This window comes from Canis lupus, chromosome 22, assembly GCF_003254725.2.
Source record: "Canis lupus dingo isolate Sandy chromosome 22, ASM325472v2, whole genome shotgun sequence".
Taxonomy (NCBI): domain Eukaryota; kingdom Metazoa; phylum Chordata; class Mammalia; order Carnivora; family Canidae; genus Canis; species Canis lupus.
The window spans coordinates 37,641,296-37,785,474 of NC_064264.1; the positions used below are offsets into that span (position 1 = coordinate 37,641,296).

At 33.1% G+C, this 144,179-nt stretch overlaps 1 long non-coding RNA gene across 1 annotated transcript; it reads right to left on the bottom strand.

Moving 5' to 3' along the window:
• Positions 1-27,767: 27,767 nt before the first annotated feature.
• Positions 27,768-115,449, bottom strand: LOC118351996 (uncharacterized). The gene is made up of 3 exons (XR_004808360.2): positions 115,319-115,449; positions 39,342-39,474; positions 27,768-27,873 (listed from the first exon to the last, which is right to left on the bottom strand). It is a non-coding gene; the product is annotated as an uncharacterized LOC118351996 (long non-coding RNA).
• Positions 115,450-144,179: the final 28,730 nt, after the last annotated feature.

Below are 144,179 nucleotides of genomic sequence, written 5' to 3' on the forward strand. Positions count from 1 at the left end.
GCATATTTTATAAATGATTCACTTTGCTTTTAGACCTGGTTTTCACTTTGTGATATGAGAATAGTACCTTTCCTATATTCCATTGTTTTGATGTAAAAATGGATCATAGAATGATTGTGTGGTGGAAAATAGCCCAACCTGTTATATTCCTGCCCAGCTGAAACTTTGCTTTAATATGGTTTTATCTCTTGATTAATGTTCTGTCAAAAGGAAGTCACATTGTTTGTGATTTCTAGCTTGATAACATGAATCTTGTTCATAGTAAATATGCACTTTCTAACCATATCTCTTTGTTATACCCAGTTAGGCGAGGGACACCAAAGTATTGAACTGTGACATATTTTTTCTCTATTTAGTACAAAACTACCTTGAACTAAAGATGTGATGATAATAATAGTTGATGGAAGAATATAAATAGTATAAATTGCCTTCCCAGTGACTTAGATGTCTTTGTTTCAAAAACAGTATTTATTTAAAAATATAAACATTGTCTAAAAGCCTTTGTTTCCAGTGCTTGTTTTCAGATATTTTTTCCTAAGCTAAGCTAAAATACTCTATACTAATTTTTATATGAAGATTGCATTTGATTTGATTTTTTATATGTACAAAATAATTATAGCTTCTAATAAGATTGTGTTATATACTATTTTTAGATACGAGATAGGAAATCAGAGGAAAAAAAACAGTTATCATACTTCTGAGTAAGAAACACTTTATTTTATAACTTTAGTCTATTTATTCCTGGAAAAAAATTTTTCTTTTTCTTTCTCTTTTATTTTTGTTTTTTACATTTTACTTTTAAAATAATATTTATACATGGAAATTTTTTGTGAATTTGGAAAATGTATTGGCAAAATTTTGACTTGAACTGGGAAACAGACATGATAAAAAAAACTGACCTTTTAATATCCTTACTTCAATGTCTTTCTTCTGCTTTAGGATAAATGTTAACAATCAAAACTCAGAATGTTCCAAGCCCTCACCAATCTCACTGTCCTAGCTATAAGCAATTCCATTTCTAAACTTCATATTGTTGCTTACTTGCAATTTTTCATTTTCCCACTATCGGATCTTCACACATCCTGATCATTTTGTTTAACCATCATCCTGCCAATTCACCTAAATCCAGCTTATCCTAAGATAATTTAGAGACTTTTATCAGATTTCGGACTTCCACCTATGCATATAAAATCAAGTCTACCAAGTATATATTCTCACCACTCTCAGCTTCTCCAACTTATGTTTTATAACAAATATTTAAATAATTAGGGGTATTTATTATTTCTTTTTCTTTTTTTTAAAGATTTTTATTTATTTATTTATTCGTAGAGACAGACAGAGAGAGAGAGAGAGAGAGCGAGAGAGGCAGAGGGAGAAGCAGGCATCATACAGAGAGCCTGACATGGGACTCGATCCAGGGTCTCCAGGATCACGCCCTGGGCTGCAGGCGGCACTAAACCGCTGCGCCACCGGAGCTGCCCGTATTTATTATTTCTAATGTCAATCTTCCACACTGTGGTAGGCAAAATTTTATTTCTAACTTTCTAAAATGATCTAAGATTCCTCTCCCAATTTTTTCAATTAGGTTACATGATGGGACTTAGTTGAACTTTACATAGATTATAAAGGTGGAAAAATCTAGTCATATGGGCCCTTTGAATGAGGGAGAGTTTTCTTCAACTGGTAGCAGACAAAGAAATCAGAAGTAATTGGGATGTGAGAGGGATTAAAACAGGAGAGATTCTTTACTGCTGACTTTGAGGAGGACATGTGGGGAAAGACCTGAAGCCCACCTCTAGAAGCCAACAGGAGCCAATAGATTCAAGAAAATAGGATATCAGTTCTATATCTGTAAAAAAAGATCCTACTTCTCTTTAATTTTGTCCTTCCCTCACCGTTTCTCACTTTTGTGGCCATAAAAAGACAGAGATCCTATTGCCTTTTTTGATAGTAGGTGCCAGGCATCAAGTGGTCTATGTCTCAGTGGTTTCACCTTGTGCTCATATTTGAGGAAAAGAAAAACAAAACAAAAGAAAACAAAACAAAACAAAAAACAACAATAACAAAATTCTGAACATTTATGATGAGTTGAGAAGAAGAAAATAATTGGCCTACCTATAAATCTGTGCTGGCAGAATGACATACCACTGAAGGACAGTAATACATCTACCTGTTTACTTAATGTGTACTTGAATAGAGTCACTTTATATGACGTTATAGATTATAAACAGCAAGATTTCATGAATGGTGCCCCTGGATTTGTGCAACACATAACTTATACAATTGCATGTGAATATAGAGAACAATGTTTCTTTTTAAAAAATATTTTATTTATTTATTCATGAGAGACAATGAGAGAGAGAGACAGAGACATAGGCAGAGGGACAAGCAGGCTCCTCTCAGGGAACCTAGTGCAGGACTCAATTCCAAGACCCAGGATCACGACCTGAGCCAATGGCAGATGCTCAACTACTGAGCCACCCAGGCACCCCAGGAAAATTTTTCTTATTGCACTATCAAGAAAAGTATTAGTCAACTCTTTTTGCATTTGCTTTCAGCATGTGTTAATGTCCTAGATTTCCTTCCCTTAACAAGAAAGTTGAAATGCTAATCATTTTGACTGATTGCTATTGAGTTAGGACTGTTTTTGAAAACACGTCAACAGGGACGCCTGGGTTGCTCAGTGGTTGAGCATCTGTCTTTGGCTCAGGGCGTGATCCCGGAGACCTGGGATGGAGTCCTGCATTGAGCCCCCGCAGGGAGCCTGCTTCTCCCTCTGCCTATGTCTCTGCTTCTCTCACTGTCTCTCATGAATAAATAAATAAAATCTTAAAAAAAAAATAAAACAGGATCAGGGATTCATTATATAGAGGTTAGGTATGCTTAGATTATAAACTTCTTGGGAAAGCAATGCTACCTAAATTTAGAATTGCACAGCTTAGATAATGTCTTTTTTTTTATGTTTATATAGTATGGTATTTGCATGCATAATTTCCTTTAGAATACTGTGTATGTCACATTAAAATGTATTAAAGTTTTTTTTTAAGATTTATTTTTTTGAGAGAGGGGGAGTGAATGGGAGGAGGAGCAGAGGGAGAAGGAGAATCTCAAGTAGACTCCCTGTTAAGAACAGAGTCCAATGTGGGGCTTTATCCCGGGACACAAAAATCATGACCTGAGCTGAAATCTAATAGTCATACGATTATCTAACAGAGCTACCCAGCTGCACCTTAAGGTTCTTTAAGGGAAAATTATTTCTGTCACAGTTAAAGTTCAAATTTTTATTTCTGTAGGATTTTGTTTCCACATCCATGATTTGAATATACCATTTTAATAAAATAAAAATGAAGATGAATATCTAGTTCTCTAAACTGTAATTTGTTTCTCTAGGTTTCTCAGAAAATTGGGACCGTGAAGAGTATCTGATAGTTAGTACTGCCCTTTGCCACATTCTAGTTATCCAACTGTGAGGAAGTAACTGAAATTGTTGAGAGGTTTCTAGAGTTTCTTAGTTCTTCCAGAGAATATTATTTTTTAATTAATTATTTTCAATTATCAAGACAAGCTGTAATATGACAAACATAATTTGAATTTCAAAATAATTACTTTAAATTGTTCGTTAATTCTGCTTATGCTAGAAAGCATTTGTTAAGCATGCATTTATTGAGCAAAAATATTTATAACACCATAGGTAAGTGATAAAATATAAAATATTTATATGTTAATATTTACATAATCTAATTGTATTGGGAATTTTTAAGCTCTCTCCTTTCTAAATGCAGAAAAACAGATTTTTTTTCCTGAAAATTTTTATTGAGGAAAAGGTGACAATTTTATGTCACATTTTTTTAGAACTGCCATGACTGGGAGGAAAAAAAAAATGAATTCAATTAACATCAACACCAGCATTTCTGTTGCATATGCCAAGAAAGAGCAGACATAATGGACTGATTGAATATATCAGCTCTACCTCCTTTAAGAACATCTTTATATTTTCTTGAATAATTATATGATTTCCTGAGTGTCAGTGAAAGAAAACTTAATGTTCAACACTATTGGGTTGTGTGCTAACCTGATTAAGAGTCTTAGAACAATAAAACCAGAATTTGAAGTTCTATTTCCCTCCAGACTACTATCAGTTTTGAAGGAAACCATCCTTCACAAAGATAAAGAAATGTCCCCTGAAGATTTAATTTAGGAAAAAATATGCAATGCATCATTTTGTGATGACTCCACGGAACTGATAGAAAGACTAGAACTTGCGTAAGGAAATAATACACTAGGCTCTTCTTCATTTCCTTTTCATTTCCAACCATTTTATATAGACTTATTTAGTAAATGAATGTGTATCTGTGAACTCATGTGCTTAATTTGGAATGTTGCAGAGGAAGGTAATAACCTTGCTATATTTTAGAGATATCATTATTCTTTGCAAGCATAAAAGCATAAAACTGTATTTTTTGATCACATGAAATTGAAAGCATAAATTTATTTGAATGAAAGTTCAAGGTCCTAAATGATGATTACTATGGTTCATTCTTACAGAGGTATTCATGATCCAACATTTTCTATACATTATTTTCAATGTTGTGTTCACATCTGCAAACAGTGAAGGAAACAGTAACTACTCAGTTACTCTTGAACTTGAATTACCAGCTTCAATGGAGTGAGCACTACTCTGAGAGTCAGTGTATGTGGGTGTTAGTAGTGTTATGTCACATTCCAGCTATGTGACCTTGAGGAAGTGACTGTAGTTGAGAAACAGAATCCTAATTTATTAGTTTTTAAAATATTTATTTATTTATTTTAGAGAGAGATACAGAGAGTGAGCATGAGTTGGAGGAGCAGAGAGAGAGGAAAGGAGAATCCCAAGTGTACTCCATGCTAAGCACAGTCCCACACGGGACTCATTCTCATGACTGAGATTCTGAAGCCAAAACTGAGGGTCAGATGACTAACTGCACCATCCGGTGCCCCTAGAATCCTAATTAAAATTTTGAAATAAAATACAAAGAAATTATTGCCACTAACAGATTTCAGTAGAATATGATTTTTAAAATATTTTATTTATTTAATAGAAAGAGATAGCGAGAGAGAATACCAGTGGGGAGGAAGAAAGATGCTGACTCCCTGAGGAGCAGGGAGCACATGCAGGACTAGATCCCAGGATCCTGGGATCATGATCTAAGCCAAAGGCAGACACTTAACCAACTGAGCCACCCAGATGACCCCAGTAGAATATGAATCTTAAGAGAAAGTTGCTTTTTACAGCTTATTAAGGCATAATTGACATACAGTAATCATACATATTTCAAGTGTGCAAATTGATGGATTAGGTGAAATGGAAATGCTTATACCCATGAAATCATCACTGCAATCAAGATCTTGAACATATCTCTTACTCCATAAATGTTTCTTATGTTTCTTTGTAATCCCTCTCTCTCATTTGTAAACACCATCCTCATTCTTAAGCAACCCTTGATTTGTTCTGTCACTGAAGATCAGTTTGCACTTTCTAGAAATTTGTAAAATTTGAATCATACAGTATATACTCTTGTTGTCTAGATTCTTTTATATAACATAATTAATTTGAGATTCAGCCATGTTCCACATATTTTATTGCTGAGTAATACTCCACTGTATGGCTATAATGCAATTTATTTATCCATTCACCTGTTGATGGACATTTGTATTGTTTCCAGGGTATTGTTATAACACATAGAGATCCTCTGATCTTAGCCATATTGTGGGGGTGTAGTATCGTGGGTTTTATTTACATTTCCCTAGAGACTAATAATGTTGAGCATTTTTTCACGTGTCTATTTCCTGTATATATTTTCTGTAAAGATATTTCATAGTGAAATATCAACCAAGTCTTTCTAAACATGTAAGAAAGAATTACTTGATTGTGCCTTTGAATTTTAAAGACTTATATCCTTATAATATTTAAATTATATGTGCAATTGGTTTTCTAGTATATATATGGTGATAGCAATCAATTCCCACTATTTTTCCTAACTTGCAAGTGAAATCTCTAAGGTGATTACTTCTGCTGCTTTTAAAATGTTCATCCTTTCTCTTCCAAATATCTTAGATTTATGCTTTTTAAATGAAATAGTTTTAAAACATAGTTAATTTATTTATAACTTCACGACTTATAATTGTATCCAAATCATGTTGTCTTCATACCTATATAAACATACATGTACATATGTGCATATATACTTGTGAAATATATAATTTTAATAGTATTAGTCTTATTTCAATACAGAAGAATTTTGAATGATAAATTTATTAGAGTCATTATTACCTTACTTTTTCCCCAAATTTCTGATTCTGTTTTTCTGGTGGTTTTATTTTATCCTTATTTTCTTACATGAGATACACTGGATTGTAGAAAATTTAATTTTTTTAATATCCCAACTTTAACTACCCTAAGCTGAAGGATTGTGAATCATGGATGTTTGTCAAAATCTGATTAATAAGAAGATTTAGCAAATGTGCTTCATTTTCTTGATTAAAAGAAATCAAATCCTTGAGGTCTGCCAAGTGACCTAAAGAAAAAAATAAAAAAGATATTCCAAGTGAGACCACATGTTTTCAACTGGAAATAAAGCAAAATGTGTAACAGCTTCATTAAAACCTTGTTGTAGACCATTTTTAGTAACAACAAAAATCAACATGCCCAACATATTTGAATCATGAGAAAAATTATTCTACATAACTTTGCCCTTTTGCTTCCTCTGGCTAAATAACATCAGTCAAATTTCTTATTGTGCAGTTAAATACTTTTATGTAATCAGGAAGATGTCTAGAAATCTCCCATTTTAAGTAATGTATTAAAATTGTATCACTTTCTTTTTGTGAAAAAAGATACATTAAAATTTTGTGAAATGATTTTGATTGATTGAGAATAAGAATCAACACACTTTCACTGCCAAGAAGTGTTCAAATAAAAAATCCAAAATTTCCTTTTAAAAATAGCTATTAGTATTGTTTCAGAAAGGCTGATGTAAGAGTTTAGCGGTGATCAAGGCTTTTCAACTCTGCCAACTTAATTTTTATAAATCTATTACTTTAATTGAACTATTATTTTTGTCTTGTTTGTTCCTCAATATTGACATTAAATATAAAAGAGGGAAATTATATGGTGCATTTTAGGGACTTATTCTGTTAAGCATCTGCCTTTGGCTTAGGTCATGATCCCAGGATCCTGGGATCCAACCCTGCATTTGCGCTTCCTGTTCAGCAGGGAATCTGCTTCTCCCTCTGCTTCTGACCTTCCCCAACAGCTCATGATGTCTTTCTCTCTTTCTCTCTCAAATAAATGAATAAAATATTTTTTTAAAAAAGGAAAATTATAATATCAATTATGATGGATGTTTATTTGTATTTGTATTTAAAGATATTGCATTTTTAAATCCAACTAAGGTATTTCCAAAGCAATTTATCTGAGAGAATTTCAACAGATATTTATACGAATTAAGTCTATAATCTTTTTTATTAAACTGATAATTCAGAGTGGAAAATTCACTCCATAGAAATATGGAAGCAATTAAGAAAAAGAAAAAAAAATCAAAAGGAGAATTGTTTGATGGCACTGAAACAAAAAGGAATTCAGAACATGATGGCTAAGAATGACCTAATCTTTACTTGGTCTCCTTCTGTTGTTTCTGTTGCATGCCAGAAAGTACATATTTAAGCTTGAAATAAACAGAAAAAAAATGAAAACACCCAACAGGCTAAATTTAATTTTTTAAAACATGTATTTCCTTCACAAAATTCTAGCATTTTATGATTATTTCCAATATGTCATATAAGTATTTATGTCTATTGACATGTATATGTCATTCTTTGTGGTGTTTATTATATTTAAACATTTTTTTATATTTCCATTAATATTTTTATCATTATTTAATTATTAAAGACTTATTTAGACTTCTTGTACATGATTCATATATATATGAATGAACATAATATATGCATGAATTATATATATGTATATATACACATAGTACCTTTGTATGCATTTAAATTATATCAAGAGATTTAAATCAATTAAAATATTAGCAGATTTTTGATATACCTGTGAATTCTTCAATACGTTAAGAAAGAACGTAATTCAATTTCTTTACTGTGCTTCCTTCTTTTTCAGTTGTGTCTATAGATATACACCATTTTCATTTATATCTTAAGTGGTATATTTTCTAAAAAAAAAAAAAGTGTATTTACTGTCTTTATAAATCCATGAAGCTCATGTGTTTCCGATGTACATTTGAAAAAAAGAATTAGCCCACATAATTGCAAATCTAAATATTTATCTTCATTTAAATATAAGCATTCTACTTCTATTATTTTTTTAAAGATTTTATTTATTTATTAGAGAGAAGGAAGCACAAGTAGGGAAAAAGGGGTAGAGAGAAACAGAGAAGCAGACTCCCTGCTGAGCAAGGAGGCTGATGTGGGGCTCAATCCCAGGACCAAGAGATGATGACTTGAGTCAAAGGCAGATGCTTAACCGACTGAACTACCCAAGCCCCCCAAGCAGCTACTTCTATATTCAGTTTTGTGTAAAGATCTAAATAGTGAATAGAAGTTTTAGACTTATAGCCTTGGACAGACAATGAATAAAATTACACGATAGACAGCTACGAGAGATTATAAATTTCCTATCACTTGAATTCAATAATATAATTGAATGTTATATGCAGCATTTGTGGATTGGATATGAAAATATAACCTATATGGCCGTAAGAAACTGATGAAGCATTTTTCTCTTCTTGGTGACACTCCATATTTTCTTCCTCATAATATGGTAATTTCGAGATAGTTAGATGTCTCATGTTGTGGCCTGCTTTCCCCAAAGTAAAGGTTCCAAGAGACTATGGCAGAAGCAACAGAGATTCTTATAATCTTATAATCAGACAGATCAATCCACCTTTTCTGCTCTACATTGTTTACACAGGGCCAGCTCAAGTTTAAAGAGTAAAGGACTATACAATACCAGGAAGTGTGGTTCATTGGATTTGGATGTAAGTCTTCTATAGATTACCATGATGGTAACCAAATTAATGACATTTATAAAGATCTAATCTTTTAAAAATTACTTGAAATTATAAAAAGAACAATACAACAAAATCTAAATGATTATATTAGTATGGCAGTTACCAACATTCGAGTGGATAAAGTGTAAACTCATCTGAAAAGTTCATTTATTGATCTCCTTATTTTGTCATTAACTCATCCTGTTGGATCTACAGAGTTGCTCTCAAAATAAGATACTTCTCAGTAGCCACAGTAAATCTTTTACAGTTCAGACAGCTAGCTGATGATTTCTAGCTCTTTATCTACTATATGATAGAGAACACTGGGACAACAGCCAGTCATTTGCCAAGAGAATTTAAAATGTGCAAAGCTGTGTTCTCTGAAAAAAAAATGATAATTCTGCCCATGGAAATTCCTGTGGGCTACTTATGAGATGCAAGAAGATCCTCTATTTGGGCAAGTTTGTTTAGATTTTTACAGTGACGTATTTCAATATATTTTTTCAATTAATAAAGCAAACGTTTTATTCCAAGGTTCCTTGAGAACATTCATTCTATATTTTACCATTAACTAAAATGATTGTTCTAAAAGTTAATTCTTAGGGAAATTTTCTAAAGAAAATCATAATTAAACTTAAATTATTTCCCCTTGATAGTGTAGAGGAAAAAAATAAATGAAGTCCCTTAACAATGATAAAGCAGACTTTATTTAGGATCATCATTATAGGCATAAGGGTCACTGCAATGCAAATTTATAGAGGGGAGAGAGAATGGGCTGAACTCTGAATACACTATGGGCAAATGGGAATTAGGTAAGGAACAGGAATGGATCAGTTGGTAGAAAATCAGTGAGGAAATATCAGAGGTAAGGAGGAGTTCAAGCTAAATTGATGTAATAGGATTGTGGGTAAAGACAGGCCAGGGTGATCAGGCCTGGAGGATGATGGAAGGTGAGAAATATGATCAGATATTGAGGGAGACCATATATGGAGGATAGGAGGTTCTGGTTAAATCCACTTAACAGTGTTCTTGCTAAAACTAGCTTTTACAAGGAATTACACAGATGAGCATAGACAAAATTTCAAGAGCCTGACTAATGTTTAATCAAACAAACAAAAATATGTCAATAGTTAATGAGTTTCTTTTCTTTCTTTTTTTTAAATATTTTTTTTAATTTTTATTTATTTGTGATAGTCACAGAGAGAGAGAGAGAGAATGAGGCAGAGACACAAGCAGAGGGAGAAGCAGGCTCCATACACCGGGAGCCCAACGTGGGATTCGATCCCGGGTCTCCAGGATCGTGCCCTGGGCCAAAGGCAGGCGCCAAACCGCTGCGCCACCCAGGGATCCCCTTTTCTTTCTTTCTTTCTTTCTCTTTTTTTTTTTTTTTTTTTGCTAGTTCCTGAGCTAATCTATCTTTGAATGAGGATTATTGATCTAGTTACCTCTGTCTAACTTGGCCCTAATGAACTTAAACCTAACTGCATGGCATATCTTGCCACTAGAAAGCACATTCAATTTGGGGCAAGCCCATTCAGAAGTATTAATTAATGCATACTTATAAATATGACAGATTCCCTAGTGTATTTCACTCTACAAATGAAATTTTTCCTGGATTTTTAAGGATCACCTTGAGTGTGATTTTTTTTAAGGTTTCCTACAAGCAATAGACCTGAATGTTGCATCTAGATATTTGCCACCCCAAATCAGAGATATTGTATTCAGCACTTTTCACTAAAATTACTACTCTCCCAGATTTTTAAGGCTTCTATTTGAGATACATTTATTCAAATTTTATAGCAATATGTGTTTCACAAGTTACAAGACTATAGTATCCAACAAGTGGCTTTAATTAGAAAAAGGTAGACTTTAGACACGTATGCCAAAAAATGAAAGTAATTTTATTAGATTTTTTTTCAAGTTTTGTTCATTTGGAATTTATATGGGCAAGAACTAGTTAAAAGTCAAACTTTTATAAGATTGAAAAAAAAGGTCAATAGTCATTCATTATCTGTGCCTCAGTCCTCATAAGCAAAACAAAGCTGATGGAAATAATCTCATGAGTGATTCAAAAGGCTTCTTTTGATCAAAATAGGATTTCCTTTAAATGTGAATTCTCTTTCAATTATTTATTAAATATCTGACATCATAGTTAGACCACTAGCATGGAAACAGTCACCATAAAAAAAAAAAGATGATTGTCCATTTAAATGAGAACAGGTTAATTATGTTGCTAAGTAATCATCTTAAAGACATGATGTAAAATTAATTGTTTTAGAAGTATAATTTTTTTGGATATACATGTTACAGCTTGAAAATAATTTTAAATGATAATTTCACAATATAACATAGACCATGGTTTTTATATAGATAGTAATATCATTCACCCATATCAAGTGCATAAGTCAATTTTTATTTTATTTTATTTTATTTTATTTTATTTTATTTTATTTTATTTTATTTTATTTTTCAATAAGTCAAACTGTGTAAATATTATGATAAATCAGCTTAGAATATTTCTATCACTCCAATAAGATCCTTCACACTCATTAGTATTAATATTTGGCCCAGCTCTCCTAACCACTCATCTAGGCAACCATTATAAGTTTGAGTTTATCTCTATAGATTTGGGTTTTCATGACATCTTTTTTACAAATGAAATCATATAATAGATGGTATTGATGTAGGAATGAGTTAGGGGAAGATAGGGTAGGCAGGGAAAGATAAGGGAAAGGCTCCGGAGTCAGGCTCCTACCCATCCCAAGAAAACAGAGATAAGATAGTAAAAACAAAAAATAAATCTGGCTCCCTAGCCTCAAAATGTTAGGGAATATCACCTTTAATGGCTACTAAGTAATCACAGAAACTCACCAGGCTACAAAGAAATATGTCATTAAGGTGTTATCAATAGTCTCTGCTCAAACCAAGATGGCACAAGAATCTCAAGGTCATAGGCTACCTGATGAGGCTCACAGAAATCTCAGATGTAGAGAAATATTATGGAGGATATATTAACCTGAGAAAAAGGAACACCTTGTTTGGGCTCATGATATTCACAAAGAAAAGTCTTATTTGTTACAAGTCCACCATGTTTGTTCTAAATATCCACCCTGATATTGACAAGGAATTTACCAAGTTCCCTGGTCAGTTTCCTATAAAAGACAGACCATAAAAACCCTCAGTGGCCACCCTGTCAGGACCCCTCTCACTTTTGAGAGCTTTCTCTGTATCTCTGCTTAATAAACATCTTTGCTCACTTTCTGTTGTCCACAAGATTCATTCTTTGACTCTGTGAGACAATAATCAAGCTCTCCCGTATCAGTATCATGCACTTGCCTACTTTATTTAGCATAATATTTTTGAGGTTCATCCATAGCTATTATAAATAATGCTTCTAAGAACATTAATGAACTTGTCTTCATGGGATGTATGTTCTCAGTTTCTTGGGTATATACCTAAGAGTGATTGCTGCATCATTTGATAAATTTATATTTAACTTTTTTAAGAATATATTTTCTATTCATATGAACATGAATCATATGAACATGATTTCAGCATTTTATATTGTCATCAGAAAAGAGTGAGGATTGCCATTTTTCTACATCCTTGTCAATGTTTTCTATCATGTGTCATTTTTCTTTAAAGAAAGAAAAATGGGTGGGTGAGAAATGATATATTATTGTGGTTTTAATTTACCCTTCCAAAAAGAATAATATGACTGACCATTTTTTATGTGGCTATTAATTATTACTATATACTATGTAATCCTTTTGAGACTATTTTATCTTTGAGGCTCACCAGACATCAGCATTACCTATAACAAATCACTTTATTGAGCACTTAATTAGACTATTATGAAAGATTATATTTGAATTATCATATCATAATTATTTGGGGAGTGGGATTAAAAGCAAAAAAGTAAAATTACAAAGCCTTACTTGATGTTTCTTTTACAATCTTGATTCATTCATAAGAATTCTCTGTATAACATTCTGGTTTATTCAGCATGCAGTGCCTCAGTTCAACTGAGACATAAGTGGAGTAGACATATACAATGTATATTTGCTAGTTAGGCTAGTTAGGCTTTTCACTAATAAAATGATGTTAACCTTGTCCTTAGCTGGTTATTAAACCATATGGCTTTTATTCAACTGGAAATGTAAAATAATTTTTCTCCAAGCACTGACTCTAATAGTCAAATTTGAAGTAATATTACCAGATATTTCAAAATATGACTTGAGACTCCCATGTCCAGGCAGATGGTGGTTGAGGTACTTTGAAATATTATCATACTGTATCACAGACTGATGGATACATCAAAATAAATATAATTTTATATTCGCAGCAGATTTTGTAAGAGTGTGAAGAAAACTCCATATGCTATGCCAGTCCCAAATAAAAGGAGAACAAGAGGAATCTGATGCCAGAGTAGAATAGTGAGCAAATGTGGAATCCAGAACAATAGAGCACTTTGGACAGACACATAGAAAAAATGGCTTGGTTTGGGCCCTCGTACTTGGTTGGGGTGACAACAGACTTGAAGCCACAGAGAGCCTGCATTTTCAAAAATGTATGAAAAGGTAGATTAGAACAAAATTGAACTTACAAGTTAAAGAGCCTATAAAGAAAATCGTTTGCCTCTACTATGAACTCAACAAAGAATATTAATAATAAGCTAATAATAACAAAAATAAGCCCACCTTAAGAGATTTGGACCTTGAATTTCTTTTACTTAGATGGTTAGGAAAATTGCAATATGGGAAATTATTTAAAGTGGTTATAGTTTGATAGTGTTCCTGCCACCCAGAAGAAGCAAAAGCAAAATTTCTCCAGGGAAGTCATGTTCTATTCAGGTTGTCAAGTATTTTCACAGCTAATATTCAGCCAACTATTAGCTATGAAAAAGTGGCAAGTTACGTGAGCAAGAAACTGGAGAAATAAAAAAAGAAAGCTTTAGCTCTCATGGCTTTTGTATGTTGGAAATATGAAATGCAGAATACAAAATAAATGCTTAATGCATATCAAGAAATATAAAAGTGGAATAAAATTAGCAATAGGAGAAAAAGTAGCTAGAAAGGATATTTTTAAAAAGAACCAAATGGAACCTCTATCTGGATTCCAAACCTCAGTAAGCCTCTTTCCCATTTTGCCCCAAAGTGACAAGCTGCTCTGATTTCCATCTTTGCTCACTATTTTACTGTGCCTTCCATTTCTTATTTTCCTTCTTTACCTGTGTCCAGGGAGTACTTTTAGAGATTTCTTTCCTCTCTGGAACATTTAGCTATGTACATAAAATTATACTTATTCATTTATTAAGCATCTAGGCAATATGGCAAGAGGGTCTTTGAAAATATCTCACTTGCCATATTCCTGTAGAAGTCTCATAATATTTTGACAGATTTGAATAACCTCTCTAATACCTTTTAAGAAATGTCATTTTGTATTCAATATTTATAAGAATAAGTCATTTTATCTTTCATACACTAAAATTACTAAAAGTTTTTATTCATTCTAATGTTCTATAACTATATACTTATTAATTTTCTACAAATATTACACATTCTGCTGTCATTTGTGAAAAATACAGCATTATTCTACTCTTTCTATTAAAATATCTTTCATTTATTTTCCTCTCATTTAATGTTTTTATTTTTTTATTTTTATTTATTTTTATTTTTTTTTCATTTAATGTTTTTAATGCAACCACTTTAGAGATCTGTTTCTGTATGATGCAATCTATTAAAGCAGAATTAATGAATATCCTATACCATAGCAATTTTATTTCTAGTATAAACCAAAGGAATGTATAAATAAGCTCTACCAAAGTCATGTACCAAGGCAGTACATTATCTGAAAAGCAATGACAATGTTTCAGTTAGCAATCTAACTGAAATAAGAGGAGACAAGGTAAGAACAGAAACTTGTACAGCATGTTGACATTATTACAACATCCAATGACCAATGCACTGAACAACATGCTTAGTAATCTAGTCAAAATTCAAAATTACATAAAATCTTATGCATTAAATTTGAGATTGTTATGACCTGCTGGTTAAATGTGCTTGCTCATTCTCTAAAAAAAAAAAAAAAAAAATCTGTTTGAATATGAGAAGTACATTTTTATTTATGTGTTAAACTCCAATAAAATATTTATTTAAAGTTATTAAAACCTACAGCAACAAACAATGTAATCAGGAATATATCTAACAGAACATGAAGAATATGTTTGTGGGATAAGATATATTCTTAGTGAAGTATGTTGTAAAAGACCTCAATAAATGGATAAACATGTAATACAAAGAATCACAATAGTAAAGAAGTTTATTCTACTCAAATTTATCTTCAGATTCAATAAAATCCAAACTAAACTTGAAAGATTTTTATGAAATTTGACTAATATTTTAAAATTTATGTGGAAACAAGAACTCAAACAGAAAAGCTAAACCTGAATAAGAAAAAAAAAAAAAAACACTGTGAAAGTTGCCCTACAGAGTATGCAAACATTCTGAAGCAAAAGAATGAAGACAGTGAAATAGCAGGACTAGAGAGACCTAGAAACTGACCTATACATATATTAAGCGCTTGATTTATTACAAGGGGGTATCAGGGAGGAACAGATTGCCTAGGTGAAATCTTGTGTCCTGACAATTTATCTATATGAAATCAATTGTTTCTCATCTTTACATCATATTTAAAAGCCTCAAATGGAAAAAAAAAAAAAAAGACAGTAAACTTTTTGAAAAGGAAATATACAGCAACACATTTTTTACCTTGGCAAGCACAATGTTTTAACAAGCCAAAAAAATAATAAAAAGACTATGCCTTAAAGGAAAAGTATGATAAATTCAACTATATTAAAATTAAGTTTTGTTTTCACCAAAGGAAACAACACCCGGAAGAACGTATTTGAAGTTAATATAATGAACAAATGATATTATTCTGTCATAAATGAATTAGTAGAGTGAGAGCTATACAACAAAAACAGGTAACTGAACTATTCAGATGCTTAATGCATTGGCAGCTATAATTATTTGTTTCAGTGCAAGCAGAGTGGTCTTGTTCTGTGGCAGCAGTGTGTGTGTGTGTGTGTGTGCGTGTGTGCGCGTGTGCTCTGGAGGGCAGGGAGAGGTGAATGTGGGGAAGGACTCTGTTTCACACAATTAGTCAGGAAAGAATCTTCAACCTCTCCTTTTCAAGATTGTGCTGAGGTTTTCATCCCAATTTTCAGGAGGGAGAAGCACTGGGTTGAGTGCACATTGAAAGCTTTTATGCATCTGTCTTAGAAGTGGCACACATCATTTCCATTCACATTCCTATCACAAGAACTCAACCACAGAATATGCTTGGTTAGGAGAGGCTGAGAAATGAAACCTAGCATAACCCAAAAAGTAAAAAGAAGTGCATTTTGGTAAGCAGCTAGGGGATCCTCCCATAATAAATAACTCACACAATGAATAGGAAAGTAAAGAAATTACACAATAGAAAACAATAGATGAAAAATCCATACATATATTTCAAAAAAATGGAACGGAACTGTGAATAAACTCATGGAAAGGAGTTAAAGATAAGCATAATTAAGGATACACAAGACCAAACTAAAAATAATAATATATTTTATGCATTGTGGTCAGAAATTAAAAAGAATACTAATGGCAAATGAGGATAAGCTACTGGATTGATTGTAAATTATGCTATAAATTGGTTCAGACAGAGAACAATCTGACAATATCTGACAAAAACAAGATCCACATATCCTATGATCTACCAACTCCACTCCTTAACATATATCTCATTAATATCGTTCACAGGCACACCAAGAGAAATATACCAAAATATCCATATAACAGCAAACATAAAAGTGAGCATGTAAAAACAAATCAAATGTACATATGCAGAAGAATGGATAAATGGATGTATTATGGTCCACAATAAATTTCTTCACAACAGTGAAAATGATAAACTATTGCTAAAGAAATAAACATGGGTGATTTCAGAAACATAAAATTGAATGTAATAGAACTAAGCTCTAGAAAATTACTCATCATATGATACTATTTGAAAACTCAAACAAAATCATGTCGATGATACATAAATGCACATAAATATTAAAGTATGATATAAAATATATAATATATGATATATATAAATCATATATATATGTATGTATATAATTCAAATGAAAACCAGTGAATGTTGAACTCAGAGTCATAATAGTGCTTATTCACACTGGAAATAGAGGCATTGATTCCCCAAAAGAATGTATGGATCTTGATCATATTTTTTATTACTTTCTTCTTAAAATGGGTTGTGAATATAGGGGCATTCATTTCATTTTTAAAAAATTGTATATATATGTATATATATATAGTAATACTACATATTTCCTTTTAAATAAGTGATATATCTTATAATAAATAATCTTATAATCTTTATTTTTATTTTTTATAAAATAATCTTGAAGATTGACTAGCTAAGATTCTCTGTATACAGGGAAGACAAATAGGTGATCAATTCACTCTCCTTAAAACTCAAAAAATATATCTAAATAAAACAAGATTTAAGTAATCCATCAGTTTCAGAGCCTGATGCTTGACATTAAGTTTCTTTCACTCTTTTGTTACCTTTTTTATTTTAATGGAAATCTTAAGTGCTCTTTTGACACATATATTCTTAGAGGTGAATTGATTCTATTTTCTTTGCTCTATTTGTTATTTCATATTTTATATTTTATGCTCTTTATGTATATATTTATACATAGTTTGTTTCTACATATATATTCTTTGATATTTTTGAAATTATAGGGAAGTTTGCATATATTTCATATATGCAGTCACTCTGAAAATATGACCCCAGTACAATACTCTAATTTTCTCATAATTTTAAGTATTTAGGTTATAAGTCAGAGTAGTCTGATAAAGAACATTACTTGAATTAATTAAGCAATACTATCAAATTGATGAATGTAATTTTTCAATATGTAAAAATTTAATAGCACTGTTCATGCCTAATGAAGTTGCTGTGAAAAGCATCTCCTTGTTTTTATTTCACTCTTACACAGTTTAAGTGATTGAGTTAGCATGGAACAGGAAAACGGAAAGGAAGGAAGAAAGCATGAGTCAAGAAAGCAATTAGCAAAAGATGATAGTGTTATTGAACTTAATAAAACTGTAATGACTGTTCCTCTGATTCTAAAAGGAAAAAAAAGTGATTCACTGCTAGTAGTTATATTTGAAAATAAAGCATTCTGTCAATCTTTCTTGATTAGTAATCTATTCTTTTTCTCTGTAATAGTTTTGAATGAGCTATGTAATCACAATGACTAGACTTGTTAATTCTATTCTTAAGAAAAGTTAGAGATGCCTGGGTGGCTCAGTGGTTGAGTGTCTGCCTTCGGCCTAAGGCATGATCCTGGAGTCCTGGGATGGAGTCCCACATTGGGCTCTCCCTGCATGGAGCCTGCTTCTCTCTCTGCCTATGTCTCTGTCTCTCTTTGTGTCTCTCATGAATAAATAAATAAAATCTTAAAAAAAAAATAGGTAGAGACTATTTTGTAAATCTTTTCATCACCAACAATATTTTGCACAGATATTTAAAGTAAGCAATAAACCTTTAAATTATGCTGTGTGTGAATGTGTATGTTTCACAGGAATTATTTCTTAAATTTAGAAAATCAAATCCAATAGAATTATTATATACATTTTATAATACATATGCCATATTATCAATGAGAATTAAACTTTGAAATTAAGTTCCCTAAATTAATCATGGTAAAGCATTCAGGACAAGCATGTAGACAGATTGCAGCTTACCAATTTTCTGTGAACTGATACGACATCTCTCCCCAGGTTGTTTGCTCCTGCTGGCCATAAAATCATTATCATTAGAGTCATCCGTATGGAAATGATAGAGGTAACTATTAAATTACATGTCTTTTATGAAATTAGTTGATTTTGAGCATAGCATGATAAACAATGGAATAGAACATTTTTTGTTAAATGAGAATAAAAGAGTAATCTTGATGTTTGAAACCAGTGGCCCCGACTGAGCAATGAAAATGTTTTTTTTTTTTTTAAACAGAAAGATGTAAATAATCAAAACAAAGTTCTAACTATTTCACAACATGTATATGACCAGCTTCGTGTGAGGCAGGTTAATGTATTATAAACACAGGCTTACTACTTAGTTCTTGAAGAGTAAACTAAGTGAAAGAAATTGGTTTCCTACCACCTATGAAGTTCTAAATAGATCCTGCATTCAAATAAGACTGCTTGAAAAAGAATTCTGATTAGGTCCCAGCCCCACTCAGTAACTTTCTGGTGTTAATAATCATGTATGGAAAAATGAACACACTCTTATCTGGCACTGAAGACCTTTCATAATACACTCTTCTGGAATCCATTGCATTTTATTCCATTTCTTCCTTTCACAATCACCACCCTTCACCCAGTTGAAAACTCTCTTTTTCTCATACAGGCACAATCCTTTTCCTCTCTCTGTGCTGTGCCTAAAATTGTTTACTTTTCCAGGAATAACCTTAAGTACCTCAGTTGCTTGCCAAATTCTATTCATATTCAATAGTTACTTCAGAAATTAAGGCCCAGTTCAAGTGCTCAGTGCCTTATGACATTTTTATGAATCTCTTTTCCCAGAACATCCATAGCACTGTCTGTGCTCATCCTGTGGGACAGATCTATTTATGCCTTTTTCTCTAATTGTTTATATGAATGGGACATTTTTTTCTCATTTTCAAGATGGAAAAATTTCAGGAGATAATTTTCATATGTAAGTTATCTATAACATTGTATGTATATCAGTGTATATATAATATACTGATAGATTATATATATATATCATATATCTATATCTAGCAAAGAACTGTCCAACCTACAGAGGTCAGGAGATGGGACAGAAAAGTCAAATTAAGAATTTTAGGGGGAAAAAATGTGTTTTAAGAAAAGAAAAATAAAATACTGAGGTCCACAGACTTAACCATATTCAATGGATCAACTAGACTGTCTTTATACCTGTGCAAATACCCAGATCAGACCAGATCACCTAGCACCTACTTTAAACAAAGTAAACTTCACTCATTTCTACTAAGTATCATTAGACAATCTTTGAACAAGCAGCAGCTATGTCATCATGGTCAGAATGGCAGGAGAGGAAATCTGAAAAGCTAAGCATTGATCCAAGGAAAACTGGGCCATTCAAAAATTAGTTACTAGCCAAAAGAATCTAAAGATGGTTATTTCAGAATGTTATGCCCCCTGAAGTTATTTCAGATTGTTAGGTCCCATGAATCTGATAATTTAGATCAATGATAGAATATGAAGAGACATAGCTATCTTGTGCCATGAATAAATCTGTTTGCTGTTGTTCTGTATTAGCAAAGATAATATAATATCTTTATTAGGCAAACATTTTTATTTTTAATGAGAATAAGAAAAGTCAGTAAAAAATACCCTTGAATGGAAAATATGAAATATGTAAAAAATGGCAATAGCCATCGTTTAATTTACAGGGTTTTTTTGTGTGTGTATGTGTACATCTGTGTGAAAATTAGAAATCCATATTTATTGTCTTGTAACTCAAAATGAAAGAAGTAAATAAAGATTCAGGGTAATGTCCAAAAGTCCATTTTATACCTGTTTACAATGATATGTTGATGAATTGTCTATATTTACAGAATCATTAATCGGGGACTTTCTTTGCAGTATATTAATGAGGAAATACAGTGTTTAACATCTACTACCAACTCAAAGGGGAAAAAAAAAGAGTTCTAGGAGCATTTTCCACCTTCAAAATTGTCTTGATTAATGTTCTATTTCTTTCTCCTTTGTGTCATGGAGAATTAGCAGATAACAAATCCTACTTCACAAAGAAAACAGAAGCTATATAAAGTGGTTTCCCTCAAGGACACATTATTTATACTTTATTATCTCACTTCTCAATCAAATGTAACAGAGCCTTTACATTTCCCAATGCAATGAAAGTATTGTAAATATATTAAAAACAATAATTGTCAAAACTGCAGTCTTCCTTATTCCTCTGTGGCTTTTGGATTATATTGGTTAATCTTTTTCCTTTCATTGTTCCTGAAACAACTACTCTATTTTTAGACCTTCACACTTTAAAATACAGATTTTTGTTAGTTATCTGTCATTATTTCTTTTCTTCTCATTTCCTTCATTTTTTAAAGTGAGGTTCCATGATTTAATTTTGCACCTATACCTGATGAATTTTAGTCTACTTTTTCCAGACCAAACTTCTTTCCAATCTCCAGAATATGTGCAATTGATTGTTGGATATTTTCATTTGGTTGTCTTACACAGATACTTCAAATGCGATGTCTAAATCTATGGTCATTATTTATCATGCAAAAGCCTCTTCCCATATAACCTACTTTGGTAAATCTATCTATCATCTATCTATCTATCTATCTATCTATCTATCTATCTATCTATCTATCTATCATCTATCTATCTATCTATCTATCTATCTATCATCTATTCATCATCTATCATCGATCTATCTATCTATCTATCTATCTATCTATCTATCTATCCTAAATTTTCTTCTTGTGAAACTCATCCATTAATAACTAATGGATAACTATAAATGATGGCAACATTGTGTACATAGCTATATATGATGGCTTCTAAATAATTCTATATTATATCCTCATTTCTCCATCCCTACCATCTTCTCATTAATTTGGTACCTGATATTACTGATTATGATATCTGTTGAAGATGATGAAGAGAAGGATGATATAACCCTTCACAATTGTGAATCTGACTTTTTCCCAATTTACAATGCCCTTTTCATACCTTCTTCTATTTGAAATCTTGTTCCTTTCATAGGACTACCCTTTGCCTCCTTCTCCCTTTCCTAATTGGATAATTCTTACTTAATATTCAAAATCAAGTGTGATTTTTTTACATAGCAATATTAGGAAAGATTAATTGTTTAAAATTAATTCATGTGTTCAACAGAGTAAATTTATTGGACTATAACTCTGTGCTGGAACCCTAAGAGGGCACTGAGAATACAATGTTGAAGACCTTTGTCCACTCAGAGTTTACAACCTAAGTTTGCTGCTATTTTGTAGGGCTTAATATATACAGATTAGATGTTGTGATAAGTCCTTTAAATATATCATTTAACTTTCAGACAAGCTTATTAAAGAGGTATAATAATTAATGATTGTTTCCCTATTTTGAAGATTAAAAATTGGGTGACACAGATAGTGACAAATTTAAACTCTAATGAATTTGTTCCAATATGTTCCCCTACTGATTATAACTATTCAATAAAAACATTACAAACATAATTGATTGCCACAAGCAAGTCAAACCTTAAGATGAGGGCATTTAGAGGCGGCATTTACAAACAACTAGGAAAAATGCACATTGATTTTAAAATACATTGGTATGTGAGAGATCATGAGGAATTCCTTGATTTCCCATTATCAGTTCATTAGCCTTATTGACTATCAAAGATCTGGACCTTTTTTATTCAAAGAAACCTACTGCCTAGTGAGGGAGAAATACATATGGAAAAAGAAGCAAGAAATAGGGATCCCTGGGTGGCGCAGCGGTTTAGCGCCTGCCTTTGGCCCAGGGCGCGATCCTGGAGACTCGGGATCGAATCCCACGTCAGGCTCCCGGTGCATGGAGCCTGCTTCTCCCTCTGCCTGTGTCTCTGCCTCTCTCTCTCTCTGTGTGACTATCATAAATAAATAAAATAAATAAAAAAAAGAAAGAAGCAAGAAATAAATAATGACCACACTATTGCTCCTAATAATATTTGGTGGAAACAAGGAAAAGTAAAATAAATTCTTGCAAATAGGTCAGGAAACATTCTACAGACAGGTGTCTTTAGAGACTGGTCTTGAAGACAAATGAGGACTGCCAAAAACAGTTAAAAATATTTCACACTGATGTAAAAATGAAAACTGTATGTTAAAAAATATTAAGTAGACACACTCATTTAAGATCGAATGGGGATGACAGTAGTGTGTAATAAGGATAAAAAATTAGGCTGGAACTCAGCAGTGATGATGTTTCTGTGCTGAAATAAGAAATCTGAATTTCATTCTGAGCACTGGGTGGTTTCTTGACATCATGTCAGAAAATGGCATGTTTTTCAAATGTACTTAAATATATCCTTGACCAGCCTGGAGTTCCCAAAGAAAGAAATCATGCACAGGTTGAGGATCCTACCATATTAACTCAAGGAGCCCTGAATATCTCCTAGACTTCAGGCAGCAAATACAGTTCATTAAATTCTGCCTCAAGGGTTGTTGAAACTGTGTCTAAAGATGTTAAAGCAATACAGCATGCCAAAGTAAATGATGAATTCAGTTTTATTCAATGCAGTTCCCATTTTTAAAATGCCAAAATACTATTAAATTCAATGGGAAAAATACTATTGTGCAAGCAGAAATTAAACTAAATTAATAATAATAATAATAATGATAAGGCTAAGGGCACACATGTTATATGCACAGGTATGGATATTAAATTATTTTCTTTGTGTAAATTTGGCAAATTCCCTTAACCTCTAGAAGCCATCTATAAAATGGGTGGAATTTTTTGTACCTATCTTTAGAATACTGTTTTTAATTATTAAATGGGATACAGTAAATAATGGACTCGCTACAGTATTATGCATATAGTATTATTTTATTAATCGATAGTAAAAGTGAGCACAGTTAGTACTATAGCACCTAGTAATATAAATTTATCCTATGGACTATATTTAATTAGCTATTTTAAATTGATTTTTATAATTGTTTTTCTCTTGGGGAAAGAAGAATGAGTAAGTTGGGATGAAATGGCTGGAGATGGGAAATTAGAGCCTCAGTGGAAAATGCTCTTTTAAAGCTTGGGGAAAAGAGCTAATGAAAATAATGACTTGACGGGATGAGCACTGGGTGTTATTCTGTATGTTGGTAAATTGAACACCAATAAAAATTATTTTATTAAAAAAAAGGAAATAATGTCTACAGTTGATACATAATCATGTCATTTAGAAAACCAAAAATCTTCACATACAGTTTGAAGATTCCTCATGAAGTGGTTTTCTTATTTAAAATTACACAGTTTTTGATATTTCAGCTTCATTTGTTTTGTGTTACTAGTACAGCTTATAAACTTGAATTTCATAACCACTGAAAGAATAATCTACATGGAAAGAACAACATAACTACTTTCAGTTCATGTACATGCATAAACTCAGAGTATAATTTCTCTGTGCTATAATCTAAAATGATTTTTTATAGGGGCAACTGGGTGGCTCAGTGGTTGAATGCCTGCCTTTGGCTCAGGTCATGATCCTGGGGTCCTAGGACTGAGTTCCACATCAGGATCCTTGCAAGGAGCCTGCTTCTCCCTCTGCCTATGTCTCTGCCTCTCTCTCTCTCTGTCTTTCATGACAAAATAAATAAAATCTTTAAAAAAATAATTAAAATGATGTTTTCTAGTTCAAAATATGTTTTCTAGTTCAAAAGAAGCGCTTTACTTTTTCCTAATGATTTCTAAGCCATTAGTTTGGGAATCTTTCCTTGGACTCATTTTTGTCTTTTCCACATGAATCTCAGATACAACCCATTCCTCCAGGATCTATTTTACCATGTAAAAGTTTGCCTTGTGCTGAATGGTGGTGAGAGATTGTGAGTTATCAAGTAAACTATATATTCCCTAACAATGGCTAATGACTAATGCTGTGTCTTTGAAACAACACAAAATGTTTTCTAGTCATGCCCAGCTAATTAAAAGTTTTGTTAGTGGGATGCCTGGGTGGCTCAGCAGTTGACCGTCTGCCTTCGGTTAAGGGTGTGATCCTGGAATACAGGGATTGAGTCCACATCGGGCTCCCTCCATGGAGCCTGCTTCTCCTTCTGCCTGTGTCTCTGCCTCTCTCTCTCTGTGTCTCTCATGAATAAATAAATAAATCTTTAAAAAAATAAAACTGTTCTTAGAATGAGCTTGCCCGGTAACTTTGTTGGGGATGAGTGAGGTGGTTCTTATGCAGCTACTGCTTCTTCACATGCCTTGTCTACTACACTTAACTGTCATAGGGCCCACCTACTCCATGTTTGCACCTGGCTGATGCCCAGCCCTATATGTATCTAACTGGGGAGAGCGTTCTCTCCTCTCCATTATTGCCCAGATACACGGTTCTCAATGCTTCCTTTGCCTGCAAGCCCTTTGTACACAGTTCACTTCCATCAGCAACATTTCACCTTTCATTGATGGCATTACTGTTCCCCCTGGGGGGGGCGGGAAGGAGAAAGGAGAAGGGAACACATGTGTAATTTGAAACAGACCTTCTAGAGATTCTTAAGATCTGGATGGCAAGTCAGGCCCTCATGAGAATTAGTGCTACTATTTCTAACATAACAACCATTGACATTTTGGCACAAGAAAACATTCAAAATATTTACTCTGAAAAGAAACTTTTCAGAGAAATGGAAATAATAAATGGTGTGAAATGTTTAGAAATATGACCATTAATGGTATTAAAGAAATTGTGAAATAAACCTACCTAAAAAGAAGAACACTGGGAAAATAAGACTCTTTGACTTCCTCCCCTTTCCCCCTTATTTCATGTTTAAATTAAGGAGACTAACATTTCTAAAATCATATACTCCCAGAGGATGGATGATGGAGCCTGACAGAGTTTAGGAAATCATCTCTATAGCACCCTGCCTTTACGCAGCTCATGGCTACTATCTGGCATAGCTCAGTGTAAGTGCTTCTCTGAGTATCTCAGCATGCAGACACTAGAACCAACACAAAACTTTCACACCCTAACTACCCAGGCCTTTCAGTCACCCTACAGAAGTCTGTTATGCATTAACAGAATTTTCATTCTTTTTTTTTTTTCTGTCTTGATTATTTAGGGCTGCAAAAGAACACATCCATACACACAATTAGTTGTTCAGTGTGATTCATTAGAAAATATTAAACATTTCCCAAAGAGAATTAATTATTCAATTAACTAGGATACTTCTAGACAACTGAATGCTCAAATTTGGGGTTTTTATCTATATGCTTAATATGTCTTAAAATCACCTTGCTTGAATAATTTACTGTATTTGAATAGTATAGTCTTAAAATATCTTTAATAATTTCAATTTTTCTTTAGCATCTTATTAGAAACAAAACATCTTTGAACACTGTTGAGAAAATAGAATGGCAATCCTATAGAAGAATATAATTTTTTGCATATATACTATTCTTTCATAAAGTTCCATGAGATTAGTTGGAATCCTTTGGTTTTTCTGTCAATTTACTGAACCAAAACAATAGCTTCTGTCTCTGAAATAAGCAATATATTCTCAGTAAGGTTATTTTTATGATGAAAATGCAATGGTAAACAAGAGATCCACTGTTCAGCTGTTACCTTGCTTTGGCAATCTGGGTACTTTGTTTCTAATCTGTGAAAGTGTTTTGAATTGTTCATCCCACAGCATAGTTGCTATGCTAAAATGGGATAATAGTAGCCTGAAATATATTTTTTGTTTTCCACTCTGCTGTTTACTTTCCACTTTTTAGAGATCAGCCACTGCTATGATAATCATGTATGGCTGGAACTAAAGGCAACTGTTATAACAGCAGCTGTTGTTTAGATAAATTGATTTCAGAGAATGACAATAGCTTTGTATCAGCCTTGCAAATAACTACCAAAAATTTACCAGTTTCCTAAAGGTTCTCTCTAATAGAGAGAAAGAAGTTGTAAAATAAAAAGCATGTACATTTTCAAACTAATAAGTCAGTATCAATTCTTTTGTGGATAGAGTTCCAAGAAAATGTCAAAATGAATTTGATTACAGAATTCTTAAAAAAAATTGGAAATTAATAATCTGAGTAACAATATAATAAAGGCTTTTTTGAAGTGAGTGTTTTGTACACACCCACAGTGAACAGCAGGCTTCTATCTTCTATGGTTATAAAATCAGAGAAAAAAAAATCAGTTTCAATGTGATAAGTTTAGGTTAAAAATGAGGTTAAATTTCCTGACATCAGTTGTTAAAATAATATGGTCCTCAGGACATCTGTTAAATTGCTTTTGAAGGTATTTTAAGCTAAGATTTCTGGTGCATGTGATTTTGCACATGTGTTCCTCTATTCTATGAAAGTTCTCCTACTTTTTTTTTCTTTCTGTAATAAATGCTTAAGGCCTATTAACAAAACTACATTTTCATAAGCTCTTTCCATCTTTGTTACTGTTTGGGGGCTAAATAGAGATATACAAAGTAAAACAGTGTAGTACTGCTTTCTGCATAGTGCAATTTTCTAGAACAACAACAAACACAATAGCAACAAAGACAAGCTACAGAAATGTTTATCCTGTTACGGAGCAAGCACCCTAAACTTTTAATTCTCTCAATGCCATACAACGTTGTGTATGTTTCTTTCTTTCTTTCTTTCTTTCTTTCTTTCTTTCTTTCTTTCTTTCTTTCTTTCTTTTTAATGTACTTTCATATGTACTTGGTGTTTAGTTTGCCTATGTAGGCTACCAAGGCATCGGAGACACCCCAGTTTAAAGGCCTCCTCATTTAATTATTTTAACAGACAATAGACTTGGAAACTTATTTGAGTATAGCTGTGGTAGTTCAAGTGAGAGATGATGAGATCACAGGCTGAAAGGATAGAAATTAAAGAATGGGATTTAAACATAGGAAAGTCATATAACACTGGAACTTTAGAATTACCAGAATGTGGGCAGCCCGGATGGCTCAGTGGTTTAGCGCCGCTTTCAGCCCGGGTGTGATCCTGGAGACCCGGGCTTCTCTCTCTCATGAATAAATAAATAAACTCTAAAAAAAAAAAAAAAAATTACCAGAATGTGTAGGATGAAGGGAAGGCAGAAATTTGGTATAGCTTACGAGTTGAAACATACATCAACCAATTGATAATATGGTATGTTTAATTTCCATCTCTGCCATGGATACTGGTCTATTATTCTTAGAACAAATAATTACAAATCTCTGCATTTTATTATTAGGAAATTACCTCCAAAAACACATATGTGTACATAACAAATTATAGGAAACTGTTCAGATCCCAAAATATATAACATTAATACTATTTGTTTTTCTTCTCTTTTCTCTGGAACAGTGTAAAGGGCACTTTAAAAGACTAGGACCAATGGAATGGGAATTACGTGCAAACTTCTAGCTGTAGTCTTCAACTTCTCTCACATCAAGGATGACCAGAATTTCAAATGCCTTCAGGGTGCATGCTTCACAACACAGATGAAAGCTATAAGACCATGAATATCATCATCCTTGCTAGAGTTAATGATCTCTCAACCATTTTGGTAATGTGTCTTAGAAAAATCTGTAATGAGAGAATATTGGCTTGCAAAATATTTCTTTGTATTAAAAATAAAACGTGAAATTCTCAGGGAAATTTTTATGTGATTATTTCAAAATATTACACTTCCTATGAGTGTGAAGATACAAGATTTGATCACTAGGGAATTCTGTAGATATTTTGAATTGTGAATATTCATATAGCACATGGAATTTTATAAATGAATACATATATTAACCATAGAAGTTTTAAGTGGCAATGATTTTAATAAAATCATAGATGGCTCACTGATATATTCACAGCAATAAAAATGTTGCCACACTACCAAAAATACATTAATGATTGAAAAAATTCTAGCAGCAATGGCCACGATAGCCAAACTGTGGAAGGAGCCTCGGTGTCCAACGAAAGATGAATGGATAAAGAAGATGTGGTTTATGTATACAATGGAATATTACTCAGCTATTAGAAATGACAAATACCCACCATTTGCTTCAACGTGGATGGAACTGGAGGGTATTATGCTGAGTGAAGTAAGTCAGTCGGAGAAGGACAAACATTATATGTTCTCATTCATTTGGGGAATATAAATAATAGTGGAAGGGAGAAGAAATGTGTGGGAAATATCAGAAAGGGATACAGAACGTAAAGACTGCTAACTCTGGGAAACAAACTAGGGGTGGTAGAAGGGGAGGAGGGCGGGGGGTGGGAGTGAATGGGTGACGGGCACTGGGTGTTATTCTGTATGTTAGTAAATTGAACACCAATAAAAAAAAAATAAATAAAAAAAAGAAAAAATTAATCTATAATCCCCTTTGTCTGCAATTTTATATTCCTCAGGCAGTAACTCAAGAGTGAAGATAGATCTATACTTGCTGCACTCAGAAGTTTCTAGTCGGGTAGTGCAGACAGAGAAGAACTGTTCAGACCACTTTTCAAAAAATAAGTAGTGAATCAGCTGTAAGGAGTGTAGCTGTCATCCCCCATCTGTTAGTATCATTAGCATCCATCTCAGATTTTGCTCTGAATCACATTCTTTCTGCTGTTTCCAGGCAGGCCCTAATCAATGAGTGAGCACTCTTTGGCCAATAGTAGGCAGAGAAAAACATTCCCACAAGGAAACTGATGGTGAGCCAAAATTTAATAGAATAAACAGGAGATATTAATATTAAAATGTCTATAATTTACTAAATATATTTTGGGCTTATTCTGTAAAAGCTTCGTATGTAGTATCTGGAAATGAGGGATCAAATTGCTTTGATTGAAAATCAACACTCCAGGTGATCAGCTAGCAATATATCATAAAGTCCAAGAGCTCTATTAGCAACATTGTAAGCCATGTATTTATTTATATCTCAATCAAAACATAAGATCTTATTATTTAGCATATAAAGTGGAAAAAATCTACAGTTTCATTGGTAAATTAGAAATTTATTTAGTAAAAAAAAAAAAAAAGAAAGAAAGAAATTTAGTAAGATAAATAGGCTTTTCTTTGGAATGATTAATTCTATCAAGAATATAGAGTGGATAAAATAGAGACACTGCCCACTATACCACTATATATATATATATATATATATATATATATATATATATATATAGACAGTGAGGCCCAAAGAGCCCTATTTTTTAAAGGTTGGGTCTAAAATCATGATTCCTATGATGACTATTATAGGAATTACTATAATATAAATTGGCTTATAATGACCTATTTTTTGTAGCATTTCTGATTGCTGATGCTTAATAAAGAGGGCTAGACTTTTGACTCTAGATTATGGTTTCTGCCAAATGTGGAATTTTCATGAAATATGATGAGTGCCTCTAAAGAACAGAGTTGGTACTTCATGGTAACTACAGAATAGATTATTTGAGTGTTTTCATGCTTTCTGCTAGAAAACATCTGACTAATAAGTGCCTGTGTGTATGGAAGAATTTGCTCCAAGATTTAGTATGATATGCCTTTGAGAAAGAAAAAAAAATAGCCCTGATCAAAGGAATAGCCTGGAATGTACTGTTTGTATCCTTCCAAATTTCATATGTTGAAATATTAATCCACAATACCATGATAATATAAGATGGAACCTTTGGGTCCCATCTTTGGGATGGGATTAGAACATGGATGTGGAGCCCTCATGAATAGCAGTATTGCTCCTATAAAAGGGACCTCATAAAGTTCTTTTGCCGTTCTGCCTTATAAGGATAGGGTGAAAAAAGAGCCATCTGCTATCCAGAAGAGGGTTCTTTCTGGACTCTGACCATGCTGACACCTAATTCTTAGACTTCCAGCCTCCAGAGTTGTGAGAAATAAATTTCTGTTGTTTATAACCACTCAGTTTATAAAAGTTTGTTATAGCAGCTCAAACAGACTGAGCATCCAATCCAGATAACACCCCACATTCTTACACAGTCTCCAAAATCTTCTTACACAAGTCCAAATCTCATAACATGTTCTGTTTATCTTCATACTGAGACATCTTGGTTACATATGATATGTGTCCTCCTTCCTTACAACGTTTTTTTTTAATTTTTCAAAAAGATTTATTTGAGAGAGAGAGAAAGAGTGTGGGAAAGGAGCAGAGAGGGAAGAAGATAGAAAACCTCAAGCCGACTTCCCGCTGAGTGTAGAGCCCAATGCAGGGCTTAATCTCACAACCCAGAGATCATGACCTGAGCTGAAACCAAGAGTTGGACACTCAACCGATTAAGCCACCCAGATACTCCTGAAAGTTTGTTCTTGATGGTCTTTTCCATAGACCAATCAATGTAAGACAGAATCTTCTAGTAAAGAAAGTTAAAAATGCACATAAAACATATTATGACTTCAGAAAGTTATTGTGTAACGAAGAATACTGAGTCCAATAGAGTAAGAGCTTAGAAGTAATGGTGTTGTGAGCAAGAGGACATTTTCTATTTATTAGTCCAGTAAGGTTTCTCTGAGAGGATGGCACTTGTGGAAAGACCTGAATGAAATGAGAAACATTTATAGACTTAACCAAGATAATTTCTGACAAAAAATGATCTGTAAGGGACCCTATATAGGAAAATTGTGGTATGGTAGTAGAGTCCCCAAAAGAAAGGTGTAAATGGAATAAACCTATGGCATCTATTAAGACATATTTAAAGATAATCCGGGGACAACTGGGTGGTGCAGTGGTTAAGCCTCTGCCTTCAGCCCAGGGAGTGATCCTGGGGTCCTGGGAACGAGTCCCACATTGGGCTCCCTACAAGGAGCCTGCTTCTCCCTCTGCCTCTCTAGCAATTAGATTTTGTTGGGGTTTGGAGAGTAAATATCAACACTCACTCCCCAATTCCCTTTCTACCCTCGATCTGGATTTGGAAACGATGAATAAAGAAAGAGTGAAACAGACCTAAGAATGCCAACTTAATTATTCACAAAGCTTTGAGCTGGAGATTATAACTCACCTTTGGACAAGTGAGTCTTATGACACCTGTGAAATAGGCAATTTCTCCATGTATTCATCAGCAAAGACAAAAAAAAATTCAAGTAGCTTATATTAAGGTGCAGAGGGCAGGCCAATTTATAAATGCTCTCTACAGATTTGCCTATAAGCAAATTAGGACTAGGAAGAGTTTTACCTCCAGAAAAATCTCACTCACATTCATTTCCCTTCCACTGAAAACCAAGACTGTTATCTAGGAAAGTCCTCCAAAAAGAAAACATGATGAGTGGAATAAAGTGAAAGTGACTTTATATCTTAGCTGGCTGAAAATACAGCCAGTTAGCAGTGTCTGTTCCAGCAAAATTATTAATAGTGTTCACTTCCACTATATAAAATTCCCTGGTGACCATGGGAACATGTGTCACCTCTTAATACATTAATTCCTTTTCTCTTTGCCTTTGGGAAGATTTTTCTCACATATATAAAAAAATAGAAAATTGCGTATTTTCAGCATACACTTGATTCTTATGCAGGAGGCGGATTTCAGTGTCAGTTTAAAATATGAGTAGTGTGATCTTTTAAAAACATTTTCAATTACAGTATTGTAAAAGAATATAGACCAATTAAAATTCTGGAGTAAAAATCCCTAATACAGAGGAAAATTTGTAAGAGGCTAGGCAGTATTGACAGTCCCATTATTCACTGTTATTTTAATTAGGTGGTTTCCCCTCTTGTCCATATTTTTCACTGCCTGCTCAGCTCTACTCTCTAAATTCTCTTTTCTGATCTCATTTATATCATGAGATATTATCCTTAATAGCTTGTGTTCTAGATTTTGTAAAACCGCCTGACTCCCACAAATCAGCGTTATATTTTATCCACTTTAATGATGTATATTAAAGAAGTTTAGTACGGTAAAACTCAAATTGTGAGAAATTATAATGTTGTTCATAAAATTGGTTGCATTAAATTCAAATTGACTATTTGATTTCCTCACTTCAGCAGAATGTTATTAGGTATTTTGTGTGAGTTATTTGGGTTGATTCATTTAAATTTAATAGAGTCAGTTGTTAAATCATTTATGTAGAAATATGTTTTTATTTTTTATAATTGAAAAAAATATGCTTTTTTAACACAAGAAAATGTTGTTTCCAGTGCATGCATAATTATAAGCTCCTACAAAGAACATGTTTTTCTACATTGCAGAAAAGCTTTGAATTACAGGCCTTAATTTTCTTTCAGACTAACTTTAGTTTTTACATATTGTCATGAATACTTCATTCTTTAATGATACATTTTATATTCACTGTTTCCCCCTTTTAATCATTTATATTGCATGCGATTTGCTCAGGTTCCCTCGAACTGTGGATTATATGAGATGTTTCTTTGAGGAAAAAAAAAACACAATAAGCTTAAAGTTTTTAGTGTTTAAAAGATATTCATCATCTAAAAACACACATTTTCAAGAATATAAATTTTCTGCAGACACAATACGATGATCAAAGAAAGACATAATTATTCTTTAGTGTTCAAAATAATACATTGTATTTCCTAGAAAAAATATTACATCTCTGAATTATAACAAAAAGAAACTGAAAAATAACTAGTCATTATAATTACATTTACTTAATTGAATATTTTACCATTAAGTATAAATGATGTTTTTTTAAACACATAACACATAAAATAATCATGCCAAGGTCTATTAGTGACAATGCCATAAGAAATATAGTATTAATATTTGGTTTTATAGCTCAGTTTTGAAGTGCAAAATCATTGTGGCATGGATTGTTAACTGTTTTCCCATACTGATTTTTATTTTCTCCAAAATTCTTAAAATTTTAGCTGATATCAGTCTCCAGAATAAATAATACACTTTACTTCACACTCTCCCAGAAGAATAACAATGTGACCAAGCTCTGACCAATGAGAGTAGCTGAAGAGATATTGTGCTTCCAGAGTCTTGTCTTTGAAGGGAATAGACTCTCTATTTTCCGTTACTTTGAACATAGATGTCATGGGGGAGCTAAACAGGTATCTTAAATCAAAATGTAGAGCCAGTCTTTAAGATATTCATATTCAGTGTCAATTATGTGTCAAACACTGTTCTAGGTAGAGGTGATAGAGTTGTGAACAAAGCAAACATTTCAGGACCTACATAGCTTTCATTCAAGTGGATATATTAAAAAAAAAAAAAACTACTATAGGAAACATCAATTTTCACATTCTCATTCATCTCTCTTAAAAAGTGTACTGTTTATCAAAGGGAAAGAACTCTTCACCATGAGGGCCAACCTTGGATAGTCACATCTCAATTCCCTTTTTTCTCCTTCTTCTCTAGAGTCAAGTTTCTTCCTTCTCAGCTTGTGGACTAAACTAGGGAGAACAGTTATGTGGATGATAACTAACTCTCACTATAAAGTTCAAGTCATATATCTGCATTGCCATCTTCCCAGGACACAGGCATATCCTCTGACGATCCAGATACCAATTACTACATGCAAACTGAGAATTGATGAATAATGTTTGGAGTCTAAGAAATCAACAACAGAATCAAAGAGTTCTGCTCTGATACCTATCTAGGTTCTACCGTAACAGAATGGCACTGTGAATGCTGACAGCATTATGAGAGATAGAAATGAACTTGTTCAACTCATTGTTTTGGCCTGTATTATAGTAGCCAAATAACAACAAAGCAATACAATAAGTGTAAATATCAAATACATTTGCAGTCTTGCAATTATTATTCATGACAATATTATACATTCACTTATATCTAAACACTTTATTTACATATGTGTTTATCCTTATATTTCAATGTTACAGAATCATAATTTCCCTATTGGAAGTTGTTTTACATAAAAACTAGCAATAAAAATAACTTGAATATGCACGTTCTGAGGTAAATTTCTGGTTTACAGCATAGTTGCAACATAGTTCTCTATGAATATGTCATTCATCTTAAATGAAACCTTCACTAATGAATACATACCATTTGTTATAACTAAGTACTATTGTGGATGTTGTGTTGTATTTATCCAGCATGGGATATGTAAATATTTCCCCAAATTATGAAAACTGAGAGTTTATGGTGGATACCTGCTGTTATTAGTCTAATTCTATATTATGTGTATATATTTTTAAAGTAAAAAATTACATTAAATATGTAAAACATGAGATCATGGTTTAGTCTGAATAACATTTTATTTATCTTTTTTCATTCACTTTGAACATCCTATGTTTCACATTTGTGAAAGCCACAAATAAGAAAAACATGGCCAAAACTAAGAGAATGAGGCGAATAGGCAAAGAAAAAATGTTCCATGTCTCTTTTCAAGTACTACCTTGTTTTCTTAGTTCTCCTTCGAACTTTATGCTGGATAAAACATACAGGCCTTTGAGATATAGAACTCTGTATATTCCCTGCAGAAAAAGCAATTCTTAAACATTCAAAATGTTGGGGAATGGAAGTGATAAACTGGAAACTATCTGCTTGAAGTCTACTTTGAAGTACAACATATCTATTCTTCAATTAAATAATAAACACAATAACAATAATATTTATTATCTAAGTGCTTTCCTTGGAATACCTCATTTAATTTAGCTACCACACCATGAAAGAAGAGCTGTCATTATTTCTCTGGTTTTCACAAATATTTACATAATTTTCCCAAAGCCATTCATGATTTCAAACCTCAAGCAGTAAGACCCTAGGAACATCATTTTAAAATAATAAATTGTACTAACATCTAAAACGAGCATTTGGTTTTGCAAAATAAGTAAACTAAGGAGTTGTTATTTACATAATGATTACTTTGTATTTTTTTTTAAAACCATGGCATCAAATTTCAATTAAATAAAGTTGTATTTAAGCTAATGAAATGTTGAAACACTTTCCAAAATAACTCTGCTGTCTTTCAGCCTTCGAACAATAACATACATTGTCACTGATTTCATGTCAACAGTATATGGCTAATCTTGCTATTCTCTTCATATTAAAATATATTTAGTCTTACTGATCACACTGTATTCTACTCTGCTTCTCTAAATAAATTATATACCAGAGGATGACAAACTCTTTTCTATAAAGGACCATGTATCAAATATCTGTGGCTTTGTAGGTCAAATGGGTGGTGCTAAAGTAGCCATAGGCAATAAGTAAACAAAAAGCAAATGAATAGGTGTGGCTGTGTTCCCATACACCTGTATCTCCATATACCTGTATACAAAAACAAACAGCAATCAGATTTGGTCATCAGGCCAGTGTTTGTCTATTTCTGTTTATATATTTTGTGGCATAAATGCCATTCACATTCAAATATTCTTACCAGGGATCCCTAGGTGGCGCAGCGGTTTGGCGCCTGCCTTTGGCCTAGGGCGCGATCCTGGAGACCCGGGATCGAATCCCACATCGGCTCCCGGTGCATGGAGCCTGCTTCTCCCTCTGCCTGTGTCTCTGCCTCTCTCTCTCTCAATCTCTGTGACTATCATAAAAAAAAAAAAAAAAAAAAAAAAAAAAAATTAAAAAAAAAAACAAAAAAAACAAATATTCTTACCAGGAAGCCCTGGTTATTTTTAACTTCCAAAATGAATGCATTTCTGCATGCGGCCTCCTCAGCAGCCCTTCATGTCTATAGTGCCATATCAATCCCTCTCCTATGTGGTTGTCTTAGGTAAATGTGTTTTTTTTTAGTATTATAAATCATAGTAGGCCAATAACTTTAGTTACTTTGTGCATGTGTGTGATTACTTTTTGTTTTCAACTATGGTTATATAGCATGATATCCTCCACAATACTAAATATAGTGCATTTGTCAAGTGAAGAGTTTAATACACACACATATATGTTAGATTTAAGTGAATTATTTTTTAAAAAGTTTATTTATCATTGTGCAGATCTAGGAATTTTGCACGGGAAGTGAAGTTACACGCTGAGGTTGTATCTACACAATGCCAAAACATCTAGATTAAAAGCAAAACATTCAGTCAACCATGACATTATTTCCAAGTCTCTACATGCTTGGCATTGGGAAAGGAAAATGTTTAGATGATGGATGTTACTTCTCATTTTCCATCTGGTTGTTTTGGCCTCATGTAGACAGAACCTCTGACAGTCTACATTGATGACAAAACAATTTCAGGTTTTAGATTTGGTTCTAAGCCCACCCACATGGAGGTAAACAGATTAGTTTGAAGAAGAGAAACTGTTGAATATCTAATCACATCTATGCTTTCAGCCAAGAGAAATCTCAGAAGAATGATAATCTGCATTTACATCTCCCCAGACTGTAATTCAACCCTGTTTCATAGAAGAGAGTTTGCCTGGAAAAATTTCCAGCTCAATTGCCCAGACATATCAGGAATCTCCAATAAGTCTCATGTCAGTCTGGGGCCCCACATCCAGTGGACAGGAAAAAAATAATTCTCCCTGCTATGATCAAACTGAGAAGTAACTGGATGGAATTCTTAGCGATTTTTTTTTTTTTTTTTAATGAAGGATTCAGGATTTAATTGGGAGGAACATGGTAGTGATTGAATATAAAGAGATATGTTTTCTGGATCATTTTAAAAGGGCTTTGAATTTTGTTTTGTGTAGAAGCCAATAGAGATAAGAAGTAAAATATCAGGGGTACTACATACTAATTATAAAAACATCGGCTTAAAATATCTATAAAACTTTGGAAAAAATTGAATTGGCTTCAGAGTGATTCTCTGGAGCAGAGAATTACCAAAATGCACATCACTGTGAACTGTCACTCAACTATAGGGCATTTTTTAAAAGTTTAATGAAGTACTCAATGAAACAATTAATGAAATACCCCTGCCTCACTCACCATGAATGTACACACAAACACACACACACACAGAGGGTAAAAGTCACATATATTAGAATATTTGTATATACACACACTAAATGTTTATACACGTATAGATCTAATAAAATAATTGGGTTATCCTAAATGAGAAAAAGTTTAATCCTCTCTGCTAATATTTATTTGTATATAGTCTTTTATCAAATAGCAGAAACATCTTTGATACTAATCATGATGCTAATATTTTTTAAAAGATTTTATTTATTCATGAGAGACAGAGAGACAGAGACATAGGCAAAGAGAGAAGCAGACTCCCTGTGGGGAGCCCAATGCAGGACCCTGGAATCATGACCTGAGCTCAACCACTGAGCCACCCAGGTGCCCATGATGCTAATCTTAAAACCATATATTTTAACTGATAGTTTAACAGTAAAATACTTTGAATTAGTGATTTGCTAATCTGTTTAGGATATTAAAAATATACAATTTTTATTCTGCTAATAGAATACAGGACTTAGCTATTTTCATTTTTATTTTTATTTTTTTCCTTTTTTTTAAATAATAAATTTATTTTTTATTGGTGTTCAATTTGCCAACATACAGAATAACACCCAGTGCTCATCCCGTCAAGTGCCCCCCAAGTGCCCGCCACCCAGTCACCCCCACCCCCCGCCCTCCTCCCCTTCCACCACCCCTAGTTCGTTTCCCAGAGTTAGGAGTCTCTCATGTTCTGTCTCCCTTTCTGATATTTCCTACCCATTTCTTCTCCCTTCCCCTCTATTCCCTTTCACTATTATTTATATTCCCCAAATGAATGAGACCGTATAATGTTTGTCCTTCTCTGATTTAGCCTTCTTAACCAGTCTTACCTCCAGAGAGTCTTAAACAAGAAGCTCCTATCTTGATTTATATAGTCAAGCGTATTATCTTATGAAAGAATGGATGTAGTCGAACTGATATTTTAACAGTGCCAATAATATCTCACAAGTTAGTAAGTGTAATTGAAACTAAGAATAATAATAAATTTGTTCATTCTTTAGTAAGCAGTTGTGGAATTTGGAGTATTCAAAGACCCGTGAATGCTATATAAAGTCATTTTTTTTATGAAACTTAGCTAATATACTATCCTATTTGCAACATGTTATTTCAGATAGATAGATATGAGATTATGCTTCATATTTGTATATTACAAATAATAAGGCTACTCAAAAATAACATGAATGCTTGGAACAATTTTAAAAATCGGGGTTTGTTCTAAATTCTATTGTAGTTCTGATGCATATATTTAGGATAATATTAAACTGCTTGGTTTTGAAACTAACTTATAATTCAGAAGTTTTACTGTTCTTAATTCATGCAATAGTATAAATATACTCAGTTATCAGTTTTTGCATGAGATAACACTGTATGTCATATTTTTCTTCATGTTAGTGTACTTGGGGTAGCAAATAACATACAACACAACTATTAGTGACTTAAGTTCTATAGAGATTTATTATATCATATAACAAATATATTGAGATAAGGCAATGGGTCAATCCAGCTGCTTGAAGATACATTCAGAGACCTAAGTTTTTTATAGACTACTCCTATCTTTCTGGTACCCATTCTCTCAGTTTCCTAGCTCCTTTCATGAGCTACAGACTCTAGATATCACTTCCTCACATATTAATACCCAGAGATTATGAAGATTATGCAGTGTTAGACAGCAACATGCCCTCCTATGTTGGACTGTGATCTGTGAAGCATAATTACCTCATCTACTGTGCTTATATCCCTGTCTGTGGAGGCAATGTACCATGAAAGATGATGATGAGATCATGGGATCCTTGAAACTTCTAGTAGGTGACTTGAAAAGATGAGTCTCTCTACAGTTCAGTCCCTTTGTCTGAAAAAGAAACAAAATAAATGTCTACTTCATCGAGTTCTCTTGTCCTGATTTGTTCAGTAGGTAGATATTGGGACATGAAGGAGATTCTAAAAATACTGACAGGAAGAACCTAAGTACCACAATTCAAAATTGGGAGAAAAATCTGGGACCATCAAGTCAAATGTTAGATTATTTTCATGTACTGACATAAAATTTTTTAGTACTCCTAAAATCCATTACTCCATATTTTTTGAGGTTTGGATTTCATAGCCTTGGATCCCAAAGAGCTTTTTCCCTTTATTTTACCTTACAAATATAACTTTACAAAGTATGCTTGAAATATCTTCAAAGTTAATCTCATTTATTAGTTTTAATAAGAAACATAACATGTTTAAGGGACAAAGAGATATTTATGTTTACATACGTTACTGCAATGTTTATCCTACCCTGAGATAGTGCTTGGTTCAGTTTTGTTTTATTTTAGTCTTTATCAGATTACTCTGAAAAATGTGTAATAGGAAAGTGTAATACAAAGCATGCATACATTAAAGCATTCAAATTATGCTGACATATAATCTGTCTGAATTGATAAAAAGGTACTTTCTGGAAAAAGATTATACAGTTGGTAACCTTTAAATCTTTCTTCCTATTAGCAGGCGATTTACATTTCTCCTAAAGAAATCCCTGTAGGATCCTCTGTTCTCTTTCTGAGGAGTGAAATGTACATACAATAATCACAAAGCACGTATCTAAAATTGAATATCTACCAGTACATTCAACTAACCCTAATGAGTTAAATATATCAAGTGAGGATTGTGTGAATCAGAAACAAAACAAAAAAAACACATGCTTTCACTAAAAGAGGGATATAGTATTGGTTCCAGGTGAGTTTTGGCTTTTTATTTTTTTAAGATTTTATTTATTTATTTGAGAGACCAAGTGAGCGAGAGAGAGAAAGTACACAAAGAGGGGCAAGGCACACAGGGCTCCATGCCCGGGGCCCTGGGATCATGACTTGAACTGAAGGTAGACACTTAACTTACAGAGCCATCCAGGTGCCCCCAGAGTTTTTGGCTTTTTAAATGCAAAGAGGATAAGATAAAGAATACCAAAAATGTCAGTGTTTTCCAAGAGAAGCCAGAAATCTATCATGACCTTCAAGTTCGATTAAACTGCTTCAAATTGACCAAGGAACTCACATGAAAAAAAAAAAAAAAAAGTGTCTGTGGCACTCCTTTCTCTCTAGAGTTTACATGCTTTATATTTAATATAAATAAATAGCGTTAAAGAGTCACATGTTCCAAGACAGTACAGAGAGCACTCTTACCTATTCCACTTAGTTTCTGTGGAGCCTGACTACAAATCTCATGAATATAATATCTTTATAAACTGAGGTGTACTCAAAGACACATGCCATATGCAATGTATACACTTCATTCTGATGTTCTCCAAATATGTTTGATCATGACAATCTACCTGTGTTGCTTATTAAAAATCTTTATTCAGGGACACCTGGGTGGCTCAGCGGTTGGGCAGCTGCCTTGGCTCAGGTTGTGATCCCTGAAGGTCATGCATGGAGCCTGCTTCTCTCTCTCTACCCCTCTGTGTGACTCTCATAAATGAATAAATAAATTTATTTTTAAAAATAAATAAAATATTCTGGAATCCCTAAATTTACTCATATCATTCATTTTATCTAGTTGTTATTCATTTTCTATTAATATCCAGTTTCTATTGTATGAAGGACAATAGTGGAACAAGAGCAATTACCCCATGCACCTAAATGCAAAAAAAAAAAGCACAATAGAAAATTTACATACATAGCTCAAAGTTTCAATTATAGGCTTTAAAATCACTTGTCTTTAACCAATCTTACATTAAACTTTTTAAAACATTTTATTTATTTATTCATGAGAGACTGAGAGAGAGGTAGAGACATAGGCAGTGAGAGAAGCAGGCTCCCTGTAGGGAGCCTGATGAGGGACTTGAATACAGGACCCAAGGATCACTACCTGAGCTGAAGGCAGATGCTCAACCACTAAGCCACCCTGGTACCCCTACATTTAATGTTTAAGAGTATTTTCCTTTTTCATAAGTAAAGTTTCAATTCCTTATATACTTCTATGTGCTTATTTTTAATTCTCCTATGAGGCACTAGTATTCTAATTACAGCGTTATCAAATTAAACTCCTAAGCCCATCCTGAACAAATAGATTGAAAGGAATAACTGAGATCAATCAGTATAATAATTTCACCTGAACATTACTTTGGTAGAGATTCTTTCATCATGACTCATGTCAATCAGTTTGAAAACCAGTGAAGAGCTTACTTGGCAAGTAACAATTTGAGAATTATTTATGAACCATCAGTACTATTATATGAAATAGTAAACCCTAAAAAGTTAATGAAAATGCAGGAAAACTTACCACCCACAGCCTTGGTGGAAATTTCCTTTACTTCTCTCAGACCCACCAGAGAATGGGACCAATTGTACATATCTTTGAAGTATAATCTATGCAGTGATCACACTTTTATATCAATATATGTACCATAGAAGATTCAGCTATAATGAAATTAAACATCTTTGAACCGTATATTCACTTAATATCTGCAGTTTTTTCTTTAATTCTGACATTCAAAAACAATTTAATATATTTTCCTCACAAATTTTAATGCATAAATCCATGAGTTTTATCATCATTCAAATAGTCTGAATCATTATTCAGTAATTATTTCTAATGAGTCAATTAAAAAATCAATGCTACGAATCAACAAATAAAAAATCAATTGTACAAAAGGTGCTAATAATATTAAATGTCTCCATATTTCTATTGACATCTGTTAGCTCACCTACTCAAAATTGTGTGCATGTCTCTGTTAAAAACAATATGCTCAAAGGGTACCTAGGTGGCTCAGTTAAACATCTGACTTTATTTCGGTTCAGGTCATGATCTCAAAATTGTGAGGTAGAGCCCTTCCTCGGACTCTGAGCTGGGCATGGATCCTTCTCCTGCTTAAAATTCTCTCTCCCTCTCCCTCTCTTCTTACATCATATTTCAGAGATTAAATACACCTCTACATAAAATGGTGCTCCTGTACATACTCCTTCCTCTGTTACTTTACTTTATGCTTCAGCCAACTACTAAAAACATATATATCCACTTTTGTTTATTATCTGTTTCATCATGTTACTCACTTGAATAGAAGTACCAAGAAAGATAGGATGTGACTTGCTATCCTCTCCTAAATGCTTAACCAAGAGGAGAAACTTGAGACATATTAAGCATTTTTAAATAATATTGCATGAATAAATTAACATTTCTTTGAGGTGATCTTGGTTGTGTAGCCATTGTACAGATTAGGGAATTGTTCTGTAGAAAAAAGTTTATTTTTTTCACATTCATGTAGTGAATAAGTGGAAGAACTAAGAAATTAGAGCCCAGGTATGACATCAACTTTGCTATTATAATTACTCCTTATTCTTGGATGTAGGTTAACCTATTATCTAAGGCAATCACCAGAGATTGAATAGGCCAGGAAGATGTTTTTTATAGTTACATAGTAAGGTGTGAGTGAAGGACAGTACTTACTCTGAAGCTATCATCATATTTTACCTAGGATCACAATTTATTCAATTCTGTCTTTAATATATCTTCCCCAGATCTCAGAATATTAATTTACTTTAAAATATTTCAGAATGTTTAATGTTCAATTCTGTGTGTGAAATATTAGGTTAAACTATAACCTAGGTGCTGATGTCAGTCTAATCAAGGGTGTAGTAATTGTGGACTTTAGTTCACATTGTGTTAGAATGTTCACACTCCAGGGGCAGTCACTCTAAGAAGCTCTCCTACTATCATTTTGTTCAATCTCTATTTACTAAGTTTCTTAATAAATGTCAAAAATATTTTTATAAAGTAAAATAGTAGTCTGTATCTAGTATGATGAATACTAGTTGTTGATATTATTAGGAACTTTCTCTGATAAAAAATAGTGCCATTGTTTTCTCAAAAGCAAAATGCATGAAGAATTTTGGAAATTGAACACATTTGATGCCAGATTAATTTAATTTGGGACTTTATTTTTTATTTTTGAAAAATTAATCTTTTGCTTATTGAAACTTATTGCAAAATTTGTATGTGACTATATAGGCCCATATATCTGACTACTTGGGTTTATTTCTTTCCTTCCTTCTTCCTTTCTTTTTTTCTCTTTCTCTCTTTTTTTTTGACAAATTCCAAAATGTCAGGATCTCCTGACCACATGGTTGAGATAATGTAGCCAAAACTGTTTTGTAAATTTTAAAATGTAGGCAACATTCATATACTATGTATCGAGTACAAAGCTCTTTCTTTTTTCAGTCCCAAAATAAACAGTGTCAGACAAGACATTAAGAATACAAAAACTAATACAGCTGGATTCCTCTTCTCAAGAACTAAAAATAAACGGCATATTATACCACCATACAATGATTCCTATCATAGAGTTAAGCCCAAGATAGAATAGAAACACATACAAAGGCTCTTGTAGTCTAAACTTTGATTGGAAAACTTTTAAAAAGAGAAAAAAAAAAAAACTAACAACAAATCTCACAAACCTTTTAAAATAGAACACAGACAAACCTAAATTTACTTGCCAAACATCATTTATAAATTGTGTATTTATATGCAAAATTATCTTCTTGATTCCTACAAATTTTTTTTAAAGAGAATAAAGATGATAGGAGTGGTAACACATTAAAAGTTTATTTTATTTCTGTCTTTTCCAACTTAACTATTCAGCAAAAGATTTTACTCAGGACATCCAGGGATATTACCTAGGGAAATCAATTTCTCAAATGTGTTTGCTTAGTCTCTTTAGGGTATGCCAGTTAATAAAAGTTGTGATTGCCAGAGCTCAGTGTTTTATTATATAAAAGCCTTTTTACCCATTCCTTTGGGTCAGCTTTATAATCATGAACTGAGCTTTTTCTGAGAAGCTTGACTGTCAAGTGGAGTTGGGTTAATTTAGGTTGTATGAAAAGAAGAAGGTACTAGTAAATGGGATATAAAATGTTTAATGGATTCCAGAAATGGAATCAGGCTCTAGAAGGAGAAGAAATGAAATTGAGAAGAACAAGAATTAAAGTAGACTGACAGGTAATGTATCCTGCGTTTTGGGGCAAGGTGTCCTGCATTCAGGTAAATTACTCCGATGCATAGCATAAGATGTTCCTTTGATATGTGTTTCTTTTTAATACATTCATACCATAAAGATTATTTTAGATTATACTTTAAGGATGACCCAAAGAAAACCACAAACATGACATTCTTAAATTATTGTTAAATCTTAAATATTATTAAATAGCAATTTGGCTATATTTCAAAATATACTGGGTCATTTGTGCTCAAGTAGTTATTTTTTCTTCATTCCTTTCTTTTTCTCAGAAATAATGAATTTGAAGGTGACACTAACATTTGCACACCTTTGATAGAATTAGACTCCACTTAATTTGAGCCTGAATTAAAAGATATGCCCATTTATACATTCAAGTCAAGAGATAAAGTAAAGCAACATTTAGACTGTCAGAGACAGAAGTTTAAATTATGCAAATGACCACAAAAGCATACTGGCAGTTGACAGTAAAGCGGAGATAGTGAAACGTCTGGACACAAACTTGCCGCTGAGAATAAACCTATGCAGTTGATGTTAATGGACTCCAGGATCTGCATCCACATGTTTCTTGCCAGCTCTTGAGCACTCCTGCAGTGTTGATGTAAATATGAAGAGCCATAAAGAAAACAATAGTTCTTCTGCTTAGAAAATATAAAAGTGCAGGATCGGTTGAATTATTTACAATCTTTAAACTATCCTAGGGACCATCTGATTCTAAGTCCTTCTTTTAGAAAAAAAGTTGGCAAGACTAAATGCCCTAACTAAAGTTATAATCTAGTTGATTGCTGAGTATGAATAAGAAGAGTGTCCTCATTCTTTTCTCTTTGTCATGATGCCAATAGGTATTGTGAGCATATATGCCATATTTATTATCAACTGAAAGATGTAGCCATAATTTAGCCATCCATAAACTGACAGAGAAAAGAGGGGCATAATGCAATGTATATGTCTTTTTCTGCAACACAGACATTGAAAAACTGAAATAATGCTGATTCTATGTATATATTAATTTGTTTACAGATTCTAAGCACACTCTCTATCACCTTTCCTTCTCTAATTTTTTCTTTCTCCCCTCACAGATACATTCTAAGTATATATTGTAGGGTTCAGGGAACATTTATAAACAAAAAAGATAATTAAGTTTGCCCATAAATAAAGTTAAGATTGCAAAAATATATTTTATAAATGGGAAATTAATTCATGGAATTGATGAGATTACTCAATAAAGAAAGGTATGTAAAAAGTATCCAAGATGAACATGAATTTTAAAATAAATGAGGAAATATAACAAAAGTGAAATAAATTATGCATGTGGACAGAAAGGCAGGAAATTAAAGAGGAGTGCAAAGGAATGGAAGCTAAAATGATGGTATTTCAAGGTGGAGAGAGTAGTCAATACTTTCAGATGAGGTACAGAAGTGCAATGAAAATCAAAAAGTGTACTTTGCAAATAGTAGCAAAACAGTAGTGCTGTTATTTTTTCTCATGGTGTTGGAGAAGTTTTAGTGAAGTTTTCTGAAGATTACTGAAGAAATAAAGGTGATTGAAACCATATTTGATATGTTGAGGAATGCAGTGGGCATAGGAATTATTGATAGCAGAGTAAACCTATTTTCAAGAGAGTCTCTTATGACATGGAGGGGGAGGGGTGATGAGCAGCATAGCTGAAGAAGAGCGTGGATCTGAACAGATGCATGGTTTCTGAATGTTTTTTTCTTATTTAATTCCAAAATGGGTAAACTTAAACATAGTTAAATACTGCAGGAAAGAACACAGTAGAAAGAGAGTGGTTAGAGATATTATATTGTACAGGTAATTGATAAATCATTTCTGGGGAGGAAAAAACTCAATATTTTTGAGAAAATGATACCCGTCTATGTCAGGAATTGGTCTGGACATACAAAAATTAACTCCCATGTGTAGTGGGTACAATTAAGGAAATTATTTGTGTATACTGAGAAAGATACAGTGATATAAAGGGGGGGAATGCCAAGCAATTAAGGTCTATTAGTTTCTATTTTTGTCTGTGGAGTGGAGTAGAAAAGTATGATTGAGAGTGGTGGGATGATCCCCAAGGAAGTTTAAAAATAAAGTGGAAGGGCTTTAAATATCCACTGCAAAGGAAGCAGAACCATTGACTATTGATATATTGAAGGACTGACCAAAGGCTGAGTAACGAGAATTAATGGTGTTACTGAGGGGCAGAGCTAGAGTGTTCTTAGAGTAACTGGATGAATGAGTTAAAGAGGCAAATATTTCAACTAATTCTAGGTGTGTTTTTCCCCTGTGTATGTCCAACAGAAGAAAAATGGCACCAAGCATTGAAAATCTTGATAAGAAATTAGATAAATATTGTGGCTCACAAAATATAAACTGGATAGATGAATAAATGAGAATGGACCAGGATACCTAATATACTTTAATGCTCTCATAATGAGATAATTAAATATATAAATGCCAATCACAATGACAGTAGCACTCCCTCAGAAAAACTGGTTTGCTCTGTATGGGTTCACTTCATTAGTGTTGGCTTAATTTGAGCCGCAAGCACTTCCACTTTTAGCCTTTTGATATTTAGTTCTGAAAGCTCTTATATCTGTATTAACCTAGCTAAATTTTACTCCTTCATATAATTCACACCTTTAATAATTACTCAGGGACAGTTTCCACCACCAGACTAACCAGATAGAAACCCTTTTGTTATGGTACACTCTATTTCCTTTGTTCAAACTTTATTCTTTAAATGTTTTTAGGAATATTGGAATCCTTTTATCAACCCTTTGATATTTTACCTTATTGGTAAATCAATAAATGTCTTGTTGCTCACTAAAGCCTTATAGATCTGAGTAAGATTTATATGTTGTAGTAGTTCATTTTTACTGGAAAGTTTTTCAGTTGATAGTAGAAAGCTTAACTCAATTAAAGAAAATCACTAACAATGTTTTCTAATATTTACTTCAATAGCTATAGTATAATTTATTGACCCTCATTATATTTATAATATTTTTCAACATTTTTATATAAATTATAATTCTGTGAAGACAGAGATCTCATCTATCTTATATACAATCTCTCTGGCATGTAATATAGTGCCTATAAGCTGGTCAGCATTTGATACTTATTGAAAATTAAACCTTTTCACAAGTATCTGGATTCCCATTATATTCAGCCTTTGCCAATACCCTAATGATTTCAACTTACTACAAAATTTTAATTCCTTGAGCCAGAGACAAATTCTCAAATGTGATTTTTCCCTAAATTACCAAGTTAAAGGCACAGACTATAACAACACTGAAAAATTTCTTAGTGAAAAACTTCACAACAGAAAGTGTCAAACAAGAGTGCTATGCAGGCAGGCAGATAGCTGAAGACATATCAAGATTGTCTGTAGAATAGGCAAGAAAGATGAGAACATTCATTAGTATGGTTCAGAAAAGAAAAGTTACAAAATACTCTAGCAACTCAAAAAAGTAAAACAAATATGTACTAAATCATAATCTCATTATTTATTTCTAAGGTGGGGACAGCCATATCTTACCTTTGTTTCAGAAATGAGTAACATAAAATCTATATTCAAATAGAAATACTCTTTACTTATGAATTACTGCAGTAGTAAAGATTTTGTCAGTTAATCAATTAAATCACATATTATAACTGCCTAATATAGGACCTGGAGATGGTGGAAGATGATCTCCAAGCCACAGTCCTTTTTGTCTCTGAAGAATTGCTTTCTCAGAGAAAAGGAGGTGGGAGTGTGTGAACTGATTGCCAGTTGTGAATTTTGCCAAATAAAGTAGAAACTCAGAAGAAGCAGAAAACAAAACACATTATTTTTATGTTACCACAGGACATTATTCATTTTTTATTCTCTGACTTTGAAGCAGATACATTTATTGCAGAGTATCATGTGGAACAGGGAGTTTAAAAGTTTATTATCGTTTGTCTCATTTCTGCTGTGCTGTCACAATTAAGCATATCTAGAACCTTTTTATGTCATTTCTGATCTCAGACAATGTAATTCATGATTTGTACCATTTCTAGTCCAGATTTAATAACAAAAATAAGTTTTAACCATAAATAAGAATTATAACTTTTAGAAATGTGATGGAAGAGAACCACACTATTTTTTAATATCTTTTTCATTTTTTTTGGCTCCAGGGTCAAAATATTTCTTACTGAACTTTTAGATCTACTGAAAAAGCTTTTTTGCCAACCCATTATACATTTATGAAAAATAAAATTTAAACAGATTTATCTAAGACTTGGAGTTACAACATTTGCAATTTTAGTAAATATGTAAATTTATCGACTCTGATAAATACTATTTTTAATTAGCACAGATATGGCCCCAAATTTGCCCCTAGATAATTTTTTCTTATTACTAAGCCAGTAACTACCATCTTTCCAGGCTAGTGTTATTATCAATTTCAATATCAGAATGAGATTTATGTATCATGATAGCTCATTTTAACCTGACAAAGTTCTTTGATTAAGAGTAGAGAGCTTAAATCAGTTTAAGAAAATCACTTATTAGCATCACGTATTCCTATATTTGAAAGAGAAAAATAGTGCTGAAATAAGGCATTATATAAAACATAAAACCTGGGGCCTAGGTGACTCAGTGGTTGAGTGTCTGCCTTTGGCTCAGGTTGTGATCCTGGAGTCTGGGTATTGAGTCCTGCATCAGGCTCCCCACAGGGAGCCTGCTTCTCTTCCTATGTCTCTGCCTCTCTCTGTATGTCTCTCATGTAAATAAATAATCATAAAAAAAAAAACCACATAAAACCTGATGACTAGAAAAAATGGCTTAAAATAAATTTCAGCAATTGCAAATGTATACATTTTTTGATAGAGATCTGATATGAAGTCTATGGGATATAAATGTTTCTAAGCTCCATCATCCTTAGTAGTTTCTCCCAAGCTTTTAGTAGTACTTACTATTATTAAAATTATCGCTCTGACTGGCATACAGCTTTTTCCAGGGAAGATATGACTTACTGGAAACTAATTTTCCTACCTAACTTTCTAGTAGATACTAATAAGCTTTTAGCTCTCATTAAACTGTTACTATAGCTTCCGATGAGAGCTAAAGATTAATGGTTTTTATTTTGGGGGAAAAAGGAGACCAGTTTTGCATTTACAACATCAAAAATTCAGTCCATCAGTCTATTTGTGTCCTGTGGTCTGGCTTTAGCCACTCTGAATTTTCTTTTTCCCTCTGAGTTGTCAAGACCTTGGAAGTTTCCGTAGAATCACTCCTAACTTCTGTCTTGCCTGAGATCTACTTCACTTCCAACCTTCTTTGAATTAAAGCAGCCTTACAACATATGTTAGTGGTTTTAACTCCATCTGTGTATTATTTCCCACTCACTGCTCTTGTCAGGCTTCACTGGGCCCATCTCTAATCTTATTTACTTTGTCACCGACAGCATATCTGTAGGCCACCCTCTTCCTCCTCATACCAATCTCTTAGAATCATCTCTAAGAATCATCCTAAAGAGATTTCCTCTAATAAATCCTCCTCAGATAACAACAACAACAATAGTATATACTCTGATTCTGAGGAGCTGAAAAATGAAACGGGAATACTCAAAATTACTAAACTTCCATTTAATAATGATTTCTAGAAATAATGTGGCATATAATTCTAATTAGATAGTCATATAAAACTCATTGAAACTAGAAATAGAAAAAATAATGTGTGCAATGACTAATTAGCTAAAAATATCACTTTTTTCCCTTTGGAAAATGTCATTTGTTTCCCTTTGGAAATGTTAGTAATGATCTTTCTTATCCGATAACATATGTTTGAAACAAAGACAATATTAAGTGAATAATAATTCATTTTAATACGGGAAAGTTTTGAACTTTCATTTGGGATATGGCTTTTCTATAATTAGGCACCTTCCCAAACAACAGTGTTCAGTTCTGGTTTACCCAGGAGAGATTCTTGATGGTTGTGAAATGTGACCACCTTCCCAAAAAAATTGCCTGATATTTTGCCTGCAGAGCACTGAAGAATGTAATTACTAATGAAGTCTCTCTCTTTCTTTCACTTGTCATCTCATTCATCATCCAACTGCCCATCTCCATTCATGAGGAACTAATCATATACATCCATACATGTATAGCACTATATTTATATATCACTGAAAACATATTTTATTTATATATATATATATAAATATTAGCTTTCTCCCATGAGATAAAATGTTAGCTTTCTCCCATGAGAAAATATTTAAAATCAAATTCAAAATCTTCTTTGTTTTGAGAAAATTAATAACTAAATTTATATCATTGCATTAAAGAATATGTTTTCTTAGAGCCTGGGTCACATAATGGTACATTGGAGATTTTAAAAGTTTTGTTTTTAAGATAGATTACAGCATTTTTTTTCTGTGGGACTAAACCAGCTTTTGTTTTTTCAAAAACAAAAGCTAAATTGCAACTCAGGACTAACAAATCTAAATATATTTAATACCTACTGTGGGTTCAGCACTTTATTAACACCATTGGTATTTCTGAAGAACTGAAATTTTCCTTAGAAAAGATTGACATGTATAAAATTAGGAAACAGAGTAAATGGGGGAGGGGGAAGCAAACTAAATGTGATGTCTTGTTGTGACTTTGTCACATCAACTCGTTGCCAATTACCCATGTGATTCTGTGCAAGATGATTTACATGCCTGAGACTCAATTTCCCCAATTCCAACACTGAAGATATCATTTATGCTAAAATACATTTAATGCTAAGATTCTGATTCTGAAGAAAGGACAGTACAATACAGTGTAAAATCAACAATTGGGTCAAATGGGCATGACTTATAAGATCTTTTAAAATTTAGAGAAGATAAAGTTTGACATGAATTGCAGAGATGGATTCAGTAGCAGATATGAAAACAGAAAAGGAATAATTTACTTAAGAGTTCTAATATCTCCTAAAACCTAGACAATAAATATAATAGGTGCACAAATTATTATAGAATCTATTTCAGCCAGAGAAGTTTTCTTCTCTTTTTAATCTAATAAGAAATAATATTTTTAATCACAAGAACAGAAGCGATTGACACAGACAGGCTTCTCAGTATATGTTCTACTTGTGACATATTTAAACAATTCTATATAAAAATTGTTTTAAATAATTTAAGAAAAGATATTTATATTTAACACTTAGATTCATGTATATGGATATATATTTATATATAAATGGATATTATAAGTAATATATGGATATATGTGTATGCATATATACATATATGTGTATATATACATGTGCAAGAGAAAAAATAATCTCTATTGACAATAAAATCAGAATATAAACATTATTTTAATGGTCATTTCACCTGATTGGTAAAAATTCACAGAGCTCATTGCATTTTTAAATACTTGGACAGAATTTTTTTAATTGATATCATTTCCTTTTTAATCCTTAATTCTTTTGGCATTTCTTCCTATTGTGAATTTCCTGCATTCATTATTCAGGTCAAATGCCTTTGAATGTTTTGCAGTTAACCAATAGCCCTCTTGCATAGAATGTCCATAATTAACCACAGTATTATTTCTCAATCTGTTTTTATTGAAACATGATGTAAAATTATATTCAGTTTATACAATATTCCATCTACCTGGATTTATAATGATGTTTTGGCCAACCAAAAGAAGTATACATTTAGTATGTGAACTATTGGATGGCCTCATTTCCAATAACCTGCTTCTGTTTGATTGAAATTTTGAATTTAGAACTTAGAAACAATATTTTATATACATTTACTGTTATAGAAGTTTACTGTTTTTTTCAGACTTCTAGCCTATTGTGATTACATTGAATTAAAAAAAATAAGATTTATTGCTTCATGTTTTGTGCTTGCTCTATTATACTTGTGTCTTCAAATATATTATTTAGATCCTTATTTAATCATTCATTTAAAATAACATGACTGGTAATAGGGAAAGTCTCAGAGAAAGTCCAGACTGACTCAGACCATCAAACTTATTTGCATTTACTGGCCAGATAACTGTCAATCCATTTTTTAAAATATTTTATTTATTTATTCATGAGAGACACAGGGAGAGAGAGGCAGAGACATAGTCAAGGGAGAGGAAGAATCAGGCTTCCCCGAGGAGCTTCATGTGGGACTCGATCCCTAAACTCCAGGATCACACCCTGAGCTGAAAGCAGAGCTTAACCACTGAGTCATCCAGGTGTCCCTCAATCCATTTTGTAACCCTGCCACTGAGTCCCCACTTAAAAATTGCTGTTATTTATCAAATGTTTTATAGAAATAAAACTAAATTATGTCTACAGCATGACCTTTATTTTGAACTTAGCAACTCAAAGAAAAAAAAATTCAAGGTGAATAAAAGAAAGAAACTAATAACATTTGGCACGACTTGAATTATTTTGGCTTTGAATCATTACTCTAATTACCGATGCAATATTTATTCTGAATACTGCTAAAAATTATGTCTAAGGTTACTTGTAACAGAACATAAAATCAACCTTTTTCAACTTTTGAAAAAGAAATTAGTCTGTTATTTGTGTTTTTGACTCTCTTTTAGTCCTCTGCTTCTCATTAATGAAAAACAGGCTCCACAATCATTTAGGGATGTATTTCATCTGGGCCTTGATATTAAACTTGTGTTAAATGCCTAGAAAAGTTTGAATTATAGTACTAATTCTTCCATTACTGGCATCCACCCTTGTTAGCTTACTCTTCCAACCTCAGTTAAAATTCTACTTCATAATTTAAGTGTTTTTGAATCTGAACCTCATCTTAAAGTGATCATCTAATCCTTTGCCTACTTCACCTAAAATAGTTTTATAGCATTCCTCTATGAAAATTTATTTTTATTTATTGCATACATATTTTCTATGTTGAATATTTTTAAAATGTTTTTTCTTTAGTCTTTTCAGCCACTTCCAATCCCTCCTATTGTTATCAATCTGTTTCTATTGTCTATTTTTCTCTTGCTTTTTGAAACTTTGGTCCTTTCTGCTGTATGCCAAATAATTTGTATGATATTCTTGAAGTGTGTGTCAATCAGGAATTGTGCTGAGCCAAGGCTGGTTTGCAAACCTCATAATGTTAGGGCACTCTCCCTTTCATGCCTCTCACCTCAGGACTTTCCACAGAAAAAGAGAAGTCCTGAAATCCTGAAATATTCATTGCATCAGAACGTCCAGACCTTCTAACCTTTGTCTCTTCTCAAGACTCCCAAATGTTCCTGAGTTTCTCTCTTCAGATTCTTAGCCCCAGTAGTTCTCATTGTCTCAACACTCTCTGATGTCTTCAAGCATATGGTTCCTGTATTTTATGCATTTTTAAATGGGATTTTTAGTGTGGTAAAAGCTAAACTACCCTATCCAACTCAGAAGCAGAAGTTTCTGAAGTAATTAACATTTTTATGTATTTCTTTCCGCCATATTTATATTATCTCTCTCCCTCTATCTCTGTGAATGTCTATTTATCTAGATCTATATACATGACATATATGCTCTGTCAGATATTGACATTTGAGATACATATATCTAATTAAGGGCAGAGAGTTATACTGGTTAGATATCAGCAAAGTTTTCTACTCATTTGATGCTCAAAAATGAATAAATTAGAGGCATAGGGTAATTTTTTTTTTTTTTTGGTGAGATATCTGAAAATGCCTTCCATAAATTAATTTCTTTCAGTTGGGCTAACCGGTGTGATATCTTCTTTTCATCACTTATCATGTTCTTCCACTTATTCATATTTTTAGAATCTTATAATTCTTTTAATTTACTCATGTATTCTGAATTATTTCTTCCAACTCTGATCTGCCAACTCTTTCTATTTTTTAAAGATTTTATTTATTTGTGAAAGTGAGCAAGAAAGAGTGTGCATGTGTGGGAGAGGAGACAGGAGGGAGTCTGATGTGGGCTGGATCCCAGGATCCTAGGATTCCAGGGATCATGATCTGAGGCCAAGGCAGATGCTTAACTGACTGAGACACCCAGGGGCCCCTACCAACTCTTTTAAAAAATAGGTATTCCTTATACTACTTAACTCTTTGACTTTCAAAAAAAGTAGTCAAGATTTTACTTGCAGAATAAAGACTTCACACTCATAAAAGGAAAGACTATATTACCACATATTCTACAGATTATTTCAATGGTTCAACTAGGTCTAATTTTTCAGGTTTCTTTTTTTTTTTAATTTTTATTTATTTATGATAGTCACAGAGAGAGAGAGAGAGAGAGAGAGAGAGGCAGAGACACAGGCATAGGGAGAAGCAGGCTCCATGCACCGGGAGCCCGATGTGGGATTTGATACCGGGTCTCCAGGATCGCGCCCTGGGCCAAAGGCAGGCGCCAAACCACTGCGCCACCCAGGGATCCCTAATTTTTCAGGTTTCTAAGAGAAGAAACTGTTCTCATAAATTCTTCCTGGTAACTGTCAAATGAAATATCTATTTAAGTTTGGTCTGGAGATCTGGGCAACTAACTGCCAGGCATTCGTTTATACCAGTACTTGGAAAACAGCCTGTACCATTTCCAATCACAACATTCACAAAATCTAACTGAATTTTTGTCAAGAACATCTTTTACCAAAATTTTACTAGAGTAAAAATAAAAATGAGATGTTTTAATATTTTACTTACCTCTTTAATTTTATTTTGGTGTTTCCTAAGCACAAAAGGACAAATGTCCTTGATTTTTTCTTCAAAAATTCACAATTCATGAATTTTCCATTATTTAAATGCCTACTTAATGGAGCGCCTGGGTGGATCAATGGTTGAATGTCTGCTTTTGCCTCAGGTTGTGATCCCAGGGTCCTGGGGTTGAGTCCCACATCAGTCCCCTGTGGGGAGCCTGCTTCTCCCTTTGCCTATGTCTCTGCCTCTGTGTGTCTCTCATCAATAAATAAATAAAATAAAATAAAAATGTCTGCTTACGCTCCAACCATCACATCTATAATAATAACCAGCAGAATTTTTTAAGTGAAAAAAAAAACCACTTTTTAAAGGACATTTCCATTGTAAGTCACATATTTTTTTTATTTTTTTATTTCTTTTATTCTAAATTTTGCATGTATAAATTGCTAAGAAACAAATGGTAGTCTAGGCCATTAACTATCAGCTAGAAATCACTGGTATTATTTCAAAGAGAAAAAGGAAGAAGATATGATGGGTTAAGCAGCAGGGGATCTTTGTCATAATTATCCATTTGAAGAGGGTCTCATAATCTTTTTTGAATTATTTATTTCAATGCCAATTTAGCTTTTTTGTCACTGACCATATCCAGAAGTAACAGAATGGCTATTTTTTGTATATATTTTTTATTAGAATTCAATATGCCTTTTTAGAAAGCATTACATTTTAGAGACGTCTGGGTGGCTCAGTAGTTGAGCATCTGCCTTTGGCTCAAGCAGTGATCTCAAAGTCCCGGGATCCAGTCCCACATCCAGTCCCACATCAGGCTCCCTGCATGAAGCCTGCTTCTCTCTCTGCCTGTGTCTCTGCCTCTCTTTCTCTGTGTGTCACTCATGAATACATAAATAACATCTTTTTAAAAAATTATCCTTTATAACTTTTTAAACAAAGCAAGTTGATGGTTTCAGTGGTCAAATGCTATGGACTTATTTTATGATAGCATTGTTTTGTAAATTGCTCCATCAGTTTGCTTTATTAAGTAGAATCCTGCTACTCTAGGACAACCCGGTTTCACTTTATATGAGATAATCTGACTCAAGAAAATAACCTTTTATCACATTCTTGGCTTGTCTGCCATTAAGAAACTGTATGATGAATGAAAATATCAATTTGTCAAGTGCAATCTTAAAAAGAAGATGAGTAGATTTTAGAGACTTATCATTATAGCAGGTTGTCCATTTAACTGTAATGGAGTATTTTAGCAAATTATCCTAGAAATTAAACTTAAAAGTCTTGTTAGCATTATTTCAGACATTACTACCATTAAAATCTGTTTTAATTAAATGACTTTGTTGAGAATGTCACTTACATGAATTATTTTACAAAGGAACTACTTAAAATTATTTTAAAAAATGCTTAGAATTACTAACTGTTTGTTAAAATGTTCCTTATTTTAAAAAGAATCAGACAATTACCTTAATGGACTCATTACATGACCAAGTGAACAAATATATATATGTGTGTATATATATATACACACATATATATATATATCCTAATTCTTCAGAATTTTACTGAATTGTCGTCCCAGAAATGGCTCTTTATGATGTTTACAGTCTCTGCTTTATATATATTGCTAAAAATGCTATTTTTAGTGTAGTAAAGGTATATTACATTACATGTATTACAGACAGAAATAAGTAATGAATTGTCACATTGCTGCAGTACAAACATTGTGATAGTAAATTTTTTTACTATCATGATTAGTATATATAGCAGTATAATGGTTTAAAGTCATTCTTAGGAAAAAGAATACCACTGCATGATGAAATAGAAAAAGTCTTGTAAATTCAAGTACATACAAACTCCTCACCCTACCACATAATCAAAACCTGTAGAATGAGTTCATAGGTTGAGATTTCAGTATATAGCACAGAATAAAAGTAGTTTTTTATACACAATGTGTGGAATTGATATGTATGTGTGACTTCTCATAGTTCTTAATGCTTCCAAATATTTGTTATCAAACAAAAAAGATACAAGTTCATTATAAAAGAAATATTTTTTATGATTATACTAATTAGTGGAAAGGTAGTGAAAATTTTCAACCCAATCTTTTCTCTTTCTCTGGTATTATACAAGAAAACTAAAAATTGGCAATGTCATTCTGAATTTATATATCCAAGAATCTATAGCCCTGTTCTTTAGGTTTTTGACAGTGCTGTACTTAACTAGACTTATGAAGCATTTTGAAATAACAAGTCACTTTATCTTTAGAATTTGGATGAGTTCTGTATGAAATTGACCTGTAAAAACATCAAAATCAGTCATTGTGATTAATTAAAAAAACATTTGACCTGAGCGTAAAATTTTAAAATGAAATTCATTTCAGAATATATAAATAAAACAATTATTCTACCTTTTTATTGCTATTTTATATTATTTATTTCCAAATGGATACATAGTCTCATGTGTATATATCATCAGAATTAAAAACTTGCACTTATATATTTATAATAACTTAAATATATGTAGCAGTCATAGTGCCAGCAAGAAATAGGCATACAAAAGAGGTAACTGAAGACTTTTTAATAAAGAGAATATTTACAAAAGTATAGGGAAGATTAATAGAAATCAGTTGAGAGTAGTGATGTACCCTGATGTAACAAAAGAAAAAAGCCATTATCAACTGTATGCCTGAAGAGTTAAGATAGGTCAGTGGTTACCACATATAGGGGAGCTCATGGCTTCCTTCCAAGAGAAGATTGTGTGACAAGAAATGTTATTTTCTGAAGATGGATAGATGGTGGGGAAAAATCTAGGATGTCTTTCCCTTTAACAATGTCTGTTTCTAAACAGAATCTTGATTGTGGTCTACCTCCCAAGGCAGAGCAGGATAGGTAAGGTTAGGGAGTGGATCTGAGGATGTAAACAGAATTAATTTTCTGTAATAGCATTAGGGCCTTTTCAGAAACAAGTGAAAGAAACATTGAGACTAGCTTAAGTAAAAAAATAAAATAATAAAATAAAATAAAGTAAGTAAAATAAATTGCGTTCTTGGCATAACTGGGAATTTTAATTACATTGGGATAAATTTAAGGAATAAATGCTGAGTTCTAGAAAAAAAGGTGTTGGGTTATTGAAATTGGGGATAGTGCCACTAAATCTCTCCATCCATCCATCCATTCATCATCCATCCTTGTACCCTTTGTTCATCTCTATTTGACATTTTTTATCATTTCTACAGACAGAATTTCTTCATGTGGCTAAGATGACAGTGACAGGTTGCACCCTTCTGTCAATTTAATGATCCAAATGGGAAAACACTATTTTCTCAATTTCTTCAGATTTATTTAAAAGAAACAGATAGGCAGGCCCTATTTAACAAATGTATTCAGAAGAATATGTTCGGAGAGAGGTGCATCCTTTAAATCACAATAACCAAACACATTTTGCACATTCAGGTACAACAAAGGAGGTACCTGAATTCTAGCTTCCTTGATCTCCTTTCCTCTGCTCTACCTCAGTTACCTATGTCCAAGCTATAATCAGAGGTCATGTTACCTCTGAAGCAAACAAACAAACAAACAAATTAAAACTAACATTCTAATCTCCAACTACTAATTCTTACCCTTTTGGTTCCTTTAATTAAAGTAATTAAAGTCTCTCAATATGGTAGTTCTTTAACCTCTATGAGATCTAAAATACATGTAATTTTCCATTTTTAAAGTATTCCTCAGAGTGGTGCCTGGGTGGCTCGGTTGGTTAAGTGTCTAACTCTTGGTTTCCACTCAGGTCATGATCTTAGGGTCTGAGCTCAGCACAGAGTTTGTTTGGCATCTGTTTCGCCCTCTCCCACTGCCTCTCCTCCCCTCACTCATGCTCACCCTCTCTCTCAAATAAATAAACAAATCTGTAAAAAAACACTTTGCTCAGATATATATATATATATTTTTTAAATTTTTATTTATTTATGATAGTCACATCATAGAGAGAGAGAGGCAGAGGGAGAAGCAGGCTCTATGCACCAGGAGCCCGATGTGGGATTCAATCCTGGGTCTCCAGGATCACGCCCTGGGCCAAAGGCAGGCGGTAAACCGCTGCGCCACCCAGGGTTCCCAGCTCAGGTATATTCTGACTTCTGCTTTGGATTGTCTGATTTAGTCATCACACATTCATTCCTTTGTATGCTTTCTCTTTCTTTCCTATACTATTACCTAAGCATTTTCTCTGTCATTGGTATCTTATATCCATGATCCCTTGAACTTTTACAGTAATATTTAGAAGACAAATACTATTATCCTCACTCTAGAGATGAGAAAACTGAGACTCATAAATAAATTTGTACAAGACCTAATAGCTGAAATCAATAGCAAGTCTGCACAGCTCCAGACTCCATGGTTTCCACATTAAATATAATTATTAATTCTACACAAAAACACAGAAAAAAGATAAAACAGTGAATGATGAGAATTTACGTACAATTTTAAAGTTTTAAAAATGTACCTGTAAACTCCCTGAAGGGAATATTCATTCTGTAAGAGGGTACAAACCATTTTATAATATTTTTAAATAAGTGGTTTAAAATATATTATTGTTGTTTCTCAGATTCAAATCATAGGATCAACTTTAAAAATAGCTGTGACTGTGCTGTGAATTTAGGGAATCAGAAACAGGAGACTATAACATTTTGCATACGCACCACAAATGTACATATTATTACACAGTTAAAATGTAGTTAAAATGTATTACTGCCTGAAGAATGCCATTTGTATATTCCCATTTCTAGGATTGGTCACTTCAGAATAATTACATTTTTATTTAATTTTTAGAACTCTACATGGAATTACAATATATATTTAGAAGGATAAGTGAGTTAGAGACAAAGTACTTATGTAACAATGTGGCATAAAGTAATGTTCATGGGTTTGTTCATGGGTTTGTTCATAAAGTAATGTTCATGGGTTTGTTCATGGGTTTGTTCATAAAGTAATGTTCATGGGTTTGTTCATGGGTTTGTTCATAAAGTAATGTTCATGGGTTTGTTCATGGGTTTTAGATAATCTGAGAGTCACTCATCCTGCTGTTTCCTAACAGTGAGAAAATTATTTAACCTCTCTAATTATGAGTCACTTTATCTGCAAAATAATAATGATATATATCTAGGCATTCAATAAGTAACCTTGGAAATGATGAATTAATAATTAAGAATACACATAGGATGAAACTGACAAAGATCGATAAACAGCGAAGTGTAATATTAAAGCATGAAAGATAAATAACATTGAAACAATTTTTCATATTTAAAAAAAAATTCAGAGAACTCTTTCCTACTAAAAAAAAAAAAAAAAAAAAAAAAAAAAATACTGTGATTTGCTTGACCTGTCTTGCTGATTTAAGAAACTTTCCTGTCAAACCAATTTTGTTTCTTATGCCTGCATTTATGTTCCAAGACAATTAGGATTTGAAAATGCTTTTAAATCCTGGAAGTTAGTCCATCTTCTTTCAGACTTTCTTCTAGCCAAGAGTAGTTGGCTTACTTAGGGATAATGGGTTCCAACTACCAAGAATGAGTTTCTTTTTTATTTTTAAACATTATCTGAATCCTGATGCTTTCTACATACTTCTATAAATTAATCATTGCTTTTACAAATGCAAATTGATACCACAAAAAGAAAAACCCTGCAAAATGTATTAGTAAGTTTTCTGGAGTTTTATAAGTGCTTTTTTAAAAGATTTTATTTATTTATTCACGAGAGACACAGAGAGAGAGGCAGAGACAGGCAGAGGGAGAAGCAGGCTCCATGCAGGGAGCCTGATATGGGACTGCATCCCAGGACTCCAGGATCACGCCCTGGTCTGAAGGCAGGCACTAAACCGCCTTATAAGTGCTTTAAGATTAATAGTAGATGTATGTACCAAAGTAAAATTCCTTCAATTATCACATTAAACTGAAGAAAACTTAAAAAAAGGAAGGTCATATGTTATATTAAAATAGTAAAATATCAAGTATTTTTCTGCCATATTTGATGAAATTTCTAACTCCCTTGGTATGTAATGCTTTACAGAATAGTTAAAAAGAGAAAAAAAATTGAGATTAATTACAGTCATGTTCATTTGGGCCCAGTGATAATGCAATTCAACTTAAAAAAAAAAATAAAGAGATACAGAAAGCTCTTGGCTTAACAAAGTTAGATGGTAGTTAGTTCAAATTTATAGCAAAGCCTCCAGGTAGCCAGAAGACTTCATTTTCAATTTCTTTGAGTAGATTAAGAACGCATCATTTTAGCAGCCATTTGGAAAAATACGCAACACAAAGGAAACTTCTATTTATTAAGAAAAGAGGTCCTCATTTTTTAAAATGCAAATGACAACAAACTTACCATCAACAACTCTCAACAAAATAAAATAATAGAATTCTAAAAACAAACTGAAAAAACTAATTTTATCTGCTTTTATAATACCTATTACTCTTGTGATATTGATCAGTTCAAATAAAAAGAAAGAAATGTTTAAATATCTTTTTAAATTATGTATTTCAATTTAACTGTTTAGCCCTCATGGGTTAAATAAGAGTTTAACAATTTTTCAGAAAACAGAACGTATCACAACATGATCTGCTTTGGTGAAAGTTTCCCCAGAGGCGGAGAGGAAAAGTAGTGGTGGAAATTTCTTTTCTCACTTGACTAATATTCCTATAGCTGATGTCCTGAGGGCTTTTCTGTGTTTTTGTGTTGTTTAGGGTTACCAGATTTGCAATTAAAAATGCGGAATGAAAAAAAAAAATGTGGAAGGCCCGATTGTATTTGAAGTTAATTGATGAGTTAATATTTAGCATAAGTATGTATGATGTACTTTTTGGAACATTTATATGTTTGTAGCTTTCCCACATAACATTAGAAGCATTAACATCCTTTGACATCCCATCCTGTAGACTTCCAGGCACAAAGTAGCTTGTATATTTCTGCACAGGGCCATTTTCTCCTGTCTTTTTATTTAAGGAAGATGCATAGAGAGGAAAGTTGTCTCTACAACCAAACTCTCCCATGCCCAAAGAAATCCTGACCTGAAACATACTTCCATAAAATAATGGGGATCTTGGGGACCTAGATGAATTTTTACACTGATGAGCTTCCTCTTCCTTTCTCTCCAATAAAATCCATGTCTTAATCTATTCTGATTTTGTGAAATCTTTTTAAACCAACATGAGCCAGTGTCAGTCATGAAAATATTTCCCTTTTATGAGAAGTTTTTGGAGACATATTCTTATTTCATTTGTATGAACATTTAGTATATAATTAAACTTCTTTTAGATTGTAAGTATGCTACTTAAGTCTATTTTTGGCTTTTGATTTGATTTTTTACATTGATTTTTATACAGGGTAATAAAACCTGTATCTCTCTAGAGAAATAAAAGGTAAAATAATGTAAAACAGAGAGTGTAGCAATGTATTTTTAACACGCATGAACTGAAAAACTTGCAGAAACTAAAAGTTTACTTTATCACAACAACATATTTCATTATTCTACATAGTTTTTTATAACTTTTTATTGAAGTATATTGCACAAACAAAAGTGTGCAAATCATAAGTGTATGGCTCAAAATATTATAAACTTAGTTTATTTGATAAATGGTTTGTTAATGCTTTTTAAAATGATGGCTATTGAATTTTCTCAAATGTTTTATATGTTAAATATGAATGTATGATTTTAAAATTCTGTTAATATAATAAATTAAATTTATTGAAGCTTGAAGCTTAAACTATCATCACATTCCCTTTCAATGAGTTCTGTTTAATTACATTATAAAAACTTGTATAACACTGATGTCAGTTGTTTAAATATTTGGTAGGATTCACTAGTGAAACCATTTGATCCTGAATTTTAATATATGGAAAGGGTTTTGTTGAATTTAAGGTTTCTTTATATATTATACATACACATCTCTTATCAGATATTCAACTTACAAATTTTTTTTTTCATTTTGTGGGTTTATTTTCACCTTCTCAGTGGAGTCTTTGAAGCCCAAAGATTTCTGAATTTCAGAAGTTAACATAGAAATAATAATAAATATAAGAGCAAAAATAATATAATAAAATATTTTTTAAAACCTCTATTAAAGGAGATCACCAAAGTTAAAAGTGGTTCTTTGAAGAGAGAAGCAGACAGAAAGAGTGAGAACAACCAATATCAATAGTGAAAAAGCAGACATTTCTACAGATCCCACAAATTTAAAAAAAGGTAAGAAGATATTTAAAAAAAATATTAAGGACATCTGGGTGGCTCGGTCAATTCAGCTTCCAACTCTTGGTTTAGGCTCAGTTCATGATATCATGGGTCTTGGGATCCAGCCCAATGTTGGGCTTTGCACTCAGCAGGGAGTCAGCTTGAAGATTCTCTCCCTCTGCTCCTCCCCCACTTGCAAGCCCTCTCTCTCTTTTTTCTCTCTCTCAGGTAAATAAATGTATCTTTAAGAAGAAAGAAAACACCTTTAAATAATTTGATTTGGGATTAGTTTATTTGAAATAAATTATTAAACTTGACATCAGGCACGAGTCACCTGTTTTCTTTTGGTTAGCTTATAATTGGTTAATTTTTATTATTCTACTTGCCCTTGTGTTATCTCAGTAGCTATATATTATTTGTATTTATTTACTGAAATTCTTTTAGAAAATAAGTAAGATTTTACAAATTTCCTTGGCATGTCAAAATCTAACAGTAAGTACAGTAAATTACTTTTACTTCTCTTCAGATAATACAGAAACATTTTAGAGTTTAGAACACTTGGATTTCTTTTACCTTCTCCAATCCCACTCTTTTATGTAATTCAATTATACACACACACACAAATATATATACACATGTATACATGTATACATGTGTATAATATATATATATAACACAAGATATTAAAATATTGTTTTGTAGAACTCCATTCATTATACATAGCTAAGCTACATTTATACCTATCATGTGATTTATTATTTTGGAACTCTGAGTGTTCCATTGAAATCATCTTTTCCTTGTATAAAGAAAATCCCTTAGTATTTATTTTATCATAGGTTTGCAGGTTACAAGTTCTATAAGATTTTCATTTCTTAAAATTTGTTCATTAAATAATCATTTTTGAAGGATATCTTCATTTGGCATTAAATTCTAGATTTGCAGTTATTTTCTTTCAGCTTGTCAAAGATGTCTCATTTTGGGGCCTTTTTTCTTTGTTTTTCATTTGTTTTTGTTTGCTTGATAAGTCAGCTATCTGTCTTTGGATTTTCCTTAGACACAAGTGCTTCATTTTCTTAACTCCTGCCTTAACTGATTTTAAAAAGATTTTCTTTTCTTTTTTAATCTGTTACCTAGGTGTATCTGCTGTATTCTGTTTGGGGTTCAGAAAGGCTTTTGGCATTATAGCTTGGTGTCTTTTTGTTTTATTATTTTATATTTTTGTCTTAAGAGTGTCAGGGTTGCTTTTCAAAGTTTCTCTATGTTGTAATTTCCAACTTATATTCTATTGTTAAAATTCCTTTCCAATTATCTCATTTTTGCTGGGTGCCTTAGGAACAGGATATGACCATGATCCAACCAATTATTATGCATGCCAAGTATTTTGGAAAAGTCTTAGATAGGCTGTAAGAACATGAAGTTGAAAAGCTTCTCTCATCTTCCGTTTACACCAAAAACTTTGAAGAACGGCCATGTACAATTGGTTTATCTAGTTGGATTAAGGAAACTTTTCTTAAGATTTTTCTCCTAAGAAATGTGTACTTTAACTTGCCCTAGATCTGAATATCTGAATGATCTGAACTATCTCCCTAGTGAACAGTATATTACAAATAATATGTGGGCCTCCATGTTGGAAAATAAATTGAATTTTATCTTTCTTCTTTTTAATATTTATTTATTTATTTTAGAGATAAGCAGGGGGAGGGGCAAAGGGGGAGGTAAGTGTTGAGGAAAAGAATCCCAAGCAGACTCAATGCTGAGCTCAGATCCCAGAGTGGAGCTCAGTTCCACAATTCTGAGATCATGACCTGAGCTGAAACCAGGAGTCGGACCCTTAACCAACTGAGCCACCAAGATGCCCCTTGAATTATGTCTTTAAAATTTTATTTTATTTTGTTTTATTTATTTATTTTATTTTATTTTGTTTTATTTTATTTTATTTTATTTTATTTTATTTTTGTCATGTTTATTTTATTGTCATGGTAAGTTTACTCTTTAATCACTATCTCCTATTTCCTTCATCCTCTCACCTACCTCTTTCTGGTAATTTCAAAACTAGTTTGTTCTTAATAGTTAAGAGTCAATTTCTTGGTTTGTCTCTCTTTACTTTTTTCTTTCCTTTGTCTATCTGTTTTGTTTCTTAAATTCCACATATGAGTGAGATCATATGATATTTGTCTTTCTACAATTGACTTATTTCGCTTAGCATTATACCGTGTAGTTTCATGTATGTTGTAACAAACGGGAAGATTTCATTCTTTTTTAAGACTGAATAATATTCTATTATATATATATAGCACCTTTTCTTTATCTATTCATTTATTGATGGACATTTGGACTGTTTCCATAGTTTGGCTACCGGAAGCAATGCTGCAATAAACATAAGGTATATGTATACATGTATATGTATCCCTTTGAATTAGTGTTTTTGTAGTTTGGGTGCAAATACCCAGTAGTATAATTTAATTACTGGATCATAGGTAGTTATACTTTTAATTTTTTGAGAAATCTCAACCGTTTTCCATAATGGCTGCACCAATTTTGTATTCCTAACAACAGCGCAAGAGGGATCCTTTTCTCTCCACATCTTTGTACTGATGTTTCTTGTTTTTTTTTTTTTAAACATTCTGATCAGTATGAGGTGATATCTCATTGCAGTTTTGATTTACATTTCCCTAATATCTATATACATTTTGAGTAAAGTTATATAATTCAGCTCCAAAAATCTGTGACTCCTTAAAAATAGGAACTATATTCATCTATTTTGTTTCCATTTACCCTGGCTCAGTATCTGGAAGAATTTTGTAACATTTAACTGTCCTCTCTGTCTCTGACTTTAAATGATTCTATTCCATTCTATATTTAATTCAATCAAAACTACCTTTAAAATATTTTTTCTGGCAATCATTTTGTTGCTTTTGTTTTGTATTGATTATATATTTTTTGCATACTGAGCATAATAGCCTACAATTATTAAATCTCCTCCATGCTAATCAATTGAAAATATATATGTAATTATCTATACACCCCTGAAATTTATTATTTTCCCTATTTTACAGCTGAAGAGTTATTTAGCTATGAATGGTTTTTAGCTGCATCCAGCTACTCAATGACTGTACTAATATCACTGCATTGTGTCAGTGTATCTGAGCCTAAATTTAATGCTTCTCATTTGATTTTTAGCCACAGTATATTGTGATGGGCACTTAGGAAATTTTGGCTTTTTAGTTTATTTTAAAGTTTTATGCAGGAGAGAGAACTTCAAAGTCAAGCTGACCTAAAGAACCTAGATAGGGTCAACCTTTTAGTGCTACTATGATGAAAAAAAATGGCTATAAAATAAGTATTCAAAAGAAATTCTGGTCTTCATTACCTCTGCCTCATCCCTGAGGAAAATGACCATCATGTTTTTATAAATGCGTTGTGGCTGTAGTGGCTTTTCTCTGATGTATTTTAAAAGTCACTATAAAGATTCTTTATGCTTTAAAAATCTTGGCAAATGTTTGTTGCTTTTTACTGCTTCCTAATGTAATAATGTATCCCAGGATATTGATTTATCTCATTATCTGTTTGACAGACACCCATTTATTTCCTTGTGTTTCTTATATTATGCATATTAACTTGTATTTACTGATTTCAATATTCATGCATCTGTATCAAAACTATTAGATTAGATGTTATATCAGGGAACACACATTCAATTGTGTTTCTTGTAAAAGAGCTGTTTCTGAAACAATTCAAGGCATTATTTATAAGAGGGGAATATTTACTTTTATTTTTCTGTTCACCAAAATATTAAAAAGTTTAAACTTTAAGAATTCAGATAATAATGTAACAAGCAAAATTATATTGTTTACAAACTTTAATCTGAAAGAAAATTATTTTACAGATCAGTTTCCTTAATTTATTGCAAAGACTTAGTTCCAGATTCAACTGAATGCGTATGACCATGAAATGAGCAACTACCCTTGAGAATACAGATATAAGTTTTAGCATCCATATAAAATGAGTAAACACCAGAAAATTTGTCATCATTTCTGCACCTTAGAATTACTAACCTCAATGTTGTTTTAAAAAGAGAAATCTAATATAGATTTTACTTTTAATTTTGTAGGAATTATATTAACTTTTTTTTTTATTACAAAGATCTATAAACAGTGGTGTCTGGGTTTCTCAGTTGGTTAGGTGTCTGCCTTCAGCTCAGGTAGTAATCCCAGGGTCCTGGGATCAAGCCCCTCACTGGGCTCCCTGCTCAGCAGGGAGTCTGCTTCTCTATCTTCCTCCGCCTCTCCCCCCTGCTCATGCTCTCTCACTTTCTCTGTCAAATAAATAAACAAAATCTTTAAAAAATAAGGCAACTGGGTGGCTCAGTAAGTTGAGCCATCTGCCTTTGGCTCAGGTCATGATCTCAAGGTCCTGGGATCAAGCCTTGTATTGACTCCCTGCTTGGCTGGAAGCCTCCTTCTCCATCTCCCTCTGCCACTCCTCCTGTTTGGACTTTGTCTCTACCAAATAAATAAATAAATAAATAAATAAATAAATAAATAAAATCTTAACAAAACAAAACAAAGATCTATAAACAGAAAATTTATCAAAATGGATACTCAATTTTAAAAGTCAAAACTAAAATGATATGAAGAAAAATCTTCAAACTGAGTGAAACTACATACATGCATATATAGTTGATGTGGCAGTATCATAAATTAGAAATCATTTGAAAATCATTGGTAAAACCATGAGTGATATTTTCCTTCTCTTGTGATTTCAGAATAACTTCAAATCAGTGACATCTGTGTCTTTCATCTGTCCTGTCTCCAAATGAGAAGTGAAAATTTGACCCTATACCACTTTTGCACACTAGGTGTATGTTTGGAGAGGAGGGCAGGAAACATAATTTTAGTCTATACATCTATGTACCAAGGGAAGCTCCAACGCCTGATAGAGGAAATTTTATATCATACAGAGATCCTAGACTTTGAGTTGGGTAAATTGACAGGGGGGGAACTTCATTGTACCTCTGACGTAGGGTTATATATGTTATATTTGGGAAGGATATAATTATATTAGATGAAGAGAAAGCAATCTATGACAAAGGAAGCAAGGATATAAAAATTCACATGTTCTGCAACAATTTATAAGTATCTTTTCCCCAAAATCCCTACCAGGAATTCAAACTCTGAACCACCTGAGTATACAACGTTCTAATTAAGGAAGGGTAGTATTCCTAAAATCTAAGAACTCTGAAGTTGAGACTTTCCCTGAGTAACTGACATCCTGGAGATGCCAAGTAAGGAAGATAAGTCAGGACCATTATAGGGAATAGGCAACATGTTCAAAGAACAACAAAGAGATAATAAAACACTACTAGCAACCAAAAATAATGGCAGGCACTGTATTATGACCAATATAAACATAAATGAACTAAATGCAAAGAAAGTCTTTTGTAGTCAATTCCTTAGGCCAGGCATAAAACTAAAAGAGAAAAGGGTATAGTGAAAGACATCTAACAAGCTCTATCAATTCAGATGAAGAATAATTTACTAAGTGCACAGGGAGGATAGGTATTTAAATGAGTAAAGCTCTTTTACCATCTTTTAATTAGTAATATGTGGAAGTTTACCATCAAAGAAGGGGATATAAGTGGTCTGGTATTTCATGGATATGTTGTAAAACACAAACAGTTGTTCTCATGAATTCAAAGGAAGGAGACATCTTTATAGGTTGGCTCCAAAGAAGACTCAGGTTTTATTTTTTTTTTTTAAGGAATCATTTCGATACATAGATATATGAACAAAAAGAAGGGTACTATAAAATAGGGCATTATAAGCGTAAAACACTTTTAGGAAATAATTATTATATTTTTCTTAACAGCTATCAAGATTTAATATGACTATGCAAAAGTCTTTCTTTTGATTTATCTCCAGCATACAAAGAGTCTAGTATGGGATTGTTTGGTCCTCAGAATCAAAAAGACTGGATACAGACTGTTGGAAGTCTTAATAGAGTTGACATTGGATACCTGGGTCTAATCAAGGCATCCTGTTTCCAAAGGGATAGAATAGGGCTGGAACAGTGTTTCGGTGTCAGCAATTTGCTAGTCTTGCAGGCTAAACTACAGAGGGAGTGGTTAAAGAATAAAGGATCTTATATAAAGATCTTTATATAAGATCCTTTATTCTGGCTATTTAGGGGGTAAACAATTTCTGGCTTTATAAAGCTTTTGTGGACTCTTCCTGGCAGAGTAAAAATTAATCATTCAGCCTTGAACATTTAATGTCAACTTCTACCTGGAAAGCACCATTTGCTACTCGGAGTGCCCACTCAGCTAAAAACTCTTGACCTAAAAATTGGCTGATAAATAAAAGTTAGCTAATAAGTAAGTCACTATAAAGCTACTATGGGAAATTTCGGTGCAGCCTTAGGAAATTCATAATGTGTTTCATATCAAGCTGCCACCCTCACCCAAAGATGGAGATAATCTACCCATTTTTTATTTTTCCAGAAACAATGGAAATACTGTGAGGCTTAGCATAAGATAAATCTGGTTTGATTCAGAATTCCTCTGCTCAGCCACTGTATGATATTCATTTATTCAGTGTCATAATAATAATATATTGCTACTAGAAAACATAATTAGTGATTTACTGTGTGTCAAACATTGAAATGGCTGAAGATTCAGTGATCCCTTCTAGCATTATTTATTAAGTGTGTGGTGTCAGGTCAGAATTGTTCAAGACCATTTACTGACAAAATACCCCTTCCTTATGCAGCTTATATTCTCTCTTTATCAGGGAATTAGTGGCATATTAAAGAAAAGAGACCAATAAAAATTAATACAAAGTAAAAGAGCCATAAAAAGTAGTATTTTCCAAAACATAAATATCAGATTATGAGACTGTTCTCTATTTTCTACATAATAAAAGGCCACAAGAATATTTTGGTTTATCCTGAATGAAAATAACTAGATAAATGTATACTTCTAATATATAGCTAATCTACTTATACAAGACGATTAAAATAGCACTATATAAAGTTCAATATTAATATAAAGTTATGGTTTATTTCTACTCATATTATGTGAAGCAATTGTCTTAAACTTTTCATGTGAGTCTTAAACATCACTGTCTAGTCATCAGGACATTGACTTTATGAGTCACCTAATATAGTTTTTAAAGTGCATTGTTTTCACTTCTGCCTGTTTTCTGAAATACAACATTTTAAAAATCCTGTATAATGCCATTACTGGAAGTTTTATTGCATGCTATCACACTAGGAGGACTGTTTTCTCTCATGTGCTTTTTTCAGTTATTCTTGAGGTTTATATTTTATCTGTATAATACTTTTATCTGTGACTTTTCAAAAGTGATCTTTACATGGACCATTTTTGTTAGTATCAACACTGGTAGTTAAGAAGTGCTAAACTTATGAGTAACAATGAACTATTCCAAAATGTCATATATTTTTTAAAGACAAATCCTATTAGGTTACCTAATGAAGCATCCAAAGTCAGAAATAATTAAAGCATCAACACTGGTAGTTAAGAAGTGCTAAACTTATGAGTAACAATGAACTATTCCAAAATGTCATATATTTTTTAAAGACAAATCCTATTAGGTTACCTAATGAAGCATCCAAAGTCAGAAATAATTAAAGCTGATTCAGAGAATTGTTTCTTCCTTGATTTTTTTTTTTTTTTTTTATCCAAAATCGTAATTCAGTAGTTTGGAAACTGGAAAGAGTCCAGTAATATAAGAAATTGGAGTCTAAGATAATTCCTTTTTCTTGAGGCATTATTTTGGGGAAAAATATTACCATACTTTTGGGGAATGTATGGTACATGATATTCACCATCTCAGGAATAATTGTTTCATTAGTCTGACATGCTTTATAGAGGAGGTAATACTTGAGTTGGTATTTCAAAAATGAATGTAAAAATCCAAACTGAGGAAAAATGTGCTCAGAGACATGAGACATGATTGTGCAAAATCAGATAAAGAACTACAACCCACTTTGTCAGAAGGGAGCATCAGGTTCCAGGGGAGGAGCTGCAAGGGAGAAGTAGAGTGGAACAGGAGAAGGCAGCTCAAAGAAGGTCACTGTATCATGCAAAGAACATTCACTTCATGCTCACACAATAGGGAATCCCTGAAGGATTTTATACTGAGAAGTAACATGAGCAGACTTTACTGATATGTGGAAAGGAGAGGGGAGGTATTTAAACCTGGAGGCATAGAATTAACTAGGAGTAGTCCAGGTGAAAGATTATAAAGAACTGATGTCAGATTTTGACAGTAGGCCTGGGGGAGGGAGATGAGAGGCTAGATTTTTTAGGGTACTCTATGGATATAAGTAATTTTATATATATCATCATGTAATATATACTATCTATATATGTCTTATAGATAGATATAGATACAGAGAGAATAAGTTATATTGAAGTAGAACTCTAAGAAATATGTTAGCCTCTACTAACTTCAGGATTTTTTTTTCTGTCATTTTAAAATAATAATATCAATATTGACTTCACAATGTTTAGGGAAAATCAAATAATTCTGAAGCTGTGTACGTTAAAAATCAAGCGAAAAAAAAAAGCCTCACATATGGTAGTTATTCAGTATTAGTTTCCAGAAAGATTTAACCTTTATTAAGGCCCTTATTGCATTCTACTCTGTATCACTGTCATTTTTCCCTACTTTGTTGTGTACATGTTTAGAGTCCCACAGTGACTTCATGGTTTACTGAGTAAATGCACATACACTGGATGGGTAAATAAGTGTATAATGGATTGATGTGCAAGGAAATGTTTGGAGAAGGACAATTCATGGAATGGAATTTACAACTGATGAACTGCAGCAATCATTTCCCAATTCACTTTGATCAAACTTTGTTCAAATAACACAAACTTTATTAAAAAGAATATTCATTGGGCCACAGCTCATTATGTTCTACATCTGCTTGGAGGCTGAAAATTGCATTAGGTACTCTTCCAAAATAGAAAAAAAAAACTTTCCAGGGTCAAAAATATCTCAAAACCATATTAAAATATTGTCTATAAAGTAGTTTCTCATTAGAAATCTTGTGCCATGTATAGTTCAAAATATAGATGCACATAGTCAAGGCTTGGGGGCAATGTACAATATTATGTTTTCTTGAGTACCAGAAAATATTGCTTCTGTTTACCCTCTCTTAAGTCTTTACTATAAGTCTAATGACTGTACTTTGTCTTAGTCTATTAGTGAATGTTTGAATTACCAAAATATCCCCACTTCAGAATCTTGAAAGATAATGCTTTAGTCAGTATCACACTAAAAGTGTGCCCTCTTTCATTTAAAAAAAAAATAGTACATTTATTTCTTCTCCAGTAAACATTTATTAAACATATATATTTATGCCAATTGTATTTCGTTATATTTTTATACTTTATATTCATAAATAAAATATATAAATATTATTTCATCTGACTCCACATCAATCTCATAAAGTTCAGTGTCTCTGCTTACACAAAAAGAAGCTAAAAGACAGTGGTTAAAAAACATGAGTAAAAGGGACACCTGGGCAGCAGTGAGTTAAGGTCAACCATGTGACTCTTCTTTTTGGCTCAGTTCTTGATCTCACGATTGTGAGATGGAGCCCCTCACTGAGTCCGTTGATTGGCTCCACGCAGGGTGGGGAGTCCGCTTAGAGAAAATCTTCTCTCTCTTTCTCTCTCTCCCTCGTCCCTCTGCCCCTGGCTCCCCAGCCTCCTGCCGGCTCGAGTGGGCATGTACTACCTCTTTCTCTCAAAACAAAGTCTTATTTCTCTTTTAAAAAATGAATAAAAGTCACAAAACTGCTGAGTGAAGAAGCCTTGCTAAGGCAGCCCCTTTGTCCCAGGCCCTGAATGGATCTAACCAATCTACCTAAATCTAAAGTCTACATTCTTAAAGATCAATAAATGTATTCATTCAGACAAAAATTTAGTAGTAATTGTTGTTTACTTAACAATGACTAATATAGAATTAATTTTGTATCTCTTCTACTTTAAGAAAAATTATAAGTACCATACGTGTTTGCATATTAACTAATAAATTCTTTTTCCCAGTTTTTATTAAACCATACTATTTCATTTGAAACCACGTGAAATTCTAAATATAAGTAATTTCATTATGATTCAACTATCTATAAACTTTCCATTTTTTCTCATTTAAAAGTTGATATATTTACACCAAGGGTTTCCTTGTTTTATCAACTTAACTGTTTTAACAGATTAAGTTATTGTCTGTGATCATATGCTGACTTTTAAAAATTGTTGTTTCAAAACCTCAGGAACACTGATTGTCACAATTAATATTTGTCCTACACTCTATTTTTGCATCTGTCCCCACTTTCCATACCACAGGAAGCAGATGTCATAAACAAAGAAAATTGGTGGCAATCAAAGTTCTACCAATGTTCTATGCTGGACATCAAATGCCTGACATCTCTGAATATGACCTTGTTGTCTATTCAGACACTTTATTTTTACCTCTCCTGAAATTATAAGTTATAGTAGGAGTGATTTAACTGAACCAAGATTACTTTGTCTTTCTTTGACTAGATCAGATGTGGTATTAAACATAGCTGAATAATATAAGAATGATATTTAACTATCTTCACCTCATCCACTTTAAAATGAGCTTCCTAAGAGGCCATTTATTCTAAGATAACTAAGGTATTTTTTAAAGTGCATTATGATAGTTGATGATTTTGTTATATTTTGCTTCCCAAAATACATTGGCATTTCCAAAGAAGTATAATTTGCAATTTGGAGAACATTATTAGACATAAGTGATACACTCAAAAACATTCAGTAATTGCCTGCAGTTTATAAAACTCTAGTAAAAGATACAATGTCAGGCTTAACACTATTTTTGTTTACCTATTTTTCTCTTTCTTTATCTGTATCCTCCACTTTATTAGGGAGGGACACTTTGATTTATTATTATATCCTCAAAGCCAAGAACTTGACATTAAATGTCATTCATTTTTAAAATTTTTTGAAGAATAGGTTTGAAAACTGCCCTGTTGTCATAGCTTATCCTTCTTCACTATAATATCATAACTTAAATCTCTATATTATAAGAACTTAAATCTTTGCATCAAAATCAAAATATTTATACACTGTGGTACAGCTGTACACACTAATAGAAAATGGATTAATTGTCAGCCTTCAGGCCTTACATGCCTATTATACTTACTATATAAGTAATTACTATTTCAATTAGTAACAGTGAGTGGCAATGGAGAGGAATGAAAGTGTTGGAAAAAATTTTAAAAAGGACTTCTTGAAACACTGAACCTAAATTAAAATGAACTAGGCTCTGAGATAATGTAACAAACTATGACAACTGTAAAATCAAAATTGAATCAATAACTATTTTGGTCTTTAAAGAAGGTTGATGTTTGCTTTGAAGTAAGTACATTTCTGAAGTAATGTAACAGTAGTGTGATATAATGAATACAAATAGCCATGGGGTGCCTGAAATTTAAGGAAAAAAATAAAAACAAAGCTCAGCTTTCATAAAGATAACACACAAAAGCAAATAAAACAACCAAAAAACAGCTATTCCAGTTTTGGTGTAATGATTATATTTGTGCATCCCATTTAGTAGAGAAATTTATTAGCATCATACTGAAATCAGCACATTTGATTTCCAGCTTCTTGTCAAATATATGAAGGTCGTTTGTAAATTCATAACACCAAATAAGTGAAATTACTCTCAGAGGGGTATTGGAGCATTTCTTTAATGACTCTTTGTTTCCAAACCTATGATTTACCCAAATATAACAGGTACTTCCTAAATTTAAATATCTTATGTGAATTTTGAAGAGATATTATTGATAAGTAAATTTGATCATCATCCTCTGATTATAGTTCTCAAAATTTCACTGTACTCTGCAAATGAATGTGGACTACTTGTCAATCTGCAATTCCACTAAATGATTGCTTATATTCTTCATGTAGATTCCAGAAATAGTATTAAACTCGCTATTTTCAAGTCATATCACACTATCATAGCATTTGCAATGTTTTAACCTTATTTTTGAAATTTCATTAACTACTTTGGATATCTTTTTTTTTTTTCAAATTTAAATCCTGTGAGATTTATAATTAAAAAAAACACTTTTATTATAGTATAGTTGAGGGGCAGCTGGATGGTTCAGTTGGTTGAGCATCTGACTTGATTGCAGCTCAGATCATAATCTGAGGGTACTGGGATCAAGCCCCATGTTGAGCTCTGCACTCAGTGGGAAGTCTGCTTGAGATTTCCTCCCTCTTCTTCTCCCTCTGCCCTTCCACCTACTCTCACTCTATCTCTCTTTCTCAAACAAACAAACAAACAAACAAACAAACAAATAAATCTTTAAAAGATATGGTTGACACAACATTGCATTAGTTTCAGGTGTACAACATAGTGACTAGACAACTCTATGTTTTGTGCTATGCTCAACACAAGTGTAGCTACCATCTGGCATTATATAACACTATTAGAATACCATTGACTATGTTTCCTATTCTGTGCCTTTATTCTGTGTGATTAATTCATCCTCAAACTAAAAGTTTGTATCTACCATCCCCCTTCACTCATTTTGCCTAACCCCCTCACTCTCTTTCCCTCGACAACATCAGTTTGTTCTCTGTATTTATGGGTCATTTCTGCTTTTCTTTCCCTTTGTTTTGTTTTTTAGATTCTACATACAAGTGAAATCATATGGTATTTGTCTTTTTCTGTCTGATTTCAATTAACATAATACACTTAGCATGAGCATAATACTCTCTATTCATGTTGTCACTAATGACAAGGAATTATTCTTTTTTATGGCTGAGTAATATATATGCCACTTCCTTATTCATTTGTTTATTGATGAACACTTAGGTTGCTTCCATATTTTGACTATAGTAAATAATTCTGCAGTAAACACAAATCCTATGTATAAGAATTACTCTAGTGTGGTCCAGCAGGTGAAGCTTATTTCATATTCTAAGTTAATTGAGCCCCAACCCTTTTCATATTTCACATTACAGATAGCTCCATTCTGCAAGCTCTTGTGATATATGTGTGCTACTAATGCCTTTAATTAGCCCATCCTCACATCTCAAGAGAATTGTCCACAACCATACCTTTTGAGGATTATGATTTTACTATAGAATGAGCCTAGTGGATCAGTGAACTCCATAGACCATTGACATATAATTTTACCTCTATCAGGACTATAGATTTAGTTACTTGATTGTGAAGAGCTGAATATTAACATCATGCATGATTGAAACTAAGCCCAACCAATTGTAATTAAAAGTTGTAAGAGAGCAAGGATGCCATGACTAAGTGGAGAAGTCAACCTGCAAAGATTTGAAAAGAGGGGGCATATTTTGGAGAGCAAAATTAAAATTATTTGTAGAATGACATGTGTTCCATTAAACTGGTAAATTCCTTCAGACTGCCTTGTCCTATATTTTCATTTTTACAACTAAATATTATGTCTGGATGAATATTAAGTTCCTATTACAAAAAAAATTCCTATTACATTTTAAATCATATCTGTGCCAAAATTCAGTGATAAAGTTTTAATACAATTAATATTGATTCCCATTTACATTTGTAAAAATTCATTTTGTAAAATCCAAAATTATATGGATCCTATTAACCTAATCTTCATCAGATCACACACAAAAGATCCATTTAAAGGAATGTCAAGAAATAAGTAAACTTACTTTAGATGAAATTGTAGTGTCACTGTAAGAAAAAATGTTAGTCTGAGTGCCACTGGAAATTCTCTCTTAAGACATTCAAACTGATAGCCTTTGTTTGAATTTTTATGTGCTTTGCTTTCTAATGCAGAAAAGGAAATCTGCCAATTTTCCTCAGAGAGAAAGCATCAGTGATCCTTTACAATAATTTTCATATTTTGGTTTCAGGAAGATTGTCAGAAAACATTACAAAAACAAAAGCAAGCAAACAAAACGCTTGGCATTCAAATAATTCTTAAACATCATAGCAGAAGAATAATTAAAGTTATAAAATTTTTTTTAATTTTTATTTATTTATGATAGTCACAGAAAGAGAGAGAGAGAGGCAGAGACACAGGCAGAGGAAGAAGCAGGCTCCATGCACCGGGAGCCCGATGTGGGATTCGATCCTGGGTCTCCAGGATCGCGCCCTGGGCCAAAGGCAGGCGCCAAACCGCTGCGCCACCCAGGGATCCCTAAAGTTATAAAAGTTATTAAGGTTATAAAACCATGAAGGAAAAGGAATGCAATTAAAGGTATCAGAAACATGCTGAAGATGAAAAGGCATTTACTGAATCATAACTGACATAACACCTTAAACATATCTACCTATTGGGGGGTGGATGTCACTGAGAATGAGTCAGTTTAAATTACAGAAGTCCAGAAAGACTCAGTAACTTTGGCACTTATTATCCTGAAATCAAGGATATGAGACAGACTGAAAATACCTGTATTTTTCAATAGTTTATATAAGAATACTTTTCTTCCTAAGACTTCACAGTCAGATGTTTACTTTCATTGCCTTTAAAAAAGATAGGAGGACCACATTTTGAGAAACAAAGGCTTTGTACCCAGCGGTACCAGAGAGAGATGGTGGTGCAAGTAAATGTCATAGCAAAAAACAGTAGAAATAGATAAAAATCAGCATATTTATTATAATATCCAAGCAGTGTTCTCCTGCTCAAATCACAGATTAATTGTCACAGTCATTGTGAACTTACAGTAATAGAGAGAAAATCTCTCTAAAATGGTGCTGCCCAAGAAGTGAGAAGCCATGGGCTCATGAAAGCAAGTCATGTTACCTAAAAGACACTTTCCTGTTTATACTCGGGTCTGACTCTCTGGGTGTATAATTAGTACAATTGCAAAAAGCCTTGCACTTGCTGTAATGTGTTACTGTGTTGTCTTGAAATTCTTAGTTTTATTTTTGATCTTGTGATTTGTAGGTGAAATCCAATGGGCTAATAACCCAAGTGCATGGACAGTGGTGATATATATATTTGCACCCTATGTTCTTTGCCAGTCTTTTTATATATAGCTTTTGTGATGCTCCAGGAACACCAAATTCCAAAGGACTCACAATGCAAAATAATTCAGCAAAACTCCAAGTGTGTACAAAGTAAGTGTGTTGAGATGCCTGGGTGGCTCAGTGGTTGAAAATCTTTCTTTGACTCAGGTCATGACCCTGGGGTCCTGGGATCAAGTCACACATCAAGCTCCCCACAGGAGGCCTGCTTCTCTCTCTGCCTCTCTCTCTGCATCTCTCATGAATAAATAAATAAAATCTTTAAAAAAACCACGAAGTAAGTGTGTTATATCTATCTATGGCAGAGTAAATGGAACACCAACAGTTCTCCAAGAGACATGTTTTCTGTTAGAACTAAAACTTACTTCAAATGCAGAAAGAAGACAATTGCATTCTAGGAAACATGAATCTTCCAAGAGACTCTTATCATCTTCTCTTACTCATGTTACTTCCCACATCAACCACTTAAACTGAAAATGTCATAGAAAGAGAGGGAAAGATAGGGCAACTCATTTTCTTTCTCCTCTCAGTCTTTCACTCATCAGTAAGCCAAAGTTACAGTGTGTTGGTAGAATGTATGTATATCAGTAAATGAAATAAAAACTATTGCCTTCATTTCTGTGCTGTATTTCTATTGTTCAGATAAGAAAAATGTTGGGATCCCTGGGTGGTGCAGCGGTTTGGAGCCTGCCTTTGGCCCAGGGCGCGATCCTGGAGACCCGGGATCGAATCCCACATCAGGCTCCCGGTGCATGGAGCCTGCTTCTCCCTCTGCCTATGTCTCTGCCTCTCTCTCTCTCTCTGGGACTATCATAAATAAATAAAAATTAAAAAAAAAAAAAGAAAAAGAAAAATGCATGCACAAGCTATGAAATACAAGTAACATAATACAGTTATTGCAGATGAGTTAAATGCTCTTGTATTCATATTAAAAAAAACTGGCATGATATAAAGATGAACAGTAAGGATATGCTAATAACATAGAATTTTGTCTTTCTTTACTTAGAAGGCCTTTAAATAGCAAATAAAAAAACACCATGACAACTTGAGAGAGATTTTAGAAGAACAGAAAAGCTTTATATTAATCATGCCAGTTTAAAATACTTTATGGTGAAGGGGCCCAACATTTTCATTTTGTTTTACTTCGACCTGCAAATTATGTAGCTGACACTTGCTGGAGAGTATGATTGGATAAAGCAATGGTAAATTTATTAGTGTTTCCAAATTACTCTCTGAGCCAGCAGTCCTTTCCTTTAGTAGTTTCCCTTTAATTCTAAGACTATGCATTGGCTTGAAATATTAAGACAGAAACAATAAAAGAATACCTTGTGAGAAAGAGATGTTCAGTGCATCCTCTGTAAAAAATCACATGGTTTTATTGGCATTTTATATCATTTTAGTTTTGATTTTATGGATATAGATGACTTCATAAAAATTCAAAAGTGCTTGCTAAAGACAAATGTGTAATTCTATGCAAGCAATATAAAGGTCATCAGAAGGAGAAGCAATTAACTAGACAACCAGGAATGCCAATAAAGGTTGTTTGGAAATGTTATATATACTATATTTAAAATAAATGCTTAAGATTCATAATTTTTGGAATTAATGCTTTTTTTTCTATGCCATTCTTCTTTTCCCACATAACTTCACATTTAGAGAAAGATGAGTAGTAGAATAATTTGCCTATGTATACACAAAATCACATATGCTTGGACACTCTTCCTTCGTGTGTGGAAAATTACTCAGGGTTTTGCATAACTCTTAAAAACTAGGTGTTTACTCATGAACAAGTCATGTCTAGTTAGTTGAATTCCTTTAGAAATGAATTAAATGAATTGGAAAAAATGACTGTAGGGAAGAATGTGAATATATTGTAAAAAATAAAACAGGCATGTCTCCATCTTGAAGAAAAACAAAAGAGAAAAAGCAGTATCTTTTTTTCAGGTATCCTTGTGATCTAGGCAGAAAAAAAAGTAAATTGATTTCATTAAAAAATCCCATTGGGGATGAGCTATCCCATTAGGGGAGGAATGTGAACGTGTCTTTTCTCAGGGCTCTCCTGGAGGATCTTAGCAACTGCTTATACTTGACAACTAGAGCATCTTTAATTTTAAAGGGGCTTGGTTTAGAATAAAGTGGTGACCTAATAGCATAATTCAGATTGCTGATAATATTTAATAAAAGAGAGAAATATTAAAACATGTAAAATGTTCCACGGAGGTTATAAATATATAAGGATGTATATAAACTTCCTAAAAATATTTTTTTCTTCATTTCCAAGTTTCTAATATTTTATTCAAAGCCAAAGTAAAATATTGACTACCTTATTGGAACAAGGAAAATGTGACTAGCCAAGATACTGAAGGATATATTGCTAGTAAGTTTATGCTGCATAAAGCTAGTCATATGCATATGCTTATAACATAAATTGTGTCTCCTTTTGGCAAAATATTCAGGAAATTCAAAGAAAGAAAAATGTATATTTGTGTGTGCGTGTTAAATGTCTACTTCTTTATACATCTGTATTTAAAGTTTAAAAAAGAAATAATTTCTGAAATATTTTTAAATAGTCCGAATTTAAAGACAGTAAGTAATTTGTTTTTGTCAAACTGACATATGGGAGACCTTTCTAAGCAGTCAAGTAAACTAATATCAACGTGCTGTTCTAGTAAAGTTAATAAAGTTTGACTCTCTCAATTTGTTAAATTAGATTTAGGATTTTCTAACAACAAATAAATAACCCTAAAAATATGGTTATAGATACTTGATGAAATTTATCTCCTGTAAGAAGAAAAGAAACACATACTGTTGACAAAACACTTAGCAAACTTAATAGTGGACCCATCTCTTACAAAATGCATAAATACAGATTCTGCCTTCACAAACTTTTCATATGATTACTGTATATTCTGGACCTTTTAGTATCATTTACAATTTTTTCATTTATATTCATTTATAATTGTTTCATTATTATACTTTTACATATTGGCTCTTTTATATTAAAACCTATAACCTTTCTAAAGCAGTGGATATGTGAGATACAAATGGCAAAAGATTATATATTTAAGGTTACAGCAGTCTTGTTTTCCTAATTTATGGTCTGAGCAGAGGTCTGGCTTCTTGTCAACATTAAGGCATCCAGAATAGGGAAAGAAAAGTGCTAGCTAGGGAGATCTGAGGCATGTTTCTAACTTTGACATAGTTATTTTTTTAAGATTTTATTTATTTATCATGAGAGACACAGAGAGAGGCAGAGACATAGGCAGAGGGAGAAGCAGGCTCCCTGCAGGGTGAATGATGTAAGATTTGATCCCAGGACCCCAGGATTATGACCTGAGCCAAAGGCAGACACTCAACCACTGAGCCACACAGGTGCCCCAACATAGTCACTTCTTTGCATTTACTTTTAAAATAACTGAAACTTTACTATTAGACATTTCAATACTAACTGCAAAAAGTGCTTCAGCACCACCTTGACAAATCCATATCAACCTGGGTAACTAAGAATTAGTTCTGACTTACAGGAGATTCAGAAATGTAAGAGTTTTAGATAAATAAAATCAATGTTCAAACACAAGTCTATATTAAGACATCCTAGTAATAAAAAACTGACGAGTGTCTAATAGTTTAGTATATTTAGGAGATAACCTGAGTAATAAAGATTATTTAGAAAATAACCAAAGAATTAATACCTCTTGAACATTTTTAGGATTGCAATCAGTATTTAATTAATATTAAAGTTAAAGTAAAATTAAAGGGAAAACAATTTGCATCTACATAGATATATCAAATCAAAATTGCATACTCTTTGAGAGTTACAAGAGAAAGATGTACAAACAGCTAAGCTGACTAGGGTGAAAATAGAAGTCACTACAATTTTAGGCATCTATTTAAGGCAATAATGTAAATTCTGAAAATAATCTTAACCGTGTTTACCTTTACTGGGAAATAACCAAATGTGCTAAGAAAATGAGAAAACATTAATGAAAATATAATTTAAGTGCTGGGACCTGAAAACCTTATTTTCATACCACTTCCTTCATACTTTATGCAAAATAAGAGAACCTAGTTTGCTTTTCAAAAGCATATATAAGGAGAGATATGAAAATTAGGTTTTCCAGGTGTCTTGCAAAAAACAAAAAGACTAGCAAATGCAATATCACTAGCTAGGGAGAAATAAGGACATTTACTAAACCATGAGTATGTAACCCATTTTCTAATATGCCAGTGTATTATATATATAATGCATGAGTATAATATATATATTATAAAATACTACTTGCTTTATATATATATATATATATATATATATATAATGCATGCCATATATATAATTCCTTACATTAAATACATATAGATAGGGAGACTGATAAAATATAAAAACTTGATAAATTGTGGTAAAGCATACATATAAGTCTGGCATTATACTGTTACACTGTTCTACTTAATTATTTTTCTATTTTATTTTAATTTTTAGTAAAAGAAAGAGTGCGGGGGGAGGCAGAGGGAGATAGTGACAATCTCAAGCAGGCTCCACCCCCAACACAGAGCTGGACATGAGGCTTGGTCTTATGGCCCTGAGATCATGGCCTGATCCAAAATCAAGTGTTGGCTGCTCAACTGACTGATTCACCCATGTGCCCCCTCCCGCCCTTTTTTTTTTTTAACATTTCTGTGAAGGAAATGGGGAAGGTGTTATACCTCAAGCAAAATAATTCAACTAACGAGAAAGCAAAAAAATTCAGTTTGGCCTGGACTGGAAATTTGGAACTCCAAGTTCTTTGGTCTCCTGAACTTCCAGTGACTTGATTTGTTATCAGACAAAAGCCTTTCAAAACTGTTCTGAATGGAGTTTGCTATGGGATTCCAAAATCTTTGTTCAATTTAGTTTATTAAAATTGTTTTTAATCACCCCTTAAAACCTATGATAATGACATTACTGCTTTTGCTGATACAGTTCAGCAGCATCACTACAACATTAGGATAGGCAGCGTGGATTAAGAAGTTTTCAGAAAGGGGTCCCTGGGTGGCTCAGTGGTTTAGCACTGCCTTCAGCCCAGGGCATGATCCTGGAGTCTCGGGATGGAGTCCTGCGTCGGGCTCCCTGCTGGAGCCTGCTTCTCCCTCTGCCTGTGTCTCTGCCTGTCTCTCTCTCATGAATAAATAAATTAAATTAAATATTTGAAAAAAAAAAGATTTCAGAAAATATCTGGAGCAGGTTAAATATACACTTAAGTTGAATGTCCCTGAAATACTAAGTTCCTTCTTGAAAATTCTCCTGACAGAGTTATTATACTGCAATATTACAGACTTGTCCAAATAAAATGTGACAATCAATAATAAAATCAATGTCCATCGTCTCAGGTAACTCCTCTATTTTTTAATTGAAGCTAAATGAATATTGGAAATGTTCTTCATCCAGAGATGTATGAAATAGCTCCAGTTATGCTCTGAGCGAGGTTTTTTGAAGAAGCTACTACTGATCAAAATTGAGATTTAATATATTAAAAAGTAATGACCTTAATTAATTATAACACACTGACATAAAAAATATGAGTACATACTAACTTTTAAGGGCAAGAGAAGGGGAGGAGACAAAAACAAAAACAAACGCCTTAGAGAAAATTGTTAGGGAATAAATATAGAAAATGCTGAATTAAAAAAGCACTATTTTGCAATCCCAGGAAATAAAGTTGAATCTAGCCAGAATCATCAGTGGATGCTAAAACCATTGGAGAAAATGCTGTAAGGGCATAGTTATTTTCATGTTTTTTTTTCTTTTTAAGATTTTATTTATTTATTCATGAGAGACATAGAGAGAGAGAGAGGCAGAGACCCAGGCACAGGCAGGCTCCATGCAGGCTCCATGCAGGGAGTGTGACGTGGGACTCCATCCTGGGTCTCCAGGATCACACCCTGGGCCAAAGGCAGCGCTAAACCACTGAGCCACCCAGGCTGCCCAATATTTTCATGGTTTTAAGGGTATGATGTGAGTGATTACTTGTTAATATATGGAGGGTGGTGGTAGGAGAATGCACCTTCAGAATGACAAGAGATTTGTTATTCACCCTCTCATCTAAGTGCTCAAATTTATTGTCACCAATAATGGTAAAGCCTGGCCTTGTGTGCCTCATAAAATTTTCTTGCCACACAAAACTCTTCAACCTGGATCTTGTCATGAAGAAACAGTCTGACAAATTCTGAATATGGGATATACTTCAAGATACCTTGTCTGGCTGTTTTGAATACTTTAAAAAAATATGTATTTATTTATTTGAGAGAGAGAAAGCATGAACAGGGGGAGGGGTAGAAGGAGAAGCAGGGAAGGAGAAGCAGGCTCCCTGCTGAGTATGGACCACTACCCAAGTACCCCAGGATCAGGGCCTGAGCAGAAGGCAGATGCTTAACTCACCAAGCCACCCAGGTGCCTCTGTTCCAGCCTTTTTAAATAAATTAATACTATTTATCAATAGAAGGTTTAGAAACTAATCTAGATCAAAAGACATTAAAGATGATTAACAGTCAATTCAATGAACATATCTTGATTGGTTCATGCATTAAAAAAGTGAGGGAAAGGAGGATAAGGAAGAGGAGGAGCAGCAGCTGCTATAAAAGGCATTTTAAAGCCAATGGTCAGAGGTGCTGATTTGAGTACATAATCTGTACTTTAGTATCATTAAGTTTTTATAGAATTATAGATTATTTTCTTACATATTGTAATGCTGCTATGGCTATGTAAGAAAATAATCTTATGGTTAAAAAACTCATACTGAGGTATTTATGGTTTAAGTGTCATAAGTTCTCAAAAAAAGTCATATAAATTCTACAACTTTCTTTTAAATTATCTATGTACATAAATTGCATATATATGCATATAATTACATAATAGGTATCGTTTCTGAATCATTAAAATGTTACGTGCATGTCTGTGTTTATGTGTGTGTGTGTGTTTGTATAGAGACTATGAAAAAAACTTAAAATTTGGTATATTTTGGTGAAATACATGTAAGGATGTTATTATACTACTGCTCAATAATTTGTAAGTTTAAAATATATTCAAATTAAAGTTGATAAAATTGGGACACTTGGGTGGCTCAGTGGTTGAGGCGGCCTGCCTTTGGCTCAGGGCATGATCCTGGAGTCCCACCTCGGGCTCTCTGCATGGAACCTGTTTCTCCCTCTGCCTGTGTCTCTGCCTCTCTCTCTCTCTCTCTCTCTCTCTATCTCTCTCTCTTTGTCTCTCATGAATAAATAAATAAAATCTTAAAAAAATAAAGCTGATAAAATTTTAATAGAATATAATTATGTAATATTATAAAATAAACTATAAAATAAATTAAAATAAAATAGTTATTTCAGTATATGTATTTGAAATTGAAAAAAAAGTTTTTTTAATCCTTTCAACATTATTACATATCTGCAACTTTGCTACCAAAATATTATTTCCTTTTGCCTCTATATTTTGTGATTTACTCATAAGTTAAGTCCAATAATTGAGCATTTACTTATATGCTTTTTAAAAAAGATTTTACTTATTTATTCATGAGAGACACAGAGAAAGAGGCAGAGACATAGGCAGAGGGAGAAGCAAGCTCCCTGCAGGGTGCCCAATATGGGACTCCATCCCAGGACCCCCGGATCATGACCTGAGCCAAAGGCAGTTGCTCAACCACTGAGCGACCCAGGTGCCCTGCTTATATGCCTTTTAAAGTACATTTGCTGTGCAAAATTTCTGTAGACTTCCTAAGAAGAGAGATTTATAACAGTTGAAATACTATATGCTAATCAAAAGTTGTACATTTTTATGGTACTCAATTAAACAAGTAGCAATTTAATATTGTAGGTAGTTGGTTTGACTTTCTTTTTTAATGATCATGCTTCTTTCTCTTTATTATTGGGAAGTAAAGAAAAAGGCTATTAAGAAACTGGAAAAAGCAGTAGCAAATGAAAATCAAAGAACATAGAAAGGAATCTACAAATACTTGATTTTGTAAGGTAATGTACACATTTTATGTGTTATCATAATTGAATAGTGATCTAATCAAACCTCCAAAGAATGTCTAACCCTAAGGTATGAGTAGGCTTCCAAGTTAATGGAACTAGCTATCAGTCAGGAATGACATATATATGTAGATATTTTATCATTTATATGCCGTATCAGTGCCAAGGAGACAAACATGTTTTGTCTTTTGGGGATTATAAATTTCTTATATATTTTCACAACTCTCCTAGAAAAAATTCCCCTGAAGCAATGTCTATTCCTTTTAAAAGTTCTGAAACTATTTCCTTTGTGACAGCCTCCCAGTATATAATTTTCAAGCCCATGCATGAAATAGCTAGTAGGCTTTCTCAGTGTTGATTTCCAACTTTAGTTCACTCACTATATTTTCACTCATTAATCTTTTCTATTTCTCACACTGTCCATTGTTTACAGTTGTAATTCTTTTTGTTGTTGCCGTAAATAGAAATATAATTTATTTCCTCAGCCACCACTGGATTAATGTTTCTAAAACTCTTCCATATCAAGTCACATTTCTGATTTCAATCAGCACCAGCACCTTATTACCTACTTACTGTATAAAGGCAATACGTTTCTTAAGCTGGTATTCCAGGGCCCACACAACTGATCTCTATTTAGATACACTTCGTCATGTTCTTTTAAATTTTTTATTCCATTCAAATATCTTTATTCCACTCTCCACACTATGGCATATTTCTACTTATATTTAGAAATAGAGGCACATTTCTGACATGTTGCCTGTTTGTTTCCAAACCACTGCAATAAAACAAATATCACAATAAAGTGAGTCAAATGAATTTTTTGGTTTCCCAGTGCATATAAAAGTGATGCTTACATTATACTGTAGCTTGTTATGTGCAATATCATTATGTCTAAAAAATATACACACTTTAACTAAAAAATACTTCATTACTAAAAAGTACTAACCATCATCTGAGCTTTCAGTGAGTCGCAATCACTGATCATAGAAAACCATAAAAAAGAGTACTAATAAAAAAGTTTAATATACTATGAAATTTATGAAAATGTAGCACAGAAACACAAAGTGAACAAATGATGTTGTAAAAATAGTGTCAATAGACTCTCTCAATGCCTGGCTGCCACAAACTTTCATTTTCTAAAAAATGTCATCTCTGTGAAATTCAATAAAGTGAAGAGCAATGAAATGAGGTATGTCTGAAACTATGTCCTCTTGATCTCATTTCTTACTAGAAAGACCAGCCAATTTTCCCAATTGTGTGAAAGTTTCTCTGAACATCCAAAGCCTAAATTTCATACATTTTCATCAACATTAATCATTTAGAAAATGATTTAATTTATTAATACTGGTCTTATTCATATGCTTATTATCAGGATGTTCATAATATGATCAGGAAAATATTGTTTAGTTTAATCACAAAAAAAAAAATCCTCCAGTTTTAAACTAAATTCTCCATTGCTTATGAATTTAGGTATATTCACTCTCCCAAATTTCTCACTCCACTTTATAAATATTTAAATTACTGTTTAAATGATAATGTATTGAACAAATGATAATGTATTAAACATATTCCTTCTAGATTACACCTTCCAGGAACAGCGACTATTTCTTTCATTAAACATATTCTTTGTTATTTGCATGCTACTTGGTACAAAATACATGGTAAAAAAACTTGGAAGACTGATCTGTTTCCATCCTTGATAATACAATATGTTAAAATTAGAGGAAAAAATCAGTTATGTAATAGTAGTATATATAGTATTAAAGCACTTCAAATAAGTTGATTTTTTTTTAAGATTTTATTTTTATCCATGAGTGACACAGAGAGAGACGCAGAGACATACACAGCAGAAGCAAGCTCCATGCAGGGAGCCTGATGTGGGACTTGATCCCAGGACTCTGGGATCAGCCCTGAAACGAAAGCAGACGCTCAAACGCTGAGTCACCCATGGACAGTAAAATTACCATTACTTTGGAAAGCGATATATGTTTAATTGTGGTGAAATTTAACCTTTCTATTCATGTTCAGAAGGGACACAAACAAAATTTCCATATGAACATGTCACAAATAAAGTGAACGGTATCCTGTCCAATAGGAATACATAAACAGCTATAATCATTCTATAACAAATAGATGCATTCTTATCGAATGGTCTTAGAATCAAATAATTATCTACTTCTACAAATAGAAAAGATGGATAGTAACTCCATTTCAGGTATGGTCTAGTTATGGTTTTATGTAAAAAAAATGTTAGTCTCATATAAATATGTGGAAAGTTGTGGTTATAATGCAATCATTATTTAACTCTCCATATTTGTGTCATTATAGTCCTCTCACTGGGGTAATTTGGAGTGATAGTCTCAATTATGCTAAAATCTATATTCTTTCCTAGTTCTAAGTAAACATTATTTCCTAGATAGAGCAGGGGATCTTTGTTTTAATGTAACTACCTTTAGTTTGTCTGTAAGAATTAATGGCCTGTCTCAAAGATATAATTAAGTTTTAAAATTATTTGACTTAATTCACATCCACATATTTAATCACTTTGCAAACTCTTGTAGGTAATTACACCAGTATTAATTAGAGCATGTCTATGAAAATTTTTTCTTGTTATAGATAGTACTGAGTATCAAATATTTCACTTAAATGAATTAGTCAATGACTTGACTTTTATAATTTTGGATGGTACAATTCCATTCTGTTTTAATACTTAGTGACATCAGTGTCGTATTTAGAATAAAAATAGTAATCATGAATATAGCCACATAAATGATCCTAACTGTTAAAATCAAATTTTGTAAACCAATTTACAATAATTATTTTAAAATTTATTAATAATATTTATTAATATTTTAAATATTAAGGTTTAATATTTCAACATTTGAAAAGTATGCTTTTATCACTGTGGCCTTCATTATATTAATACTTTATTTTTGTCATTTAAAATTTTCATTTTCCTTGTTTTTTTTTTAATAGGAAAGATAATTCTGGAGTTGATTGTGTGGAAATATTAGGTGTGAGAATCTTTATCCTAGCTCATTTATCCTATATCTACTACAACATGTGTGTGTATATATGTGTGTGTGTGCATATATATTTTTTCATTTTAATTTAAAAATATCTGAACCACTTCATAGATTCAGAGAGGCTGACCAGAGAAATAGTCTAAACATTGTTTTTCTTATTGTGACATCATACATCCCTCAGTCTCCTCTAATTTTTTCTTCTACCCCATCCAAATTCTGTTACTCCAACTAAACATGAGTAGTTGTGACTTCGAGATTGCCAAAACACTACCTTTCATATTATTTGATTTTCAGCAGTATTCAGATATTTAAGAATTTTCTCCTTCTTTAAACTCTTTAACTTCTCTACCTTTATCCTGGCTTCCAAGGTATAATACAAGTATTTTTTTAATGTTTTTGTTTTGTTTTGTTTTGTTTTGTCTTGTCTGTCTTGGCTACCTCTTTAACTTCTTTTTCCCTGTTGTGTTGACTTCTCTTCCTGACTGGCAAATGTCTCCCGGTTTGTAGATCTAGCTTCTCTTCTTATCTAATAAACTTTTTTTTTGAGGATTTCATGCGTTCCTAGGGCTTAACTGATAACTTTTTGCTGACAAATCTAATTATTTATATCATTGTGGATCTTACTTCTGAGTCTGTAACTGCATATTCAAATGTTTAGAGCATTTGAAATTTTTGCATGGTTGTTACATTATGTTACAAAGAGAGCACCTAAACAAATACCATTTTCCACATTTCTGAATGTATTTCTTCTTCTAACTTCCCTCCTGTGGTAACTGACACATCTATTCACTTAGTGGCCCATGACAGAAACTTTCCTTTTTAAGAACTCCAAGTAGAATCCATGATCAGGTCCTGTCTCATTTACCACTAAAATCTTTCTTAAATGCATCTAACCTTCTACCACTCTCGTAGAACTAGTAGGTAGTTCAAAGTGCATTACTAATCCCCTGGAAGAGGGGTTTGAGCTCTGTGGAAATGTTTTATTTATCGCTATATATTGGTAGAGTAAGATAATTACTTTGTAAGGATAACAAAACACTAAACATCTGCAGAGCATAGGCCAATTCCACCCAGTGAAGTTTTTGTTGTTGTTGTTGTTGTTGTTGTTTGTTTGTTTTTTGTTTTTTTTTCCTGCCACTGGATTTTAACGAAAGGAATTTAATATAGAAAAATGGTTAACCAGAGGTAGTAGGGCTTAGAACACTATAAAAGCAAAAAGGAGACACTTTAAGTATGACACAAATCATGACTGCAGAGTGACTCTTATCCCTTGGACTAGGGAAACAAAGCTAAACAGATGTAGTTACCAGAATCTAACGCTTAGAGGTAGACCGAACAGACATTGGACTTGGGAGGAGACACTGCCCAGCTTGGAGATGGTACCTTAGGAGGTCAGAGCAGGAGCCTGCAGGAACTCAAAGAGCTGAGAATGGGGAATAATCTGGTGAGAGCTGGTGCCTTCAAGGATGTCATGGAAGCTGGTTCTGTGAGCATAGAAATAACCTGTAATTGGAACCAACCACTTCTAGAACCAACTGCAGCTGCCTAGGGGAGCGTTCATTATCCTGGTGAAGCAGATGGGAAGATTTCCCTCGTACCTAGATTCTTGGCACCCCAGGCACCTTCTCTCGATAGAAGCATATGAGGGAGAATACATGTAGGTTGCAGGGTCCCAGTTTTAGAATCATATAGCATTAGTTGGGAGGGCAAATTTGGAACTTAGAGATAATAATTTTGTAACCATTATTTCTCAGTGTGGAATGGCATCGGATAGCTAATTAGTCATGATATTTTCTAGTCACTTCATTTTCTATCATATCAATTATCTAGTCTATAGATTCCTCATCATTTTTAATGTTATTTTAAAAAATCACTAGTCATGTAGACAATATTTCCAGTCTATCTAGAATTATTTTCTATTAAAAAAATCATTTAAAAAAAGAAAAAGTAAAAAAAAAAAAAGGAAAATTTTAAAAAGCAAAAATACATGGTTAACAATAAAAGGGCTACTGTGAAAAATGTAAAAATTTTCAAATATCACATTTAAAGTAATTATTGCACACTGGTTTTAATATTCTATTTTCATAGTTAGGGTCATTTGTGTGACTATATTCATAATCCCTATTTTTACTCTAAATATAACACTGGTACCACTAAGTATTACAATAAAGTCCATTGTGTCTGGTCCAAGAGGTACATATCTTCTGCCAGAATCAATGAAACTATGACAAACAAGTTTATTAGCCTATAAATTAGTTTAAATCTCAACCTTTCCTAGCTCTTGAGAAAAGTAAGGAACATTTTACATATACACATGCATACACACATCTTTTAGCTAAAAGATCAGGATACAAGGTCTAATTCTTAAATACAAATTATACATTTTTCTTCCTTGTATAAATATATTTCTTCCTTTTTTATTCAAATATCACTTAATAATGTTCCCTTGTTTACATTCAATTTTAAGTATTATTATTTTTTTATATCAGCTCTTTCGAATTGTGTTCTGGAACCTGCTCTTCATGTTTGCGAAAATCAATTCTACATTTACTTCCCAATTCTACATTTACTGACAAAGGCAGCTTGAAATCAGCCATGATGATGGTACTTATAATATAATGGAGGTATTAACTAACACTATAGTGGTAATAATTTTTCAATATATGAGTGTATCAAATCAACACATTAAACTTACACAATATTATAATTTCAATTTATCTCAATAAACCCGCAAAAATGAATTCTGGCAATGGCCCAGGCCCAAATATATCTACATCCAAACTACTAGGAGGAGAAACAAAAACTATTATAACAATGGTCATATAAAAAGAGAGAGAGAGAGAAAATAATTTACTTGGCTTCACATTTGATATAGATGGGAAATCTTACTGTATTTTGTTTGTAACTTTCCTATATGTAACAAAAGCTTCTTGCATTGCATTTCTTTCCTTTAATACAATAAAATATAAAAATTGTTTAAATGCCATTAGTTAACAGATTATTCTTACTTTAAAAAGATCCTTTCCCTACATCTCATTTTAGTAAACAAACTTGATGGGGTGATTGGGTGATGAGCATTAAGGAGGGCACGTGATGTGATAAACACTGGGTGTTATATGCAACTGATAAATTGTTGAACACTACACCTGAAACTAATGATGTGCTATATGTTGGCTGATTTAATTTAAAGAAAAAAAAGAAAAGAAAGAAAAAATACATAAAAAGAATGAAATATATAACAGAATAAGTTTTAATATTTGCCAATTAGTTTTTCATAGATATTTAACATATTTAATGCAAATATATAAAATATACAATCTTTTATATTCCAAGAATGGATGTATATTTTCCAAAATAATATCAGTACCAGTAGGGAGCTATCTATTTAAGAAAGAATGCATTATTGTGCTTCAGATAAAGGAAACTTCTTTCATGAAGTCAGTGCCTTTAGAAGGATCTCAAGAGTATGACAAATCTAGAAATGAATATTTGAACCTCTGACACCATTGTGTCTCCATTAACCATATAAAATTTCCTGCCCAGAAATATGTAGATTATGAGAAAATGATCCACAAAGACAGAGTGTAGTTAGATGTGTTCTTTTTAAAATTTAAAGTAACTGACAGATGGAAGAGATTATTTGTTCAATAGACTACAGGTACTTTTTGAAAACAGATTTCTTTATTTTAAAGAGTGTGTGCAAGCAAGAAATGGGGCAGAAGGAGAGGGAAAGGACAGCAGACTACATGCTGAGTGGAGAGACTGATGTGAGGCTCAGTCTCATGACCCTGATATCACGACCTGAGCCAAAATCAAGAGTCCGATGCTTAATTTACTGAGACACCTCAATGCTCCAAATGCAGGGACTTAAAATTAGGCACAATGAATGACTGTAGTTCTAAATCTGAACCCCAATATAAGATTGACCAATATTTGAATATCCTTTGACTTGTTAAAGGAAAGGTATCTTTGTTTAAATTAAAGATAAATGAAAGCCCCACCTAGATTAGTGGATACTGCTTTAAAAAACTCGCTACTAAGAGTGATTTTCAAACCTCCTGTTTATTATGGTATTATAAAAGAGTATTATGTCAATCAATATCAAATGATCTTTTTTTTTTTTAATTATCTTATTAGGTCCTATGAAAGAAATTATCCATTGAGTCATTTTAAGCATTTTCTTACTGAATACATTTCCTTATTTGGAAGTATGTTAACTTAGAAGATTCTTTTCAGAAAGAGGAATATATTCCAGCTAGTTCCAAGCTTCATCACATGTGTATTTTCTTACTGTGAAGACTTTATAGAGTATGGTTTCAGTAAAACTTCCATAGGTCATTACTATAAAATATCCGAACAAAAGTGGCTAATATCTCATTGAAACTGACTCCTTGTATTATCTAAAAGTTTGAGGTTGAGAATAAATGATTACTGTGAAAGACTTCTTTGTTCTGTTATCTGGAAAATGCAGATTAGTAAGCCACAGAGGTTTAATTAACAAAAAGGAAGATCACTGATTCATTTTTACTCCTTGTACATTTGCTTTTGGATCTAATACAGTCTTCTCAATAAATTATAGAGTTGATAATTTAATAAGAACCTGCTATTTGTACCAGGGAGCATATGATTCAATTCATTCCAGGATGAAGCCACATTTAAAGTGTGCTCAGCGGACAGGTTTAGCATTTTCCTCATTCCATGGTTCCTGTACTGAATCAGTTTGTTGTAGTCAAAGCAATTTGAAAAATGACCCTGGGCTCCAGCTTTCCTTAATACCTTTCTACTGTTCTACTACATTTCACTTTACATCTATATTCTGATATATGCTATCATTGGTGCATTTCTCTTTCTCCTTTGGGAGTTGTAACCATAGGAATTGTTTGAATGTAAGTAACATGTCATAGATACATTTACCTAGTCTACTTACATATTCCTGACATTTTAAAAAATACATATATAATTATTTTAAAATTTACTATAGATATAATATGATGTAATAGTTGATATTTCTTTAGTTGCAAATAACAAAAAACTACTTCAAATGAGCTAATGTATTTTATAGAAAATAATAAGACTTTCTAGAAATAGAAACGGCATGCATCAGGGATTGGACAATCAGAATGGAGAGTCAGTCAGAATATTCTGACTCTTTCAGTTTTTCTTTCCTTATTTCCTCCCATTTTTTTCTTTTTCTTCTCCTTATCAAAACTGATATTTTAAGCATAAGATTCTGATGTATTAAGAATAAGAATTAAGGACAAGATTTTACTGGAATAGTATGGAATTTGACACAAATTTAAGCCAGAAACCTATGGGAATATATAATTGATTGATATAAACCTTAATGTATAAAACAAGGTAGTTTATTAATCACAATAAAATTTTCCTTAGAAAATACTTATAAGTATTTATTTCCACATTTGCAGAAGTCACATTTTTGGCTATTTTATGTAATGTAAAAAAAAAAAAAAAAAAAGACATCTAAAAGGTTTCCTTTTTTCTACTTGATCATCTCTCTTACTGTTCAAAAGTCAGAAATTGCCTAGTGTAAATTGACTGGATGAATGACAGAATTTGTGCTTCTTCTTCTTCTTTTTTTTTTTTTTTTGAATAAGACATTAACATGATTTCAATACTATTATGGACCTTTCAGCTCTAAATACAACACCCCCAAAAAATGATCTATATCTTTATCATGGAGGAAAGTAAAAAAGTTTGCATGTGGCCACACTACAACGTAAAAATCAAAAGTAAAACACATTTATATATTAAAACTAGCATTCTTTTTATAATATAAACATATTAGAAAAACTGTTTTATATTAGCCGTGTTACATATTATAGAAAACAAATTATCCAATTGTGAGCAATTAATGCTTTCATTTGGATACAGCTTGAAAAATGCATAATCTTCTTTTCTTATAATGAGAGCTAAATCAATGATTTGAAGTGTCAATTCTCAAAAAATATAACTGAAACAAAATAACACATTAGCCATTCATAGATTAATGTAAATCATTTTAGGAGAGGAAGCAAGTACATCACAGTTAAATGCTAAATTAGCAAAAATGTTCTTTCCTGATTTATATACTTTTTAACTGTAGTTGTTTTTCATATAGAATTGCTGCCTTCATTGCATTTACTGAGAAGTCCCAAGGCTTAAAACTAAAGTTGCAAAAATTAAAAACCAATTAATTTTCTGATTAAAATACTAGAAATACTACTTTGTGCTTCTTTTTTTTTTTAATTTTTTTTATTTATTTCTGATAGTCACACAGAGAGACAGAGAGAGAGGAAGAAGCAGGCTCCATGCACCGGGAACCCGACGTGGGATTCGATCCCGAGTCTCCAGGATCGCGCCCTGGGCCAAAGGCAGGCGTTAAACCGCTGCGCCACCCAGGGATTCCCTCCTTCGTGCTTCTATGAGAGTATTTCTTAATAGAAATAAAGGAACTGATAGTGTATTTTTTTAAATATTTTATTTATTTATTCATAGAGACGCAGAGAGAGAGAGAGAGAGAGAGAGAGAGAGAGAGAGAGAGGCAGATACATAGGCAGAGGGAGAAGCAGGCACCATGCAGGGAGCCTGACGTGGGACTCGATCCAGGGTCTCCAGGATCACATCCTGGGCTGCAGGCAGCACTAAACCGCTGCGCCACCGGGGCTGCCCCTGATAGTGTATTATTTATAGTGGAAGGTGTTCCTGATAAGTCATTGAAAATTAGAAAACCAAAAGCCAAGTGAAATCCACACGTTTTTAATAGAAGCGGTGTTTGTATGCAAAATCTATCATTCAAGATCTCATTCATATACTTACTGATATGTGCAAATAGGCAACAGGTAAATGACAAACACTAAGCTTTATTATTGGGCCAGGCAATATATAAAGATTTTATTTATTTATTCATAAGAGACACAGAAAGAGAGAGAGGGACAGAGACACAGGAGAGGGAGAAGCAGGCTCCATGCAGGGAGTCTGACACGGGGCTCGATCCCTGGTGACTAGGATCAGGCCCTGGCCAAAGGCAGTGTTAAACCGCTGAGCAACCCGGGCTGCCCCAACCCATTATAGTCTTGAGACATGGGTAAAATATAAGATTCAAGTCACATGAATTAGTATTGTTATTTTTGACATTATTATCTCCATTATATACCAGAGCCATAAAATATTAAACATTGTTCAACTTTTGTTTCTAATTTTCAAGACTAGAAGCTTAGTCCTAATTCAAATGCCTGTTTTAAAGGATCTGTAAATCTTACATTTTATAATTTGCATTTATATTTCTTATTTCTATAATCCCCTTAAAATTGTATTATCAACAATTATTGTAGAGAATATGGTTTGTATGTATGAATGAAATATGCCTTACTATGCTATTGGAATGCTAAAATCAACATTTACAGAAACTTTAAAAGCTACTGAATTCTAAATATGATTTAAATTCCCTCAGATGAATTCAAGCTGCATTTAGAAGGTAACAGTGAGACAAAAGACATACTTATTATGATTCTGATGTGTCCACTGGAAAGCATGATCAAAAAGGGTCACCTTTTGTTAGAACTGTTTTTAGTAGGTGAGGTATACTTCTGCTTCCTTCAATGAACATGTCCTCACCACAGTATCTTTCTTTTGATAGCAGTTGCTAACTATAGTAGTAGCCCTCTTCATAAGTTGGTTCTGCAATGCTGTGTTTATTTTGTTTCATATTTTGAAGTCAATGCTGAAAGGGCAAAGTAACATTTATTTTCAACCTTCTAGATTATTCTGAAAGTCATTTAATTCATAGAATGCAAATGTTTTATAGTCTGATTAGTTAAAATAAATCAATAAAAAATGAGCACTCAGAAAATTACAAGTAATAAGTATCAATAAAATAGGAATCTAATATTGATTTTCTGATCTGCTTGAATGTGAAGGTATTAATTATCTACTCAGGATTAGAAAATGGGACGTTAGGATCCCACGGAGTGTGATGATGTACTTTTAGATGTACTGCTGGAACCTATCACTGACTAACACATAAGACTGCTAACAACCTCCTCACTTTCCACCACCAAAAGATGATATTATCTAGATAAGTCTATGCTGGAGGGCAAGGAGCTTTGCAAACTTGTGTTTATGATCTCCTAGTATTATCTTTCCTCAGATCAGGATAATATATAGGGAATGAGTCAAACATCAATAGGAAAAACAACAGTACAGGCCCTAGATTTTTGGAGCAAATCCATATACATTTCAGGAAATAATTCTCATGGAAATAGATCTTGGCTTGCTACTGAGATCTAACAGAGGTTTAATATTTGAATTGGGACATCAAATGACTATGATTACTAAAACATTGTCATAAATTGAGGTTGTCTGATCCACCTGGTCAAATTTCTGTCAGACCATAGCACTCATCAAGTGGAATTAGAAAAACTAGATCCTTCAAGGAGGTTATAAAGGTACAGTTGATTGTTTGACCTGGTGTCTCATTTCCCAGTATTCCTCCTTGTCACAGAAGTGTCACCTTTGACTCCACTCACATTAATGGCCTGTGGGTTATTCTCAAGATCTAGATCATTGAATAACAAAACATTGAACTTGATTCAAAGATAATTCTGCATCATTTGTTGACACCAGGTGATAATGGACTCCTGTATATCTTAACTCAGTGCAGGGTGGTCAAGGCCCTGAGAATAATGTTCTACACCTGATATGACATCTATATAGTAATAGTAGGTAGTAATTTTCATTGGACTATATATACATCATGGTGGCTATGACAATATGTCTTCACTGAAATCAGTGCTTATAGTGGGGATGGATTTACTATCTCTGTCCACCATACTTTTGACAGCACCACTGTGGAATCCCAGAATATCTTAATTACCACTACATACCATACAATTTTCTTTCTTTCTTTCTTTCTTTCTTTCTTTCTTTCTTTCTTTCTTTCTTTCTTTCTTTCTTTCTTTCTTTCTTTCTTTCTTTCTTTCTTTCTTTCTTTCTTTCTTTCTTCTTCTTTTCTTTCTTTCTTTCTTTCTTTCTTTCTTTCTTTCTTTCTCTTTCTTTCTTTCTTTCTTTCTTTCTTTCTTCTTTCTTTCTTTCTTTCTTTCTTTCTTTCTTTCTTTCTTTCCTTTCTTTCTTTCTTTCTTTCTTTCTTTCTTTCTTTCTTTTCTTTCTTTCTTTCTTTCTTTTCTTTCTTCTTTCTTCTTCTTTTTCTTTTTAGAGGGGAAGAGGCAGAGGGAGAGGGAAAGAATCTTAAGTAGGCTTCACATCCAGCACATAGTCTGATGTGCAGCTCGATCTCACAACCCTGAGATCACAACCTGTGCCAAAATCAAGAGTCAAACATTTAACCAACTTAGCCACCCAAGTGTATACAATTTTGTTTCTGAACAATAAACTCATTTTACAGAAAAGGACATCAGACAATGGGATGATTCATGGGAAGATTAACTGATTTTGTCTTGTTTCTTATGGAGAAGTAATAACAGGTCTCAGAGAGAAATGGAATAGATTCTAGAAGACTCAGGGAGCCAGCAGGGAGACAAACCTTACAACTTTAAGTCTCTGTATCATAGGATTTGTTATATGGTTTCATGTAATAAACATTTCTTAGTGCTGTTTCTCCCATTGCTAGAATATGTGGATCCAGAAACTACAGAGTAGAGGGTAGAAGTGGGAGCACTACTTCTCATAACCACAAATATGCAAAATCTTTACTTCCAACCTTTATACTTTGAGCCTCTGTTGTTTAGAATCTTAATTCCTAAAGGAAAAAATTCTACTGGGGCTCAAAAAATTTCCAATAAACTGGACATTTCAAACTGCCACCTAGCCATTTGGGGCTTCTTATGACCCAGGAAAAACAAGAAAGAAAAAAAAATGGAATAATTGGGTGAACTAGATCACAATATTATTTTTTAAGAACTTTTTAAAAAGATTATTTATTTATTTATTTGACAGAGAGAGAGCATACAAGCAGGGGGAGTGGCAGGCAGAGGCAGCAGGGAAGCAGACACCCTGCTGAGCAAGGAGCCCAACACGGGGCTCCATCCCAGGTCCCTGGGATCATGACCTGAGCTAAAGGCAGATGCTTAACTGACTGAGCCACCCAGGAATCCAAGTCCCTATTTTTAATTCAAATCTCTTCCTCTTATAATCATTCGAAGAGATGTGCTTGCTCACAACATTTAAGCAAAACTAAAGGTTGGATCATTTAAATATAAAAAACTCTAAAATTATTTTTAAAGAAAAAAAGAGTATATCCTCTGGCCATGGTAACATTAATATTAAATAATAAATGCTAACAATTTGAAATGAACTAATGCACATCTAAATAACCCAAGGTCAAATACAAGATCATACTAGAAATAAGTGCATGGTCTGACTGAGAGATAAGAAAGATATGACACATCAAATCTTGTGAAATACAGTTAAAACAATGTTTAAAAGAAAATATTTAGCCCTAAGTGAACATACTAATAGGAAGACCAACCAAAATTCAAGAATTTAAGCTGCCATTATTATTTTTAAAAAAAGCAAATCAAACCAAAGGATATGTGTAAATAAAAATATGTATAAATAAAACTTATTTATATATTTATTCATATATGTATAAATAAAAATAACATGGAGAACAAAAGGAAACTAAAGAAAGAAAAATTTAAATGCTGGTTTTTTGAAAGATGAATAAAATTCATAAACCACTAGCTAGAACTAATGCAGAAAAAAATATAAGGAAAACAGAAATTACTAATATTAGAAATAAAGAAGAATATGTCAATATAGGCCATGGAGATATCAAAAATGTTAATAATACTATAAAACTTTATTAAATCAGTAATTTTGATATGTTGGGTAAAATAAACCAACACCTAAAAACAGCACCAATTAACACAGCTTATCAAAAAAGAAGGCAAAAACAAAGGATTGCAGAAGAGAAGAAGGGCAGGGGGATGTGGTAACTGGGTGATGGAGACTAAAGAGGGCACTTGATGGGATGAGCACTGGGTGTTATACCATATATTGGCAAATTGAATTTAAATAAAATATTTTTTTTAAAGAAGAAGGCAAAGAAACTCATTTATTGTCCTAGATGTCAAGATAGTACTTATTTTTGTAGGGGAGAGTACCTAGAAGGGATTCCCAAAGAAACTACTGGAATGTTGGCTATGTCTGTCTCTTCATATTTTGGGTTTCTGGACCCAGTTCCAACATGTGTGTGGTTGGGGGGCATGCCACCCAACACCAAACAATTCTTGGATGGAACCCCACGGTGTTCAATAATTCAACTCAGTTCTGGCACCACCTACAGAAGGACTGAAACATATTCCACAGGTTGAGGGCTGAGTCCTACAAGACTGCCCTCCACCAAACTTCATATCCCAGTCTCAAGCTCAGGCTCTTCCCTGTCTTTCTGTTCCTACAACCTCCTCCTAGAGTAGACTAATTTGCTGGAGTGGCTCACAGAACTGAGAGAAATGTTTTACTTATTAGATTTCCAGTTTAGTATAAAAGGACCAGTCAGGAATAGCCAGATAGAAAAGATGCACAGGTTAAAGTGTGGGGAAGGAGTGGAGAGCTTCTGGACACTCTCCATGGAACCATCTTTCTGACACCTCCACGTGTTCACCAACCAAGGAGCTGTCCAAACTCATTCTTTAGGTGTTTATGGAGGCTTCATTATATAGGCTTGCCTGATTAAATTGAGCAATGATGAGTAATTCAACCTTCAGCTTTTTCCCTCCCTAGAAGTCAGGAGAAGAACTAAAAGTTCCAGGCCTCTAATCACTGAGTGGGATCTGCCTTACAACTCAGGTATAATTCTTGTTATTATACTGGAGCCCTCGTATTGTGGTAAAATCAGGGGCAAGGGGAGTATTCTGTAATCCTCTGATGAAATTTATAACTGATAATATATTACAATAAATAAGCCACAGCATATTGTTGTTTTGTTGGGAAAATGCATTAAAGTAACTTTTAAAATATGGCAGTTTGCAAATCTTATATTTCTCTAGGCTAAATAAGCACTATTAAATTTTTGAAAAAGAAGAGCTTAGTGTATGTTCCTTGGAATAATCAGGGAAAACTTATCAGTGTTACAGAATCTGAAGGATGAATGGAAATAAAACAAGCAAAGAGGAGGGAATTTTGCATGATCTGGAAAGGAAATGTATAAGGAATGTTGGTTGAAGCTGCATCTAGTGAGTTCAGCTTGGTTTAAAGAGCTCATAAAAAATGTAAATGCTCTTTAAAAATATAACATTGGGCCATTTATTAAGGAGTTCAAACACATGTTAGAAAAATTTTACTCTATCTTTCAGGAAGCACTAATCTTTGAAGATATTTGAGCAAGTGAGTGCCAACATGAAAGCTGCATGTAAAGCTAAATAAACACATGTTCCCCTCCAAAGATAATTTTCTTTGAGAGTTTCAGAAAAGAATACTGGCTCCAAGAGGTTTCAGAGTCCTTAATACAATAACAATTAATCTGAAAACTTTATTAACACATGAAATCTCCCTTGGAAATTTTTAGATTGCTGTTTCTCACGAAGTCTGTTCTCCCTTTCCATGAGATTTATCTTTTAATATTTTGTTTAAAAATACATGACCAGCTGTTCCACATTTTCTTTCACAGACCTTTACTTCAAATACCAAATACCTGCTAGATCTAGTGCAGACTCCACATTTTATTCTCCTCATTAATTTTATCACTTGGGCCTCTTAAAACTTTCCCATTCTCCCACAGAAAAACTGCCATGGTGTTATTCCTCCCTCTGTTATATTGCTCTTGACTTCTATAGCTAACATGGATTTCCTTCTCTACGTTCATTAGAGACCACCTCCACTAGATCTTTTCTGTAATTATTGGGCATCTCTTGGACATTTTTTTTTTCATCTCCAAGACGGTATCCTATTGTTTATTTAGTTTTTTTCCAGAACTGCACTGTGATTATCACATCTTTACACTGGTAATTTCACAAATTTTTTCCAGTAAGTTTTATATTCTCTTTGGTTACCTAACACTGGGTTGGTAGATGGAAAATACAGTTGGCTAGACGTTTTCAATTTGAAAAAATATGTGTGACTTCTAATTGAAGAAATAAATCATTTCAATTATCTGTTGTTATTATTACTCATTCACCAATGTAAAAGCACATAATAAAAGTCTTTTGTGATATACTGTTCAGTATTTTATTTTTGACTACTAAGACAATGGAACAAATCCTAAAACTTTTCCTGTTTGTGAGGACTTATATACAGCATAAAATTGGTATTTGAAGAGATAAATTGACTGTAAAATAGTAAGTTTTAATTAAATCTGCATAATAAATAATGTTACAACATAGTACAAAAATTTGTCTTCCAAGATTAAATTGTTAAATTGTTTTATAAACCTTATATGCTTTATATATACTAATTAAAGCGTAATGAAGTAATATCAAAATATGACCAATGCTTTCATGTCAAAAACAACTTTTAGAGGTTACATTTCATAAAATGGTATAAGTAAATTATTTGTCTGTTGTACTCACACAGTGTATGCACATTAGGATTTAGTGAGAAATATTTACATGGGATTTAAATGTTGCATTTATTAAAATCATATTTAAACTGAATCAATTTGGACTGTAGCTCTTATCTTTTTTCCCTATAAATATCTTTAATAAGATAAGTGATTTTTGATCTTCTACAGAATCACTTTACATTCACACATATAAAACACTGTATTCTTTGTGAAGATGCAATCATTAGTGATCTACTATGCATGGGGGGAAGGATTCTGTATTAAGCTAGTTGACATGAGATTCCAGAACATTAAGCCAAAACTTCAAAAGTGAAAAAAAAGGGGGGGCAAATGACCAATGGCTGAGGAATCAAATATAAAGCATCTAATACTTTCAAGTATTAGTAGTAGAGTCTGTTTCCTTTTTCATTGTTTTTGTCCACCAAATATTAGCTTTGATTACCTAATGCTTAAAAAAAAAAAACCCTCCCAGATTCAGTAAATGTTGCAATTATTATCTCCTTTAGAAATATTTATAAGCTTTCCTAAAATATTCGTTAAATTATATCCATCTTTTATAAAACAAAACAAATAAGCAGGTATTGGCTTTTAGTTGTGATGAGTTTTAATATAATTCACTTTTCTTAGATTCTTTGAAAGAATTTAATCTGGGAGAGATCAAAATTATAAACAACATGTAAGTTTAATTAATTTTTTAAAAAAATTACACACATCTCATTTAGATTTCCTGTATAATTTGGAATGAATCTTTCTGTTCCATATGTGTGCTAATTAGCTAAAGAAAACAGGAATTAGGGGCTACCTGGGTGGCTCAGGCTGAGTGTCTGCCTTCGGCTCAGTGTGTGATCTCAGCGTCCTGGAATCAAGTCCCACATCAGGCTCCACGCAAGAAGCCTGCTTCTCACTCTGCCTCTCTCTTTGTGTTTCTTATGAATAAATACATAAAATCTTAAAAAAAAGGGGGGGATTAGAAACATCATTTCCTAATCTGTGTCTTGCAGATCAATCACTTTGAGAAAAATTTTATGCTTTATCATCTTCTATGAATCAGAATCACTTTAGAACAACAACAAAAAAGACTTTAGAAAATGTTAACTTTTTAACTCTGAATTCTGCATACATTTTTCACCATGAAATAAATTTCCGTGAAACAATCTAAATATTTTCAGCATCACTGCTCCCCTGGAAAAGGAATAGTTTGTGGCCATCTGTCAAAAATGCATAGAAATATCAGTGATAACATACTCTAATCCTTTTATCATATGTGAGAGAAAAAGTAATTGCAAAAAAATAAAGTGACTTGCTTGATTAGAAGTACAATCAAGAAAAAAATATATTGCTCTTTGTTCCCTCTCCAGTGCTGGGGGAGAAAAGTGGGTATTATAGCTCTGGCTTAAAATGATACTGAAAGTTACTATATGTATTTTCCATTCATTTGATCATTTGCTATCTTGTAGGTGTGTGCTATTAATGAGTAGTTACTCAGACATCATCTTTATCCATTCTGTAGATGTTGAAAATATTTTTAAACAACCAAAAAGTAAAAAAGAATATGCTAATAAAATAGTAAATAATGAAGATAACTTTATACAAACTTTTAAAAATCTTTAGCTTAGAGCAAACATGATGGGTTCCTCATACTAAGTATTTAATACATGTTGACTGGGTTACTACATGGATTTTAACCCCATTCTATCTTTATCATTTTTGACTCAGTATTACATACCTCAAAACCCACAAATTCTTAAAATAAGGCTCATTGCTTTAAAGTCTGATTTTGTTTGGATTCTTGCTCATCTGGAGACATAACTTTCTGAAATTTAATTTTATGTTTTTTATTATACAGAAAAACTCCTTTAGAGTTTGTAATGAAGCTTAAATGTAGTCATGTATGTGAAACACTTGGTTTATGCTCCTGAAATGGTGTCTATTATCATAGTAATGAAATTTTAGGACTAAAATACTCTTACTACCATCTAACTCAGTCCTTTCATTTTACAGTTGTAGAAACTATTTTAAGGAGCTAGGGGTGATCAAGAGTGCAAAGCAAATGCATAATTCACTTTCCTGATTTGTTTTTTTTTGTGATTTCCTAACTGTTGTGCCATTTGTTTGCTTCTAATATTCTTAAACATTGTTTATTTCGTAATTTTCTTGTTTGAAGTTCACTAACTTTTAAAATTATGTTTTATGTCTCATCTGAGGAATTTCAACTGCTATTATTATTAAGTGTATCCTTTTATAGTTTTACTCCCTTATCTTCTTTCACTTGTAAATTTAGTAAAGTTGAAAAAATTGATTAAAATTACAAAATTGGACATCAACATGCAGATTGAAACTAGACCACTCTCGGGGATCCCTGGGTGGCGCAGCAGTTTGGCGCCTGCCTTTGGCCCGGGCGCGATCCTGGAGACCCGGGATCGAATCCCACATCGGGCTCCCGGTGCATGGAGCCTGCTTCTCCCTCTGCCTGTGTCTCTGCCTCTCTCTCTCTCTCTCTGTGACTATAATAAATAAATAAATAAATAAATAAATAAATAAATAAATAATAAATAAATAAATAAATATTAAAAAAAAAAAAACTAGACCACTCTCTTTTACCAAACACAAAGATAAACTCAAAATGGATGAAAGATCTAAGTGTGAGACAAGATTCCATCAAAATCCTAGAGGAGAACACAGGCAACACCCTTTTTGAACTCAGCCACAGTAACTTCTTGCAAGATACATCCAAGAAGGCAAAAGAAACAAAAGCAAAAATGAACTATTGGGACTTCATCAAGATAAGAAGCTTTTGCACAGCAAAGGATACAGTCAACAAAACTCAAAGACAATCCACAGAATGGAAGAAGATATTTGCAAATGACGTATCAGATAAAGGGCTAGCTTCCAAGATCTATAAAGAACTTATTAAACTCAACACCAAAGAAACAAACAATCCAATCATGAAATGGGCAAAAGACATGAAGAGAAATCTCACAGAGGAAGACATAGACATGGCCAACATGCATATGAGAAAATGCTCTGCATCACTTGCCATCAGGGAAATACAAATCAAAACCACAATGAGATACCACCTCACACCAGTGAGAATGGGGCAAATTAACAAGGCAGGAAACCACAAATGTTGGAGAGGATGCGGAGAAAAGGGAACCCTCTTACACTGTTGGTGGGAATGTGAACCGGTGCAGCCACTCTGGAAAACTCTGTGGAGGCTCCTCAAAGGGTTAAAAATAGACCTGCCCCACGACCCAGCAATTGCACTGTTGGAGATTTACCTCAAAGATATAGGTGCAATGAAACACTGGGACACCTGCACCCCAATGTTTCTAGCAGCAATGTCCACAATAGCCAAACTGTGGAAGGAGCCTCGGTGTCCATCGAAAGATGAATGGCTAAAGAAGATGTGGTTTATGTATACAATGGAATATTACTCAGCCATTAGAAACGACAAATGCCCACCATTTGCTTTGACGTGGATGGAACTGGAGGGTATTATGCTGAGTGAAATGAGTCAATCGGAGAAAGACAAACATTATATGTTCTCACTCATTTGGGGAATATAAATAATAGTGAAAGGGAATATAAGGGAAGGGAGAAGAAATGTGTGGGAAATATCAGAAAGGGAGACAGAACATAAAGACTCCTAACTCTGGGAAACGAACTAGGGGTGGTGGAAGGGGAGGAGAGCGGGGGTGGGGGTGAATGGGTGACGGGCACTGAGGGGGGCACTCGACGGGATGAGCACTGGGTGTTATTCTGTATGTTGGCAAATTGAACACCAATAAAAATAAATTAAAAAAAAATAAAATTACAAGATCTAAAAAAAATAAAAAAATAAAATAAAATGACAAAATCTAGACTGTCTCTCTTTACTAAGTGTACCATGAACATGAAATGATTGTTATTAAAGTGGCCTCATGGCAACTATACCAAAACAGCATTTTAATTTGTTGAATATGATTTCAAAACCATGAGTATATAGATGACATGCATGGCAACATTTTAAAAACAATGTTTTTCCCCTTTTTGTCTAAATTTATATCTTTCTTCATCTAATGCCTATGGTATACATAACTTTCAATAACCAATTATTGCATACACAATTAAACTCTGTGTGGAAATGGCTCACATAAGAATTTTCTAATATTTAATTTTAGTCTTTTCTTCTTTTAAATGTTTTCCTTAAAATGTAGTTTTAATATAAGTACACAAATGACTTTGTGTCTTATAAAGAAATTGTTTTTGAGCTAATGATTATAGTTAAACTTCAGCAATATATCAGAGCAAAATGAAGTATAAGTAAAATTAAAAATCCATCCAAATTGGTTTCTCTGCCTCTTCTTACTAACTCAAATAATTTCAGGGACAATTGGTCATTCAAACTTGTAATTCTGAAAGTAACTCTTAAATTTTCCATTTTCTTTGCTCCCCGTAGTAAGTCCTATGATTCTACTTCACAATGTAGATCATATTTAAATGGGAAGTATATTAACGAATTATTGTGATAGATTATCTTAAGTACTATAATTGAAATATATATTAAACATATATATGAACATATATGCTCGACATATAAATATGTTAAATATATGTAAAAAGTATATGTATATATAAAATGTGTATAATACATATGTAATATATATAATATACGTATATAAAATATATATCATATGATATATATAAAATATATATTCACATATACTCAAATATATTTTTAAATATGGGTAACATGTGGATATATAGCACCAAAACACTGCTTGGCATAAAGATGCAATGATAAAGGTGAAAATGATCAATTATAATTGGAATTATGATCAAGGATGGCAGAACAGAGAGATTAGTAGATGCACCCTAGGTATAGGAGTTCATTCCAGGGGCACCTGGGCTGCTCAGTCAATTGAACATCTGACTCTTGATTTTGACTCGGGTGGTGATCTCAGGGTCCTGGAACGGAACTGCAAGTTGCTGAGCACGGAGTTTTCTTAACCCTGTCCCTCTGCTTCTCCCCTCTGCTCATGCTCTCTCTCTCTCTCTCTCTTATGTAAATAAATAAAATATTAAAAAAAAAAAGTTCATTCCAGTTGGAGGGACACCAGCATGTGCAAAAGACTGGAGTCATGGATTAAGATATTTCATTTAGTTAAGTCTGTATAAGTTGTTATGATAAGCAGAAGAGTTAAAAATAGACTATGTGTTTGAAATGATAGGAAGGAGAAAGTCATATCGTCCTATAAAATAATGTGAGATGAAAAGTTACTAAAATATTAGAATACTTCAGTAATATGCTTCTATAAGACTTTTTAAGTGTTTTGATTCAGAGAGTATGGAGCAGTTTAGAAAGTGTTTCTAATAATGGCAACAAGACAATTTAGAAGAGATTATTGCTTTAGTCCCAGTGTGAAAAGATGGATTTAAGCAGTAGCAGTGCTGACTCAAAGAAAGCAACAAAAGTGGAAACTATTAAGAGAATATTGGCAGAATATATCAAAAATTAAACGCTACATATAAGACAGAGGTAAGCCATGCATATGTTAGAATTATTTCCATGGTGTTAGAATAAAAATTTTAAATATAGGATAAAAAGATGGTGGTGAGGAAAATATGAAGGTATATTTTATTAGATTGAATTGAGGGCCTGTGCGGGTCAGTATAGTGTAAGTATAAGGTACAGCGTTTGTAATAAAACAACTATCAGATTGATTAACAAAAGTAGCAAGCCTTCCACTGTGTCACTTTTAACAAATAACTCAATTTCTCTATGCTAAAGTTACAACCAATGTAAAAATGGGATAATAACGTTACCTACTAGATACAATGATTGTGAAGATTAAATGATATAAGAAAGGTGATAGTTAAAATAGCACCAGGGCTATGAGAAATATTGAATAATATTATTATCTGCCAAAAGCAAATTCCAATAGCTGCTTCATTGTGTGGTTGGGTAAATACACAGGATTATGTTTTGAAGCTGTCATACATCACAAATGTTTCCTACAAATAGTATCTGTAATCACTATACATGGGAAACTATTTAGATGGAGATGTAGTTGTCTATATAAGTTTGTAAAAATATCCATGTTAGAAGTATATTTTTAATGTTCTATAGGTAGTTGTTAGAGAAACATATGCCTAGATTAAATCTCTCAGTAAGAGAAGATGTTGATCGAAGGCCAAATCTTGATTAAATACCAAACTTTTAAGGGAACCAAAGCAAATGTATCTGGTGAAAAAAAATAAAAAATAAAAACTGGCTATTAGAAAGTTAGCATAGTGTATACCTGGATAAAAAGAAAATATTAAGTACAGTGTTTTTAGAAGAAACGTAAGAAAGGGTATCAGAGAAAAGTATTTGGCTTTGAATTGATTACTTTTCTCTCTTCTTTATTGTAAATCACATAATCCTAACAATGGTGTAGTAAATTTTGAAAGAAAACTTTTTTTTTTTGAAGTTACTATCAATAGGAAATGTCAAGGTGAAAACGTAAAACTTTTATAACCTTTGGTTTTGTAACAGTTTTAAAATAGTTCAATGTCTGTTTACTTTCAGGAAAAGAAGGGGAGGTGTAACCAGAATTTTACTTCATTTAATCCTTGGTTCCAAATACTCATTTGATTGCCAAGAAAATTAGTTCATTTTTCTTCCTTTTGACTTTGTGCCTCTTTTTTTCTGGGAACATTTTAAAAGTAGAAAGATTTTTGCTATTAAGAACTTTTGGTCATATTTTTCCTGAATCTAATGAAGTGAACATTAAGGGAAAAAACTTGGAGACTAATAAAACTAGAAAATAATTTCTAAAACTTTCTAGAAGTTATCTTTGGACTACAGAAAGTATTTTGTGGGAATGTGACAGTTTATCTAGGCCAGATTTTTTAAAAATTTATTTAATATGAAAGGATTATTTTACACAATTGTAGTTGAAAAACAAAAGACAAATCACTCCTTTGAACATGCAAGTAAGATAGGTAACATGAATAATTCACAGAATTTCACTCTAAAAATGAGGGCCATTATAGACAAAGACTGTAGAAATTACATTTGCTATTATTTGGGGAAAATATTTGGGATGTGGGTTAGAGTAAAATATGTGTGCCAAAGATTTAGATCCATGCTATATCTCAGGGTACACGACAATAATAAAGTCATTTATTTATTATTCCAGATGAATGTATACAAATACTTTACTGATAATCTTAAAGATTATTTTACAATGCACAACATTTACTATATTTGACTTGAATGTTCAGTATGTCTTGCATTTGTCTCTTCTTAAGTTTAACAAAGTGATAATAATTGTTAATAAATGGATTGAGAGAATTGTTTTTACTTTTTATTTGCTTTAAAGTTTGAAACTATGCACATTTATAACATGGAAGATCCCACTAAAGGCTTTTTTGAAGGAAGTAGCATTGCAACAGAAATTAGGTCCCAAGATTATATGTTCTGAAAAATTTCTGCTGACTCTATACCTGGATTGATTGTCTTGAGAAATGTTTGAAATTAAGTCACCACACTAATGGAAGTTTTTATTTTCAAAATTCTTCAGTTTCTTGAATGGAGCTTTATGTTCTCAAAATATGACCATCACTAGAATTAATTTTATGGAACAACAAACGTTATGAAAAGCCTAACCGTCACACCATTTATAAAGCAAACATGAAAGTGAAGTGAGATATGTCAGTGCACAAAGCACAGATGGTGACTGAGTGCCAAAATTTGAACTGATCCTTTTCAGTTGATCATGCATAATTTAATGTGTCAGTCAATTGAGGTCTTCAATAGAAAAAAAAAAAAACTTGCAGGAGGTAATTAGAAATGAACTTTTTTGAGCTGATATTAATAATAAGTAGCCTACAACACAGCAATTAAAAAATACTATGGAATGATTTTTCTGTATTTGGATTTAGATTTTGAAATTCTGGATATTTTTCCACCCCAAATGCCACAGAATTCAAAGAATATTAGGTTATTTTTATTCCTTTAGATGAAAGATACTTTTTGAAATTAAAGTATCTTTGTAATTATCAAATACATAGATATAAAATTTTTAAAGTGATAAAACATAACAGGTTTTTAAAAAGGATATAAAACCTTTACTGATGAAATACTGATGGATATGAATGAAGTGAAAATTTAGGAAATCTGTAAACCTAGATAAGCATTCTTTTATGAATAACTATTATGATTTTTTGTTTCAAGTAATGCAATTTAAATAATTTTAAAATTAAGCAAATGAGATAAGGACATTATAGTAAAGATGGTGGTTCTGTAAAATTCTAATTTTCAAAGATGCTTTAGATTTTTAAAAATTAAATTCACCTACACTACTTATTGCTTTGCCAAACTGGAAAGATATCTGCTAACATAGCTTTATTCCTCTACCTAGGTTAATCCTACCATAAAGAGAGTGTAATAAACTAGAGGTATGTAAGTTCACATTTGTGTAATTGCTTTTGAAAGTTTTGAAACAGGAAAAAACAAGAGAGTGCAGTTAGAACAACTTCACTTAGTAAACCAATAAGGCAATTATTCTATAAATACTTACAAATATTAACTTAAAATTTAAAAACTATAGACAAATGCTTTATTAGTTCTGTTAGATGAAGCAATTAGCTAAAAGTAGCATGAAGTTGCAGTTTAAGAAGTGTGTATTGTAGATAGAAAAATCCACAAAGAAGAGACTATTGAAAGTAGAAAATACTTAAATTCTCCCTGACTCTATTCTGTGCAAATTTCTGGAAGCATGTGTGATTTGGTGGCCTAGATTGGGATAGCTCTTGTCGTTGATCATAAGTAACTGTAAATCTTGACTAACATAAAAGTGTTGTCAATAACAAGTGGAAAACAATGCTAAATTCCCTTGGCTTTAGCCCATATAGTCTTAGCGCCTTTTCTGTATTTACTACATTAATTTTAAGTATAGACCTCCAATTAATTAATGCCCATAAGATGTAAATAAAATAATTAGCCTCTCCTTTTCCCACAGATCCATTTGGATGCTTAATATAAAGATTAACCATAAGAATGAAAGAGTATGATTTCACATAGGCAAGCTTTAGATGTGAGAAATAATGAAATTTGCGGATTTGTAGTAGAACATGATTTGAACAATTAGAACATGAGTTGAACACCAATTCAGTTGCAAACACATCACATAATTGCTAAGGTTTAACTGTCACTTTAACAGAAACATAAAATAAAAATATGGCATTTCATATTTACTATAAACAAACAATTACTAGAGGTATGAAAGATTCAAGAGTAATAAAGTCAAATCACAGATTGAAACCTGGAGACAAAGAGTATGGGACTTCCACAATATTATGTGTCTTTTTCACTTTTCTGTAGCTTCAGAACTGCCCTTGAAAAATAGAACAAATGCCAGCTAAGCAGAGAGAAAGGCTGAGGGAAGCAAAGCAGCAGCCAGCCTTCCTCTTCTTTCCTTATTTCATTTTTCCCTTATTCTGTCAGAAAGCCACAAGAAGGAAAGACAAAATTGAAGGCTCAGTGTGGGTGGCACTTTGGAAATTTTGACGACAAACATATAAAGTACATGTTTTTATGAGTTGTCAGAAATATTAATCTTTATTACAGTCATCTCTAACATAAATGGGTGACACAAATAGTTAAACTGACAATACTGAGTCTTTTAGTGTGTATTTGAAATCATGAAGAGTAAATGTCAACATTTTAAAAAGTCCTTAATCTCCTTGGAATGGTATAGGACATATATTCTTATCCAGAATTAAATATACACTATAATAAAAAGTAACTTAATGGTGATATATGTTTAAATATATACTGATATATACATATATATTAATAAATACATCTTAAAAACTCAAAACCAGCATATTAAAAAATTAAAACTAAGAAAATTGCTTAAATTTTTTTATTCATTGATTCACATATATCTCTATTTTTTCTCTTTTTCATTCAGACAGCTATTGTAATCTCAGGAAGGTTCAGTTGTGAAGTCAAAGTAAAAATATTTATAATTAGTTTACTTTTGTAGATGCTTATTTGGTTGTGACATATTGTTGTACTTACAGTGTATCTGTGTAGACCCCTGGCCCTAGAATGCTAAAAGTTACTATAAGAAAGCTCTGCATTCTCAATATTATTTTCTGCTCTCCAATATTAAGGATAGTTGAGATTTGAATATAATTATTTCTGCTGAATAATAAGTACCATATAATACTAATTGGGACTATTTTCTCTATAACTTTGATTCTCTTTGGTAAGTATTCAAGCTATATATCCTTTTAATATTACAGAGTATTTATATTACAAGTGCCACGATTATATATATTTTCTCAAACTAAGAATGCCTGATTAAAGGCAGCTTGCAATTACAAGCATCACATCCATATAAAAATCCGACTTTTCTTTCATGTGCAGCTACTTAGTATTGATATCAAAATTTCCATGGCTGCCTTGCTTGTCCATTCTGTGATGCACAATAAGGAAAAGCATGTTTTAAACCATAGATCACATTGTATGTGTGACATATTATCACAGGCTCCCTAAAAGCTCCAAAAATCTACTCTACAAACTGCCAACTTTGCATGCCTCTGTGCTTCATTTTAAAAAAGAAAATTTAATGTTATTAGTAGTAGTGCTACATATGCATTACCCACCTAGTATTGTGCATAGCACCTGAATATTTAATCCACCTTTAAGAAGTTACTAACACTATTGCCACTTTTTAGATGGGGAAACCGAGGCTAAGAAGTTAAATAATTTGTCAGATGACACACCACTGGCAAGCGGTTGACAGGGAATTTGAACCAGGTTTCTAAATTCAGAGGCTTTTATTCATATATTGTACCATTACATCATATCTTATTAAACCATATTGTCAGTCAGAAAGTGTTACCAAGTCTCAATTAAATGAGAAAAACCTAATAGAAAGTAGAATTTCTACTTTAGTAAGTGAAAAAAAAAGCTGTTAGAAATGATAAAGCATGAGGACAGCTGAGAATTTTTGTAGCTGAAAGAATTTTGAGATAATAAGATCCAAGTTCTTTGTTTAAAAAAGATACTTTAGCAAGAGATTATAGCTCTCTCTTATCATCACACAATAGCATATATATTAGAACTGATATATAAATTGGAACTGATAGAAAATGACCTGTATCGGCTGTGGAATAAACAGGAACGATTCTCTGTTCTTAGATTTATAGTCACTCAGTATTTTACTTTCTCTATTGGAGCAGAGGTAGCTCTTATGGTGAAATGCTGTTTAAGCATTGCTTTGCATTTGGCTTCTAATACATGCCATGAGGATATTTAATAGAAGTGAAAGGGTAGAAAAGGATTAGAATGAAGAGTGAAAAATTGTATGCAGAAGGAGGACAACCAAAGATCGTATTCTTTTCATATGTAATTTTATGGCAAAGTGGCTGGTTTGTTGACAAAAGCATAATATATAATAGAATATGGTTGGGATCCTGGGTGAATTGTGCCCCACATCAGGCTCCCGGCTCAGCGGAGAGCCTGCTTCTCCTCCCTCTGCTCCTACCCTCTGCTTGTGCTTTCTCACACTCTCTCTCCAATAAATAAATAGAATCTTAGAAAAAAGAAAGAGAAAGAAAGAAGAAAGAAAGAAAGAAAGAAAGAAAGAAAGAAAGAAAGAGAGAAAGAAAGAGAGAAAGAAAGAAAAAGAAAGAAAGAAAGAAAGAAAGAAAGAAAGAAAGAAAGAAAGAAAGAAAAGAAAGAAAGAAAGAAAGAGAGAGTCACACTGCCTGATGGTTTTGTAGATTTGTTTATATGTAATTCTAATTGTGACTGGTTTCCCGGCTGGAAACTGAAAGTATAGATGATGCTCCTTCCTAATAAAGCCCTTTCCGTATGGATTGTGCATATTTCACGATTGGACATGGCAAATGATCAAATGAAAAATAAATCATGGGGGATCCCTGGGCGGCCCAGCGGTTTAGCACCTGCCTTCAGCCCAGGGCGTGATCCTGGAGGCCCGGGATAGAGTCCCACGTCAGGCTCCCTGTATGGAACCTGCTTCTCCCTCTGCCTGTGTCTCTGCCTCTCTCTTTTCTCTCTGTCTCTCATGAATAAATAAATAAATATGTAAATCCCTGCAAATGTGAGAAAATCATTTAGGACAGATACTACTGTTACCAACAGAAATGAACGACTGTTAAGAGCTTGTAGAGGAAGGGGTACACAGACTATGACTGAGCACCAATCGAAAAAGAATATACATGAAAACATGCTTAGCTAGTGCATAGATTTACATTAAACTTACATTTTCTCTGTTTTCACCCAGGAGGACTGAAGAACAGAAGAGGCAGTGTAAATATCCACTACATTCCTTATGCATTCTCTTCCCCCTCTGTAACCAACATTGAGGCCTCATGGTGGCATGGTAGAACCATGTGGAATCACTGATTTGCCACATGGATTAAATAGCTCTTAAATCTTGCAGAGTTCATTGTTAGATACATAGAAACAGGAAACAGACTTCTGTGGTGTTATTTGAGTAAGAGTAGGATTGTATATTACTACATCATTGCTTACCACAAGTGAATATGGTGAACTCACTACAACCTCTTAATTGCCTAACAGAAGTAAATAAAAATCAATAAGTTATCCTAAATATGGACAAACAATCTCTCTCAGAGGGGGTTTGCTTCTATGGTTGAAAGTAGGAATAAACTCAAAGACTGAATAGGATTATAGCAGCTCTTCCTGGTATTAGATGATAGCTCTCTTGTAGGCCAACTTACTGGAAACATTTTGCTCTGAATAAAGAAACAAAAAAGAGAATTCTAAGTCCTACTCTCAATACTCAGAAGGAGCTAATTTTAAGCTGATCCTGTATCTTCCAAAGAAAATTATAATCATTACCTAGATTAAGAAGGAGACCCAGAGGATCTACAGTTAATTACTTAGGGCAGGATTTTATAAAAACATTCCAAAGAAAAAGTATTCTGCAAGATAACTCCAATAAGACATCTATGAGCAAATACATTTGGGAAATCCTGCATACTATCATAGAAATTCAGAAATCATATTAGCACATTAAAGTCTCTTAGAAGTCCCAAGTTAAAGAAATATGTGTAACTTTGCTGAATATGAGTTCTTTTTTTTTTTTTTAAATGCATTCATTAAATTATTTGTTCCTGTAACCTTAGTTAATATCATGAGTTTCTGGCATTTTCAGAACACTTTTTAAGAACAAAACTAATATAGAGAACTCAGAATAATGCCACTGTAACCATGTCTGGAGAAAAACATTGTGAAAAAGGAAATATGTTACGTCAAAAAGAACAGAAGCCAGAACGGCAGAGCCATTTCATATTAATTATCAGGTTGTGAAAAAAAAAAATTATCAGGTTGTGTGAGTCCCACCACACTGAAGGAGAAATCAAGCTATTAACCTAACCTTGGGAGCAGTGGTCAGTGTTTGATCCCATCTATCATGTCCTGAATACCAGTATTCTACCTTCAGATACAGCAAATAATATGAAATCTCTGGACCTTGGGTCACTTTTAGAGTTTAAGTTATTAATTTTGTTTTTAATAAACATATCATGTTGATTTCTTTGTCTTTTGTTAAAACTTCCATTTGATTATTGAGGTCTACTTATTTCCAAGTAGAAATTGGGATGAATCATTTTGATGATATATACTTATATTTGTGGGGTCTCAAGACAATAGCAAAGTACACCTCCTGAATGATAATGTTGATACTTGGTGATACAAATATCCTTTTAAAAAGATTAAAGTATGCCAAGAAAATGAGAAAAACAATGTAGTGGAGAACTAATGCCAAGTACAATTACCTTACTGATTTTGTATCCAAAGTGTTATTCTTTCTAAGAAGATGACATGAATCTAACTTTCAAGTTTTTTTTTTTTTTTAGCTATTTATAAACAATAAGATGCTTTCTCAAAAAGGAGGAATGACTTACCACTTTAACAATATATTTAGGAAGGCTCACAGGAAAATGATGATATGGTCTTTCTGCCAATAATAATAGCAATGCTTCTTTTCTATTTTAATGACATAAGTAGATAGTAATAAAGAGTCTGGAATAAGATGCCAAAATATAAATAATGCTTGTCTTTGTGTGAAGAAAATTTTGAGTAACTTATTTTCTCTATATTTGCACTTTTTATTATCCTTTTTTTGTCAAGGTATTTGTTATTTTACCATTGTACAAAATAGAAAACATATTTTTATAAAATTAATTAAATTAAAAAAAAGACCTTACAATAGGACTACAAAAATACAGAGTGTATTAACATCATTAGATACCAATAATATCAGACCAGATGGATCTAGACAGTTAATGTCATCATGTTATTTATTGTTTGGGAATAAACACATGTTATTTATCATTAGAATAAACAGTGAGAGATCCAGCTATGCCTGTGGATTCAGACCTTGACAATCTGCACTCATTTACCTTCCCAAACATAAGTCTGTTCTTTCTCAAGTTACCACATAATCAATTTTAAACTTAGTCACCTCTAATGACTGAGCCACCTGCTATTTCCTTGACTGGTTTATAATGTTTTCAGTCCTTTATAAATAAACTTCTTTTCCTTTAGCAGCCTGTGCTATTGCCAAATTCCTTAAGGCATTTCCTCAAGAATTAATTGTGTAGTGACATGCACTAGTAAATGCACAAGTTGAGGAATGTTTTAGGTTAACGATTTGCCTTGAAGACCTCCTAGGTCATGTATTACCCACTATCAGGAAGATCCAATACCAGTCAAGATAGAGAGCAAAACATTCTCAGTTAAAATTGATTCTGAGAGTGTATCAGTTGAGCAAAATGCCAATCAAATGATGCACTCTGAGATGATCTAGAGAAGTTCATGAGGACAAGTGAGCACATCTTTGGCCCACTAACAGATAGCATATTGTCCTGTGGCTTTCAGCTCATACTTTCTATTTAAAATCAAATTCTTAAACAATTCCTCCGTTGTGATACACTGTAAGCCCAGTGGCGATGGAGTCACACTCATTACAATTCAGCCTGATGGGGCAAGTCTGCAAGATTGGGTGAATGACAGACGGCAAAACCACATACTGACTGATGATTTGAAGCAGGATGATCACAAACAAGTCAGGCAGAGAAAACATCACAAAACCCCATTATTTGGCAAGTTGAAGCACTGTGAAACATTGCTGATGGCTGAGAAGTGACAGCAGGGAAAGAGAAAAAAGAAAGCCATGGTAGCATGTAAGCTACTGCATAGGGAAAGCTCCATTTGTGCAAAAATGTCATGTAGTCCTTGGGGGAGAGGCAAAAATCCTGCACAATGACAGGTCCTGTAAGCACTGGTCATAGCTGGAGACTAACAATCAGTTTACAGATATTCTCTACGGACTGCATTGCAAATAAGAAGTTTGTTTTCAACCAAACTCATAGAAAAACATTGACATTGAATATTTTGAAAGATAGCTCTCCAAAAATCTTATTATCTTTTGCTGAGTCACATAGCTTAGTAATGAATTACAGAGTAATCACTTAAATTGTAAATTATAGTTTGCTTAGTATAATCACTAAGTTGCAATTATGCACGATTAGTGAGATTTATCACCTTTAATTGTTGAAATATGCAAATGAAATTCATTCATTTTCCATCCAGGTGTACTGCTATGAGACATTTCAGAACAGCAATCAAAATTACAGAGAGTGAAATGAAAGAAGGGAGAAAAAAGCCTAGGCTCAAGTTACTCCTCTGTTTTTTCTTTCACTGAGATCCATACATAGAAACAGAGATATCTCTGTCTCTGAAAACATTTTTAATACCTTCCCAGAATTGACCTTTGCTGAAATTTGTCTCCAAGAATTTTCTTCTCTAGGACTGTGATAATGACCAGGGAGACACCCTTGAGCCATTGACACATTTAGAAAGTAGAATGGACAGGGCTTACTAAGTAATGGGAACAGGGCAGAGGAAAAAGAAAAAAGAAAAGAAAAACTCCAAGATTTGGTGCTTAGGCAAAAATGTTTAGATGGTGAATCCAAATATAGATGCAGGATGACTATAATACATCAATTATTGTGAAAACCCAGATTATACAAATTTAAGTACTTTATATAAGATATCTTAAAGGCTTCTATATTAATATGTATTATGTATCTCTCAGGAATGGATAGGGAATGCACTGTCTTGATATGAATAAAATTTACTTGATTGCAGAACGTTTCTACGGTCTTTTTTACGAACTAAACTTTAAGTGAAACAGGCTTTAATCAGTTGTTTTCTGTTTTATACTTTGGAAGTCTCACTTATCTGAATGTATAGATATCTGTTTTTCTAGACTACAGGTCATTTTAGGGGATGAGTGGAATCTTGCTCATCTTTGTGTTGCTGGAGGAAAGCAATTATTCCTTATAGTGGCAACCCCATCAATGGTTATAAAATTAACAGGCAAATGATGATGATTGTGTCACAGTAATTCTAAAGTTATTGGCAAATCTCTCACAATAGATGTGATGCTAATTTTTACCAATATTTGTTGAGTTGGGTATAATTTGATCAACTGTGGAAATGACAGCAACATAGAGGTTGTTGGTAGGAAGCTCTAAACTATATTATCCCCCTAAAATCCTTCATTCTTGTGTTATCTCCTATATGTAGCACTTAAAAAATAATTTGTCTGTATTTGTCATCTTTAGATGTGGTTGATCATGTATTAACAAATCATATGTTCTCTTGGATAGGGTTGTTAAATAAATATAGAGTGCTCAATATAGTAAATATCCTTAGGTTGATCTCAAATGAGACACAATCTTGTGTAATCTCCTCACCTTGAATGTGGGGAGAACCTGCAACTTATTTCTACCTAATAGAATGCTGTGAAGATGATGGGATGTTCTAGTAGATTTATGACAAAGGTGAAGAGATTTTTCTAATGTAATTAAGATTCCTAATCAGTTGACACTGAGTTAATCAAAAGAGAGAATATGGTAGGCAGGCCAGATCAAATGATGAGTCTTTTTTTTTAAGATTGATGTATTTATTTATTTATCTATTTATTTATTTGTTTGTTTGTTTATTTATTCATTTATTTCAAGGGGAGGTGGCAGATGAGCAGAGGAAAAGGGAATCTTAAGTAGACTCTCTGCTGAGTGCAGAGCCTGATGCAAGTAGTAGATCTCAAGACCCTGAGATCATAACCTGAACTGAAATTAAGAGTTGAAAACTCAACTGACTGAGCCACCCACCTGACCTTCATTTGAACTTCTTAAAAAAGCAACTCTGTCTTCTCTGAAGGCAATGAATCAAATCAAGAGATACTTTATATTCATTTCTGATTTTGAAGAAGCAAGCTACCACAAATTATATGATCAAATGAAATTTGATATAATGTATTTAGCAACCTTCAGGAATTTAGAGGTGGATCCTTCTCTAATTGAGCTTCTAGATGAGCATACAACCCAGCTGTCCCCTTGATTTCAGGCTTATGTGACTCTGAGCAAAGAACCCAGCTGTAGGTCAGAAGTACCCTGACATGTGACCAATAGAAATTGTAAGACAATAAGTGGATAATTTGTTAAGATGCTAAGTGTGTAGTAATGTATGCAGCCTAAAGAACATATACACCCATTTAAATTTGTTTCAGAAAAAAATTAATATGTTTTCTAAATAAGTATGTCTCACAGAATACTTGGGGGAGAATATATTAAAATAATTACCTATTTCTTATGTGAAATTTGAATTTACTAGGTATATTGAATCTATGTATGCATGTACATATTTATTGCTAAATCTAGCAATCCTACTCTCAGGAAATGCTTTTCAAAGCCTTTACCTGTGCTCTAACCCTTTAGGTAAGTTACTAGTACTTTCTGTATAGACGTTTAGTTTGAAAAATATGGTGCCTCACAAAAATGCTACTGGGACAAAAACTGGGACCACCAAATAAGGAATGTTTAAATTTGTGTAGTGGAGAAAACCTGTTTTGCATTATGATTTTGTATCATAGCCATACTCCCCCACACAAATTATTCAGAGTATCTTGTCACCTTTAGACACACACACATTGCACAAATACTCATTATCAGTAAAACATATTCCTAAAACCACATGCTATTCTATAACTTCGTTTTACTTAAACGAATAAAACCTAAGAATGTTTTATTGGATTTTCTTTTTTATCAAAACCAGAACAATAAAAAAATTAAAAGTTTATTTATGGTTACTTTCCAGATTTCTCTTTATATCACAAGAAGTCAGGTGAAGTCATTGTAAAGAAATCAATACCAGATTTTTGTGTTCTAATCATAATTTCCTTAAACATGGTATCTGCTATTAAATTCGTTAGAAGTTGTGGGAATTTCCCTATAATGAGGCTATTGTGTTAGAATTTAAATGGCTTTGAATAAAAAAAAGCCGTTTTAAGTAAAAAGAGCTCAGATTTTGATGTGAGCAATTCTGATTTTCATCTCTATCTGAACAGTTATTAACTCTTTACCTCTGGATAAGACACCTAACAAATTCGAGGTCTTGAATTTTTCATCTGTGTAATAGGCAATGTGACATGTGCCTGGCAGTGTTGAAGGGACACTTCAGTGATAATTATAATTTAATGACGAGAATTTTAAATATAGTACTCTATCTACTTCTCATATCAACTGGTTTTTACAAATGAATAAATTGAGTCTCCAGGATATTAATTATAATTTGTCGAAAATCATGCAATAAAATGTGCCTCAATCAGGGGTCGAATCAAGACTTTCTCTTTAATCTCATGTTCTACAGATTCTTCTAAATAAAACTACCTGGGTGGCTCAGGGGTTGAGAATATGCCTTGGGCTGGGGTTGTGATCCTGGGGTCCTGGGATTGAGGTCTGCATCAGCTCACTGCAGGGAGCCTGCTTCTCCCTCTAACTATGCCTCTGCCTCTTTCAGTGTCTCTTGTAAATAAATAAATAAACAAAATCTTTAAAATCAATCAATCAATCAATCTCACTTTGTATATATTCACTTGAGCTTTTTATATCACTAATCTTCTAGTAGAACTCTTACTATTAGAAAAAGAGGCACAAGAGTATGGTGGCCATGAAAAGTGTGTATGCTTTCCCAAAATGCCATGACGAAAGTAGGAAAGATGTTATTATCTTTATTTTCAGAAGAAGAAATTGAAACTTGGAAAAGTTAAGTAACTTTTTAGTTCAATAAACTAAACTTCAAGTAAATAAACTTACTTGAACCTACAGCTTCATATAAGCTCTTTTTATTCTGCTTTATTTCATCTCAATTACATATGCTGAAACCATCTCCATTGAAATTATAAAGTCCCTTTCTTTGCATGAAGCAACTTGAAAGGAAGAAAGTAGAAGGCAAAGATGACACATTTACAAATTCTGGTCCATAAAGTTTCACCGATGTATAGGAATTGACGGTTAGGGTGGAAAGGGCTAGTTTTGCTCCTTTGTATTCTTACCCCAAATAACATAGCAACTATCCATTTTCCTCTTCTCCTCTGCAGTCAAGTGTTGAGAAGGGAAGAAACAAACAAACAAACAAACAAAATCTAATCTCCTGTACTTCACCAGGGAATGAGCTCTGATCTTGGTTTGTTTTGTTCATTCTTTCTTTGTAGCATGGCTGGGAGATCTTAGATATTTGGCTGTCACAGAGGAAGTGAAAAGGGAGCCAGGGAAGGACTTTTCATTCTGAATATCAAATCATCTTTTCCACGTGAAGTTTTGATAAATACCAAGTGAGCTTCACTTGTTTTGGTTCAGGTACGTGAGAATAGATCATTATACATATTCCTACTCATATGCATTCCCATTCAAATCCCACTCTTAAAGTTTTCCAAAAATATGATAAAATTGGTTTATCCTTATGGACAGATCTTGCTCATTTTCAAAAATCAGACTAGAGTTCACATTGGTTTAGAGGATTAGATCATGTCTTCTTTAATAAGGGTTTATTGAAAAGCTCTAATCTCTTTGGGCAACTCACTCTTTGATGTGTAAATTGCTTCTTAGTAACTAAGACTGCAGAGAGGTTTGTTTTACCAAATGTAACCTTTCCATTCAAATACAGTAATGAATGCACAAGAACTCTCATTTAAATGTCATTGTCACCCGGATGTTCACATGAGATAGGCAAAAGTAGTTCACAATAAGTGAAACCACTTCAGACTCTAAATAACTAATGCCTTGTAATTTTGGAAAGTAAGGTTTTTGTTCCTTTTCTTATTTATTTATTTTTTTTTCATTTTGGAATTTGTTTGAAAAAATGTGGTATGGATTACAAATGCATTACAAAATAATTTTAAATGAAAAGCAATAAAACTTCTGCCCACATCATCATTGTGATTAATTTAAACTTAGAAATTACTTCATTTAAATTCTGGTTAATTCTGTACACTAGTTTAGCAGATGTGTCTTAATTTTGGACCTACCCGGAGATAATTTTAAAAAGATTTTTAAAAACTTTAATATACTTAATATACATTTATAAACATATTTTCATTATAAGCCATTGCATTCCAAAATTCAGTTTTTTAAAATGTCACTAATAATCATTAGTCTCTTGAAGATTAGATTTCTTGAGAGATGACCTAATTTGGACAATGTGAAATACACTGGCTTTTCACATGAGTTTCAATGACTTTTTTACTTTTATTATTCACCTGAATTAAGCATTAAAGTTATATTTCCTTTAGTTCTTCAGATTTTGCTCAAACTTTAAGTATAAATAAATTATCTCCTTGCAAAGCGTTATGATAATACATTCCCACAGGGGAATAAAAATATGTTTAAATATTATTTATACTTTTACATAAAGCTAGGATACTATAGAATGAGAGTTTATTGTTACTATCATTGCCTGAGTAAAATATTCCTGATGATCAAGGTATCCTGTTTTACATAAAGAATGTACATTTTCATGATGACAATGTGTTTTACCAATGTGGGAGTCAGAATCATTTTCTGATAAATGGCCATGAAGTTTTCTTTTTCTTTTTTTTCTAATATTGTGAAGATATGTTTATATAGATAGTTTAAGTCTTTTACTTCTGACCTTACTAAAAATATGGTTTAAACAAGTCTACCAGAATTTTAAATCAGGCATAATTCAGATCATTTACCTGGGAAATGAACAAGTGAGTCTAAATCTTCTGAGAAAAGCTTTCTATGCAATTTCTTCTTGTCTTAGGTGTTTTTTTTTCCCCCTTAAGAGTTATATAGTGTTTACTATGAGATAGCCACGTTAGAGATACTAAGAGGTGGAATCTATATAACAAGTCTATGATTAAGTCCTATTAATAACCTATTTTGCAACTAAGGAGATTGTATCACAAAGAGATTAGATAGCTTGTCCTTAAGAGATGTACATACAACTTTAAGATAGAGTTCAATGAGGTGTTACTGGGGAAGAGAGATTAAAGAATTTATTTCTCCAAAATTCTCTATACCAGGTTTTCTGATATTTCATTCTAGATTTATTGTTAAGAATCTTGAACATGCACATGTATGCACGCAAGTACATTCACACCCACACTCACACACAGAGATACACATAATCATTTGAAAAACATTATATACAGTACATCCTTTTATTTGACCAAGGCCATATTTCATTCATTCAGCAGCAAGTAATGCTTAATGAGACACTGATACTCATTTCAATGAAGCCTGGCTGAGGAAGTGCCACTCAGCACCATAGCTCGTGCATCTCTGTACCAAACAATAGTCTTGGCACAGAGATTGACATCCAGTTTGTAAACTGGTGCACATATTTCAGGTTCCCTCTCAACAAACAGAAAGAAAGATTACACTTAAGGAAATTAAAATGGTTCTCTCCCTGCCTCTAAAACAACCTGTTAGCACTCTTATGAGCAGGGAATTAAACTAATATCACTCAAAATATTCTCTCAACATTTTCAGTAGCTGTACCATCAGATTTTCATTGTCCAAATCAACAGAATCAAAAGATGTCTTTTTGAAATTTAATTTGTTTTAAATCAGCAAAGATACAGAAATGTCAAAAAAAGTCATTGAAGTATTTTAAAATGTTCATTTTGGAATACTTCTGCAGAACACAAATCCCACGTCATGAGGGTTGGGAGAGCCTCCACTGTATACCGGCAATTGGTTCATATGACACGTAAATGAGTGTTCTGACCTGAAGTCTATCTATAAATAATCAGGCTACCTTACTTCATCATATTTGAAATGTGCCAAAATTCTCTTAATTAAGTTAAGGATCCATATATTCTGTATGTATAAAATACTCTATACCTTTCAAGAGCAAATTAAGTTTTAATATTTTTTCCTGTATTAGAAATGAGTTTGATTTAGAATTTATTATGTGATATTCACATATAAGAGATGACTTTGCAGGACTGACAATATATGTAGTAAAACCATCACAACCGTCAAAACAACAATAGTGCAGAATTGCATTTTTGTATCTCACAAGCCAGAATGTGGGTAGCACCATACATTTTATTAGTAATGACTCTCCTTAATAGTCATTTATCTAATGAGATCATCTACCAGTTTCTTACTAAGCATTCACTACTGCTCTAAGTGTTAAAGAAATAATACTTAAAATGTCATTTCCTTTCTGCTGTGCACAGCTTATTCCATAAAGCTAGGCAATTTCAGAGGTTTGACCTATTTCAGAAAATTATTCTTGATCTTAAGCTCTTTGACTATATCCCTCTTTAGATTTACATCAAACTAATTCTGGATAGAGTTTAGTGATCTTTGACATCAACAGAATAATCTTTGGTGTGATGAAATATAGCCCTATTGACTAAATTGCAGCCAATTATATTTGGACCTTTGACCTAAATAGTGACCTTGAGATCAAGCAAGGCAATCTGGACAAGAGAATTTCCTCTTATTCATGGCATGTATTTCTCTAAGAATTGAAACTTTTACAGTGGGCAAACTGGTGATAGATTGACTTATTCACTAAATTGAGAAATAAAAATACGTTAAAATAGTTTATAAAAAATCATTTAGAAAATATAGAATTTTAAAAGTACAAGATATATATTGTGCAATATAAAGTTAATAAAATAGCCACATATCTTTGTTATGAGGAGAAAATAGATTATTAAAATATTAAGAGATTAGAATATGTTAGGAGATAAGATTAGGATAAAATTTAATTTGTTTTCATATTTGTTAAGTTTCAAACTCTTTATCTCCTAATTTATTCCCTATTACTGGACAAAAAATTTAGATGTATATCATAGAGATAATACTTTCTTTAATGTATCCTTATTTTAGAATACATTTTATATTATTTGCAAAAGGTTTGGAGTAAAACTTGTTTTTTACTCAATGCTATTCTCTTTTTTTACCAATTCAAAAAAAGAGGACAAAATTAGAGTTTATAGCCAAGTAACAGATTGCCAAATGAAAAAAGAAAAAGCATTTTCTTTATGCACTATATATAAAAAAAAAAAAAGCTAAGACAAAAACAGAGCAATCATTTGATATAGAGGGCTCATTTTGGCTGTAAAGATATTAGCACCATCATAATTTTTAAATGTTTAATTTTTGGTGCAAAATCTTTCTATACCAGAATAGAAATTTTGTCCAACTCTTTATGGAACTCATTGTTCCATTCATGGTAATTACTACTGAGAAGTATTTCATTCATTCAAGCAACTATATCTGTAAGCAGTGAGCAATAAAGGTTGCCAAGGATTTTAGGCTAACATCCAATATATATTTAGCTGGAATTTTGAGAAACTCCTGGAAACTAGGTCATTCTCATGTTATCTATACTAACAATTATTTCCCATAGAGGATTTTAGAATAAGATCATTCCCATGAGTTACACTTAAAAATGTTTCCCACATGCAAGGTTTTCATTACTTGTTAAACAAAAAAAAGAAAAAAGACAATAAACACAAATGCCATCATTCTGGAAGTCATTTTAATAAATCTGTGGATGTGTTGATGATACTAATTTTATTAAGTTTAATTATAAGTTAATTTTCAAAGAAGAGCAGCTTATATAAAATTTAGGAATATTAGCAATAAGATTTTGGAATCAGATATTGGTAATTTTTTCACCATAATAACTTGTGCAAAAAATCACAATTGTATATTTAATACACTGCCTGTGCAGTGCTTCAGAAATGGTCTTTGCTTATTTAGCTTCACTATAGATTTATCTAAATCATTTTTTACTATTGTCCAACATAAAATTGGTTGGTATAACTCTAGTGTTATACTATTTTTTATTTATCTATATTTTTGTTTGTATTTATGTACAGTTATTGATTATTCTTACAATTTTATTTTTATAGCCTCTGCACTTTTGTGCAATTTAGATCTCCTTCTTAAAATGTTCTTTCTTTCTTGTGTGTGTGTATGATTCTGCCTTCCAAGGTAGAGCTCTAGTTTGACTCCTCTAACTTCTGTATCACCTAGATCTATATCAGTATCTATATTTTCTGGAGACTATCATTCAATTTATTTATGTTACTAGTTAAGTGAAGCACTGTATTTTTATCTTTCATAAATAGAGGGATCTTTTTAATGCAAAATATTAACATCTCAAGCATAAAGTCAATTAATAAATCAGTAAGGGGCACCTGGATGGATCATTTGGTAAAGCAGCTGACTCTTGATTTTTGCTCAGGGCATCGTTTCAGGGTCCTGGGATCAAGCCCTGTGTCAGACTCAGCTCAGCAAGGAGTCTATGGATTCTCTTTCCTTCTCCTTCCGCCACTCTCCCCTTTCTCTTTCTCTCCTTTTTTTCTGTTTTTCTTTCTAAAATAAATAAATGAATCATTATAAAGATATAAAGATCTTTATAAAGATAAAAAATGAAACAAATAAATAAGATCCCAGATTTGTGGGAAAGAGAATTTGTGAAATCACTAATGTTTATAAATACTTAATCATGTGCTGGCCACTACATAAGTAATATTACTTATTGTAAATTAATTTTTCAAAAATAATTAAGTACACACATTTCTTATTAAGTATAATTAACAGTGGACAAATATACAAAACCTATGGGCTTATAGGATTGACATTCAACTGGGGAATCAAGAAAAAATCACTTAAGTTCACTAAACTTGAGTTTCCTCATCTTTATAATAACAATGTAAATCAGTTCACTGGGTTGTACTATCAAGACTACGTAAAATATATAAGTACAATTTTTACTAATGTTGAGGTTTTTTCAACAATTATCTATTGAACAAATACAATGCTTCTAGCACTCCTGTAGGTGCTAGGGATAGAAAAATAAGGGAGACACAGTGATGGGTGCTATGATAAAAGGAATGATTAATGAGGTCAAAGAGCAGATGCAACCACTTCTATCTGTGGAAGGAAGAGAGGAAGGCAATGCCATAGGAGTTTTTCCACACGACTTGATTTTTGAAGGTTCCAGGGAGTTACATCATTTGCTGTGAAAAATAGTGTCATGATCTTTATTTTTTTTATTTTTATTTTTTAAAGATATTATTTATTTATTCACGAGAGACACAGAGAGAGAGAGGCAGAGACACAGGCAGAGGGAGAAGCAGACTCCCCGCAGGGAGCCCAATGTGGGACTTGATTCCCCAACTCCCTGATTACGCCCTGAGCCAAAGGCAAACGCTCAACCACTGAGCCACCCAGGCATCCCAGTGTCATGACTTTAAGGTTTATTTCTCTGTTAACTATCAGAACTACATTTTATCACATGAGATATCAGAAGCTTACATAATTTAAAATCTGGATTGGCTTAGATTTATCTAGCTGCATTGAGCCTGTTTTATCTGACTCTAGAGTAGAAAATATTCTTTCCAATATGCTACATGAGAGAACATATAATAGAGACCAAATCGATATTTGATGTTTTACTTGAAAAACCTAGAATAAATAAGTAACTCTAGAAAATTGGAGATTTTTTATAAATATTTAATCTAAAATGTTGCAGATGTCAATCAAATTAATATCTCTATATATGAAGTGATAGACATGACTTATTAAAGCCTTATGTATTTTACAAATATTCTCCTAGAAATAACACATTTCTTAACTCTGATCAACACAATTCCAGAAACATGAGATTCATGCAAACATACAGCTGGCCATCTAACTAAACAATTTCATATATATTTCCCTAAAATCAGATAATTTTTGTTACTATTCCTTCTGCCCTAGAGGAACCCTTGAGTTTCTTATCTCTGAAAAGTTAACACTCATAGAAAACTTTCAATATGAGCACAGGTCCTGATTGCCTCCAATATCCACAGAAATATGTCAATGCAAATAATATACCAGTGTAATTCTCAAGGAAGAATGTTTTGTTTTGCCTTAAGCTGCCATTCTCTGATAATAGAAAAAGTAATAAAAATGTTGATAAAATGTCACGTAATAGAACCTTATTCAGCATACAGTAATGTTGAACTTTTTTATTGGAAGTTCAGCGGCAGTCTTTCAAAATATCAGAAGGCACTTAATTATTTTTTAAATGTTTGTCATTAAAATGTTGATTATAATCTATAATATATTAAGCTTTAAGATTATGTGGGACATTTTTCTTTTTTTGACATTTTTCATATAAATAAATTAATGACTAAATTAAATATTGCCTGAGGCCTGAAATAAACTTTTCATTGAACCACATACAAAAAAAAAAAAAAAAGAGAGAGAGAGAGAGAGACGGATGCCTGGATGATTCAATGGTTGAGCATCTGCCTTCGGCTCAGGTGGTGATCCCAGGGCCCAGGATCGAGTCCCTCATCGGGCTCCCCACCTCTCCCTCTGCCTAGGTCTCTGCTTCTCTCTCTGTGTCTCTAATGAAAAAACACATAAAATCTTTTTTAGAAAAGATAAAAAACATCATTCTCATTTTCTAAGAGCATTTGCTTATGAGTTCTTTGCCATAAAAGAAAATAGTTTTCTTATCAGTATGATAAATTTTAGTCTCCTCTATTTCCTCTGCAGCATCAAAATCACTAATTTTCTATTATTTTACGATTGTAATACCTAGCACAGAATGTCTGCTTTATTCCAAAAAATATGGCTATCCAGAATAAAAGCATAAAAGACTTTACAGACTTTATAGTCTTTATAACTCCAATTCTAATTAAAATTAAAACCATACATACATTTTTCATGAAATTATTTGTATGTAGGTTGGAGTATATTATTCTATTGGGAAGATTGTTCTCATTAAGTAGTTATTGACTAATATCTTGGGGGGAAAAGAGGTAATTTGCAGACATTAGGCTTATAAAATGTCCCGAATTTCTGAATAACCTAAACTGCATTGTTAGGGGCAGAATTCTAAAGTGGCCCTGAGGATTCCTGCTCCTTGGTGTATTACTTCCGTGTGTAATCCCCACCCCTTGAATGTGAGCAGAACATGTGGATATGATAGAAAGCCACTCTCACATCAACATTACATAGCAAACATGAAGGAATTTTGCAGCTATAATTCATGTCCCCAATCAACTCGCTTGGAAGTAGTAAAAAGGGATATTAACTAGAGTAAGCTCAGTCTAACCAGGTGAGCAGTTAAAAGAAGTCAGAGAGGTTTCCTGCGACAGAATTCTGTTACTCTTGAATAAGCAAACACTTCACAAGCTGCCTATGAGAAGGCAGCATGACAAGGACATGAAGGTGGACCTAGGATTTGAGAGTGAATTCCTGCTGGCAACCAGCAAGGAAATAGGCTCCTACAATCATAGTGAACTGAAGTCTGTCAAGAGGTGGTGAGATTGGAAGAGGAGCTGGGGCCTCAGGTCACACTGCAACCCAAACTACCATCTCAGTTGTAGACTAGCCATCCTCAAACTAGTGGAAGCAGTTACCCTGGGCCTAGGCTCTTTACCTAGGGAAAATGGGAGGTAAGAAATTTGTGTTATTTTAAGCAGCCACACCATATTTGTGGTAACTTGTTATGCAGCAGTAGTAGGAAATTGATACATTCATTAGGGGATATCAGCTGTATTACAACGTGTTTTCTGTCAAACATGCTAAACTTAAAAGCAATTGCTTAAAAATTTAATTATGAAGATTAGCTTTTTATAGGGATAAATCTGAAATTTTATAAGAAAAATTTTGCTTGATTTTAATCATATGATAATATAATTAAATATGCCTAGGTTGAATTCCTTGTTCTGCCCAAACACACTTACTTACTTTTTAAGAAGTCTTCTGTGTCAGTCAGAGTATAATGTAAAAACCCCAGAGACCTTTCTAGGCTTTTCGAGCAGACAGGTATTTATTTATTTGAGAGAGTGAGGGAGAGACCATGGAGGGGAGAGGCAGAGGGAAAGGAAGAAGTAGTCTTAGGCAGATTCCATGCTCAGCCTGGGGCTCCATCTCTCAACCCTGAGATCACCACCTGACCTGAAACCAAGAGTCTGAGACTCAACACCCTGCACGACTCTGGCACTCTATCAAGCAGAAAGGTATTTACTGCAGGAGTTTGGTGCTTACAAAATCACTAAGATACCTAAGGGAAGAAAGTGAGGAGGCTTCTCTATGCTTCAAAATTAGGCTGCCAGAATCTGTTGGCAATGAGGTCTGTTTATGTGTGTTTCTGTAAACAGAAAAAGGAGGTGTAGAAGAAGAAAATAGCCAGATCAGTTTTTCTGATGCTTTCAAGCCTAAGTTTGTATTTCTACTACATGCAGCTATACTTCTCCCTGTTTTCCCTAACATAATATTTTTAATACAATATTGTAATCTCATTATAGTCTAAAATTCTTTATCTATCTTTATCTTAGCATTTCCATGCATATATTTTTTCTTAATAAAATTGATAAATATGCATATAATTTCAGTAATAAGAAATTAAATATCTTCAGATTATTCATACATATTCACATATATGAATAATATATACATATATTTCGTGTATATGCGTATATACATATATACACATATACATGTATATTATATATGTATATATGTATATGCATATATAATAATATATATTAATAATACATACATGCAAATATACATATATATATAATTTTTTTTTCCTTCCTAGATTTTCTACTAAGGACTTGATAAGTACAGGACTATTTCTACAGGAATGTCAAATGTGTTAAAACCCAAAGTATTGAGTGTTTTTAGTATGGCTCATGATTTAAATATATTTGTATATGTATGGGCTCACAGAACTCAGGTTGTATGTTTTATTTCTTGATTTTAGTAAGTGTATGTACCACAATTTAAACACAGTGCAACTTCAAAACATGTCCCCCTACTATGATGCATTATTTCTTACCCATGTATAAATGATAGAAAAGAAAATAGGCATTACACTTCACAAGCTGTCAGACTAATGACCTAAGAAATTGTCATAAGTTTAATCAACAGAATTTATTTTGGGATGTTATCTATGTGCATCTTATTTCAGTTACTGAAATTTCTTTAGAAATATTATTTGTGGCTGTGTCTCCATCATCTCATATTCTTAGAAGAAAGGTTCTTTTATAATCTGTTCTAATCAACTGGTTAAAGTCTAAATGTGCTGTAGAACACTAGAGACCTCTTTGGGGATAGCAAAATCCCCCAGTATTTGTTTTCTAATGTATCTTTCAGGTTCTAAGATCGAATAGTAATATTTTGGGCATATGGATCTAAAATAGGTTTTTTTGAGAATGTATATGCTTAGTGCTATCCAAAGCATTTTCTTATTAACTTACCCTATGTTCACAAAAAAAGGCCAATATTTAGTCAGTATACTTCAGTGTCCTCACATCTGATGATAAAGTCTCAAAATAGTTTTACGCTGATATCTCTCCCTTTCACTCTGGCCATATCAACCTCTTAGAAACTATCGTTCCATGTTCTAGCAACTAAAAAGTCCGTAGCTGCCCCACAGGAAGCCACCAAAATCCTGCTAGAAATGATACAGATACAAACTACTTGCCAGACTGGCTGTTAAGTGCCTCTGAGTGTGTTCTTTTTGTAGTTGTGAAAACTGAGGTACAAAATGATGAAGGAACCTTGCCCGATGACAGCTGGAATTTATAAGCAAACAATCTGACTCAGAAGTCAGCTCTATAAGCAATTCTGTATAGTCCCAGGTATGGTCAAAGATTTTAAAAGGAAGACATTACATCTATACTCATATTTTGATAAAATTTTAGAGAACCATAAAGGAATGATCAGACCAATTTTACTCTTAGGCAGACATATCTATATACGTATACATATTATCTATGTATAAGTTTAGGTTAGATCTTGAAATTAGTTCTCTTTTTATCTTATATGTTTTTATTGATTAATTGAAGTGACAAAATGTACATAGTTAAATATTGTAAATAAAAAAGACATCTAGAAAATATTTAATTTTCACATGTCTAACGAAGGCAGTTTCACCTGCTATGGTGCTTTGATTTTTTTTTTTTTTTTCTTTTCAGAAGAAAACTAAGGTGGGTTTAAGACACCAGCCTGCTGCCTCAGCAGGCATGGTCACTTGTGTGTTCCAGGCCCGAGATTCTTTGTGTGGCTGCAGGTTAGTGATTGTGAAGCTCATTTAAGTAGGATTGTTGTAAAGGTGACCTTTTCAGTCTCCTACAATTTATATCATTTACTGGCAATTGGGAAAGCAGCTACAATAACATCAGCTACTGGAGAGGCTAGTCCTTCTGCTGGACCTCCTGGCCAGACAGCAGACATCTCAGTATATCTTGTGCCAAAAAAAAGCATGCAAGTAGATATGTAAAAACAGAATGTCCTGTAAAAATTCTTACCTGTATAATCAAAAGTAAAAAAAGACTCTTTAAATCTGTTGGCATAAGGCATTACATAAGGCAATATATTTACATGAAGCTCAGCCAAAAGCAGGGAACTAGAAAAAAAAGAAAAAACACATTGGAATAGGGAATCTCTTTTTTTTCCCCCTTTATTTCAAACTTGTGTAAATAACACTAAAAAGCTTTTGTTTCTGGGCCAGAAAAAAAAGGGCACGAATGACTCAGTTGGTCTGTATCACCTTGTATGAAATTGGGTGCTTTCCTCCTAACACAATCAAAACCTGTTCTAAATAGGCATTGGTTTTGTGATTGGACTCTTTCTTCTGAGAGTAAAATTGAAAAGCTTATCTTATCCACTTTAATCAAATGGTTCTTTATAAAGTTCTCTTTAACATAGTGAGGTCTTTGTCATTTCATTTAGTGATTTTGTATTAGGCTCAAAGATAATGTTAGACGCAGAAATTTTAACATGTATATATCATGAAATAAATAAGGCAACTGCGAATATAAGATGACCTCTCGCATCTCTAAGGAGACAAACTTGAAGTATGTGGTTAAATCACGACTTGCATTTAATTTATTTGTTCAATAAAACAATGGAACAATATGTTTTATTTTTAGAAATAGCGCTGTTTTCTATTGTTACATTTTATGAAAAAGACATTCAAATTAGTGAAATATATATTGTTTCAGAATCTTCATGGTGAATGAGGCCACTTTTTGAATTATTAACAATTTTCCAAAGTATAATATCATGTTGATCTAAATTGTCTGAAGTAAAACAGCTCTTTATAATCCAAGTATGGTGCTGTCACTGGATATTTTATCCAACGTTACAAGTATCTATTTGCATAACTAGAACTATCTATTGTGCATATATGCAGACCACTTAATAAAATGCTTTATAAATTGATCTCTATGAGTTTTGTTTACAGTGGCATCTAACACAACCATGAAGCCATACTATCAGGAATTACTAACATTGTGTCAAATATCTTTGCTTCCAGTTTACTGTTTGTTAAGTGACTTCTATTAGTGTCCAAAACTAGATTTGACTGAGATTCATTCTTGTTCTCCAGAGACAATGTTGTGTGGCTCAAAATAAAATAATGGAATCGGTGCCACATTGTAGGACAGCAATAGGCTCACCTAATTAGGATATCTAACTTAATCCTGGCTAAACTGTATATTGTTGAAAGCCTATTTTATAAATGTATCATTCACATAAATAATAAGAATTAGTATCTCTGTGTGTGCACATATATGCATGGGTATACATGATTACACATTACTAATTGTATTATTTAATAATATAATTTCACACTTTTCACACAGTCACTAAATTAGGATGAAGGCCTAAACACAGAAAAGTGATTAAGATCAATAGTCTGAAATCAATTGTTGGCCTCCAAACTTTGGTTCTGCTTTTGCATTGTGTTGTCTTAGACAAGTTATTTGCAGATCCTAGGTCTTAACCTCACTCTTCCCTAAATTAGGGCTAATAATGATACTGATATGATGGGACTGATATAAAGCATTTGAGAATTTGGTGGTATGCTTCTTAGTGGTATGACAGAAAGACTTTTAACAACCAATTTTCAAAGCAAGTGGCCATAATATTTTTGTTTGTAAAATTCTGTCTGTAAAAAAAAAAAAAAAACAAAAAACTCAGGATGTGGATTTTACACAGTGAAAAATGAACTAAATAAACTGGTAGGAGAATTTAAATAACAATTTAAATTTCTGAAACAGAATATATGTATGCATGTATATACATAATATTTCCTATTTATATACTTGCACATATTCCCTACTTATGTACAAACATATGTTTATAAACTTGTGCATCATGTATCAGTATAAATATGTACATATGATGTTCCATTATCTTTTCCCTTCCTTTATAATGATAAATAAGAAATCTTTACATTTTTAGTTACTTCCTATATAAAGGATTCCTTTTTCTATAAATGAAAGAAAAGGGCAACACTATATGTATAGATATAGGATGGGCTGACTTTTGCTACTATTATCTGGAAATCTGGTTGTAATTTCCCATACAGTGGAGTTGAAGATGTCAGGTAAATTACTCCGTCTTCATGCACTTAATGCCATGTCACGTATAGTGTGGTCCACATCCTTAAGGATCTTACAGTTTAATTTGTATGTTTTAGAAATGCTTATACAGATTTCTATCACCTATAACTTACATCTAATAATATGCTTTTCACATAGACAACTGCTAAGATGCCCAAGGAATTCTCTGCCTTTTTCTTCAATAGAAAATTATTAGTGATGCATGAATAATAAAGGACTTCAATATTTTAAGAGTAGCAAACACTAGCAACACTTCCTACCGAGCCCTCTTCTCTAGCCACAGAGGCATCTTTTAACAACATGAATAACTCTGCAAGTCTGTGTTTTATTTTTGACAGTGAATTGCACTGGGGAGGAGTTGGGCTCCAGGCCCAAATCCTGTGTTTGACCTCTCAGGCCGGACCATAGGCAATTACAAAGATTCTACCTGGCAAGTCTCACACCGAGCCTGGTGCATGGCCAGGATACTGCACTCTGCACAGGAGCTCAAGGACGCAGACCCTGCTGACTAGCTTGCTTTTCCACATACGTAGACCTGCAATCTAGGCCTACGCAGCTCTACCCATTGGCCTCGCTCTGCCAAGACCCCTCCTTATAGGAGGGCCTTAAACCTACTGTTCTCTACTCTGACTCACACTCAGTACTTTTCCACTCCTAACCCCTTCTGCCTCCCTTCCTTGGCTCCTGAGTCAATAAAATGACAGGAGCCTTTTGTCTAGGGCTCCCTCAACATTGAGGGAATATGTATGTCCACACTGATCCACCAGACTCCAACTCAGTGCTGTTCCATGGGGGAAAATAGAACACTGAGGGAGCTCGTGCCTTCTCCTGTTTATGTTGCTTATTCTATCACAATAAGTAATTAAAGGCTTGACTGTTACTTTCATTTTGACTTAACTTAATTGACCACTTGACATCTGGCAGCTCAGCACTCTCCAGCTCAGTTCAGCTGTTGACAGTCAGTAGGGAAAGAGGATGATAAAGCTATACTATTGAGGGGTGACAAGTCAGAGAATGAGAGACACAGTGGATGAAATTCATTAAAACAAGTAAGTCACTAGTAATAAAATAGAAAGTATTTCTGACACCCAATAATATTTTCTTAATTTAACTCCATATATACAAGAAAGAATCGTAAGCCAGGAACTTCAGAGATATTTCCTATATTCATTTACCACGGAACAGTGCAAAGAGATGGGTTTGGTTCTGAGATGCATGTGTTTTAATTAAACAGGATGCAGTGCAAAGCAAAGACTGTTTCTGCCGTCTGTGCCATTCCAGGAAAATATTCATGGGGAAAATAACAACAAAGAAAATCAAAGAGTCGGGCAGTAGTAGGATTAGTGCTTATTTTTCTGTAACTGACTTTATGTCACAGCATTTAAACATAGCACACTCTATATGTGACAGTTTCGAAATTTGCAGCACTTTATAAAATAACATCTCCAGTGAGTGGAGACATGATTTTGGCACAATCCTGCAGAGCAGGTGAAGTAGATGATGGTAAGCAGAAGATAGGCATTATTAGTGTTTTAATTCCTTGGGTACATTCTTGGAAGTTGATGGCATTAGACGTTGTAAATAGGGAGTAAGAGCTTTGACCCCTCAAGGTTCTTTTAAATCCTGAAGGCATTCCACACTTTTGATGGGCTTGGATTCACAGCAATTTGACATGTTCCCTCTCTGATTAAAACTGCTGTAGTTAGCTTGGGAGCAGCAGAGAAAGCTGTCAAATTAATAAGCAAGAAAATGCTGCTTAAAGCAAGAATTTAGAGGATGTTTCTCACCTCATTTGCCAGCTGTACCTTAGAGACCACTTATTTAAACAGTTCTTACATTGAAATACTGTACATTCCTGTGTTCATTTTAATTATGAACAGCCCTTACACTAGACTGAATTGCCAGTATTCATCATGATATCTACCACAGATTCCAGTTGTTTCTGCTACCTCAAATACAGGACAAACCTTCTTCTTGTATGATAGACTAAGATATTTTGAAACCAAAACATTCTTCCGCACCCCATCCTTTCCCCCACGAAATAATAGCTATACACTCACCATTGCAGGACTTGTGACTTTTTGGAAATGAATGCATCTTGATTCCACTCTGTATTAAACTAGATAGACCCACCCAATACTGTAGCCAAGAAAACCAAAAAAGCCTGATATCTTTATCCAAATGGAATTATTACATTATTGATATAAGAAACATTAATTAAATTATGGTGAGGTTAAATGGTCAGATAATGTGTTCGAAGCCCAATAACAAATTCTTGAAGTAAATGATTTGGAGGTATGAATTAGTATTTCTTTGTTGAGTGGTTCCTGAATGCCAGCCACCACCTTCAATGATAGATAATATGTTACCTCAAAACCAACTAAGATAAATTTAATGAATGCAGATGCATGAACTAAAGTCCTTAGGTGTTCAATGACTTTATGCAGTCCACACATTTTCCCATGTTCCTTTTCCTCTGTTGGAACTCGGCTTGCCTCCATAGGCCACACTCTGTAACCCACATGTACAGTCTCCTAAAGTGTGCTGAGCATGTGTGTGATTACACTCAGTACTGGCGGGGTGAAAAATAAGTCAAGATAGGTTTCCATACTTGTGAAAATTGCCAAATCCAGTTAGATTCAGACAAAACTACACAGCATTATGTTAAAAAGGAAAGAAGGAAGAAAGGAAGGGGTGAGGGTGGGGGGGAAGAAGAAATAGCAAGATGAGAGTATTTTTTATTGTGAATGGCTCTTGGTGAACTACTTAAACTTTTTGCCCTCAATTTATTTATCTGAAAATGAGATTATGAATAAACTTACTTTGTACACTGTTATAAAACTTCAGAAAAAATGATTCTTATAATTCATATAGTGCAGAAATTCAGAGTATAAACTTAATATATACTATTATCATTACTAGGTAAGGAAGCATAACTCTTACATGCTAAGAAGGCAGGTAACAACCCTAGCAACAATAGACATAACAATAACAGTAGAACCAATCACTCTAGGTTACATGAATTAATGTAATTAATCATCTCAAGTATCTTGACATATAATTATCCCCATTTAACAGTGAAGGCAATTGCAGTGCAACAGCAGGAAGCACTTGTTTAGCAGCTCCCCACTACTAAGTGACAGAGAACAGAGGACTCTAGACTGGCTCTTCAGGGTCATTTGACACCCTGCATGTACTACTGTGCACATTCTGACCGTGGTCATGCCGTTGTCATGTGAGTAGTCAAGTGCCGCTTAGTCACTGTGCATTTCCTGCACATAGTATGACATGATGATTCTACTGTGGCAATAAAAACTGTAACCAGAACACAAATGTTAAATCCAGGTGAAGTGATTTGCTTAGAAACTATCTTCATATTGATATAAATTCATTATGTTGGAATGTCACCATCATAGGTTTGGGAGTTTTTCAGGATTATGCTAGATGCTCCTGCAGCCTGTCAGGATCTTCCCTGGACTAAATGGAAGGCCTAAAGGCATCAGTACCTAACACCACTGCATCCAGCATGAGAGCTGGAGCATGCTGACCAGCCTCCCTCAGCCAGGCACATCCTGCCCTGACATTGCTTCCTTTATGTTTATTGCAAAATTTTTCCCACCAAGAGTGCTCAGTTTTTTACAAGCATCCAACCCTGTGTTCTACATTTTGGGGCACAAAATACATGCTTTAGTAAAAATAGTTTAAGTCTTAAAATGATAGTGAGGGTATAGATTCTTCTCTATAGGGATGGCCAGCAATCCATTGTACCTGTTGCTTGGTATGGGGGCCTGTGAAAGATTCCCCTGCAGGCTGACAGGAAGGAAGACCCAGCGGCTACACTGTACCACTCAAGAAGCACAAAACATAGGAATGGACAAGGCTTCTTGGAAGACATATGCTACCTTTTCTCTCAATTCAGTGGACAGGTGGGGGCAGAGATAATTTAATTGAAAGCAGAAGGGGAGAAACTGTTTCAGGCAGCTTGCACATTCTGAAAGCACTTGGAATCATAGCAGAGGAAGACTTTGATTGATTTAATTACTACTCAAGTGTAGAGAGGCTGGAGCCCACAGGCATACTCCGAGCATGCACAAGTTTCTCCTGTTAGTTAAATTTATGCTACTGAGATAGAATTAAGCTGGATGGATCAAAGAGAATATGGTGAGGAGTGTCCCCTGAAGAAAAAATCCCTGTTTTCCTAGTCTTATCTATCTATGAAAAAACGGAGTGATCTGGTGATCCAGCTTTATTTTCTGCCTTTTCATCATCAGAAGATGGGGCAAGGCATTTCCTCAGGCAGGAGATGCCTGCTGACTGTGTCTGCCCAGTTAATTTTAATTAATGGGGTACTAACTTTGTGCCAGACACTGTTTTAAAATGCATGTTGCATTTATTCACTTCTAATTCTTTCTACAATCATGGGTTTAAGATGGGTACTGTTTGATCCATATTTGTGAGGATTCCGTACATCTCAAAAACAGTAGAGCCAGGACTGGCACCCAGGTAGCCTGGTTTTAGATTCCATGTTCCTAGGTACACGGGTATACTGCCCCTAAATTGCAGCATGGCTAATAATGGGCAAAGAGATAAGTTAAGTAATAATGACCACAAGGTAGTACATCTTCAGAAACCTCTATTTTATCATATGTATCCCTAGAATGATGTGTAGCAACTAAGGGCAAATTTTCAAACCTAGGGGGCAGTGGGTCAAAACTGGTTTGACGAAATAAAGTTGAATTCCTCTAGATTGTATCTCTAGCAGGGTAAAGACTCATCCTGACAGTATTCAGATGGGGAAATCAATACAAAGAAAATTTAGGGCTTCCCCATGATAGAAAAAAGTTATTAATAAGGTTTACTTAGAGCTGTTAAAATCACCCCATCCAGTATGAAGCAAGAGGATCAACATTTCTTCAGCCCATAGCAGAGCCAATATTCTTCATATTGAGAACCTTCTGGTACACTTTTATGAAGTCATTTTAAATGTAACAAAGGAACATTAAGCCCAGATCCTAGAGTGAATTAAATCTTGAGGTGTAGAATAGTCAAGAATATATAATATAGTATTATTATAATCTTAGTCCCATCTAAATTGAATAGAACCTGTGTAGATTCTAATTAGCTTCTTTTTGTTACAATCTATATTCTATTCTCTTATACTCAGCAATGATACATGAGGGAAAAATCCCAAACTGTTTACATGCTATTGCTTCCTGGAGGCCACTGAAATACATATGATGGAACGTGCTGTCATCTAGAATCCAAAAATACACATACCAGGATTGACACCGTAGGATAACTCATCTAACAGAGTCAATCTAGCAAAATATATCAATCATCAGACCTCATATGAAAGTGGCTTATCCGGAAATATGTCTAGCTGCCCTACTGGGTTGGTACACTACCTGAAAAGATAGAAGATTTGCCATAATGAGAGAAGCTGTGAAAGAGTCTGGGTCTCCGATTCAAAGGCTCTTGTCTCCTGGACACCTAAGTTGAATGTATCTTTCATATATGTTTAACCTTGGCTTATGGACTCAGATAGTTGATATCATTTGTTTAGAAATTGGAGGACAGGGATGCCTAGGTGGCTCAGCAGTTGAGCATCTACCTTTGGCTCAGGGTGTGATCCTGGAATCCCGGGATCGAGTCCCACATCGGGCTCCCTGCGTGGAGCCTGCTTCTCCCTCTGCCTATGTCTCTGCACCCCCTCTCGTGTGTGTGTGTGTGTGTGTGTGTGTGTGTGTGTGTTTCTCATGAACAAATAAGTAAAGTCTTAAAAAAATAGAAATTGGAGGACAGATGCTTTAACACCACTGGTAGCCTACTTGGTCCATCTGTTCAATGTAAGCAGAACTGGACTCATCCTGGATGATGTTCAACAAGGTTTACCATAGCCACGTACCTTGGGCAAATATAGACAAAAGCTTATGAAATTGTAATGGGCTTGACAGAATAGTCCATCAAAAACTGATTCATTTGTGGATCTATATTGTGAAGCCAGAGGCTTTGAGTGAAATAGAACAAATCTTTCTTTCTTTTTTTTTTTTTTCTGTTAGGTAATTTTTTAAATTTATTTTTTATTGGTGTTAATTTACTAACATACAGAATAACCCCCAGTGCCCTCACCCATTCACTCCCACCCCCCACCCTTCTCCCCTTCTATCACCCCTAGTTAGAACAAATCTTTCAACATGCCAAATAGAAATACTTACCGAAGAAGCATTTCCCCACATGCTTTTTTAGATTTCCAAAATAGACTTTCTTATGCAGATGGCTGAGTCTGCACCTGGGCTCACAGTTAACATGCTCAGGGGGGCTGGGTGCTCTATTGTGGGCTGGAAAACATTTGGTGCTACTAAACAAAAATGAAGCAGGCACTCAGACAACCTGCACAGCCAGCAAGGAAACTCCATAACAATAGCATCAGAAAATGTTTCCCATGGGACATAGGAAGCACACATTTGGTGAGTGGACTAACCTGGTCTTTACTGTCTTTACCATGTTCAAGTTAAATAATATGTCTAACCTCACTACACTACGTTACTTCTCTGGATATGAGGAGACTATGACTATAGCAACCATAACTCTTACCATCCTCATTAATTACATTGAAAAGTGATAACCAGTAACCAAGAACATAATTTTACAACCACAGTTATGAGGGACCAGGCAGAAATTAGCAGTAAGCCTTGGACTTACCATTTATCTAACCAGAACTGAAATGTGGAATGATGCCCATACCAATCGTAACTGTATATCTAGCTAAAGGAGTCATCATAGCTAACCAATTTAAATAACCTTGAATGAGAAAAAAAGTATATTTAAGTTTTCTGTAATGATGGCTGAGGATGCAAGAGTAAGCATGATGTTAATTATGCAAAAGTTCCCTGGAGTACAAGCAGTATATCCTCATTCCAAGAGCCATCACAATGGGGAGAATGGATTGCACAAGTTGTCTCAACTTACAGATGGCCACAATTCATGCTAATACTACAATAAAACTTAGATACCAGTAATTTCTCCTACTAAAATGATATTACTGACTGGATGACCCATAAAATAGTCCCTTTTATTGGAGAAAAGGATGCCAGAAATAAGAGAATGGAATTTGACAAGTATGATTTCTAATATTTTCATTGCTGTAAGAATTATTGGTAACATCATTATAGGAAGTCAAGTAGATTTTCTATAGAAAGTTAGTTGACAGATTTTATGAAATTGTAGTACTAAATCACTTGCTCTTCAGTTTCCTGTTTGAAGTTTAAAGGATTTATGCACTCTGGGAAATATATTATGTTCTGTGTACACAAATCAGTCAGGGATTTTGGAAAAAAATACTTTAAAAGTGCAAGGCTTTTTTTTAGTCTCTGTCTCTTAAAACAAGGCAACTGGAATTGAAATTGGCTCAAAAATAGTTTCAACGGTGTCTGAGGATGAGAGCAGTACACTATTTATTGAATATAGGATAATGTACCTTGCAATATTTATTAAGTTAGCAATAACATGTTTCATAACAAAGTAGAAAGAACTACTATCTCCACCATGTAGTTCTTGGTTATTAAATTTGATCAGAGAACAAGAGATCACCACTGAAGTCCACAATCAGCAGCTGGAATGTGGCAAGCTTTGGACAGCCTTGCTAGGCTATGTTTGTCCCAGTTCTTGTAACCTCATACCCACAAGCAGATTATAATTTTACAGTGGAATTGTATCTATGAATGCATGATACTGAGTTATCATCATAAAACATGAGAACAATGCAGCAAATTGACCCTGATAAGACAAAAAAGGTATTTTACTCCAGCCTGGATTGAGAAGGTGAAGCTTGCTAAAGGTAGATGCTTTTGTGATATAAATGGGGTGGAAGAGATTATTTAATACCCCACTCAGGGCTTGGCTGCAGAATACCAATGCCACCCACTTGAGGATCTCCTGAGATAATATGGGGATACTCAGGGTAATCCTTTCACTGAATAGCCATGGCCAGGTATATTCTGAATCCCTTTAATAAATAATATATCTTTTTGGCTATTGAAATAAAATTTTACTTTTCCAAAGATTTATGTGTCAAGGCACTCTTTTTGTTTCCAAGCCTGCAGAGAGATTTGTGTTTCTACTTTGAGAAGTTAAAAATCTGTCACATATATATTGTAAACTCCAATAGTATTGTAATGTGTATATTTATTTCTTTCCTTAAAGACTGGATTTTCAGCCACTATACTTTATTGCCACAGGCACCTCAAATTAAATATGTCACAATTATATTATTTAAATTGCCGCAAAATTATTTCTTCTATTGCATTTCTTGTAATTTTAAATGATACCACTTTTC